Source organism: Tursiops truncatus, chromosome 4 (assembly GCF_011762595.2).
Source record: "Tursiops truncatus isolate mTurTru1 chromosome 4, mTurTru1.mat.Y, whole genome shotgun sequence".
Taxonomy (NCBI): domain Eukaryota; kingdom Metazoa; phylum Chordata; class Mammalia; order Artiodactyla; family Delphinidae; genus Tursiops; species Tursiops truncatus.
In genome coordinates, this window is record NC_047037.1 from 136,046,134 (window position 1) to 136,147,147 (window position 101,014).

Sequence of the window (101,014 nt, forward strand, 5' to 3'; positions counted from 1 at the left end):
TCCATGTGTCTGTTTTTGTGTCAATACCATGCTGTTTTCATTGGTATACCTTTGTAGTGTCGTCTGAAGTCTGGGAGGGTTATACCTCCAGCTTTGTTCTTTTTCCTCAGGATTGCTTTGGTAATTTGGGGTCTTTTGTGGTTCCATATAAATTTTAGGATTATTTGTTCTAGTTCTGTGAAAAATGTCCTGGGTATTTTGATAGGGATTGCATGAAATCTGTAGATTGCTTTGGGTAGTATGGCCATTTTAATAATATTAATTCTTCCAATCCAAGAGCCTGGGATATCTTTTCCATTTCTTTGAATCATCTTCAGTTTTCTTCATCAGTATTTTATAGTTTTCAGAGTATAGGTATTTCACCTCCTTGGTTAAGTTTATTCCTAGGTTTTTTTTTTAATGTGATTTTAAATGGGATTTTTGTTTTTAGTTTTTCTTTCTGATATTTCAGTATTAAAGAAATGAAATAGATCTCTGTATATTAATTAATCTTGTATCCTGCAAACTTGCTGAATTAATTTATTAGTACTAATAGTTTTGGGGTGGAGACTTTAGGGTTCTCTATGTAAAGTGTCATGTCATCTGCAAGTAGTGATAGTTTTACCTCTTCCCTTCCAATTTGGATACCTTTTATTTCTTTTTCTTGTCTGATTGCTGTGGCTAGGACTTCCAATACTATCTTAAATAGAAGTGGTGAGAGTGGGCATCCTTGTCTTATTCCTGAATTTAGCAGGAAGTCTTACAGCTTTTCACCATTGTGTATTACATTGGCTCAATGGGTTTGTCATAAATGTTCTTTATTATATTGAGACATGTTCCCTCTATACTCACTTTGATGTGAGTTTTTATAATGAATGGGTATTGAATTTAGTCAAATGTTTTTTCCACATCTATTGAGATGATCATGTGGCTTTTGTCTTTTGTTAATGTGGTGTGTCACACTGATTGACTTATGTTGAACCATCCTTGTGATCCTGGAATACATCCAACTTGATCATGGTGTATGATCCTTTTTATGTATTGTTGGATTCAGCTTGCTAATATTTTGTTGATTTTTGCATCTATATTCATTAAACATATTGACCTGTAATTTTTTTTTTTTGGTAGTGTCTTTGTCTGGTTTTGGTATCAAGGTAATGGTGGCTTGTAGAATGAATATGGGAGTATTCCCTCCTCTTCAATTTTTAAAAATAGTTTGAGAAGTATACCACCTTCTTTATATGTTTGGTAGAATTCCCCCATGAAGCCATCCAGTCCTGGATTTTTGTTTGCCGGGAATTTTTAAATTACATTTCACTTCTAGTTATCGATCTGTACAAATTGTCTGTTTCATCTTGACTCAATCTTGCCAGGCTGTATGTTTCTGGAAATGTGTCCATTTCTTCTAGGTTGTCAAATTAGTTGGCATATAACTGTCCATAGTATTCTCTTAGGATATTTTTGTATCTCTGTGGTATCGACTGTTATTTTCTCCCCTTTCATTTCTTTTTATTTTAATTTAATTTTTTAATCGAAGTATAATTGATTTAAAATGTTATGCCAACCTGCTGTACGGCAAAGTGACTCAGTTATACACATATATTCTTTTTTTAAATATTCTTTTCCATTATGGTTTATCACAGGATATTGAATATAGTTCCCTGTGCTATACAGTAGGACCTTGTTGTTTATCCATCCTATATATAATAGTTTACATCTGCTGATCCCAAACTCCCAGTCCTTCCTTCCTGACCCCCTCCCCCTTGGCAACCACAAGTCTGTTCTCTATGTCTGAGTCTGTTTCTGTTTTGTAGATAGGTTCATTTGTGCCATGTAAGTGATACCATATGGTATTTGTCTTTTTCTTTCTGACTTGCTTCACTTAGTATGATAATCTCTAGTTGCATCCGTGTTCCTGCAAATGGCATTATTTTGTTCTTTTTTTTACGGCTGAGTAGTATTCCATTGTATATATGTACCACATCTTCTTTATCCATTTATCTGTCAATGGACATTTAGGTTGTTTCCATGTTTTGGCTATTGTGAATATTGTTGCTATGAACATAGGGGTGCATGTACCTTTTTGAATTATAGTTTTGTCTGGGTATATATCCAGGAGTGGGATTGCTGGATCATACGGTAGCTCTATTTTTAGTTTTCTGAGGAACATCCACACTGTTTTCCATAGTGGCTGCACCAACTTACATCCCCACCAGCAGGGTAGGAGGGTTCCCTTTTCTCCACACCCTCTCTAGCACTTGTTTGTAAACTTTTTAATAATGGCCATTCTGACTGGTGTGAGTTGGTATCTCATTGTAGTTTGATTTTCATTTCTCTAATAATTAGTGATGTTGAGCATCTTTTCATGTACCTACTGGCCATCTGTATGTCTTCTTTGGAGAAATGTCTATTAAGGTCTTCTGTCCATTTTTCAATTAGGTTCTTTGGTTTTTTGTTGTTGAGTTGTATAAGCTGTTTGTATATTTTGGAGATTAAGCCCTTGTCTGCAGAATCATTTGCAAATGTTTTCTCCCATTCTGTAGGTTGTCATTTCATTTTTTTTAATGGTTTCCTTTGCTGTGCAAAAGCTTGTAAATTTATTTTTGTTTTTATTTCTATTGCTTTGGGAGATTGACCTAAGAAAACATCAGCAGGCTTCCCTGGTGACACAGTGGTTGAGAGTCTGCCTGCCGACGCAGGGGATGCAGGTTCGTGCCCCGGTCCAGGAAGATCCCACGTGCAGTGGAGCGGCTGGGCCTGTGAGCCGTGGCCACTGGGCCTGCGCGTCTGGAGCCTGTGCTCCACAGCGGGAGAGGCCACAACAGTGAGAGGCCTGCGTACCGCAAAAAAAAAAAAAAAAAAAAAAAAAAAAATTGGCATGATTTATGCCAGAGAATGTTTTGCCTATGCTCTCTTCTAGGAGTTTTATGGTGTCATGTCTTGTTTGTTTTTAAGCCATTTTGAGTTTATTTTTGTGCATGGTATGAAGGTGTGTTCTAATTTCATTGATTTACATGCAGCTGTCCAACTTTCCCAGCACCACTTGCTAAAGAGACTTTTTCCCATTTTATATTCTTGCCTCCTTTGTTGAAGATTAATTGACCATAGGCATGTGGGTTAATTTCTGGGCTCTCTATTCTGTTCCATTGACCCATATGTCTTTTTTAATTTTTTAAACCAATACCACACTGTTTTGATTACTGTAGCTTTGCAGTATTGTCTGAAGTCTGGGAGAGTTATGCCTCCTGCTTTTTTTTCCTCAGGATTGCTTTGGCAATTCTGGGTCTTTGATGGTTCCATATAAATTTTTGGATTATTTCTTCTAGTTCTGTGAAAAATATCATGAGTATTTTCACAGGGATAGTATTTAATCTGTAGATTGCTTTGGGTAGTATTGCCATTTTAACAAGAAAGAAAGCAAGAGAAAAGATGTGGTTTTATTTATAATTCAGGTAAAAATAAAAAGCACAGATAATGAACACTATTTTATTTAACTTTTTTTAATTTAAAATTTGAAAAAGACAGCATATCTCACTTTATCAAGCAATTTGTTTAAACCTAGAAGTTAAAGAATACGTTGGAAGGTGTTTAAAGATTGTTCAGATTAAGTTTGGCAGGAAGACAGTACTTATCTTTTGTCTAATTAATTTATAAATTAATTGACTGATGTGTAATAGTTATTAGCAAAGAGTAACACCACAGAGAATTTGCTTATCATGGAGCAGAACCATGTTTTAAGTTTTACTTAGTGTTCCAGCTTGTTTCAATCTGATTCATTGGCAATAGGTTCTTTGTTTACTTCCCTGAGTTATAAATACTTTGTATTCTTAGTTTCTACTGGGAGGAAAGAACAGAAATGTGTAACATAGAGCTTGAATGGGAAAAGGATTATAGGTCATGTGACTGGCATTAGTTATTCTTTTTTTAAAAATTATTCCCACATTTCTGAATCAAGGAAAGAACTTACATAATTTTATTCCCACAGAAATCATGCTTTTTACCCCTATCACTAGGTATTCCAGAACAGTGGCTGATAAGTAGTATTGCTTAAATGTTTGCATACATGAAGAAGTTAATGAGGCTGACCTTTTTTTCATGAGTTTATTGGACACATGATTTTTTCTTTCTTTTAATAAATTTATTCATTTATTTATCTCTGGCCGCATTGGATCTTCGTTGCTGCACGCTGGCTTTCTCTAGTTGCGGTGAGCGGCAGCTACTCTTGGTTGCGGTGCGTGGGCTTCTCATTGTGGTGGCTTCTCTTGTTGTGGAGCACGGCCTCTAGCTATGTGGGCTTCAGTAATTGTGGCACACGGGCTCAGTAGCTGTGGCTTGTGGGCTCTAGAGCGCAGGCTCAGTAGTTGTGGTGCACAGGCTTAGTTGCTTCGCGGCATGTGGGATTTTCCTGGACCAGGGATTGAACCCATGTCCTCTGCATTGGCAGGCCAGGGAAGTCCCTGATTTTTTCTGTCTTTTCTCAATTGTCTATTCATATTTTGACCTATTTTTCTTCTGAAATGTTATTTTTCTTACTGACCTGTGTGAGTGCTCTTATATGTACACTTCGTGTCATTATGTGAATTTTTCCTAACTGGTCTTTTTTCTCTTTTAACTTATAGAAAAATGTAATGTATTGAAGGCTTTTACTTTTTCCATCAATATTTTCTTCATGATTTTTGTCAGTGTCATGTTTTAAAAGTTTCACCATCCAACAGTTACATATTATCTATATCTTCTTGTGGTATTATGATGTCATTATTTACTTTCATATCTTTATACCTTTGGTATTTACTTCCTTTTGAGGTGCTTATTGGTAATATAATTTTTTTAAATTAATTATCTTTGGCTGTGTTGGGTCTTCGTTGTTGCACGCAGGATTCCTCTAGCTGTGGTGAGCAGGGGCTACTCTTCGTTGCGGTGCGTGGGCTTCTTATTGCAGTGGCTTCTCTTTTTGCAGAGCACGGGCTCTAGGCACATGGGCTTCAGTAGTTGTGGTGCACGGGCTTAGTTGCTCCGCAGCATGCAGGATCTTCCTGGACCAGGGCTCGAACCCGTGTCCCCTGAATTGGCAGGTGGATTCTTCCTTGCTGAATTCTTACATATACACATGGGTCCAATTATGGATTTTATATTTATTGAATTGACCTGTCTCTTTTGGCACTACTACCACACTTTTAATTTTCATATAATACTATCTCACATCTGGTTTGTATTACTTTGTTTTTCAAGATGTTATTGAATATCGTAACATATTTATTCTTCCATGTGAACCTTAGATCTAAAGAAAATATTACATTAAGCTGTCCATGGAACAAAGTTAAATGTTAAAATTTAAAAATTAATGAGAACTGATATCTTTACGCTTGAGTCTATATATAATAACATGGCATTTTCCTCAACTTTAAAAAGTATTTCTAAATGTTTTATAGATTTCCTTAAATGTCTTGCAGATGTTTTATTAACAAGTTTTATTAAAATTATTCATTGTATTTTATAGTTTTATTTCTATTGTGAATGGAAACATTGATAAAATTGAATCTATTGTTTAGAAAGCTATTTTTACAGATCTATATATATAACAGGCTATTTTATTGAAGTGCCTTTATAGTTATAATAGTTTTTTTATTCAGTTGATTTTCTTGGGTTTCAAGGTTTTCAATCATATTATCTGCTAATAATGATAATTTTATGTCTCCTTTTGCAGTGTTTATACCTAATATAGGGAACAGAAACTCAGATTAGTTTCAGTGGAAAACTTGTTAGGATGCATCTAGACAAGATGCAAGGGAAGTCTAGGGATTTTTATTTTCCTCACCTACTCTCACAGTCCCCATGATCTCTGCATGCTGTGCAAACGGATCTATATCCTTTTCCCTTAGCATGAACCCATGGAAGGGGTCCTGGATTGGATTATCACTATGTCAGATGGAACTACCCTCTTGGGTTATCATAGTTGAAGTACCTGATCTAATCAATCAGTTAAATCCAGATTAGAAGGGTTTCTTTTTTTTTTTTAATTTTTGAATTTTATTTTTTTATACAGCAGGTTTTTATTAGTTATCCACTTTATACATATTAGTGTATACATGTCAATCCCAATCTCCCAATTCATCACACTACCCCGCCCCCCGCCGCTGCTTCCCCCCTTGGTGTCCATACGTTTGTTCTCTACATCTGTGTCTCAGTTTCTGTCCTGCAAACTGGTTCATCTGTACCATTTTTCTAGGTTCCACATATATGTGTTAATATACGATATTTGTTTTTCTCTTTCTGACTTACTTCACTATGACAGTCTCTAGATTCATCCAGGTCTCTACAAATGACCCAATTTCGTTCCTTTTTATGGCTGAGTAATATTCCATTGTATATATGTACCACATGTTAATATCTGAAAATCAATGTAATATACCATATTAACAGAATAAAGGTCAAAACAACCACATGATTATCTCAGTAGATACAGAGAAAGCAACTGACAAAATACAACACCCTTTCCTGGTAAAGACACTCAGCAAACTGGGGATAGCAGGGAACTTCCTCCACCTGATAAGACCATTTATGAAAAACCAATGTCTTACAAACATCATACTTAACGGTGAAGGACTGAAAGGTTTCCTCCACGATCAGGAAAAGAAAAGGATGTCTGACCTTGGCACTTCTACTCAAAACCAGAGGATCTAATCTGGGCATTTGGGTAAAAAAAGAAATGGGACATTCAGATTGGAAAGGGAAACATAAAACTATATTTGCAGATAACATGATCTTGTATATAGAAAATCCTGAGGAATCTATCAAAACAAAAAACCCCCCAAACCACCAAAACCTTTTAGAGGTAATAAATGTCAGCAAGACTGCTAGATACAAAACAATACATAAAAATCAATTGTATTTCTATACACAAGCAATGAAGAACCTGAAATTAGGTTAAGAAAACAATTCCATTTACAACAACATCAAAAAGAATAAGATACTTATAAATTTAACAAAAGAAGTATTAGAATTGTACATTGAAAACAATAAACATTGTTGAAAGAAGTTAAACAGGGTGTAAATAAATCAAAAGACTTCTCATGTTCATGAACTGGAAGACATAATATTATAAAGACGATAATACCCCGCAAAATTGATTCTTTGTAATCCCTATCAAAATACAAGCTACCTTTGTTGGCAGAAGTTGACAAGCTGGTCCTAAAATTCATATGGAAATGCAAAGGACCTAGAATGGCCAAAAGAATTTTGAAAATGAAGATAAAAGTTATAGGACTCACACTTGACAATTTCAAAACTTACTATAAAGCTACAGTAATCAAAACAGTGAGGTACTGACATAAGAATAGACTTGAGAGTCCAGAAACCAACACATATCTATGGTCAATTTTTTTTTTTTTTTTAAAGGAAAGAGGTGGCTGCGTTGGGTCTTTGCTGCTGTGCATGGGCTTTCTCTAGCTGCGGCGAGCGGGGGCTACTCTGCATTGAGGCACGCAGGCTTCTCATTGCAGTGGCTTCTCATTGCGGAGCACGGGCTGTAGGTGCGCAGGCTTCAGTAGTTGTGGCATATGGGCTCAGTAGTTGTGGTGCACGGGCTTAGCTGCTTTGCAGCATGTGGGATCTTCCCGGACCAGGGATCGAACCCGAGTCCCCTGCACTGACAGGTGGATTCATAACCACTGCACCACCAGAGAAGTCCCTATGGTCAATTTTTGACAAGGATGCCAAGACAATTCAGTGGGGAAAAAAATAGATTTTTTGACAAATGGTGCTGGGACGGCTGGATATCTACATATAACAGAATGAAGTTAGATTCCCTACTTCACACCATATAAAAAATTAACTCAAAATTGATTATAGACATAAATCTAATAGCTAAAACTCTTTTTAAAAAAACCATAGGAGTAAAATATTCATGACCTTTGGATTAGGCAGTGGCTCCTTAGATAGGACACCAAAAGCTCAAGCAACAGGGACTTCCCTGGCTGTCCAGTGGTTAAGACTCCATGCTCCCAATGCAGGGGGCACGGGTTCGATCCCTGATTTGGGAACTAAGATCCCTCATGCTGCATGGTGTGGCCAAAAACAAACAAAACTCACGCGACAGAAGAAAAAAATAGATAAACTGGTCTACATCAAAACTTAAAACTTTTTCTACTGCAAATTACACCATCAAGATGGTGAAAAGACAACCCACACAGAATGGGGGAAAATACTTGCAAATCATATATCTGAAAAGAGACTTATATGCCAAATATACAAAGAACTCGCACAGCTCAATAGTAAAAAGACAAATAATCAAATTAAATAATTGGCAAAAGATCAGCATAGATATTTCTCCAAAGATGATATATCAATACAAATGGCCAATAAACATAAAAAGATGCTCAGTACCATCAGTTATTAGGAAGATTAGAATCAAAATCACAAGATACCACTTCACACCCACTAGGATGACTATAATAAAAAAGGTGGACAATTACAGGTGGTGACAAGGATGTGGAGAAGCTGGAACCTTGTGCATTACAGGTGGGAATGTAAAATGGTGCAGATGCTTTAGAAAACATTTTGCAGTCCCCCTAAAGGTTAAACACAGAGCCATCATATGATCCTGCAATTCTATTCCTAGATGTATATCTAAGAGAAATAAAAACATATGTCCATACAAAACCTTGTACATGAATGTTCATAGCAGAATTTTTTCTTAATAGCGAAAAAGTGAAAACAGTTCAAATGTCTGTTAACTGATGAATGAATAAACACAATGTGGTATGTCTATACAATGGAATATTATTTTGCAATAAACAGTAATGAGGTACTAGGGAGATCAGCCAAGATGGTACAGTAGAAAGACCCTGAGCTCACCTCCTCTCATGGGCACACAAAAATTACAACTATTTACAGAACAGTCATTGATGAAAAAGACCTGAACCTACCAGAAAAGATCTTCTGCAACTAAAGATATTAACAAGGAACCACAACAAGATGGGTGGGAGGGGCAGAGCTGCAATACAGTCAGGTCCCATACCCTGGGGTGGGTGACCCACAAACGTGAGAATAATTACAATTGCAGAGGTCCTCCTAAGGGAGGGAGGGGTCTGAGCCCCACAGTGGGCTCCGCAGTGCCTATGCTGGAAAAATGAGCCCCCAGAACGTTTGGCTTTGAAGGCCAGTGGGGCTTGCTTTCAGGAGTCCCAGAGGGCTGGGGGAAATGGAGACTCCTCTCTTAAAGGGCACACACAAAAGCTCACACTCCAGGATCCAGGGCAGAAGCAGTAATTTGAAAGGAGCCTGGGTCAGACCCACCTGCTGATCTCAGAGAGTCTCCCAGAGAGGCGGGAGGCAACTGGAGCTCACCCTGTGGACACCGACACAGGTAGCAGCCATTTGGGGAGCTCTTTCTGCCACATGGATACTGCTGCTGGCAAGCATCATTTTGGAATCCTCCCTCTAGTTCCAGGACCCAGCCCTGCCCCACCCAACAGCCTGAAGGCACCAGTACTGGGAGGCCTCAGGCCAAACAACTAACTGGGTGGGGACACAGCCCCACCCACCAGCAGACAGGCTGCCCTAAGTCCCCCTGACCCCACAGCCACCCCTGGACATATAGCCCTGCTTACCAGGGGGTGCAGAACCTGGCCCCATAAACCAGTGTGTAGGCACTAGACTTGGGATCCCCCAGGACACAGCTCCACCTACCAAGGCACCAGCCCCGGAATCTCTGGCCTCTCTGCCAGCGATCCTGCTCTAGCCTTGGGATGAGCCTTACCCACCAGCAGGCGGACAACAGCCCAGGACAAACACAGCCCCACAGACTGCAGACCCAGCCTGCCCACCAGCAGGCTGGCACCAGCCCTGGGGCTGGCTGGGCCCTGGACCCCCCACTGGCAGGCTAACACGAGCTTCAGGACACTCCAGATCCTGCAGCCAGCTGTATCAGGGACTGGCCCCACATACCAGCAGTCCGACATCAGCTCTGCTTGCCAGTGGGCAAGCACCAGCCCTGGGGTCTCCTGGACCCCAACGTTGCCCACCAGTGAGCCAGTACTAGCCCCAAGGCCCCCCGGGGTTCCACAGCCAGCTGATTTATTACACTGCCCTGCCAGCCAGTGGCCAGCAGCCTCTGCACAAGACAGGGCCTGCAGCCAACCAGACCGAGGGCCAAGCAAGCCTACCAGATGACCCACAGTCATCAATCTGCCACAGCAGGCCCCACACAGCCACAGAGGGGGCACCCCTAGAGCATACAGCTCGGGTGACCAGAGGGGAGTGCCCTGCTGGGACGCACAGGACGTCACCTAAAAAAGGCTACTTCTACAAGGCTGGGAAACATAACCAACTCACCAGATACATAAAAATAAAGACAGCAAGTTAGGCAAAATTAGGAGACAGAGGAACATATTCCAAGCAAAGAAGCAAGATAAAATCCCAGAAGAACTAAGTGAAGCGGAGACAGGTAATCTACCCAAGAAAGAGGTCAGGGTAATGGTCAGAAAGATGATTAAAGAACTTTGGAGAAGAATGGATACACAAGGTGAGAAGTTAGAAGTTTTTAACAGAGTTGGAAAATATAAAAAACAACAGAGATGAATACAATAACGGAAATCAATAATATAGTAGAAGGCATCAACAGTAGACTAAATTATAAAGGAACAGATCAGTGAACTGGAACACAAAGTAGTGCAAATCAATGCTGCTGAACAGAAAAACAATAAAAGAATGAAAAGAAATGAGGACAGTTTAAGAGACCGTTGGGACAACATCAGCATACTACTACTTGCATTATAGGGTTCCCAGAAGAAGAGACAGAGAAAGGGACTGAGTACCTATTTAACGACATAATAGCTGAAAACTTCCCTAATCTGGAAAAGGAAATAGTCATCCAATCAAGGAAGTGCAGAGCAGCCCCAAAAAGATTAATCCAAAGAGGAACACACTGTAACATACTGTAATTAAAATGGCAAAAATTAAAGATAAAGAGAGAATATTAAAAGCAGCAAGGGAAACGCAACAAGTTACATAGAAGGGAACTCCCATAAGGCTATCAATCAGCAGACTTTTCAAAGGACACTCTGCAGACCAGAGTGGAGTGGCATGATATATTTAAAATGATAAAAGGAAAAAACCTACAACCAAGAATACTCTACCCAGCAAGGCTTTCATTCAGATTTGATGGAGATATCAAAAGTTTTACAGACAAGCAAAAGCTGAAAGAGTTCACCGCCACCAAACCAGCTTTACAAAAATGTTAGAGCGACTTCTCTAAGCAAAAAAGAAAAGGTCACAACTAGAAATGTGAACATTACAACAGGAAAAATCTCATTGGTAAAGGCAGATATGCAGTAAAGGTAGTAAATCATCCATGCACAAAGCTAGTAGGGAAGGTTAAAGACAAATGTAACAAAATCATCTATATCCACAACAGGCAGTTAAGGGATACACAAAATAATTGTATGTAAAATATGATGTCAAAAACAGTAATTGTGAGGGGAGGAGAGTACAAATGCAGGGTTGTTAAAATGCATTGCAATTCAGAGATCGGCAACTTAAAACAATCACATACATATATAGATTGCTATATATAAACATCATGGTAACCACAAACCAAAAATAGTAGATAAGCACACAAAAAAGAGAAAAGAATCCAAACATAACACTAGAGTCATCAAATCACAAGAGAAGAAAACAAAAGAAGGAAAACGGCTTACAAAACAACTCCAAGACAATTTTAAAAAACTGCAATAAGAACGTACATATCAATAATTAAATGTAAATGGACTAAATTCTCCAATCAAAAGACATATAGTGGCTGAATGGATACAAAAATAACACCCATATATATGCTGCCTACAAGAGACTCATTTCAGATCTAAAGACACAGACTGAAAGTAAGGGGATAGAAAAAGGTATTCCATGCAAATGGAAATCAAAAGAAAGCTGGGGTAGCAATACTTCTTTTAAAAAAATACATTTATTTATTTATTTTATATTTGGCTTCTCTTGTTGTGGAGCATGGGCTGTAGGCACACGGGCTCAGTAGTTGTGGCTCGTGGGCTCTAGAACACAGGCTCAGTAGTTGTGGTGCATGGACTTAGTTGCTCCATGGCATGTGGGATCTTCCTGGACCAGGGATCAAACCCACATCCCCTGCATTGGCAGGCGGATTCTTAACCACTGTGCCACCAGGGAAGTCCCAATAATTATATCAGTCAAAACAGACGGATAGAGACAAAGAAGGACATTACATAATGACCAAGGGATCAATCCAAGAAGAAGATATAACAATTGTTTATTAACAATTGTTAATAAATACACACAAACACACACACACACCCAACACAGGCCACAGCAGTGGTCAGAAAAGAAAAAGAAATAAAAGGAATCCAAACTGGAAAGGAAGAAGTAAAACTGTCACTGTTTGCTGGTAACATGATATTATACCTAGAAAATCCTAAAGATGCCTCCAAAAAACTACTAGAGCTCACAATGAATTCAGTAAAGTTGCAGGATATAAAATTAACATAAAGAAATCTGTTGCATTTCTATACACTAACAACAAACTATCTGAAAGAGAAATTAAAGAAACAATCCCATTTGCAATCACATTAAAAAGAATAGAATACCTAGGAATGAGCCTACCTAAGGAAGTAAAAGACCTGTACTCAGAAAACTATAAGACATTGATGAAAGAAACTGAAGATGACACAGATAAAAAGATACACCATGCTCATGGATTCGAAGAATTAATATTGTTAAAATGATCATACTACCCAAGGCAATCTACAGATTCAATGTAATCTCTATCAAAATACCAATGGCATGTTTCACAGAACTAGAACAAATAAATTTAAAAATTTTATGGAAACACAAAAGATCCTGAATAGCCAAAACAATCTTGAGAAAGAAGAACAGAAGAATCATGCTTCCTGACTTAAGACTATACTACAAAGCTACAGTATTCAAAAACAGTATGGCACTGACACAAAAACAGACACATAGCTCAATGGAACGGAATAGAAAGCCCAGAAATAAACCTACCCACTTATGGTCAATTAATCTACAACAAAGGAGGCAAGAATATACAATGGAGAAAAGACAATCTCTTCAATAAGTGGTGCTGGGAAAACTGGACAGTTACATGTGAAAAAATAAAATGAGGACATTTTCTAATACTACATACAAAAATAAACTCAAAATGGATTAAAGACCTAAATGTAAGATCTGAAACCATAAAACTCCTAGAAAACATATGCAAACACTCTTTGACATAAGTCATAGCAATATTTTTTTGGATCTGTCCCCTAAGGCAAAGAAAAAACAGCAAAAATAAACAAATGGGGCCTAATTAAACTTAAAAGCTTTTGCACAGCCAAGGAAACCAATAAAATGAAAATACAATGTACTGAATGGGAGAATATATTTGCAAATGATATGACTAATAAGGGGATAATATCCAACATACATAAATGGCTCACACAACTCAACATGAAAAAAACAAAAAACCTGATTTAAAAAATGGACATAAGACCTGAATAGACATTTTTTCCAAATAAGACATACAGACAGCCAACAGGAACACGAAAAGATGCTCAATGTCATTAATCATCAGAGAAAATGCAAATCAAAACTACAATGAGATATTACCTCACACCTGTCAGAATGGTTGTTATCAAAAAGACAATAAATAACAAGTATTGGTGAGAGTGTGGAGAAAACAACAATGAGGTATCACCTCACACCTATCAGAATGGCTATCATCAAAAAGTCTACAAATAACAAAAGTTGTAGAGGATGTGGAGAAAAGGGAACCCTCGTACACTCTTGGTGGGAATGTAAATTGGTGCAGCCACTATGGAAAACAGTATGGAGGTTCCTCAAAAACTTAAAAATAGAACTGCCATACAATCCAGCAATTTCCCTCCTGGGTGTTTATCCGAAGTAAACAAAAACACGAATTCAAAAGGATATATACGCCCCTATATTCACTGCAGCATTTACAAAAGCCAAGATATGGAAGCAAATAAGTACCCATCTATACATGAATGGATAAAGATGTGGTGTGTGTATATACATACACACACACACATATATATGAACAATGGAATATTATTCAGCCATAAAAAAGAATGAATTGTTACCATCTGCAACAACATGGATGGACTTAGAGGGTATTATGCTTAGTGAAATAAGTTCAGAAACACAAATACTGTATGTTAATCACTTATATGTACAATCTAAAAAGCAAAACTAGTGAATATAACAAAAAAGAAAAAAGACTCACAGATATAGAGAACAAACTAGTAGTTACCATTGGGGAGAGGGAAATGGGGAGTGGCAAAAGAGGGGCAGGGGATTAAGAGGTACAAACTACTATGCATAAAATAAATAAGCTAGAATATAAAGCTTGATATATTATATGGCACAGGGAACATAACCAATATTTTATAATACCTATAAATGGAGTATAACTTTTAAAAATTGTGAATCAATATGTTGTCTGTATACCTTAAACCTATATAATATTGTAAATCAACTATACCTCAATAAAATCAGCCAACTTATAAAATAAAAATAAAATGACTATTGAAAAAATAATATCTACTTTACAAGCTTCTGATAATGAGAACATGAAATAAGCTATGTAAGGTTTATAGCATAAGACACCTGGCACATAATAAGTACTCAATAAAGTTATTTTACTTATTGTGGTAGAAGATTTTTCTAACTTCCATGTAGTCTATTCAAATATAAATAAAAGCTGCCACGGAATATATTTATATCCATATTCTAGAATGGATTTAGGTCTGCATGCCCAGGAATGCAGGCAGTTCATTTCCATTTGATAGTCCAAACAAAAACATCTGGCTCTGGTATCTGAAAGAAACTGCATGAAGTTTTTTTTAAGTTAAGAGTGTTCTATTTGTAGATCACAAACCCTTATCTCCAGCTTTTTACTCTATAAAGAAAATGCATGTGTGAACTAACCATTTGGAATCCTCTCGTAAAAGGTGGTCGTTACCCACTAATTAAAAATACATCTAAACTATTAGGTATAAAATAAGCTACAAGGATATATTGTACAACACAGGGAATATAGCCAATATTTTATAACAATTATAAATGGAATATAACCTTTAAAAGTTGTGAATCACTATATTATACACCTGTAACTTATATAATGTGGTACATCAACTATACTTCAATAAAATTTTTTTAACTAATAACCTATTGAGTGACAACTTAAGACTCTACAGTTTTTTTAATTCAAGTACTTTATGTATTCCTATGTATATATTCAAACACTATATAAATAAAATGCAGTAATATACATATATACATATATTACTGCATTTAATTCTCATGATGTTCTTATGAATAAGTATCATTGGTCCCATTTTACAAATGAGAAAACTGTGGCTTATGGAATTCAGTTATCTTGCTTAGGGTTACACAAGAAATAAGTATCCCAGTGCCCTAGTTCTTAGTACAATGCCCCACATATAAAACTATTTAATAAATAATTGTGGCATTAATGACTATTAGAATAAATTAATTTAAAAAATACATCTAAAAATGTAAAAAAAAAAACAAAACCAAAATACTTATGAGGGAGGGGGAGGGAAAGGCCAACAGAAGGAGCACGAGGCAGCTGATAGGAGGAGACTAAGAGGCGGCGCTGCACTTGACAACCAGCATGCCAAGATGTCAGAAGAGGCAGAAGTAGATGGGAGAGAGAGACTCAGAGAGACAGAGAGCCAAAGAGGGCAAGAGACTGGACTCTAAGAGACCCCTGGACTGACAGCTCTATGCAGTTCAGAACCAGAACGACTATGGCTGAACCCGGGTTCATGGTGACATGGCAAAGCACTGATACTAACCTCTTATTCAGAATGTCCCAACAGGTATCAATGTTAAGGTACCAGAAAGAACCAAAACCAAAGCCCTGCTCTAGACTTTGTGGAAAGACTTACTGTCCTGCTGTGGAAAAAACCTGTAAAACCCCACATTGTCACGTGGTAGTGCATTTGTAGGTGGTGCACAGACAGGCAGAAAGTGTGCACCTGTCCTTTGCTTGGTTGTGGGAACTAAGTAATTCATTTCTAGGTTTGTTGAGGATTTGTCAGTAGCTGCCTCAAATGCAATGAGTGATGGATGGCTCACCCTAAAAAGGAATTCCCCATTTCAGGAATGTCAGTTTAATGATTCCTTACTTTGTAGCCTTTTTGCTCCTTGAGGGTAGTTTTTTGGTGAAGCTCAGTGTCATTCACTGGGAAACAGCTTGATTGATTCTTACTTTGTGAATTGCCATTTTAATCCAGGGAAAAACTACAGTTATCTTCAAATGAGTTAGAACTAAGCTGGGATGGATATACTGAGATTAGACTGACTCACACTTCAAACGTCTCATCATTTCCCTTCCCAACTGCTTCTTTTTAGTTTTCTTGGACCGCTTTGGAAAGTAACTATGGGACTGAATAAATCTTAAAATATGCTACCCCTCCCCCCCCAAATAAAGCAGTTATGAGGTAGTGACAAACGTTACAATGCAAATGAACTTTAAATACATTATGCTAAGTGAGAGAAGCCAGTCACAAAAGACCACACAATATATGATTCCATTCACATGAAATACCCAGAATACACAAACCTATGGAGACAGAAAGTAAATTAGTGGTTGCTTGGGGCTGAAGAGGAAGGGACTGACTGCTAATGGCTTCAGGCTTTCTTTTTAGTGAAGAAAATAATCTAAACTTAGATTTTGGTGATGGTTCCACATCTCTGTGAGTATACTAAAACTATCAAATTGCGTACTTTACATGGGTAAATTTTATGGTCCGTGAATTATATTTCAATAAAGATGTTAACAAAGACATGCATAATCTATGACTCTGTGCTTTTCTATACGTTTGAAATTTCCAAAAGGTTAAAATAATATATACCTTATGGCATCCATCAACATGATCCTCAATAGAGTTGGTACTTGACCTTTGACCTTTTCCCACCTTCATCCTTTCTCCCATTCTGATGCCTGGAATGCGGATGTGATGGCTGGAGCTGGCTGCTACTATCTTAGAACATGAAGACAAGGGTCACACCCTAGAAAAGACATCACAGTGAGCTGGAAGTAGCCTGGATCTCTAAGAACATCTTGGCTCTGAGCTGCTACGCCAGCTCTGGACTACCTACCTGTGGACATTTATATGAGTCCTGTTTAAGCCACTCTTCACTTTGGGTCTCCCTTACTCACAGCTAAACCTAATCCTAACTGATAATGTCGTATTTTTATATTAGGGCTATGCTGGTTTCATAAAATAAATTAGAAGGCTTTTCATCCTTCTCTATATCCTGCAAAAGGTTAAATAACAGAGGAACTATCTAATCTTTAAAGCTTTGATAGAAACCTGCTGTAAAACCATCTGGGGCCTGGCACCTTTTCAGTGATACTTCTTTGGCAGTTTTTTCAATTTCTTCCATAGGCTATCATTTTATTCTGGTACCCCATCTTTTCTGGAGTCACTCTGCATTTTATCGACATTTGCAAATTTATTAGCAGGAAATGCACATACTGTAATATTATAATTCTTATCAGGTTCCTTTTAATATGAAATTGTTCCTAGTGTTACATATTTTTCTCCCTTCACTTCATTTTGTTCTATTAAAGATCAGCCAGTTGAATTAGGCTTTTCAAAGTATAAATTTGTGGACTTATTTATAAATTTCCAGTGTTTTAAATTTCATATCAATATTAATTGGTTCCTGCTTTTATCATGTTTATTTCCTATTTATTTTGCTTATCTAGAGTTTTAATTTGAATGCCTAACTCATTAGTCTTCATTCTCTCTGGTATAATAAAAACATTTAAGGCTATGAATTTTCCTCTGACTGCAGCACTGGCCATAGTGCAACGCTCTTGCTAAACAGTATACTCATTTTCATTAAATCTAAAAGGGTCCATAAATGAAGTTTTAGTTTCCTCTTTGAAGAATGTAATAAAATTTACAAGTGGTTATACTGAATTTGATTTTCCTTTTAGTATCAATTTCTAATTTTATTGCATTATGATAGAGTATGTGGCTTGGGCAATTTCTACATGTTAACATTTTACTGAGTTTTTTTCTTTCATTGATTTTTGCAATTTTTCCATGGATTGAAAAGTATGTATTTTCTGTAAAATATAAAGGAACATGGTGGTGAACATTTTAGGAAATAAATACTCAATTCTTAAACTTGTCTGCTCTTTTACTGTACTGGGTTTTGAATTTGAGTTTTCTTAATATATACTGATGTTGAAGCTATCTTAAAACAAAAATGAGTATTTAAGATTTTTATTTTTCTGCTCTTTTCTACCACTTTTCCACAGCTAAGTCTGAGCACACCCCTTTCTTGGTGTATCCAGCAGCAGTAGGTCTGGGTTGCTGGCCCAGCCTCCCCCAGGTGGCTGTTCATCTGAAGACAGAAAAAGCTCCTCCCACTTCTGTCACATAAGACCCACAGGTTGTGGTCTTAAAACTCTAATCCTTGATCAAGATGGGAGGCAGTGATCACATCCCCTGTCGTGGGGCCCTTGCTGAACAAACCCCATCTCTCAGAAATCCTTTTCTCTGGAGCTGCTTCTTCATGGACCTTCACAGAGCCTCCTGCCACTACTGGACTTTGTCAAGGGAATCAAACAGAGGCCTCTCCTGGAGAAAGGACAGCTGATCCAGATGACAAGCAACCAAACATTCTAGCGTTATCTCAACCCTTGGTCTTCAACAAGCAGATGCTCCCCCAAATCTGATGAGTCCTGAAGAAGCAGGCACAAATGATGTCTTTGTGTCTTTCCATCAGCCGCAATCCCCTCAACTTTAAATGGGGATAAGAGTTCCCTCCTCATAGTGTTGCTACACAATTAAGATAATACACGCATGGCACTCAGCACAGGGTCTGATCCAGAATAACAATGAATGCTCACAGAGCTCCTGCTCTCATTAGATGCACAGACATGGCTGGTATCTATCAACACTCCAGCAACTGAAACCATCTGCGTGGAGGCCCCTGAGTGGGAGCGGCCCAGCCCTCGGGGAGGGCAGCCTCCCTTGAGAAAGCAGTTCCTGCAGGTTTCAAGGATGTGTGGGAACCAGCACCAGACAAGAGTAGCACCATACGCACCAGCCCGCAGCAGCTCTCCTCCCAGAACACAGGATGAAAGGGCTGCGTCACAGCTGTCATCACAGAATTTATCTTGGTATTGACACTTCTCCCAGGAAAACCTAACCAAATCTTTTAGATCTCTAGAACAGTTAGTGACAGTGAAAACCAGCCTGTTTTCCTTCCACTCTGGTCAGGGAGGTTTTACTGGGTAGGGCTGGGTCAGCTGTGTCCTGGGGTGGCTGGATGAGGTCAGCAACAGCTCCGGGGAGTGCTGGTCTACACCCGCCCTGGTGTTTGACCAGCTGGGCTCGGGCAAGGTTCTGGACCCTTAAGAATCTTGATGCAGAGGGTGGGCATGAAGATAAAGGAGTATTTCTTCATACTACATGCATGTGGACCTCGGGCTGTATGAGAGGCATGGGTGGGATTGGACCCTACGTCACAAGCTCCAGGGCAGGACAGGGCAGGGCCGCTGCAGCCCAGACACCCGGCAATCCCGTGCTCTGAAGATGACCCATTCCTTTCCCTCTCCGGTGACCGCGACACAGGTGAGAGGCTAGCTGTTCGGCTCACACATTCCTTGTGCTCAGCACGGTCTAGGTGGGGAGTAGGCCTGTTCCCGTCCAGCCACGGGAAGGGGCCCACATCCTCCCTGTCACATGACCACACCCTGCTGCAAAGGAGTTGGAAGTCAGTCCCCAGTCAGGTGGGCATGGCTCCACAGAAATGCAACCCTATTTCTGAACTCGGAAGGGAATCACAGAGGGGCTGTGGAGAGCACTGGTGATCTGCCATAGCCCAAAGTGCTGCCAGTATGTGGGGGGTAATCTTACCCCAAAGGTCTTAAAGGTTATTCAGACTCAGGCTCCGGAATTATGAGCCTCAAGAAGGCAGAAATGACACCAGGGACCCACCTCCCCCCAGCTACCGGAGCAGGTAGGCTCCGGACATGAGCTCTGGGTGAAGACAGGCACAGTATTTTGGTTTCTTTTTTAAACGTTTTATTTCTGATTGACGTCTCCACCTTTCCTGCGGAACTCACGATGCAGCTGAGAACCAGAGCAAGGCCCCATTTCTGCTGGAGCTCCAAGAGCCAGAAGGTGCTCCTGCCTAACCGGGCATTTCCCAAAAAAATGTACTGTTTTAGGTTCATGGCCTCTTTCCTTCACCTCCCCTTCCTCCTGCTGTAATAGGAGAACCTGACAACGGACACCCCCAGCTCCAGCCAGGGCAGTAGTGGGACGGCTGCTGCCCAAGATACCCAAACGTCCGAGTTTTCCTTAATAACTTATGGTGGAGGTGCCCGTCCAAGAAGCGCAAGGAAATGGCCCTCACTCGGGCCCCTCGAGGTTGAATAAAATGATAAAGGCGGCCGGGCTGCTGGCAGCTCTTCAGGTGATGATTATTCCCTCAGGAGAGGAAGGCCAGGCAGTGTGCACAGCGCGCGGCTTACTTCTGAGGTTAACTGTGGACCCAGAGAAACAGCAGGATGTGAAGGAAGAAATGTGTTGTAACAGACCCACCGTACACTGCAAATCCCAACAGGAGGCGAGGGAGAAAATGGCTTCAGGCCAAACTACCTCCCCCGACCCCGCCAACGCAGGTCCCTCAGGTGGGATGGAGGTGGGCCAAGTTCATCAGGTCCAGGTCCCGCCCAGCACAGAGGGGTCTTCACTGCTGGCCTGGGCCCGGGTCCCCTGCCACTCAGAACCCAGCCAACAACGACGGGCGTGGACACGTGTTTTTATCCCCGACAGAACCTAGCACTTAAGCGGACTCTGGGAAGACGGCAGCAGGCAACTTCACACCAGGTCCTGAGACTGAGAAATACTCCAGCACCAGCTGTGGTCACCAGATCCCCTCACTCCCGGGAGAGCGAAGCATACTTTCCCCAGGTCCCCAGAAGTTCTGAAGTTATCACGACAAATGTTATAAAAGACAAGAGAGTGGGAAACACGCTGCGCATCTGCAGCGGCACCACAGCACCCTCCTTGGCGGGCGTCCGCCAACGTCATGAGCAACCAGCATGCCTGTCGCCACCCTGCGGGGTCGGGGAGCCGTCGGGAGCCCTGGCCACAACCGTCGGCCAGACGGGAGGTTTCCTTTGTCCCTGACTTCACTTTCCAGCAAAGCTCAGACTCCGTTACAACTGTGGTCTGAACCTAAGAAGGAGCAGGTTGGTCAGGAGTCACAGGCAATTTACTCTCTGGGAAACGATCTTGCCAGCGCCATGAAGAAATCCTGATGAATTTCAAAGGGAAGCTCTGACTAGAGGGGCCTCGAGGGAATGAGGAAGAAGGGTCAGACTCATTTCTGATACAGAACCATCAAGAGAGCGAGTTCGCTGCTGCCGGCTTCGGCTCCCGTAGGTCGGCACGGCTGCATCTCCCCCTGTTCCCGCCTACACCCTGCAGAGCTTCAGCGGGAAGTTCTCTGTGATGAGGTGCTCAGGGTGAAGCAGCACAACGATGTTCACCTCGAACTCTGGGAAGAGAAAGGACAGGCTTTATGCCCACCGGCCCGGAGCAGCGGGAACCAAACACCAACCCCGCCACGGGCGCAGCGAGCTCTCGACAGAGGGAGCACCGGGCGCTGCGTGGCTTTGCACATACGTCATCCCAAGCGTCCAGGGGAATCAGTGTAGATGCTACACTGGCGGGACTGCCTAAGTAAGCTGGTCTTCTCACCTTGGAACATGCTGTAAGGCCTCAGCTTCCCCAAACACTCTCCTTGTCCTTCGTCTTTACTGCAGAGAATCTTCTAGAATCCTGTCAATTCACGTGTACTCTTTGGCTTTATTTTTACATTTCCTACCATTCTTAATGCAAAAGTGGACTCCAAACCGGCCCACCGCTGTCTGGGGACACGTCTCCCAGCCCAGGCAAGAAACAATGTTCAGAAACAGCAAGCAGTCTAACTGTAGCTCCTTTGGATACTGGTTGGTTTCCCTACAACACCTGTTCAAACATTCCTCTTTTACCTTTCAGCAAACAGGAGTCTTCTCCCCAGCTCTCCAGCCGCTAAGGGTAAGCTTACTGACAGAAAGAGGGGCGTGCATGACGAGGGAGTCCCCGAAGAGAGTCCAGCCTGGGTCCCTCCCCAGTATGAAGAGCGAGGCGGGCAGCCCTGCAGCGCAGGGCTCAGCTGGGGAAGGGGCTGGGGGTCAGCCCGTCCAGGACCCCGCCTGCGGCCCAAGGACAACGTCCCCGTGTGTGGCTGTCACCTTCGCCAAGCATCAGCCGGGACAGGAGTTGTGCCCCAGCAGCGCGCACCCTGTTCCTTTCCTTTCTGTTCCTTGATGATGGCCAGGCACCGGAACAGCCCCTGGCCCTGCCCGGCACCATCCCTCCCCAGGTCCTCTAACCACCTCGCGGTCCTCCCTGGCTGGGGGCACCGTGAACTGGGCTGGAGGACGCCACGGGCCTGGCCGTGCACACGAAGCCCCCTGCGGTCAAGGTGAAGGGGTACACCCAGATGTGTGCCTAACGCAGGACGCGGGGCTCACCCCACCCGCACCCGAGACCCAGAGCCTGACCTCGCCAGCCACGCGACAGCAACCCAGGGGCTACGAGAGGCTGCGGCGCTCAATGACCGTGGGCCACCTCCTCCCTGGGGGACCCCCCCAGCTGATGGGGCGGCCACTGCGCAAGCCCCCAAACAGAACTAACAGGAGCCACGAGGACAAAAGCATCAGTGATGTCTTGGCTGAGGGACTGAGGGCGTTATTTCTATGGAAGAATCACAGGCACCTCATTAAATCTTATATGGACACTTAGTAAGTCTGACAAATATAACACACAGAAAACAGAGGTGCCTAATGCATAGTATAGCAGAAAAAATAATTTTTGGACCTTTTTTGAAGTTTACGTAGGAAAAACAAGTTGAGAAATCAACAGACAAGCTCCTCCTCAACTTCAAATCAAAGTGCAGCCGACCTTTGAACAACGCCGCCCCTGCACACGGCTGACAGTCTGCATAGAGTTTACAGGCTGCCCCTTATCCAGCAGTTCCTCCACAGCTGTTCTGCGTCTGCAGGTTCACCCAACCACGGCTCATGCAGCACTGCAGTGTATGCTCCCGAATAAACACCCGTTTCAGCACACGGTGTGCAGCGTGGCAGGGAGCACCCCGGGGGACGCGCGGGGCTGGCACGAGGCTGTGGCCGGGAGGCTCCTGGTGGCTGCAGGCACTGACTCTGCACTCGAGGCCCTGGGGCCTCTGGATTGTGTATAGTGGGCATATACCACCTACTCAATAACCATACACAGTTTTTGAGAAAAAACATGGTACCTTGTCAGCTCGGGTCAAGTCTGACCCTATGTCATCTTTCAGCTGACCGTGCTCTGTATTCGGTGAACAGCTGGGTCTGTCGCCCTCATTTCTATTGACGAGGGTGTCCTGACCCCATTATGTTCTTGCTACAATATAACGTTTCAGATAAAGCACTCGAGGGCTCCACTGTATTAGACTGTGCTTCTAGCCTGCCGGGCTGGCGGGGCTCCGGGGCTCACGCTCACACAAGGGCACAGCAAGGTCCGAGAAGCACCCCGTGATGCCAGGTGTGACCACCTTTCCCTCTCTTAAAACAAAGAGCATACACTCAGCTTCGGTGATGAAATTCTACTTACTTAATTTTTTTTTTTTTGGCTGTACCATGCAGTTCGCAGAATCTTAGTTCCCAGACCAGACACTGAACCTGGGCCACGGCAGTGAAAGCACCAAGTCCTAACCACTGGACCGGCAAGGAGTTCCCTCTACTTTCTTCAATTTTAAATTACATTATTTGTAATTATTTAAAGTAAAATCGCAGTCTAATTAAAAAAAGAAGATTGTCTCTGGACTAGTAATAATGTATGTTAGAAGATTTAGGGGGACTATGACATTAAGAAAACACACTGGCCTCAGGGACTGTGCTCCCATTTCTCAATGAAATGGGTATAAAAACAATCATTTACCAAAAGCTCCTTATTCTATCTATGCACCAGTGAGCCTGCGCATGACACGGAGCCCGGGGACACTTCTGTGGTCTTTTGGTCAGTCTGCAGAAGGTCGTGTCAGCCAGGGCAGAGGCCCGAGGGTCCGTCCTGCTGTGTCTCTGTGGTGGGGAGTAAGCTCTCCACTGAACTTTGTAAGCATGAACATTTTATTAGGATGAATGCACCATCAAAATACTTTATAAGAACACTTAAAACCATGGAAAGGTTCATAATACAAAGTGAAGGGAGGAAAAGCAGGATAGAAAACTGCATCTGTCACGTGATTCAGATCTTGTGGTCAAAATATCTACCCACGCATTCATGGACGCATTCATGGAAAATGGCCGACACACCCTCAGCTGCTGGAGCTAAAGCCCTCGGGAAGATTACCGTTCACACTGGGCTGTCTCAGGTCTCGCGTCTCCGTCAGATGCCAGCCCATCAGGGAGCCGACCTGACCTCCTCATGCGCCCGGCCGGCTGGTCCCTGGCTGAGTTAGTGTCCTTCACAGAGCTCGTGGTCACCTACCCAGCCCACGCTGTCTCCCTGGGTGGGTGGGGGGGAGGGTGACACAAGTTCCTCGGAGCCGGGACTGCTCACCGGGGACCCTCAGCGCCACACAGCTGCTCTGCCTGCGTTTTTGTTGAGTGACCGAAGGACTGGGTGCTCTGGGCTGCATCTGACCCCAGCAGACCAGCAGGCCTGTCCCCTCCGGTGGCTGCACCCCTCCCGGGGGCACCCCAAGGGCAGCACACGTACCCACTTTGAAGTTGGTGGTCTCCAGTGTCGGGCAGGTGAAGAGCCGGGGGAAGACCATGTATATGGGGACAGAGAGGCCCCGACACACGTCCCCGTCGGCGATCTGAATGTTCTGAATCTCTGTGGCATCGCGGGCGTACCCTTCTGCACAGCCTGGAGCAGGGAGAAAGCATCACGCGGTCAGAACACAGCAAACGTCCAAACAGGCTGAGCCACAGGCCCTGCCTGAGTCTAGGAGAGCCTGCATCAGCCCACTCACCTGCTCTCCCCCCCTCTCTGCAGGATTCTGGAGTCCTCCCTCCCTCCACATCCCACGCTCCTCAAACATACGTTTCTTGGAATCGAGAGGCGAGCTTGTGGCTAAGGGCTGGCGGCAGCGGGGGCAGGGAGGATGGAGGGAAAGAACGGGAGACGGGGACGGAGTGGGGACCTTACCGCAGGTCTCCACGCGCACCAGCTGCAGCTCGATGCTTTTGATGGCGGCCTCCGAGCTCTCCACCACCAGCTCTCCCGTTAGTGGCTGTGTGATAACACAGTTGGTCGAGTTGAGATGTCCTCTGATGAGAAATTTGGGGAGCAGGGCTCTCTAAAACAAGACAAATACAGACACATCAGGAGTGGGAGGCGCCAGGAGAAGGTACTCAAGTCACTTTGGTACAAATAAAAACTGAAAACAGGGTCAGATAATTTTTATAAAATCCACTGGGACCCTGGTTTACAAAATGGGAAGCAAGGTACAACAGTACTTACATTTTCTGTCAACTTAAGTAACAGACTGAATTATTCAACAGCTATCTACAGGCGTAAGGCACCTGATGTTGCTGGCACGGAATGCCCAGCTCTCTCACAGAAGCATCCTGATTGCCTAGATCAGGTCTGGAGCACTCCTTCTCACCAAGGACACGACATAAAAATGTCTAAAGAAGTTGCTGACAGTGTTTAAGGACAACCAAAAGGAAAAAAAGAGGTTTTAAAAAGATAATCAATTTTTAAATGTTCCCAATTATACAATTTTGAAAAACCAAGACATTAACTTTATTTCAAGGAAATTTGAAGAGAACAATTTTCTTCAGTGCTTGACTAAAAAACCTATGGACCTTTTCTCTTCAGACAGAGGAAAATGGTCATGGGTGAGTGACGATGCCACGGGAAAAACAGAACTAAAGAGTTAGAGACATCTGTCCTAGCAGTCTTTCCTATGGCTGTGTCCCAGTTACTGCAGGTAATTCAGAGTTTAGAACACCATTGTCCAACAAACATAATGGAAACCACAAATGTGAAGCAACTGTGTAATTTAAAATTTTCTAGTAGCCACATTAAAAAAGTAAAAGGAAACAGGTAAAATTAATCAATATATCCAAAATATTATCAGTTCCACACATCAGCACTTTACAGTTATGAATGATGTTTCACATTCTCTTTTTCATACCGAGTCTTTGAAACCCAGTCAGTATCTCACCCTGAATCTCACCTCGATCTGACCAGCCCCACCTCAAGGGTCAGTGGGTCATGCGTGGGTGGTGCCCTGTACTGGAGGTCAAGAGCAAGGGCGCTCTGTACCTGGTAGCCCCCAAAGCCAAAGAACTCTAAAAAAAGTCTTGATTCAAGACAGAATTCTAAAAAAAACTGAAAGAGGCTATTTGTTTAGAAAAAGGAAAAGCAGTAGCAGTTCCCATTAAAATTCTCTTAGGCAACTGCATGTTTCCAATCAAGGTTCAAATTCCTGAGAAGAAAATCTGACTGGCCTACTGGGGTCACTGCTCCAGAAACCAGAGAAGGGAGAGATGTTCAATGGATTTCTGAAAGGCTCCCCATGACACACCCCACCTCAGCTGTGCCTCTCGCAAGATGAAGCCAACAATCCTCCCAAATTGGCCTTTGACCCGACCCCAGTCAGGAGGGTCCAGGGAGCAGAATGCAGGGTTAGGGTAGGGGGGAAAGGCACGTCCACAAAAGACAAGTGACCAAGGGCCCAGCTGAAAAACCAGGGTATGCGGCCCCCCTGACAGGCAGTGGCAGCCCCGGGGCTCAGGGAAGGGGGTCTCTGGCCACAGTGCAATAAAACTGGGAGAAGACAGTAAAAAATTATAAACATATACCCTCTCTTTTAAAAACCATCCTTCTGCTAAGTAGTTACCGAATTTAAAAAGAAAGTAAAATTGAAAATACAGACTATTTCGGGTAGAGGCAAAAATTTCCTCTTGCTGATGACTTGATACCCAAGTAAAGAACAGGTGGGCAACAGTCTGTCAGTGGGATCCGGTTACTAAGAAAGCCTCCCTGGCACTGGTGTGTAAGGAACACGTTACCTCTTTGACATTCTGTAAGGTTTCAGGCGTGACAGTGAAGGCCACGGGACTCGGAGTCAGTTTCCGCTTCTGAGGCTACAGAGGAGGAGAAACCAAACTCAGCAGAGAGTCCACAGGTCAGACTTGCCTTTCCCCATTTAAGGAAACACAAGGTAGCATCGTGAACCAGGAAGACCTTGGCACTAAGAGGCAGGACGCTTGGATTCTAAACACAGTTCGGCCAAGAAACAAGGAAGGCTGTGTGCTGTCCAAGGTCCTCATCCCCGTGACTCAGTTTCCTCATCTGTAAGATGAGGGGACAGGCTTCTTAGTCTCTAAGGTCCCTTTCAGGTCCAGAATTTAAAAACAGAGCAGTATTGTTGGGAGACATTTATTCTGAACCTCTTTCTGAGAATAAAAGCCACTGAATCGGCACCATGACCCTGTGCAGAGCTGTTACCGGCCCTGGTCCCACTTCACAGGTGACAGTGAGGCACAGAGGGCTCAAATGGTGGCTCAAGCATGGGGCAGAGCTGAGGCCCAAACCCAGGCAGCCTGGCTCCAAGGCCGGTGCAGTTAGCCACTCGGCTGTACAACTGTCTACCAGGAAGAATCACACCTATAACGTAGTTATATGTGAACATAATTAATTATATGTTGCCGTAAGTAGTTAGCAAGGATCATCTCCACATTACATACGTGCGGGATCCATCAGTACAGCCAAGCTTCACGGGGCCTGCCCAGTGTCGTTTACTCATGGGCTGGGGCCCAAAGGCCACTGGCGCCCAGATGGCCGGGGAGCCGTGGAGGAGAAAGGGCACCGACTGATTTGCCAAGTTCACCCAGTCACCAAAAGCTTATTCTAGAAAACATTCTTCCTGAATATATTCTTTTTACTAATAGGTTCATGAACGTGTTCTTTAGGGAGTAATGTATTCCTCCTCACAGTATACAGAGGAGTATGTAACTTCATGGACTACGGGTCACAGCATGGTTTGGCTTCTAGTGAAATCAGTCCCGAAGACTCTTGAAGGCCGCGTGCGGGCGGGCCCCCAGGAGCAGGCAGGAAGCCCGAGCTCTGCGGCCACCCGTGGGCCGGGGGCCAGGGTCTGCGGGCCCAGCTCTGGGCGGGGGGCTGGGTTCGGGCTCATTCTTCTTCACAAAGTTGGAGGCGCTTTTGATTTAGCACCTAAAATGGCAGGTGACTTTTTTAGGGGATAATCTACATGCGAAAAAGTTTTTTTGCTTCACTTTGAAAACCCTTGATGGAAAAAGGGAAAATATCCATCTAAATCAAGTTAACTTCCAAAAAGGATAAATATTTTCATCATATTTTACATAAAATATTGTATCACTGAAAGAAATACTTAACACTATGATTATTAAAAATTTATAAACAGGGAAACTACAAATATTGGAAATCCTAAAAAGTCGCGAAATGATGCAAGGGCATCAGCGATTTTGCCAATCTTATGCACAAGGAATCTGTCTTACATTTTCACTTAATCATCACTAAAAGATACCCATGGACATTTCATAATAGCGTAAAAGGCCCTGCCCCAAAGGACCTGGAGAGGCTGAGACACAAAGGGATCCAGGGCCGTGGGCACGACTACTCACCACCATGTGTCACCTGCAGCCCTGGCACGTGAGAGGAATTTTTAAGGACACTCTGTCACTGCAAAGTACTAGCAGAAGGTGTCAGGAGAGGTTCCTCACCCCGGCCCGAGCAGCCCTGCATGTTCTTGCTGTACAGGCCGAGAATGCAAGGCCCTGGCCTTCTCTCCCTGGGCTGGGCCATTTCCCCCAGCTGTTCGCTGAAGCTGCCTTGAGGGACGAGGTGAGGTCTCCCTCCAGGACAACGAGCAGGCTTGCTCACTGCCTGCTGTAACAAAGGCGGATTCCCCAGCTTGGGGCTCCACAGCTGAGGCACAAACCCCTCAGGTGCAGTGCCCCTTTGGGCCCGTGGCGTCACCCCACAGGGCTCTGGCCCAGGGGAATGACACACATGCTGACACCAGCCATGCCGGGAGAAATCCAGTCCCCTGTCTCTAACCCAGGAGTCCCAAGTCTCTCCCCAGCATCCACGAAACACTACCAGGCTAACTTATTGCTTGTAAGTGGGGTCCAGTCCCAGACCCCACAGAGGATTCCTATTACTGAGCCCAGAGCCCCCGAGTGCAGCTTACAGCAGAGTGGACGATGAATTCACAGGTCTTGGTCAAGTCCTTGGCCAGCAGGGACCGCCTCATGTCACAGCGCAGGGTATACTGGAGGGAAAGGCAGAGGAGAATACATCCTTTCAGATGGTTTGCTTTCATCCAGGAATTTCTTACAAAGAGGCAAGTCAGTCAACATGTTTTAGGGAAACTTTGTCCAATTAATGTGTTATATGAAATTAATGTACATAATGGGGGGAGTTAATGCTCAGAACAAAAACAGTGCTATTAAAAAAACACTTTAAGGTTATTCCTCAGACCATTCCCAAGGCCATTCTGTAGCTGGACCCCCTGGAATACAGGTGCAGAGCCTCCCTTGTAACACAGGACAGACCAGAGAGGCAGAGCAGGAAGGGCAGGCCTGGAGCAGCAGCTCGCTCACACCCGGTCCTCTGCCTTACCGGACGAGCCCAGACAAGGAGCACAGCTTCCCTGAGCTTCAGCTTCCTGCTCGCTAACACCACCTTAGTGAGGACCCAGCGAGGTAACGTGTGGTAAGCCAAGGCCTGGCACACAGCAGCTCTGGGTAAAACGGCTGCTGTTTTGTAGTAAGGACGAGAAAACACAGCAGCAGGACTGCAAACCCCTGGACGGCATCTAGACTTCACAGGCCAACCTGGGAGATGTGGGTCAGCCCCTGACTCGCTCTCACTCGCTGCGTTCTCTGCATGGGCGGCACCGCGCTGGGTGCCAGCGCAAGGGCAGAGCTGCGCCCCACGTGGGGAAGGGAAGCGATGCTAGTGACAGTGCTGAGTCCTGGAGCCCAGGCCTCCAGGGCATCTCAAAATGAGCTCTTCATATCTTAACCTTAGGAGGAAAAAAGAGGGGAAAGCCTTTGCAAAATTGTCATTTTAGAAAATTCAAATGTATGCAAACGTAAAGAGAAGCGTATAAGGAAGCCCCAGATCCATCAGCCAGCTTCCCCAACGGGCAGTCCTGTTCTTCTCCTCGGCCCTCCCCCATTGGCCAGCAAAGACGTATCCTGCGAGCAAAAGAACGTGGACAGGAAAGGGATGGAGCATCACGCTTGCTTTGAACTTGGCCGTATTCAACTCCTCTGCTGTCCCTGTGCTGTCCTTCTGAACTAGCCACTGCCGGTGCACCTGCTGCAATGGGGCCCTGAGCCGAAAGCTTGGCTTCACCCGGGACTGTCCCTTCACATCCCTGTCCACGACAGACTGCGTGGTAACAAAACTCTACAGCACGATCACTGTCTTAATGTTAATCTTAAACAAAAAATCACAGAACGTATGTTGGATAAAGTGAGCTGTTGTTTTAATCATCCGAGAAAAACATTAAAATAATTTGTAGAACTGGAACTATATGCACAGTTGAGTCAAGAAGCTACAACTATTATGACCAATCTGTCCACGTTAAACAAGAAGCTGCTATGTATTTAAGGTACTCCTGGGAGATTAAAACATTAAAGAAAAAAAGAATCAACCTTGGTCTGCAAGGGCCTTCATATATATATACAGAGATATAGATATAGATATAGATATTCTCTATCGAGATTTCAATCTGGTCTCCCCAACCAGACAAGCTCAGCGAGGGCTGTACCATATATGTATATGCTATGTTTGTGTGTATAATATACAATATATACATGCACGTATGCATGTCCATTGTCTCTCTCCTGTACAGCCCACACGCTGCCTAGAAGAGGCAGCATTTCATTCGGGCTTTGCCTGGTCTCCTTGATGGTTTTCCCGATGGGAACGTCCCTTCCTCATTTTCAGTCTCAGGGCTTTGGGCGGGGCTGATTTCCCCCCATCCCACGGGGGTGTGGAAGTGACCAGAAAGGCAGGACTGTTGCTTGGCCACGGGAAACAGTCCCTTCTGCTGGGGCTGCCAGGCCAGGAGATTGTAAGCCTGTGGCCGCCGGCCAACAACCAGCTTCACCCCCAAGAACACCGAGCTGGGGGCTGACCGGTGCCCGCCCTGGCCTAGACGGTCCCCTGGAATTGAGAGTTCCATGATCCAATATCCCTTTTTTGGCTAAGCCAGTTTGAGCTGGATTTCTATAACTTGCAGATGAGAGAGTGTAACGGGCACCAACTTTTGGTCACTGAAGGTTTTTAAGTGTGAAAGCAATAATTACTAATATAAGGCAGCTGGTGGTAAGTGGGGGGAAGGGGAGAAAGATGGAGAAAAGAGGAAAAACACTGAGATTATGTTTTAGGAATTGTGTTAAGTTCTTAAATTTTTTTTCTTTTTTTTTTGGCCACACAGCACAGCTTGTGGGATCTTAGTTCCCGGACCAGGGATGGAACCCGTGGCCCCTGCAGTGGAGGCACAGAGTCCTGACCACTGGACCGCCAGGGAAGTCCCACGTTAAGTTCTTTCACATGTACTTTCTCAATTAATTCTGATAACACAAATGTAAGAACTGTTGACAAAATATAAGGATAGTCACCACTAATTCATTTATTTAATCATTCAGAAAATATTTACTTGGCATGTTCTATGAGCCAGGCACTACGCTAAGTACTTCACACCAAGGCCGCATCAACCCCCCAGGAAGAGGGGTCATGAAGGCTGCTTGGGGTCACAGAGGTGGGATCTGAATTTATACCTGCCTGCCTGCTGCTGAAACCCATGCTCTGAATCTTTACGCAATACTGTAACTCCAGCCCAGATCCGTCTGCTGCAAAGCCCTGGATCTTTTCGCTCTATCATGATCCTTCCCCGTTATTAAGGAGTGATCTACACGGTGTGAGCTACAGGAGGTCAGAGGGGGTCACGAGGGTCAGACTTGAGCAGGGCTCCAAGAGGAGGTGCAAGATACGATCTTTTTATTTTTATTTTTTATGGACGCGCAGCATGCAGGACCTTAGTCCCCTGACCGGGGATGGAACCCGTGCCCCCTGCAGTGGAAGCGCGGAGTCTTAACCACTGGACCGCGCGGGAACTCTCAAGATTTGATTTTTTTCGACTGTCAGTAAACACAGGACAGGAACGAGGAACGAAAACGCGTGTCAACAGATTTAAAGCAGACTCCTAGAAAGGAGTCTGTCAACAGGAGGACTACCATCTCTACCATTTGATTCTGAACACACAATTTCAGCAGACATGTTGGTACTGCTGTATTTTGTGTTTTACGGTATAAAACCTTGCTAGTATGGCCACAAGAGTAAAACAACCATAATAAAACTTCCCTGTGATTTAAACAACTTTTAAAGGAAAAAGTGGCTGCACAGGGGACGACTAGAAAGTCTGCCGGCTTCCTGTATGCTCTGTCTACTAACAAGGATGAGAAATGGATGCAGGATGGCTGAAAAGAAGAATCAGAGCAAACAGGATCAAGCCCTCTAAGAAGTTACCACGAGTCCAGCCCCTGCAAGCTGACAATTTAATACCGGCTACATTTTAAATCCTTTATTCTGCCTTATGATTTTTCCTGTTTTTACATTATGTTACTATAACACAGTTCAGAGGATAAATGCAAAATGTCTTTGCACCCGTATAATCTGAGAAAGATGTTATTAGGGCTCAACAACAACACTTTCTATCCCAAGTCACACACCCGGGACTCTTCACGGGAAGCTCGATAAGCGATGGCACTGAGAAGGTGACGCCCCGTGTGGCGCCTCTCCGCAGAGCACCTGCTCCACTGTCCAACAAGGAGGGTAGAAAAAGCCCCATCTAGAGACTGAGTGAACTGATGAATGAAAAAGAGATCAAGAAGCTATAATCCTAGTTTCTCTCAAGAAGTATATTTCTCAAAAGAAGCAATGACAAATTTGAATAAGAGCTGACAATTTGATGATATTGGGGAATTTTTATTCATTCTGATAGCTGTGAAAATAGTTAACTGGGATTATGTAGAAGAATGTCCCTATTTTTTGGTGATAGATATTGAAGTATTTTGAAACGAACTGTCAAGATTCTGTAACTAACTTTGAAATGATTCAGAAAAAAAAATAAATACAGATGAAACAAAGGTGGCAAAATTCTAATAAATGTTGAATCTAGTGCTAAGTGTAAGGTGACAAGCTCTTATAAATTTGAGGTTGAGAAGACATCTCCACATTTTCAGAAATTTATGAGATATCTGGGGAGGTGCAGGATTCCAAGTTGTAGCCTTCTGAGGTTAACCCTCAAAGTGGTAAAATCTGATGACCGAAATAAAGGGGGTCGGGGTGATTGTTTACCTTACTAAAGACTTAACCACATGTGAACTCTTCTTCTGCATTTTAGCTAGTTTCCAACTTACACACAGCTACACAGGAACCCAAGTTTTGTATGTATATCTGTCTGGTTTCTTGTCAATATTTGGAAAAGGGTGAGATTTCCAATTTTATTTTAAACAAATTAATCTTTTAACAAGAATGATCAACACAGGAAAAGAAAGTGACAAGTAAGAAGTATGACCACAGAGACTCTGACGTTATTCTATTCAGTTTCTAACGAATATATGCTTCTGTTGCTAAGTGAGCAGCATCAAAGAACGACTGTGCGGGGAAAGCAGGTTGATGCTGATTCCGGCAAGAGAATACAAATAATTTTGAAAATGCAACGTTTGAGATATTTTCAGTCTCGCTAAAAAGTAAAAAGGCAATACTTCCTTTCATGGTGAAAGTATTCCCAGCCTAGAAAGCTGGTCAGAGGATGCGGGTCTCTACAGCAGCGACCTGTATGTCTATGCAAGGGGTCTCCTTTGAAGCTAGACACTTTACTGTCACTTCTTATGAGCTGCCCAAAGCCTTCAGTATATTTATTGCCTGAAACAGGTGCACCGGTAACAAAGGACTAGAAAAGTTTTTCTTTACAGAAAGGTATTTATTGCGATAGAGTACATCATACTACATGAGTTTCTTCTTGACCGATCTCTTAGGCCCTACATAAAACTCACATACAGACAAACCTTTGGTTAAACTCTCACAAGTGTTTGCAGGATTTCTATTTTAAAAGTGCTACATTTTAAGCAGGGGAATGGTCTCTACCAAGACCAAATTATCAGCTAAAAATTAATAAATCAAAAAATTTCCTAACTGCCAGTCCTCTTGCACATACGTAAGACAAAATACTTTTGTCTCATCCAGCAGGGGAACCGCTGCAAGGCTGATAACACAAAAGTACCTTTCTTTCCGCTGAATCAAGGAAAGGCTCTCTTTCTCTCGCTCTGAGTCATGACTCCAAACTGCCCCTGAGACAACAATAGGGACTGTGAAAGAACCCTGAACCAGCGGAGGTAGACGGGAAGTCATAAATCCACTTCCCCCTCATTTACAAGGTTTGTTCAATAAAGAATACAAGCCTATGTCAGAGCGGGAGCCTTTGGGTATGAAACAAAGAGATATTTATACGTATAAAATAGAAAAGTTAGTGCGGGTGCCAGAGAGAAGTGAGGGCACGTCTACTACCAACAATAAAAGCACCCCTTACAGTGTCAGCGTGGCCTGAACAGAGCCCCAGAGAAACAACGGAATTTTGGAAAGAGGCTACAGCTCGGGTCCTCCTAGATCCCCGTCAAAGATAATGGTCATACATGAAATATGTTCTGCAGGGCAAAATGAGAAATCAACACAGAATATACATGGGAGGGCTCAGCAATAAACAGAGTATTAAATTCTTGGGTCCACCTATGAACTTTCAGTGAAAGAAAGACCAAGCTGTTTTGCAGAAGAAAAGTTGTGAAGTCAGCTTCACGGGATAAGGAAACGCTCACCTGGATGTTGACAAACACGCCGTGGTAAGTCTCATACAGGACTCTGTTACCCTTCACGTGCAGAGGAAATTCGAAAGGAATTTCTGTTCTGCCGCTGGGAAATTTACCTGGTTTCACCATTTCGATGGTGCTGTTGATAATCTGGATGGGCTGTAAAGAAAACCCAAGTCAGTCCATCAACAAGCACTTCTTGATGCACTTTCTTTCACGTTACTGCGTCTATTAAATAATCTCCTGAGACACCGCACCCCAGCCCTCGGCCGCTCCCATCCTGGTGCCCTGTCAGCGGTGAGTTGGCCCAAGGTCTCTGGTTCATTTGCAGGACTGGATGCTTAGGCGTTTGGTGCACAGTAGGAAGTGATCTGATATACTTCCCTCCCTTATCCCGAAGTATCTCAGTTGACTGTCCTAACGACCCTTCCGGCGGGTACCTCCACCTTCAGAGTGAAGCAGACGTGCACGACACTTGGCAAGGTGCGGGGCCCTCGCGCAGCCCAGGGCACCCGTGCAGGCCTCCTCAGCTGGGCCCTTGGAGGGAAACAGTACTCACACTTGGAACCTGCCTAAAAGGCAGGTGTTACACCTTACTTAGTTAAGGTACTCTAAGCCATTGATTTACAATCACTTTGAGAAAATCCACAGCTTCTGAAGTGAGTCTCTAAGTGTTGATGGAAGAAAATAAGAAAACTGTGGAAAAACCTGGGAAGGTCCTGAATCTGAATACTCTTAATGAACCTTTCTCTCCTCTCAACTCTTTCTCCTTCAAAACTTAAAGAGTTAATAATATGTCCTTCAGGAAAAGGAAACTATAAGTATAGAAAAAAGACTTCACTTTCTAGAACACAGAACTTTAAGTGACAGAAAAGAACGGCTCTACCTGCATCTTACCTGAATGGCATACCCAACAGCAGCTGGATTCAAATAACAGTTAAAAGAACAGTTTTGTTTCAGGAACGTAAGTGCCAGAAGGCCCAGGCACAACTTCTCAGAGAGCTCTCGTCTCCTTAATGGCTGAAATTAGTCCCCCCACCCCAATCCTATCTAATGGGAATAAAAACAAGCAGACTTTCAATAACAGAATATATTCAAAATCAAAACATCTGAATGTTTTTTTCAGTTTGATTAGTAAATAGTAAAAGCATGACTACCACCATTCCTTGCAAAATAGCGACAAAGAACAAGCCAGACAGCAAGTAAAAACCACCACAGACGTTTGAAAAACGAACTAAAAACGTGCAACGCTAGCATTCTTACCTTAACAGAATTATAGAATGCTTCGAACACACCCACACTCTTGGCACTGAGTTGGAGGTTCACGGTTCCTTCCACTGTCAAGGAGACTCCCTGGTGCTGGACCGAATCCTTCCCAGATACGACCACCACCCCGGAGAGCATTTCCTGGGGGAGGGGAGACAGCCACCCAACACGTTAGCACGGCTCTTTCATCCACCTGGTCTACTAGCAAAGTCAGCCTCCGTAACCATCAATTTGTTCAAAGATGCAGACACTCATTGAGTGCTTATCACAGACCAGATGCCTGGATACCGGGATGAGGAAGGGCCGGCCCTGGGGGGTCCCGGGGGAAGGGCGGGGGGGCGAGGAATCTCATCCCATCACCGCCTTCATCCCATCACCGCCTTCCGGACACACCTTCGTTCCTGCTGGAGAATCCAAACAAATGTCTGATTTCAAAAGGGCAAAGAGAAGGGCCTGGGGGAAAGGCAGATTCACAGACCGTTACACAGGAGCGTGTATGGCGAGCTCCTCAGAAGGAATATGACACAATAAGAGCCTTTTCTTTAGGTTCTTTCTCAATTATGCTGACTGAGATGATTACACACTGTCAAACGCATGAATAATTGAGCACGGCTGCTGGCCGGGTGTCCTCTGCCCAGAGAGCCTCGTGGGGGGCCTGGAGGTCGTGGATATACCACCCGACGGCCACACGGCCCTTCACTAAGCCCCCAGCCCCTCTGTGCCTGCTTCCTGCTGGTGGACAGTCGAGCCCAGATTTCCCTGGTTCATGAATCATTTAAGAAAGACTTCACAACAGAGCATCCATTCACATCCATTCACTTCTCTGGAGATAATCACTGAGTCACAGAATATGGACATTAACTACATTCCTTCCTGTCACCGTGGGCTTGACGGTCTCAAGTTGCGACTGGGGTTTGCGTGGAACAGGAAGTTGAGAAGATTAACTAGCACCAACCAAAGGAAATCCACAACAATCACAAAACAACGTGTTTCTGAAATGACCTCGAGAAACGGTTTGTGACTGTTCTCAAATGGTAATGTGATGGCAGAACTTGACAAAAAGACGAAAAAAAGAAAAACAACAAAAATTAAAAATGGCCCCACAAAGCAATTATACCCCAAAAAAGATGTTAAAAAAAATGGTCCCACAGATCAAAGCATTAAAAAAATCTGTCCTCCTGGCATTTAAATCTGTTTACCTTTTATTTTCTCTAGTCATCTGGTGAAAAAACTTTCACCAAGTTCTTAAATTATGTGAAATTTTGGGAGCAGGGACTATTCTATGTCCCTTAAATATGCTAAGTATTTTGGCTTTGTTTCCCATTCCCCATCCCAAAGCGCTAAAGTCTAAATTAAACAAACACTCTCAGCTCCCTTTTAAGCAGAATTCAAGGGGTAGAACTCATTTTGTTCTTAACATAAGAAGCTCGTAAGAGAATTTAAATGAAACCCCTTCTGAAATACTAATTTTACTTTTAAATTTAATTAAAATTAATTCTATTAATTTTTGTACAACCTAAATGAAATTTAAAAATCTGATTTTTAAGAATTTAAATCCACTAGTATATTTTAAGAAATATGCTTTACTAGTATGTCCCAGAATTAAAATCAGAGAAAACAATTCATGAACTTTATCAATTAAACAACACAATAGTACTTGGTTCTGCTTCTATTTAATTGTAATGTATTCAGTAAATCTCATGGGAACAGGATCTGGGTTGACCACTGAATACCATATTATAATCACGACATCAATAGAACTGTTTCCTTCCTTTAATCCCTATGGCATAAGAAGGAAAAAGCAGTGAAGTACCCTGGAAATTAGCAGAGTAAATATTTTATGATTCTTTTGTCATTCCTTGATTTCAATTAAGAAATATAATAGAGACAATAAAAAATTAATATAATATTTGCAGATAAATTAGGCATTCTAACAATACACAGGTCCATTCAATTCCTACCAACATAAGAAAGATAAAGAATTAGTCCAAGTACAGCCCACGGAGCCAAGAATTTTAAAACAGATATTTCAAGAAAGAGTTAAGACCCATGGTAAGAAGACGACTGACACTTCTTTTTGTTTTTTTAAATTGAGGTATAATCGACATACAACACTGTATTTGTTTTAGGTATACCAGACAATTCTTGGTTAATCCTGGTGAGAGAGGAGAGAATAACTTGTATAACTGAAATTAACGAGAACCCAAGACCTCACCAAGAACTTCCCGCTCAGACTTCCACCTAGAAGGGTCAACAGGGAGAAAAGATCAGGGCCGTGGACAGCGAGGGTACCTCGCTGGTACTGTGACGTGATAAGTGGGGTCCCTCACTGAGGGCCATGATTTCAAAGAGGAGCCCCTCCTGGACGTAAGGATGACAATGAACCCCGGAAACAATGTACAGCGTGTGCTGATTTTCGGGGGGAGAAGAGCCATGGCTTTTGTCACATCAGCAAGGAGGCCCTTGCCCTGAGAAAGGTTAAGAAACAGAGAAAGACGCAGGCTCCGCACTCGTGTGCGTGTAGCCGACACGAGGAGACAGATCCCAGCGCTCTGGCCCGCCCGTGTGGCCCTCAGAGGGGACCCGCAGCCGCCACACTCCCACCAGCATCGGCAGAAGCCGGGCCCTGGGGGGGTGCGTCCCGCGCGCGCCCCGCGGCCAGCCCGCAGCAGGGGGGCTCCAGGCTCTGCCCGGAGGAGCCGAGTCCAGGGGAAGGCCTGGAATCCCGGCACCAGAGCCAAACCAGAAGCGGGGGCGCCCAAAGTCTCCGGGTCTCCCCCGCTGACCGGCCGCCGGCTTTCTCCGCAGAAGCCACCGCCGAGGCTTCCCGAGGGGGCTGAGAGGCTGCGGCTTGTAACTTTGTATTCTCTAAACGGAAGAGGCCGCTAGCGAACTCCACAACTCTTTTCTTCTTTGTTCTCCGGAATCTAATGCCAAACCCGTAATTAGAGCTCTGGGCTGCAGGAGGGCAGCGTCGAGTCAGCAACGCCCCCGCCCGGCCTCCTGGAAATCACCCAGAAGAACAAGACACAAAACCACAAACGCCCTTCTCGGTGAAGCAAGGAGACGGCTAAGTGCCGTGAAATAGGTGAAGACGAGCAGGGGCCGCGCAGTCAAAAGGCGAAGTGAGGCCCGCGGCTGCAGGAAGCCGCTTCTGGAAGGTGAGGGGCACCTGGGAGGGAGCCTCCCGACGCCCCACGCGGGAAGCAGGAGCTGTGACCCGCCCCCCAGCTGCTTCTCACATACGGGGGCCGGGGGTAAAGGTTAGAGAGACTCACGTCAAACCTCAGCCCGCGCGGTCCAGGAATAAATCATCTCCTGCAAGAAGGAGACACTGACAGAACCAGCAGAGGTGCTTGGACACACAAAGCACAGACCACGTGGCTCTTCTACGTAAAGGAACTCCACAGGGTAAAAAGGCCAGTCATTTCCACGGCCCTACAGATGGGGGCTCCAGCCCCACCTGTGTGACCTCATCTCTAAACGCTCCCCCTCAGCCACTCCTCTCCACCGTCCTGGCCCCCGCATCCAGCCTCAGGACGTGTGCACACACTCCTCCCCCACCTGGATGCTCTTCTTCTAGAACCCACGTGGCTCGTGACGAAAACTCTCTCCTTGACCAAACTCTACTCAGCCTTTTTTTTTTTTTTTTTTTTTTTTTGCGGTACGCGGGCCTCTCACTGTTGTGGCCTCTCCCGTTGTGGAGCACAGGCTCCGGACGCGCAGGCTCGGCGGCCATGGCTCACGGGCCCAGCCACTCCGCGGCATGTGGGATCTTCCCGGACCGGGGCACGAACCCGCGTCCCTTGCATCGGCAGGCGGACTCCCAACCACTGCGCCACCAGGGAAGCCCTACTCAGCCTCTCTCGAGCTCTTTTTCAACTAGGCCTCGGCTTTTGATTTCCGTGTTCCTCTCTGCATCGTCTGATTGTAGCAAGAATTCTGCTAAGTCAGTTGAACCACCCTCCATATCCATCACCCTCAACACCTGACCAGGTTCCTCGTTCTCCACCTCTCCTGGCCCCGGGGGGTGTCTGATGAACCTGGCCTGCCTTCAGCAAGAACCCTGTGAGCTGGTTTATTCCTTTACCCTCCTGATGTTTCTTCTCAGTAATTTTCCATCCAGTGACACCCCCCCCACACTCTGCTCCCTGGCGATAATTACCACTTGCCCACACTGCACTCAGAGTGGAGCCTCTTTTCGCCACTGCAAGACCCACTGCAGTGGTCCCTACATCCATCGCAACAGCTCCCCCCTGAATAAAGTCTGCTTTACCATCTTCAACAAGGACCATGGATAATTTTTTCTCTCACACTCGCTCCCTCTTCTCCATCAAGTTGGTGCTCAAATGACAGCATCCTCATGAGGACTCCCCTGACCACTCCTATTAAAACTGCACTACCCGCTTTTCAACACTCACTTATCCCCCCTCCCTAACTTTGCTCTGCAGCACGTGTCGCCTTCTAAAATACTCCATAAGTGCTTATCTATTTTACTTATCACCTGTACTCCTGGAATGTAAACTCCACAAGGGTAGAGTGACAGCAAGAGCAGGCACTCGATGTTTACTGAACAAATAAATGACTACCCACCAGAAAAACACAGCACCATCAAGCAGATGGAAACCGTGAACATGCATTTCACCGTGAATTTTTCAACGTCATGATGCAATTGCTTCTATGAGGGATGAACACAAGACAGAGCTACGAGAGTTCAGGGATAAGATGGTGAGGCAAAAGAAAGAGATAAAAAATATAAGAGAAGCTCAGAAAAGAAGTGGAAGGAAAAAATAAAACAAAACCATCACAGAAAAGGAGGTGAAACTGAAAGGGGTTCAAAATACATACAGGACAGAAATGAGAAAATTCAAACAAATCGTGTGAAAATTTAAGAAAGAATTAAAAAGAATCACCAGAGAAAAAGATAAATACAAAAGACCATGAGGAACATCCAACATATGCATAATGAAGTTCCCAAATAAGAAAACTGAAATAATGGAACACAACATGTTTACTGATGTAATTTTTAAACACTGAAAAAGCAAATGGATTAGGAACAGTTAAGAAAATGATAGACTCTAGTAAAACTATTCTACTTAAAAAAAAGAAAGAATCCTTTAGGAGTCAGGCAAAAGAAAAGTCACTTACAAGAGGGGGAAAAGCAGACTTCTTCACAGCAAAATACAATCCAAAATGAAAGTACAGCAATACTCATTACAATGCTCAAGGAAACAAGTGTGATGATACTAGGGTTTTAGACTTACCTAAACAATTGCTCACATATAAAAGAAGTTTTACGTGTGCAGAAACAAACAAACAAAACCCCAAGGAGCACTGCATAAAAAGCCTTCTTGAGGAACTGATTAGATAGTGAACTATAACTCTTCAAGAGAAACCCTCCATCAAAACCAATTGTGAGGACTGGATCCATTCAACTGAAAGAATAAGACTAAGAGGCATGTGATGATTATGGTGAGAGAGCAGAGTGCAAAATACAAGGCCTGACAGTGCAGAAACTACTTAAATAACACCAGTTGGGCAACTAAGGGGCTAGAAAGTGGGAGGCAGTACAATGTACGTGGCTTCCTTGTCCTTGACAGCTGGGGTTTAAAAACGTATCATTGAAACCATGCTCTCCAATACGGTAGCCACTAGCCATATGTGGCTATTTAAACTTAAATTTATATTAATTAATATTAAGGAAAATTTAAAGTTCAGGTCCTCAGTTGCCCTAGCTACATTTCAACTGCTTGCAAGCCACATTATGGCTAGTGGCTATCACAACGGACAGGGCAGATAAATAGCACATTCACATCATCACAGAGAGTTCTACTGCACAGTGCTGATTTAAAGTTAATAAATCAAATAATGTTGTACAAATAAAGTTAATAAATTAAACACCAATAAAGGTAATATTTGTAAATAACTAAGATCAGTTGGTAGAAGAGAAGGGAGAAGGAAAGAAGAGGAGCTATACTAATTTCACCATTGTTCAGAGTAGAGAATTAGTAAGTAACATCTAAAACAGAGAAGATTTAGGGTACAATAAAAAGCTTTAAGGATAAGAATTATAATAAAACTGCAAATTATTAGAAGATCATACAAACAACATAAAGCAAATAAGACTGTAGAGAGGCAGATGTTCTAAAAGCTTCTTTAAAGACAATACCCCAAGGACCTCCCTGGTGGCACAGTGGTTAAGACTCCACGCTCCCAATGCAGAGGCCCGGGTTCGATCCCTGGTCAGGGAACTAGATCCCACATGCATGCTGCAACTAAGAGTTCGCATGCCACAACTAAGGAGCTGGCGAGCTGCAACTAAGGAGCCTGCCTGCCGCAATTAAGACCCAGTGCAGCCAAATAAATAAATAAAATAAATATTTAAAAAAATGTTAAAAAAAACCCAATCCCTCAAATGATAACATAGCACCAGTAGCAGAATTAATGCCAAACATATGTCATATTAATAAACAGGCTAAATTAATACCTATTAAAAAACAGACGTTCAGATTTGATCTCAAAGCAAAACCCAATTTTATGTTGTACGACAAAGAAGCACCTAAAAATGGCAGGGGTGAGGGTGGATTTGGAAAGGCTGAGGAAGAAAGGATAAGCAAAGGTATATGAAGCAAATGGAAGAAATAAATCGCGGGCTGTAATCTTAATATCAGACAAGGCTGAGTTCTGAGAAAGAAGGATTAAACCAGACAAAGAAGGGCACTGTATGCTTTTAAAGGGTACAGCCCTCAGGAGAGACATGCGGCATCACTATCTGTGGATCAAATAACACAGCATCAACACTCAGAGCAAAAACCACAGGGGATACAGGAGAAAACTGAGTAAAACACATTCATTGTGGGAAATGTTAATTTACCCCCCTTAGCCAGGATGGAAAAGAGGACAAAAAGAAGAAAAGATATAAGCATCTTAGTTACACATCAATAAAGTATAACTAACTGAACTCAATATACAACATGCTGACCTCCACACCCTGAATGGAGTAAGTCCAACAGGTCTTTCTTTAGGAAAAAAAATAGCAAAGCAAATTATTAATCTAATCGAGAAATAAAAAATATCAAAGATATAGCAGTAATTAAAATAAGAATAAAAGAACACATTGTTCAATTGCATATAAGTAAATTTGAAAAGTTGGTAAAGTGAATTACTTTTCTAGGAAAATATAATTTACCCAAACTAACTCCAAAAGACACAGGAAAGCTAAAGCAAATAAATCACCATAGAAAAATCAGAGAAAGTTATACACAAGCCCCCCCAAAGCACCAGGCCCAGAGACTTTCACAGATCATTTCCAAGTGTGTAAAGTACAGAAAGTTCCAATGTTAAACTACTCCAAAACACAGAAAAGTAAAGAATTTCTTTTAAAAAATAAAGCAAATATATCAATGACACCACAGTAAGAGAGTATCTATACACACAACACACCCATACAAAAAGAAAACTAGATTTTTCTCACTTATAAATACCAGTGCAAAAGCCCTATATAAGATACTAGCAATACAATCCAGTAGCAACTTAAAGGAATATTACACCGTAAGTATGTGGGATTTAGTCCAGGAATGTATGGATAGCTCAACTGCTGAGGAGAACTATTAATACAACTCACAGTTAATAGCTCTCTAGAGAAAGATCGTAGAGTCATTGCCATAGATGCTGAAAAGTCACTTGCTAAAATTAATATCCATTCTTGATAAAATTCTTATTAGTAAAATAAGAATAGAAGGATATTTCCTTACCCAGAAGCCAGCATCAAACTTAATGGGAAATGAAATACACTGCATTTAAGTCAGGAATAAAACAAGGATGACCACTATCATCACTATTAACGTACTATATGTACTAGTTAATGCGATGAAACTAGAGAAAGAAGTATGAACTGAAATGGAGGCAAAATTATCATTATTTGTAGATGACATGACTGCATGCCTGAAAGAACCCAAGAGAATTTACTGAAAACTATCAACATGAAGAGAATTTCAGGAAGGAAGATAGCTGGGTACAAAATTAATATACAGAAATCAATAAGGCAACATGTACACAACAACAATCAATGAGAAGATACACTGGAAGAAAATACTTTCTTTTTAAAACCAACAAAAAGTTAAAACATTATAAATCAATTTAACAGGAAATGTCTAAAACCCTTAGAAGATGAAAACTTAAAACACAGTTGAAGGGCACAAAAGAAACAAATGGAAAGCCACACCATGTTTTTACACCCTTTACATGTCTACTTTCAGTCTATAAAGGTAACATAATCCAAAGAAAACAACATCAGAATTGTTTTTTCTTTTTTAGAGGTGGGCTGGGGTGAGACAGACTAGACAAGCTGATTTTAAAACTCATCTGGAATAATAAATAATAATAATAAATAATAAATAAATTTTGAAATGAGGAGAAATGAGGGGGACTAGCCCTACGAGATATTATAACACCTCAATAACTTACAAAGTGAGGTGCAGGGCAAGTACAGGCTGAAAGATCAATGGAACAAGAGGGAAACTCCAGATATAAACCCAGATACATGGGAATTTAGTAGGTGATAAAGGAAGCATTTTAAATCCAGAGGGAGAAGTTGGAATATTCACTAAATAATACTGGAAAACCAGCCAGAGGTCTGGGGGGAAAAACTATCCAGAAAACTGGCAAAAAAAATTAAGCTGGATCCATACTGCAGACCTTTGCAGGTAAAAAGTTCTAAATGCATCGAAGACTTAAATGTAAAAATTGAATAACCAAAATTTTAGAACCACAGGGAATGATTTTTATCATATCAAAGTGGGGAAGGCCTTTCTAAGAATGACTCAAAACTCTGAATAATAAATGATTACAAATACAACCAAAAATAGTTTGTTACATAAAAGTGATTACAAGCAACATCACTTACATAAATGATAAACTAGAGAAATAGTGCAACTTAATATAACAGGTAAAAGGCTAATTTCTCTAATATTTTAAGAACTCCTAAAAACTAAACAAAACAAAAACCACCTAACAACCTAAGAGAAAAATTGAATGATATGAAAACAGGTCACAGAAAAGGAAAAGCAAATTACTCCTAAGCCCATGAAAACATGCTCAATATCAATGATAACATGAGAAATGATAATTAAAACTATACTAAGTACCATTTTCCACCTATCAGATTAGCAAAGACCAAAATATATGATCATATTATGGTAGGGGAGGGGGCAACAGGCACTCTCATACATTGCTGAGGGTAGCTGAGAATACCACAATCTTGTACGGGCCATTTGGCAAAACCGAACACACTTTACAAACACCTGGGCCCAGCAATACCACTTTTAGGAATTTTCCTCAAAGACATTTGCACGTTGAAATGATTATGAACAGTAGTTACTCACTGCAACATTGTTTGTAATAACAAAAGAATGTAAACAACCTAAATTCCAACAATAAGAAAATGGTGGGTTCTCCCTTTAATATCTTGGAGATATTCATATTAGTACATATATGTTCTTTTTTTTTAAAGGCTGCATGTTGCACCATTGTGAAAAATGGGGAGAAAAAGAACATTTATATATATCTACTTGTATATGCATAAAATAACTTTGGCAGAAATGACAAGAAATCGAGAGCTTTTAGTTGCCCCATAGGAGAGGACCTTGATGGACAAAGGAGGGCAGACGCATCCATTCTGGAACTCATGAATTTTAAACCATCTGCACTGATGTTAACTGGTAACATAATAAATCAATTTTAAAATAAGATCAATCCCAGACTGGGTGACCTCTAAGTGTAAAAATGTACAAAGTTCTAAGCCCCTTAAACGTTGATGACACAAGGGCACAGTCGTCTTCCTCAGGAAGAGATCTAAAGATTGTACGCTAGAAAGTCACATTCTCTGGATTACCTCTTACTTTGGACTTGAACACAACTGCTAGGGAAGTGAAAGTCTCTGAGTTAATGCCTCAGCCGCTCTCTCTCTAATATTTTCCTCTCTGATGGGCCCAAGCAGCATGAGGAGCCTCACAGCCATCGTTGTCCCCAGGAGTCCTCTGAGTCTTTGAACAAGTCCTTCCTTCCTAACGTTTCAGCGATACTCTTAGAACCGCCTGGGATTCTTATACCACATTGGTCTAGAGATCCTGTACCCCAAGAGTGAGTTGCCCTTTCATTTACAGACAGTGAACCAAATGTGTTAAGCAGTTCACTAACATAAAAAAAAAATCACAAGGTAAATCACTGAGCTAGGTGGGGAAACACAAGTGGACTTTGGCTTGTTGAAAGACTCTAGTCCTTAGTGGCACTGAGAGACCCATTTTGGTTGGAAAAGGGAAATCAGACCCATTGAAGAGATTTCAACTCCTTAGGTGTCCCCATCTCCATTTTTCTGTAAAACAACTGTTTTCCATCGTGTTTTAAAACAGAATAAACAATCACCAGATATTTCTCCACATATTAAGTATTAGGCCAATATTGTGTGGTGTTTACTAAGGTTCTAGAAAGGAGAATTTTGAAGAGATGCATCATCTCCAATTTATCATTAAAACCAAGACAATGCTGTTGAGCAATCCCATTCCTAGATTCTACTCAAATGAAATCGAAGATTATGTTCACACAAAAATCTGTACACAAATATTTCCTGTAACTTCACTCATCATCACCCAAGTGTCCTTCAACGGGTGAATGGAGGAACAGTGGTACATCCATGAAAGAGAAGACAACTCAGCAATAAAAAGGAACAAACTACTGACACACAGCAACTTGAATGAGTCTCAAAGGCATTATGCTAAGTGTTAAGGCCAGATTCAAAAGGCTGCGTGTCGTACAACTGCATTTATGTCACATATGTGACCTTCTGCAAAAGGCCAACTATAGGGATTAAAACCACATCAGTGCTTGCCTGAGGCTGGGGCGGGTGTGGGGGAAGAGGCTGAGTACAGAGGACATGAGGGAATTTGGGGGAGTGCCAGACCTGTTCCATATCTTGATTGTGATGGCAGCTAAGGTCTCGGAAAAACTTGCAGTGAAAAGAGCAATCTATTGTATGTAATATACGTCAGTTAAGAAGCTCACGAAGATAATCAAGAAAGAAACACAGTTATCCTACCTTGTTGACAACAGAGTCATATTCTTAAAGTGATTAATATTTAAGTAAAAATCAAGCAGTTCATTAGCAATGAAACTGTAACAAAATACTGAGATACTAATTTGTGTGGCTTATATACACGTACTGCCAAAACAGTAGAAATAATACAATCATTCAGTCAACATATATTTTTGGCATGCGTACCATGCATCAGATACCGTTCCAGGCACCAGGGACAGGGCAGTGAACAAAAGAGGTAAAGCCCTTGTTCTCAGCGGGCTTACATTTCAGTACTGCATTCTGATGGTGTACTAATATGGTAAAACAAAGCAGGTTTCTTCTAGGTCAGTAGAGTACAAGTATAGGTCTAAATACTCAGTAAAACGGGCTGACAAAAATCACAGCTACTGTCCGATGGAGCCATCTCTGAAATTTCTAGTTCTGAAATTTTCTTGAGAGTCTGGAAAAGAAAGCTGAGCCCCTGAGTAAAAGTTTAGATGAAAGGGGCAAAATGAGATTGCCAATACTAGTCAGAAAAGTAAAAATTAATAAGAGTAAGTAAATATGAGGTCTTTAGCGCAGGAATATTAAAATCGAACCTTGGTGTGCTGTGTGGTTTCAGGGGTTAGATACTACATATTAGCAAAATTATGAGTTAATACAGATGACTAGATTTCAGATTTCAATAACATTAAAACTCACAGAAACTTTATAGTGTTGATACTCGTTTGGCACTATTGGCCTAAGTGAATGTGAAGACTCCAGACTATAAACCCAAGAGTTTAGGAGAGCTCTGACCGCAGAGGCGTCTGGGAGATGGTCTGATTACAGGCCAAAGTAATGACCGTGGAATACAGGCAGATGGCCAAAGGAAATGCTCTGAGTAGCCAGCCCAACACTTACATAACGAACCACCACCACCAAATTGAACAGCCGTCAGAGGGAACTCAAGTATGAGACCGACAGTGCACCATCCAAATCCAAGGCACAGGCAAACTCCAGGAACAGAAGAGCGAGCGGTGAGCCCCGCAGCAAACTAGGCCACGCCAAGGGCTGCTGAAAGCAGGAGCTCATAGAAGAGCTCAGGGCAGACACGTGCTGCCCAGCACAGGTGCAGCCTCCCTGCTTCAGACTGGCCCGGCAGCTCCCAGGGCCACCGTTCCATCCCACAGCAGAGGCTGGGAATGTGGAGCATTAGTCCTGGGAAATGCATACAGAGCAGTGAAGGGGAGACAGAGAATATTACTTCTCATCTGATACTCCCTCCTATTACTTGAATGTTCTCAGCAAGTTAAAACTTTTTTAACATACAAAACAAATATAAACTCTTTTGAAATATCCAAAACAAATGGACACTATTATATCTTTTTTTAATTTTAAAAAAGTTTTTTTCCTGATTATTATTGAAGAGGGGAATTTCGGTCCATCTGCCCCTTACTTTTCCACTGATGGGACTTGTGCTCCTTTCCCAAAGATTATGATTTGCATTTTAGAGTAATGGTCCTAAACGATCTCTTCTGATGAAACAAAGGAAGGGCCGGTTTTTGGTTGACGTCATGCCTAGTGTGTGACAGTAAAACTGTAAGCCTAAGTAAGACTATCATCATGGTGGGACAGGGCAGTGAGGATTAATGGAACCCAGTCATCATTAGAAAGCATGAGTGCCAATGTCACACAACACAAGAACCTGCCAGCAGCTGGGAGGACAGCTGGTGTAACCCTTCCAGTTACTCAGGGGCAAGCTCTTTCGGGGCATCAGAAATCCAAGGTCAGAATAGATTAATTAGGTACAGGTTCCCATCAAGAGTTAAAGGCTACCTACAATCTCATACTACCCTTCCCAGGATGAGTTTAAACACCAGGGAGAACAGTGAAGGACAGACTCCATCAGCTTCTGCTGGGTCTACTGGCCCAAGAACCCCAGGTGAGCAGGTTCAAGGAGGAAACTGGCAGAAGCCTAACCAAGGATGCTCAGTCCATGGGTAACCTTGGTACTCATGGATGGTGGGTCTATGATCTGTATGGAGTTAGAAGGCTACCTTTTTTTGACTTAAATCCTCCAATAAATAAAAGCAAAATGCTTGAAGCCTGGCTGTACGCACTGTTATATCAGAAAGTTAACAGAGCCTGTAAGCTTTGGCATAAAACAAACTAAAATGGGATGATATGAAAAAGCTTCAACCTTGCTGGCTCTGGCTAGTCACTACATCCTACAACTAGTAGTTAGTTTCAGTTAGTTCCAGATGTGTGCAGATGCCTCAGCAGCCACTTTGGGATTTGAGGAAGAGTCAGGGAGGGCAGGGTGGGGGGCTCACTTCAAATGAAAAAGTTCTGCTTTTATCTGCTTATAAAATGAACTATTTTAATGGATATTATATTTATTAAAATTAATGTATCAGAATGCTAATTGATAAGACTTCATTTAATAAAAGAGTCTCACTGCTTAGAATTGCAGCAGGGAGGAGTGGAATCGTTATTCTAAACAATGTTGTTCACTTTCTTGAGCTGTTTATGAGGAAACATTCACTGTAGTTTGTGAGATGAAGGGTAAGATATAGTTTCCGTCACCTTTAGAAAGGCTCCATTTCTCTGAGCCTGAATCTTCTCCTGCCTGCAAGTGAGAGAGTAGACTGTCTCTTCAAAACAGACAATAAAAGACAAAGGAAGTCCTTGTAAAAAATTTTTACTGAAATATAGCTAATTTACAATATCGTGTTAGTTTCAGCATCACAGCAAAGTGATTCAGTTACACACATACATGTTCTTTTTTTACATTCTCTTCCATTATAGGTTATTACAAGATATTGAGTATGGTTCCCTGTGCTACACAATAGGTCCTTGTTGGTTATCTATTTTACATATAGTAGTGTGTATATTTTAATACCAAACTCCTAATTTATCCCTCCACTCCTCCCCTTTGGTAACCGTAAGTTTGTTTTCTATGTCTATGAGTCTATTTCTGTTTTGTAAATAAGTTCCTTTGTATCATGTTTAGATTCCACACATAAACAATATCATATGATATTTGTCTTTGTCTGGCTTACTTCACTTAGTATGATAATCTCTAGGTCCATCCATGTTGCTGCAAATGGCATTACTTCATTCTTTTTTATGGCTGAGTAATATTCCATTGTGTGTGTGTATCTCACATCTTCTTTATCCATTCACCTGTTGATGGACACTTAGGTTGCTTCCACAACCTGGCAATTGTAAATAACGCTACAATGAACATGGCGTGCATGTGTCTTTCTGAATTATGTTTTTCTCTGGATATATGTCCAGGATTGGGATTGCAGGATCATACGGTAGCTCTGTTTTCAGTTTTTTAAGGAACCTCTATACTGTTCTCCATAGTGGCTATACCAGTTTACATTCCCACCAACAGTGTAGGATGGTTCCTTTTTCTCCACACTCCCTCCAGCATTTGTAGACTTTTTGATGATGGCCATTCTGACTGGTGTGAGGTGGTACCTCACTGTAGTTTTGATGTGCATTTCTCTAATAACTAGTGATGTTGAGCATCTTTTCATGTGCCTTTTGGCCACCTGGTCTTCTTTGGAGAAACGTCTTTTTAGATCTCCTGCCCTTTTTTTTTTTTTTTTTTTTTTGCGGTACGCGGGCCTTTCACTGTTGTGGCCTCTCCCGTTGCGGGGCACAGGCTCCGGACGCGCAGGCTCAGCGGCCATGGCTCACGGGCCCAGCCGCTCCGCGGCATGTGGGGTCTTCCTGGACCGGGGCACGAACCTGCGTCCCCTGCATCGGCAGGCAGACTTTCAACCACTGCGCCACCAGGGAAGCCCTCCTGTCCATTTTTTGATTGGGTTGTTTGTTTTTCTGATATTGAGCTGTACGAGCTGCTTGTATACTTTGGAGATTAATCCCTTGTCAGTTGCATCATTTGCAAATATTTTCTCCCATTCTGCAGGTTGTCTTTTTGTTTTTGGTTTCTTTTGCTGTGCAAAAGCTTTTAAGTTTGATTAGGTCTCATTTATTTATTTTTGTTTTTATTTCCATTACTCTAGGAGACGGATCCAAAAAGATACTGTTCCGATTTATGTCAGAGAGTGTTCTGCCTATGTTTTCCTCTAGGAGTTTTATAGTAGCCGGTCTTACGTTTAGGTCTTTAATCCATTTTGAGTTTATTTTTGTATATGGTGTTAGAGAATGTTCTAATTTCATTCTCTTACGTGTAGCTTTCCAGTTTTCCCAACACCTCTTAATGAAGAGACTGTGTTTTCTCTATTGTATGTTCTTGCCTTCTTTGTCATAGATTAATTTTTTTAATAAATTTATTTATTTTATTTATTTTTGGCTGTGTTGGGTCGTCATTGCTGCACGCAGGCTTTCTCTAGTTGTGGCGAACAGGGGCTACTCTTTGTTATGGTGCACGGGCTTCTCATTGCGGTGGCTTCTCTTGTTGTGGAGCATGCGCTCTAGGCACGCGGGCTTCAGTAGTCGTGGCACGTGGGCTCAGTAGTTGTGGCTCATGGGCTCCAAAGCTCAGGCTCAGTAGTTGTGGCGCATGGGCTTGGCTGCTCTGTGGCATGTGGGATCTTCCTGGACAAGGGCTCAAACCCGTGTCCCCTGCATTGGCAGGTAGATTCTTAACCACTGCGCCACCAGGGAAGCCCTGTCGTAGATTAATTGACCATAGGTGCGTGGGTTTATTTCTGGGCTTCCTATCCTGTTCCATTGATCTATCTTTCTGTTTTTGTGCCAGTACCATACTGTTTTGATTACTGTAGCTTTGTAGCATAGTCAAAGGCAGGCAGCCTGATTCCTCTAGCTCTTGTTTTTCTTTCTCAAGATTGCTTTGGCTATTCAGGGTCTTTTGTGTTTCCATACAAACTTTAAAATTTTTTGTTCTATTTCTGTGAAAAACGCCATTGGTAGTTTGATAGGAATTGCACTGAATCTGTAGATTGCCTTAGGTAGTATGGTCATTTTGACAATATTGATTCTTCCAATCCAAGAACATGGTATATCTTCCCCCCGTTCCTTTTATCTTCAATTTCTTTCTTCAGCATCTTATAGTTTTTGGAGTACAGGTCTTTTGCTTCCTTAGGTAGTTTTTTTCCTAGGTATTTTATTGTTTTTGATGGAATGGTAAATGGGATTGTTTCTTTAATTTCTCTTTCCGAACTTTCACTGTTAATGTATAGAAATACAACAGATTTCTGTGTGTTAATTTTGCATCCTGCAACTTTACTGAATTCATTGATGAGCTCAAGTAGTTTTCTGGTAGTGTCTTTATGATTTTCTGTGTATAGTATCATGTCATCTGCAAACAGTGACAGTTTTACTTCTTCTTTTCCAATTTGGATTCCTTTTATTTCTTTTCCTTCTGATTGCTGTGGCTAGGAATTCCAAAACTATCTTGAATAAAAATGGAGAGAGTGGACATCCTTGTCTTGTTCCTGATCTTAGAGGAAATGTTTTCAGCTTTTCACCAGTATGATGTTAGCTGTGCTTTACCATATACGGCCTTTATTATGTTGAGGTAGGTTCCTTCTATGTCTGCTTTCTGTGGAGTTTTTGAATTTTATCAAAAGCTTTTTCTGCATCTATTGAGATGATCATATGGTTTTTATTCTTCAATTTGCTAATGTGGTGTATCACAGTGATTGATTTGTGGATACTGAAAAATCCCTGCATCCCTGGGATAAGTCCCAATTGATCATGGTGTCTGATCCTTTTAATGTATTGTTGGATTCGGTTTGCTAGTATTTTGTTGAGGATTTTGCGTCTATGTTCATCAGTGATACTGGCCTGTAATTTTCTTTTTTGTGTGGTATCTTTATCTGGTTTTGGTATCAGGGTGATGGTGGACTTACACAATGTTTGGAAGTGTTCCTTCCTCTGCAATTTTTTGGAATAGTTTCAGAAGGATAAGTGTTAACTCTTCTCTACATGTTTGCTAGAATTCTCCTGTGAAGCCATCTGGTCCTGGACTTTTGTTTTGGGGAGTTTTTAAATCACAGATTCAATTTCAGTACTTGTAATTGGTCTGTTCATATTTTCTATTTCTTCCTGGTTCAGTCTTGGGAAACTGTACCTTTCTAAGAAATGAATAAAGCAATCTTTTAAAGAGATTAATGTGCCCAGAAAGTCCTATGTGCAAGTAGAGGACAATACTTGAAATTGATAGGCATTCTTCACTTCACAAAAGTATTTTACAAAAATTATACCTTTACTTGCTTGTGCTTATATGGAAAAGTATCTGAAAAGAGGCAGGACCCCAAGGCCAGAGAGCAACAGTGTACAGCTAGCTGGGTCTACCGCCCCACGCAGGGATTCAGACAGGCCTGAAGCAAGTCACTGCATGAACTGACCTCTCCCTAAACCCTCCATCCAAACAGGCCAAAGTTTATTTCTGAGCTTCGGAACGTTGTGCTTTTCTTGTTGGCATAATACCATCCGTTGTTGATTTGCTAATAATGCTCTTCTGCAACAGTCCGGGCTTCAATGTGCTCACTGGGAAGGGAAGCAGGTCAGCCCACCTGGCCGATGGCTAACGAGTAAGTCTGTTCTCCCAACAGAAGTTGAAGCCTAGAACCCTAACTGGGGGAGGGGGTGGTGTCACAGATTTGTCTGGTAAATGAAGTGCATTTACAGATAACAACTGCCGATTAAAATCTCTGAATGAAATGAAAACATATTCAGAGGTGGGGGGTTAAAAATCCCCAAAGTGGAGCTGAGATGAAAAAGGAAAGCAAATAGATAACTGGCTTCAACTGACAACTTTTCTGGAACCTGCCTGTACTAGGAGGGCAGATGACAAGCCAAGAGGCCTGGAGAGCACACGGGGGCAGAGGTGCAGGGAGAGTGGTGGGAGTGAGAGGGGGCCAAGGATGGAAGTCAGGGAGGACATCAGAGAGTCTGGTTGGCTGAGCCCGGAGGATGGTGGGGAGGGAGAGGACGCAGGTTTTAGAGTCGCAGGACCAGGGAGGGGGAGGTAAGCAGGACAGTAGCAATTAAGCTCCTGGCAGGTTGAGAGCGGGGACCCTCTCTAAGGAAGGTCACCTAGACTGGACACCTATAGAAGAGAGCAGCTGGGCTCTGCCAACTCAGGCTGGGGCAGCAGTGGGGAGGGGGTCAGAGAGGGGGAATGACAGGAGAAGACAGGTGCTGCTGACTCCCCAGCCTGCGAGCAGCACAGCTAAGGAGTTCAGCACTGGGGGACAGTCATTGCAGGAGTGGCTGGTGTCAAAGACTGCAGGTTTCGGCCCACGGAGAGGGCACTGCTGGCTGCACAGGCTGAACCCAGGACCACACAAGGCCAGGAGGTCTGGACTGTGGTCTCGGCATCAAGAAGAAGGCGGGGGAAAACCCAACCACCCTGCAAGAGTCAGAGCAGCCGGCAGGGGGAGGGGAGTGTCAAGGGTGTCCCTAACATGCTGAGACTTGTCCCAAGTCTAGACATGGACACGCCCACAGGGGCCAGGCAGGCGTCACTAATGCTCAGGCCAGGACAGAATCTGCTGCAACAAACACCAAACGGAGAACTAACGAACACTCTGACTGCATCCCACGGTTCAAACGGCATTGGACAACTCTGAAAATACTTCTCATGCATTATATAAGGGTTGGACAAACCTTTTCAGGAGTATTAGATAATTAGTGAGAAAAAACACCCACTTAAGGTTCAGATGACTGCGTTCCTTAATGGGTTCATACCTCCCACAAAGTTATTTTGAGATCCCTCCTAGCTCAAAGTTCTACCCTAAGAATTTGCACCAGCATCCAACTATAACTGACCGTTCACAAATCAAAAATCCAGCAGAACAAAGTAGAACAGTTAGGCTTCTTTTTTTCATACCATTCTAGCTTTGCAATTTTTCTTCATAATAATGAACTGGCATATAAAGGATTTTTCCTCTTTAAACTTTTCCTTTTTTAAACAAGAAATTACATGAAAGCCAAACAAGACAAAACGCAAACCTAGAAGTTCTTGTGGTAACAGTGATCAGCCCACCGTGCATAAATCCTTTATCACTGTAACCTGGCTATGCTGGACAGTAAATCTCCCGTTTATATTTTTCACAACCATAATATATAACAGTGTCATTTTCATGAGTACATGTGCCAGGGTTTCAGAAGGTAAAACATTCTGAATTTATAAAAACAAATGAACTATATTTACATTGCAAAAAGATTTACTGCAGGTCTCTTTTAGCCAATAAGCTCTAGTACATTGAAAATATAATGCAATTTAGAATGCATTTGAGTCAAACTTTTGGTCCAAGAACACATCTACTGCACCAAGCAAAGAAGTACATAACAAAGCCCAAGCCACACCCAGCTTGCAGTGCCCCAAATGCTGTCATCTGTATGCTCTCCCGGGTCCCTGGCCTCCGTTCTCCACGGGGAGACATCCAGCAATCTGTACAGCATCTGATAAGCCCTTACTGTTTGTAAGGTGCACCATCTGTAAGGTGCATGAACGACATGATTAACAACAAGGCAGACAGAGCAATTCTAGGTGCAAACTGAGATTGTGGAAAAGCGTAAGTATACCACCACCTACCGTTTGACCCCTACTTCGGGTCAAACCTATAGCAAATGTCTTGAAACTTTCTCTCATTTAATTCTCACAACAAAGCCTCTGAGCAGGTATCAGCCCCATCCTCCGGATGAGAATTAAGACCTGGAGAAGGCACACAGAGTTCCAGGCTTGGGAATAAAAAGACGTGATTTCAAACATTCACTCTTACATCAATGCCCTTGACATGCCGCTGAATTCTCTGAGTCTCAGTCTTCCCACACATAAAATGGGAGAGAAATGCCATCTCTTCAGTATTTGTGAGCATTAAAGCAGTCTGTGTGTTGGAAAGGGCTGTACTGGTACCATGTTATCATAAAACAGTATCAGTTAAGTGTTCTCTTCCTCAAAATTTCCAGGAATTTTCCCTGGAAATACACAAGTAGGGAATTTTTTTCACATTCCTGATTGCTCTGTATCATATATGGGGCTTTGGAAACACAAAATAACCTTCTGGATTCAATGAGTCGTCTCAGGGAGAAGGTTGCATTGCTCAAGCTCTGAGGAAGGCCTCCTGTCTCTGAGCTGTGCAAATTGTGACAAAGACTCTGGGGAATCAAATTCTGGACAATTTTCTATTTCTGAGTTAGAAGATAACCATATATACAGGAAGTCTGAAGTCCCTGTTCCCACATTTATTTGAACCATTCTCTTATGAATGACCATCCTAGGGACTTCCCTGGTGGTGCAGTGGTTAAGAATCTGCCTGCCAATGCGGTGGACACGGGTTCGAGCCCTGGTCCAGGAAGATCGCACATGCCACGGAGCAACTAAGCCCATGCGCCACAACTGCTGAGCCTGTGCTCTAGAGCCTGTGAGCCACAACTGCTGAGCCTGTGTGCCACAACTACTGAGCCCGTGTGCCACAACTACTGAAGCCTGCACGCCTAAAGCCCATGCCCCGCAACAAGAGAAGCGACTGCAATGAGACGCCCGTGCACTGCCACGAAGAGTAGCCACCACTCACCGCAACTAGGGAAAGCCCACATGCAGCAATGAAGACCCAACACAGCCAAAAATAAATAAATAAATTTATTTTTTAAAAAAAGAATGACCGCCCTAAAGCAAATACAAATAATGGGGGGGGGGGTCATGTGTAGCTGTGGGGATACATCAAAATAAGAATCTTACCAGCATCTGTCTAGAATTTATGTCTAGAATATTATTTATAATTACAAAGCAAAATCTGACTATACTTATAAGACAACAGTTTTCCTTTTCTGATCAATGCATTCATAAAACTATCAGTCTCATGAATTTTGCTTAAAGTCTATGTTTTAAGGCTTCAACTATCATTTAATAAAGTTTCTGAGCACTTACCAAGTGGCAGGTACTGAAAGGCCTAGGAATACAAATATAAACAAATTATTTTAGTTAGGCCGACTCAGAGAACAAATTAATTACAGCAGAAGTTAATCAGTGTGATGACTACGGTATATATAAAGTATGCTAGTAACCCATTATAGGTCACTACTAAATTATAGAAAACAATCCCGTGTTAGTCTTTCTTTTCTCTGACCACTGGAATTTCCTGGCATTCTTTTTCATCACAACCTCACTTTCTGGTTAAAGTTACTCTTCTCATAAGGACTTCTCTAAAATTTAAATATTAAACTTGGGAATTACTATAAGCCTCTAGTGAGAGTTTTTATAACAGAAATTAGAACACACACTTCTAAGCAAGTCACATGTCAAAGAAAAAGATCATAATGGAAATTAGAAGAAATTTACGTTGACAATCATAAAAATACTATGAATCAAATCTTGAGGGACAGGGCAGTGGAGCTTCTTTTGGGGTCTTCCCACATCCCCATAGCACCATCTTTTGAAACAGCGCCTTCTGCCAGCATCTAGGCAGTGATTTGACTTCTTCCAATCTCTCCCTCTTTCCTGGTCCCCTACTCCTTTCCTGCAGGACCTGGGTGGGGTTTCAAGGGCGTCTGCTTTACAATAATTCGCCAACCTATTAAAAACAAAAACTTACGGGATGCAACTAAAGTTGTACTTAGAGAAAAGTGTCTGCATTTTAAAAAGATGGCTACAATTTAGTAAGCTAAACAGCCAATTTATGAAGTTAAAAAACGAAAACAGGGACTTCCCTGGTGGTCCAGTTGTTAGGACTCTGCGTTTCCACTGCAAGGGACATGCGTTCGATCCCTGGTCAGGGAACTAAGACTCTGCATGCTGCCAGGCTTGGCCAAAACAAACAAACAAACAAACAAAAAACACAGGAGAAGAGCAGAGTAAACCTAAGGCAAAGAAAATAAATATTCTGGGAAGAGAATATAGCAAAGTCACTTAAAAAAAAAAAACATTGTCAAGTGGGGGAGGGGCATGAAGAAATGGAAGGGAACGCAGCCAGTGCTTTCCCCATCCACTTAGGCCCTGGGGAGCCTCTTGGGCTCCCGGGCCTAAGCCTCTGCCCTGGGAGCCTCCCTCCTGTCGGGCAGAACCTGAGCCCCGCACCTGCACCCCTACCCGGGGCCCCACCCCTACACGCGGAGACCCCCTCTGAGACCACCTCCAACGTGCGGGGCCTAAACCCCACCCACACACACCCACCAGGGCCCCACCTCCAAACTCTGGAAGCCCACACTCCAGAGGCCTTGCTTCCCACAGGCTGCCTCTCCCCTTCCGCGCAGGCCCTAAGCAGAGGCCCTGTCCCACGCTCGAACGTCACCCCCCACCCCCACCTAGGCCCCGTCCCACCTTGAACCCTGCCCCTGCCTAAGCTCCACACCACCCCCACGCCCGGCTCCTAAACTTTGCCCCCATAGCCAAGGCTTTTTTTTTTTCTTTCTTTCTTTTCTTTTTTCCTCATTTAGATCAGGGTTCTGTTTTACCTTGTTGATTCACTGTTGTAGATTCTTTTATATTTTTATTCTTTCTAATAAATCTTTTATTTTTCTAATTTTATTTTATTCTTTATACTTTGTTATATATATATATCTCTTATATATATCTCTCCTTTGGGCTTGTTCCCCCCGCCCACCTTTTTTTCTTTTCTCTGCTATGGTTTTATTTTACCTTCTTGCAGTTGTTTCAATTATAGCTTAATTTTTCCTAATATACTTTTTATCTTTCTAATTTTATTTTGTTTTTTATTCTTTGATATCGTACTGCTCCTTTTTTTCTTTCTTTCTTCCTTTTTTTTTAACCACTCCAAAAAGCTTGCAGGATCTTGGCTCCCAGACCAGAGGTCAGGCCTGAGCTCCTGTGGTGGGAGCTCTGAGTCCAAACCACTGGACTAACAGAGAACCTCAGACCCCAAAGAATATCAATTGGAGTGAGGCCTCCTGGAAGTCCTCATCTCAGCACCAAGACCCAGCTCTATCTAACTGCCTGCAAACTCCAGTGCTGGACATCTCAGGCCAAACAACCAGTAAGACAAGAATACAGCACCAGCCATCAAAAAAAAAAGAAATGACAAATGTATGTTACAGACGAAGGAGCAAGGTAAAAACCTTCAAGACCAAATAAATGAAGACAAAATAGGCAACCTACCTGAAAAAGAAAGAGTAATGATAGTAAAGATGATCCAAAATCTTGGAAACAGAATGGAGAAAATACAAAAAACATTTAACAAGGATCTAGAAGAAAGAAAGCGCAAACAAACAGTGATGAACAATGCAACTACTGAAATTAAAAATACTCTAGAAGGAATCAATAACAGAATAACTGAGGCAGAAGAACGGATAAGTGAGCTGGAAGGTAAAATGGCGGAAATAACTGCCAGGAAGCAGAATAAAGAAAAAAGAATGAAAAGACTTGAGGAGAGTCTCAGAGACCTCTGGACAACATTAAATGCAAAAACATTCGAATTACAGGGGTCCCAGAAAAAGAAGAGAAAAAAAAGGGTCTGAGAAAATATTTGAAGAGATTATAGTTGAAAACTTCCCTAACATGGGAAAGGAAATAGTCAATCAAGTCCAGGAAGCACAGAGAGTACCATACAGGATAAACCCAAAGAGAAACACACCAAGACACAAATTAATCAAACTATCAAAAATTAAATACAAAGAAAAATATTAAAAGCAGCAAGGGAAAAGCAACAAATAACATACAAGGGAATCCCCATAAGGTTAACAGCTTATTTTTCAATATAAACTCTGCAACCAAGACAGGAGTGGCAGGACATATTTAAAGTGATGAAAGGGGAAAACCTACAACCAAGATTACTCTACCCAGCAAGGATCTCATTCAGATTCAATAGAGAAATTAAAACCTTTATAGATAAGCAAAACTTAAGAGAATTCAGCACCACCAAACCAGCTTTACAACAAATGCTAAAGGAACTTCTCTAGGCAGGAAACACAAGAGAAGGAAAAGACCTACAAAATCAAACCCAAAACAATTAAAAAAATGGTAATAGGAACATACATATCAAGAATTACCTTAAATGTAAATGGATTAAATGCTCCAACCAAAAGACATAGACTGGCTGAATGGATACAAAAACAAGACCTGTACATATGCTGTCTACAAGAGACCCACTTCAGACCTAGCGACACGTACAGATGGAAAGTGAGGGGATGGAAAAAGATATTCCATGCAAATGGAAATCAAAAGAAAGCTGGAGTAGCAATTCTCATATCAGACAAAATAGACTTTAAAATAAAGACTACTACAAAAGACAAAGAAGGACGCTACATTATGATCAAGGGATCAATCCAAGAAGAAGATATAACAATTGTAAAGACTTACACACCCAACATAGGAGCACCTCAATACATAAGGCAAATGCTAACAGCCATAAAAGGGGAAATCGACAGTAACACAATCATAGTAGGGGACTTTAACACCCCACTTTCAACAATGGACAGATCTTCCAAAATGAAAATAATTAAGGAAACACAAGCTTTAAATGATACATTAAACAAGATGGACTTAACTGATATTTATAGGACATTCCATCCAAAAACAACAGAATACACTATCTTTTCAAGTGCTCATGGAACATTCTCCAGGATAGATCATATCTTGGGTCACAAATCAAGCCTTGGTAAATTTAAGAAAATTGAAATCGTATCAAGTATCTTTTCCAACCAAAATGCTGAGACTAGATATCAATTACAGGAAAAAGTCTGTAAAAAATACGAACACATGGAGGCTAAACAATACGCTACTAAATAACCAAGAGATCACTGAAGAAATCAAAGAGGAAATCAAAAAATACCTCGAAACAAATGACAATGAAAACACGACAACCCAAAACCTGTGGGATGCAGCAAAAGCAGTTCTAAGAGGGAAGTCTATAGCAATATAATCCTACTTCAAGAAATGAGAAAAATCTCAAATAAACAACCTAACCTTACACCTAAAGCAATTAGAGAAAGAAGAATAAAAAAAACCCCAAAGTTAGCAGAAGGAAAGGAATCATAAAGATCAGATCAGAAATAAATGAAAAAGAAATGAAGGAAACAATAACAAAGATCAATAAAACTAAAAGCTGGTTCGTTGAGAAGATAAACAAAATTGATAAACCACTAGCCAGACCCACCAAGAAAAAGGAAGACTCAAATCAACAGACTTAGAAATGAAAAGGGAGAAGTTACAACTGACATTGCAGAAACACAAAGAATCATGAAAGATTACTACATGCAACTATATACCAATAAAATGGACAACCTGGAAGAAATGGACAAATTCTTAGAAAAGCAGAACCTTCCAAGACTGAACCAGGAAGAAACAGAAAATATAAACAGACCAATCACAAGCAATGAAATTGAAACTGTGATGAAAATTCTTCCAACAAACAAAAGCTCAGGACCAGATGGCTTCACAGGCGAATTCTATCAAACATTTAGAGAAGAGCTAACACCTATCCTTCTCAAACTCTTCCAAAATATAGCAGAGGGAGAAACACTCCCAAACTTATTCTATGAGGGACCATCACCCTGATACCAAAACTAGACAAAGATGTCACAAAAAAAGAAAACTACAGGCCAATATCACTGATGAACATAGATGCAAAAATCCTCAACAAAACACTAGCAAACAGAATCCAAGAGCACATTAAAAGGATCATACACCATAATCAAGTGGGGTTTATCCTAGGAATGCAAGGATTCTTCAATATATGCAAATCAATGTGATACACCATATTAACAAGTTGAAGCATAAAAACCATAGGATAATCTCAATAGATGCAGAAAGGCTTTTGACAAAATTCAACACCCATTTATGATAAAAGCTCTCCAGAAAGTAAGCATAGAGGGAACATAATAAAGGCCATATATGACAAACCCACAGCCAGCATCATTCTCAGTGGTGAAAAACTGAAACCACTCCCTCTAAGATCAGGAACAAGACAAGGTTGTCCACTCTCACCACTATTATTCAACATAGATTTGGAAGTTTTAGCCACAGCAATCAGAGAAGAATAAGAAATAAAAGGAATCCAAATCAGAAAAGAAGAAGTAAAACTGTCACTGTTTGCAGATGACATGATACTATACATACAGAATCCTAAAGATGCTACCAGAAAACTACTAGAGCTAATCAATGAAGCTGGTAGATTAGCATGATACAAAATCAATGCACAGAAATCTCCTGCATTCCTATATACTGATGAAAAATCTGAAAGAGAAATTAAGGAAACACTCCCATTTACCACTGCAACAAAAAAGAATAAAATACCTAGGAATAAACCTACCTAAGGAGACAGAAGACCTGTATGCAGAAAACTATTGATGAACTAAGACACTGATGAAAGAAATTAAAGATGATACAAACAGATGGAGAAATATACTATGTTCTTGGATTGGAAGAATCAATACTGTGAAAATGACTATACTACCTAAAGCAATCTACAGATTCAATGCTATCCCTATCAAACTATCAATGGCATCTTTCACAGAACTAGAAGAAAAAATTTCACAATTTGTATGAAAACACAAAAGACCCCGAAGAGCCAAAACAATCTTGAGAAAGAAAAACGGAGCTGGAGGAATCAGGCTCCTGTACTTCGGACTACACTACAAAGCTACAGTAATCAAGACAGTATGGTACTGGCACAAAACCAGAAATATAGATCAATGGAACAGGATACAAAGCCCAGAGATAAACCCACACACAGATGGTCACCTTATCTTTGATAAAGGAGGCAAGTGTATACAATGCAGAAAAGACAGCCTCTTCAATAAGTGGTGCTGGGAAAACTGGACAGCTACATGTAAAAGAATGAAATTAGAACACTTCCTAACACCATACACAAAATAAACTCAAAATGGATTAAAGACCTAAATGTAAAGCCAGACACTATCAAACTCTTAGAGGAAAACATATGCAGAACACTCTATGACATAAATCACTACAAGATCCTTTTTGACCCACCTACTAGAGAAATGGAAATTAAAACAAATATAAACAAATGGGACCTAATGAAACTTAAAAGCTTTTGCATAGCAAAGGAAACCATAAAAAAGATGAAAAGACAACCCTCAGAATGGGAGAAAATATTTGCAAATGAAGCAACTGACAAAGGATTAAGCTCCAAAATATACAAGCAGCTCATGCAGCTCAATATCTAAAAAACAAAAAACCTAATCCAAAAATGGGCAGAAGACCTAAACAGACATTTCTCCAAAGAAGAAATACAGATTGCCAACAAACACATGAAAGGATGCTCAACATCACTAATCATTAGAGAAATGCAAATCAAAACTACGATGAGGTATCACCTCACACCAGTTAGAATGGCGATCATCAAAAAATCTACAAACAATAAATGCTGGAGAGGGTGTGGAGAAAAGGGAACCCTCTCGCACTGTTGGTGGGAATGTAAATTGATACATCCACTATGGAGAACAGTATGGAGGTTTCTTAAAAAACTAAAAATAGGGGCTCCCCTGGTGGCGCAGTGGTTGAGAGTCCGCCTGCCAATGCAGGGGACACGGGATCGTGTCCCGGTCCGGGAAGATCCCACATGCTGTGGAGTGGCTGGGCCCGTGAGCCATGACCGCTGAGCCTGCACGTCCGGAGCCTGTGCTCCGCAACGGGAAAGGCCACAACAGTGAGAGGCCCGCATACCACAAAAAAAATAAAAAACTAAAAATAGAACTACCATACAACCCAGCAATCCCACTAATGGGCGTATACCCTGAGGAAAACCATAATTCAAAAAGAGTCATGTAGGACTTCCCTGGTGGCACAGTGGTTAAGAATCTGCCTGCTAATGTAGGGGACACGGGTTTGAGCCCTGGTCCAGGAAGATCCCACATGCTGCAGAGCAACTAGGCCCGTGCACCACAACTACTAAGCCTACTCTCTAGAGCCCGTGTGCCACAACAACTGAGCCCACGTGCCACAACTACTGAAGCCTGCGTGCCTAGAGCCCATGCTCCACAAAAAGAGAAGCCACCGCAATGAGAAGCCTGCGCACCACAACGAAGAGTAGCCTCCGCTCACTTTAACTAGAGAAAGCTCGCGTGCGGCAACGAAGACCCAATGCAGCCAAAAATAAATAAATACATAAATTTATATAATAAAAAAAGAGTCATGTACCACAATGTTCATTGTAGCTCTATTTACAATAGCCAGGACATGGAAGCAACCTAAGTGTCCATCGACAGATGAATGGACAAAGATGTGGCACATATATACAATGGAATATTACTCAGCCATAAAAAGAAATGAAATTGAGTTATTTGTAGCGAGTTGGATAGACCTAGAGAGTGTCATACAGAGTAAAGTAAGTTAGAAAGAGAGAAACAAACACCGTATGCTAACACATATATAGGGACTCTAAAAGAAAATGGTTCTGATGAACCTAGGGGCAGGACAGGAATAAAGACGCAGACGTTGACAGTGGACTTGAGGACACGGGGAGGGGGAAGGGTAAGCTGGTACGAACTGAGAAAGTAGCACTGACATACATACACTACCAAATGTAAAATGGATAGCTAGTGGGAAGCAGCCACATGGCACAGGGAGATCAGCTCGGTGCTTTGTGACCACCTAGAGGGGTGGGATAGGGAGGGTGGGAGGGAGACGCAAGAGAAGGGGATATGGGGATATATGTATATGTATGGCTGACTCACTTTGTTATACAGCAGAAACTAACACAACACTTTAAAGCAATTATACTCCAATAAAGATGTAAAAAAAAACAAACATTAAAACAAATCACTGTCAAACGAGATGAACATGAGCTGCAGTGAAAGGTGGGGAGATGGAGTAAAAGAAGCCGTTCACTGGACTCACTGCCCCACAAATGTCTGCTAGCTCCTGTCCACTGTGCTCGCACTGTCTGTTCCTTCTGATGGAAACACACAGTGCCAGGTGGGGAGGGAGACCCCGGCCCCGCACACAGCTTTCAGAAGTAGGCTGGAGCCTCACTGCCTCAGTGAAGCTCCAGAAGGGCCCTCCCCCACCCCCAAACGACTACACCTTCCTCTGAGCTCCCTCACACACCCGAAATGCACCCATTCCAGCACAAGTACGTTAGCACCTTTTGTTTTCTCTTTATCTACTTCTCTCCAGACCTGTAAGGAGAGTCACAGACACTGGTTGAATACAACTGTTTTGATTCAGTAACAGTCTGAAAAGAATGAGTTGATGAAGATGTGGTATAAGGAAAGGTATCCAAGGTAAGGATATACCGTTCAGCAAAAAGAACAAGTTTTGTGTATGTCTGCGTGCGTGTCTGCGCACACGTGCAACTATTACTCACAGGAAATGTCTGGAATAGTACATAAACTGTCAGTGGATACGTCCAGGGACAGAAAAAGGGGTCAGAAAGAGGAAGAACTTGACTTTTCACTTTCCAGCCTTCTGTAAAATGTTATGTTTATATTTTAAAAAATTATTCAACTGTGATTTTTTAAAAAAACACCACCACTTTGAATGAGCGTCTTTTTCTAGGAAAAACCCAAATGACAATTTTAAACCCAAGAATAACTTAGGCTCACTGGTGTCCACAGAATCAAAACCGTTTTCAAATGCTTCCACAACAACTAAGATACTGAAAAGCACAGGAACAGACTTGGCTGCACACGTTCCGAGGAGTCGTCACAGCAGCTTTTTAACTGAAATATTACAATGCTATTCACAGCACTCCTAGGAAACTAATAACTACTATTCCTACGTAAAAAGCTCCTCCATTTTGCACAGAAATGGGCGCTCTTCGGGAGGAGGTGTAATAAGAGTGTTGGCTGGACACACTTTGCTATCTGATGACCTGCACTGGAATCCAGGCTGTCATTAGCTGGGTGATCTGAGGCAAATTCCTTAACTTGTCTAGGCCTCAGTTTCCTCGTTAGTAAAATGGGAGTGATGCTGCCAGGCTCACAAAACCCTACACCAGTGTTTCCCGAGTCCCTCAGGTGGAACATAAGACCGTCGCTACATGGACAAGTATGTTTCACTTGAATGACAAGCACTTAAAACCAGAGAGCACAGGTGGCAGCCACCTCGAGCAAACCAGGACAATTACAGGTGCTGTGTTCTGGCAGGCGCATGGATGAGTCCGGTTTATAGCAACCGAATCTTTACCAACGCCGTTGAGCTGTACTGAGAAAACTGGAAATTTGTATTTATTAGTCCCACCTGCCGCCAGCCAAGAGTGGAGAGGGTGAGAAAGACAGGACCCCCCTTGTACAACCATGGTGCAAACTGGGCTTGAGACACGCGCTGTCTGCAGGCACTGAGACCTCGGAGGGTCCTTCGCCCTGGAGCTCTGGGAGCAGCCCTGACGGTGCTGGTTGCCTCCTCTACCCATCCTTAACCACAGATGACGGAGTCCATCCAACACATGAGTCACAGCATGTGCTTCCAGGTGTATATTTTTGTCCAGTGGTTAGATTTATTCATTTAATAACTTTTTTTGGCTTTAAAAAATATACAGTTGACCCTTGGACAACATGCGTTTAAACTGTGTGGGCTCACGGTGGAGTTTTTTTCAATAAATATACTGGAAAAAGTTTTTGAGATTTGTGACGATTTGAAAAAAACTCACAAGAAAAACCATATAGCCTAGAAACATGGAAAAAATTAAGAAAACGTTAGGTATGTCACGAACGTGACATCGGTGTATAGGCTAGGCTACCACAAAGCAATCATACTGTCGCTTTTTTATTATCAGGGCATGAATTGTTACGCCTGTAAATAAATGTGAATTTATTTTTCACATTATCTCTTGACTTTTGATGTCTAGTGTTAGTAATACATATAGCATCTACAGTGTTTTGTATAAGACAATATCGATGTAGGTACTGACAGACGAGTCACCTTGTAAAGAGACAAACTATGGTATTGATAAACACAGTACAATGCTCTGTAAATGTTATTTTTTCTTCCTTACAATTTTCTAAATAACATTTCCTTTCCTCTAGCTTACTTCATTGTAAGCATACAGTACATGATACACATAACACACAAAACATGTGTTAACAGTGTATGTTATTGGTAAGGCTTCTGGTCAGCAGTAGTCTATTGGTAGTCAAGTTTGGGGGGAGTCAAAAGTGAAACATAGATTTTCGACTGCACGTGGGGTTGGCACCTCTAACCCTTGCATTGTTTAAGAGTCAACTGTACACAGCAACCCTCTATTTAGGAGAAGTTACACAGGGTTTTCTTTCACAATGGCCATATGAGGTCTCCTTTTAAAATGCATTTAGTGTAAAATACATTAAGGGTAAAAGTGAAGACTGGGAAACACTGTCATAAGCCAACAGGTGCAGATTCTGTTCCTAATCCTGGCATGAAGGGATGTGCACCAGATGAGCAGAGCTAATACCCGCTTCCACCCTGCCACCCACAAGGAGTGGTCCTGGCTGCGTTAAGACTTCCAGCTGGGTCAAATGGATGATTCCATCTCTTCAACTTTTTCAAATGTACTTTTCATTACTGATACCATATTTTAAACCACAGAAAACGTTTCAGCATCTCAGCTGCTATAACATCCTTGAATGGAATCTGCAAACTTCTGAATGAAAATAATAAGTATTAAAGTTAAGTGTACATATCGCCTGTCACTGCCTCCCCCAATTCTTATTTTGATATTTTCCAAGCTACAAAAAAGTTATGAGAATACAAAGTAGAGGAAAAATTGGAACTCTCACACACCGCTAGTGGAGTGTGAAGTTGTGCTTTGGAAAACAGTTTGGTAGGTCTTCAAAAAACTAAACATAGAGTTACCATATCACCCAGCAAATCCACTCCTAGGTATATATCCAAGAGAAATGCAAACATATGTTCACACAAAAACTTGTACTAGAATGTTCATAGTAGCATTATTCATGATAGTCAAAAAGTGAAAACCACCCAAATGTCCATCAGCAGATGAATGGATACATAAAATGTGACATATCCATACAACAGATTACTATTCAGCCATTAAAACAAATGAGGAACTGATACATGCTCCAACATGCATGAACATTGAACACATTATGCTAAGTGAAAGAAGCCAATCACAAAAGGCCACACACTGTATGATCCCATATACATGAAATGTCCTAATTAGGCAAATCCACTGAGACAGAAAGTAGATCTGTGATTGCCAGGGGCCAAGAGGGAGAGGGAATGAGGAATGACTACTCATGGGTACAGGGTTTCTTTTGGGGGTGATAAAAATGTTCTAAAATTAGATGGTGGTGACGGTTGCACAACCCTGAATATATTACAACCACTGAATTGTACACCTGAAAAGGTGTATTTTTATGGTATTAGATCTCAATAAAGAATACAAAGTAGACCCATATAACTTCCAACTAGAGTCACCAGTTAATATTTTGGCACATTTGCTTTCTTTCTCCTCATATGTGCGCACACGATACGGCTGGACCATTTAAAATTTAGTTATTTTGACCCTTCACTCCTAAGCACTTCAGTATGTGGAGTATTCTCTCACATAACCAAAATATGAATATCATACTGGGGAAAATTAACACCAAAACAAAACTTGTATTTAACATATAGCCCATATTCAAATTTATCAAAAATTAGGTACTGTATTTGGTTTTCAAATCCCTTTCATCTCTTGAATCTAAAAAAATTCTTTTTAATGACACTAACATATTTGAAGAATCCAGGCCAATTACTGTACAGAATGTTTCTCAATATGAACATGCCTGTTTCCTTATGAACTGAGGGAAGTTAAGCACTTTTGGCAGGAAGGCTACATAGATGAGTTGTATCCTTCTCAGTTTTTCATGCCAGAACCCTCTATTGTTATGCCAGAACATGTCAATCTCATTAGTGGTGACAGTGATGGAAAGGTGGTATTCATTGTTGGTCTTGGTTAGGATGGTGACTAGCAGATTCCTCCACTATAAAGGTAACTTTTCCCCTCTGTAATTAATAATCTGGAGATGACCGATTGAATCTGTAAATATTAGGTTTCCGCAAATATCTTGCACCGAAAGGCTTTAGCGGCCCTTTTGAGACCTCCCTGCATTCACGTGACCAACCACTACTCTCAATTTTATTCCACCGAGTGTGAGAGCTGGTTGTGATTTCATCCCCGGCTGCACATCAGAATCACTGGTGTCTCTGGGTGTGAGACCCCAGTTAGCGTATTTTTAAATTCCCCTGAGTGATGGATTCTGAAGTACAGCAAGGGTTGAGATTCCCCGACTTAGAGGTAGAGGAACCTTGCATCCTCATTTGGCAAATAAGGAAACTGACGCCCTAAGAGATTAAGTAGCCAGTGGCCCAAAACTTGTTAATGGCATAGTTAAGATTTTTTCTGACTTGCATTTTAATATGCTATTCCTTTTGTATGTTATTAAAACAACAAAACCAGAGAAATGAATAACTTTTGTATGGTGTTAAAGCTGAGCACGGCCTAAAGTGTGTATTTCTGCTTCCAAGTTTATTTCTGCCTTTCTGTCCTTAGACCTTTGCACTCAACTTAGAAGTGAGGAACGGGGCGTTTGGTCATCAAGCTCCTCCCCCCTCAGTGCTCTAGGCGACAGCTCAAGCCCGGGGGCCCAAGGCCGAGCTGGATGTTCAAGGCGCCCGACGGTTAGCGCTGCAGCCCTCGGGCCAGCCTCTCGGCCTTGCATGCCTCCCCAACCCCGGCGGCGACTCCGGCGGGGGCCGCTCTTAGAGCAGCCAGCCGCGCAAGCGAGACGCACCTGGCAGGGATGCACCTGGCTGGTCCGCACCTGACCGGGACTTACCTGGAGGTGCGCCTTGCCCCGCCCAGGAAAACCCAGAAGTATGCGGGACCTGGGAGACAACAGAACCTGCAGGCACACCCACCCCTACTTACCCCGGCGTGATAAACCTTGTTCGCTCTTTTAACCTTAATGTCCAGGGCGGTCCCCATCTCGAATACTCCGTTTCGGGAACCACTTTCTAACGCGCGTGACCCAAGGGAAGGAAGGGCACCCCACCCCTCCGTCCGGGGTCCCGCCCTTTTCTTCTCTCCACCAGCAGTTGCGACACGTGACACCGCGCCTGACGCCTGTTCGACTCCCCCGCCTTCCTCCTTCCGGTGCAGGGGCGGGCCTTAGCGCTTGCCGAAGACTGTCAGTCTTCGCCCCGCCGGCCAGGAAGGGCGGGACAGGATTAACCCCACCTCTTCCGTAAAGATAGTCGTTAACACCGGAAATACCCTTCGTCTCGCCCGTTTACTAGAGGAAGGGGGAAACTCGGCTCTCCCGGCGTGCCCCGCGGCAGGGGGCGGTGCCAGGGACTCGTTGCGGGCGCAGCCAGTACCTAGAGGCTGAGGCTCCCGTCAGGCTGTGCGGGGTAAAGAGGCGTTGCGCTGTTGAGTTGGCTTTAAGGCGGTGATAAGTGGGGGCTGCCTTCGCTTCCAGTCCCTTCCTCTTGTCGTCTCTCGTCCTCTCTCGCTTTCTTTCGGGGGCTCTGAAGGCGGAGGCCTTGTGTCCGTCCTCGGCTAGGCAGTTCTCCCTGCCCGTTCCGAGGCCCCGCGCTCGCTGCCTGCAAAACGTGGATTGGCGGGCGGCTCGGCCGTCCCGCCCCCGCCGCCGAGCCGGGGGCCAAGGTCTCGGGGAGCGCGGGTGACCTCGCCCAGCCTCGCAGGGCCGCGGGGGCTTGTGGGTACTCCCTCGGCGCGGGCCCTGGAACGGGGTGCGCAGAATGTGGGGAGGCGCGGCTCGCAGGCCTTGGGTCCTGACAGTACAAGGAAATGAAAACCTAAAAGCAGAAACGGTCCTGCCTAATCTTTTTTTTCCCAGCAAGAGCTGACTACACACAAGGAGTACGTTGCTTTGTGGGAGGATTGCCTCCAGACAGGGCAGCGGTACGGTGCTAGGCAACATACTACGTTGGTTGAAATAAAATCCCTTGTCAATGTTTTAAACAAGAACTTTTCTAATAAGCAGAGAGGTAAATCTTCATTGTTTTGGTAGCTGACTTAATACAGTGCTTTTTGTTTATTTAAAATTCTTTGATTCTGCTATTTGTTTTTTTAAGTGAGTTACTTGTAGAATTACATGAGAATTTTTCCGTAAAACGGTATCCTGAATTAGTATCACGAGTGCCTCTCTCTTGGGAATGTAAGGTACTTTACAGGACAACAGTGATGGTGCTATAGCTACAATTGCTTTTGAAGGTTGATACATTGGTGTTTCCCAATATTCAGTTTTCAGCTCCTCCGTGCCCTCGGGGCTTCGTCTCGGTCTTAGATACCTTCCTGACAACTCAAACTCAGCAATTCTAAAACAATTCATTAGGGACTTAATAATCACTGTCTAGTCTATTTGCAGTTCAAGACGTGGATCCGTTTCCACCAGACTCACCCATCATTTCCAAATGGTAAAATGTCAGTCTCAGTAGACAAAGCTGGGAAAGAGGAAAAGAAACACCTTAAAAGGATCCACATTCCAGACTTGTTTGCTTCAGCAAACCTGCTTTAAACTTATTTTGTAACAGAACATTTCTTGTTCGTTGAGGACAAGTGTGCTATATTTCACTCATCTATGTAGGTTGTACACAATTTTTCTGGAATGCTGGTGCACTGCAGAGAGCTTTAGTTCCGGCAGTTATCAGTGTAAACAGTTTGTTGGACCTTCTCCGTGTGATGGCTTCCAAACATAAGAACAGTCCATTTTTTCTCCGATCGCTGTTCTTTTGAATCTTTTCTATCCCTTAACCACACCTTAGGTGATACTGTTCTGGTCAATTCAGTTACTAAAATCAGACCCTGTTAGTGTGTTGATCTCGTGGCTTGAGTGGGATCCTAGATTCTTAGGGTGCTAAGGTACAAGTCATGGTTCTGGTTCTCAGACACTTCCTCAACATCCTCTTGAAGGCCTGGTTTCTTCTGTGTTGAGGCAAGTTTCTCTTAACTGGCCACTGCTAGAGTTCTATCTTAGTTGATCCCTGCTTCTCTGGATAACAGGCTCTTGTTTGAAACTCCTTTCATGGGGTACATATGGGAAGACCTGATGGGCCTTGTCCTCTCCATATGTTTTCATGGAAGATGTACCTGCAGCTCGATCTTTTCCATCACCCCACTGACCGCACCGAGCAGTATACCAAGTCTTGTGGGTGAGGGTCCAGCAAGAAAGCTGGAGACGATTTATCTTCCACAGAGTCCACCCGACTCTTGAGAAACACGCGCCCTTGCCACACAAAAGGGCCAGACTGGAGGCTGCCTGTGGCCTCTGCTCTCCACTCTGCCATCTCTCTTCCATCCTCTTCCTCCCTCCTGAAACACAGAGAGAAGTAAATCAGCAAGAATGCTGACTAGACAGGTTTGCAGGTAGGAAATGGAACACCAGCCTCTCCTTCCAGTAAGCCCTACTGATAGCGGAGAGATTATCGTACAGCCTCCCCACTACATCACTTCCCACCAGAAACGCTCCCCAAGGCCAACTACCTCCTTTCATTCCTTCGCCTGCCTTCCGATATAGACTGAGAAGGAGAGGATTGAGAAAGTATTCCGTGGAAGCAGGGCTAGATCTGCAGCTTTTATTAATCCGTGCGGAAAGTGTCTGTCTCCGATTGTGGCCTCTTTTGTTAGAAGATGGGGTACTATGTTGTTTTCAGCCGTGAGCTTAGTGCTCGTTCTGGGACAAGAGGAGAGGCCCCACTAAACATCTTTTAGTGGATGCTGTGATTCTCTGTTCAGACCTTTCAGGACTGAAGGACATGTTCCCTGATCTACTCAGAGTATAGCTCTCAACAGTTCTCAGTTACGTCACTCTTCAAAACTTGCCCTCAGCTGAAGAAAACTGCTTTGCCCAAAGCCATGGTCCCTTGGGGAGGTGGGGGAGGGGAGAGGGGGTGGGGACAGCCCATATCTAACGACTAGTCAGTTTAGGATATGAAGACCTCTTTCCCTCACCACAGTTTGGGACAGTTCCAACTCCAAAGCTCCCTATATTAGTATCTACTGTGCATAACAAGTTACCCCAACAGTTAAGAAAGTGGGTAAGAACTTAGGAGCAGCTTCACTGAGTCGTTCTGGCTCAAGGTCTCAGGTAGTTGCAGTCAAGATGTTAGGGCCACAGTCATCCAAAGCCTTGACTAAGGCTGGGAGATCCAAGATGGCTCCCTCCCGTGACTGTTGGCTGGAGGGCTCAGTTCCTCATCATGTGGGACTGTCCAAAGGCTGCTTTTTTTTTAAATTAATTTTCATTGGAGTATAGTTGCTTTATAATGTTGTGTTAGTTTCTACTGTACAGCACAGTAAATCAGCTGTACATATACATATATCCCCTCTTTTTTGGATTTCCTTCCCATTTAGGTCACCACAGAGCACTGAGTAGAGTTCCCTGTGCTATACAGCAGGCTCTCATTAGTTCTCTATTTTATACATAGTATCAATAGTGTATATATGTCAATCCCAATCTCCCAATTCACCCCACCTCCCCGCTCTTCCCCCCTTGGTGTCCATAGATGTGTTCTCTATGTCTGTATCTCTACTTCTGTTTTGCAAATAAGATCATCTATACCATTTTCTAGATTCCACATATATGTGTTAATATACAATATTTGTTTTTCTCTTTCTGACTTACTTCGCTCTGTATGACAGTCCACAGGCTGCTTGTGAGTCCTCACAGCATGGCAGCTAGCTTCTCCCAGAACAGGCAATCCCACAGGGAGAGCAAACAGGGAGCTACAGTGCCTTGTATGGCCTGACTTCTCACATTCACTTTTCTTCTGTTCATTAGAAGAGTCACTAAATCCAACCCATATTTGAAGGAAGGGGAATTTGGCTCTACCTTTAGAAGGGGGCATCAAAAAATTTGTGACGTATTTTAAGCCACTTAGCTCCCATTGGATGGGGAGCCTTTGTTGTAACTGCGTGACCGTTCAACTTTTCCCTCTGCCCAACCCAGTCCTGTTTCTTCACCCTATCCCTCCATTCCTGTTGCTCACCCCCAATATGCTTCCTGAACATTAATCTCCATCCCGAGCCTGCTTCCTGCAACAATCCTGTCACACTAGCTTCCTGACTTAACTTCTCTGAGCCTCAGTTTTCTTCATCTGTAAAGTGATCTCACAATACCTTCGTTACAGGGAAGTTAATAGAATTCATAACAGTTCATATATCTATTAAGTACTTAGTGTGGGCCAGGCACTGTTCTAAGCACTTTAAATGTTTTGATTTATTCCATCTTCATAACAGTCTTACGATACAAGTACAATTACTGTTTACTCACTTTATAAAAGGGAAAAACTGAGGCACTGAAAGACCATGTAGCAACCAAATGGCAGCCACCCATTTTGATTCCAGAGCTCACATATGCAATCACCAATCACCGTGCCACAAATGTGTGTACAACAAAGGCCTGGGGTTATAGCAGAGAGGCACAGGACCTTAATTAAAAGACTGAGCAAAGGACTGCCAATCAAATGTGAAGATCAAGCAGGGGTACAACGTTACAGTAAAAGGTGATTTTAAAGAAAGGACTAGGGGTCATTTATCAATTGATAGTGAAGACTTAAAATTATGGCAGAATTTTATAGTGTATTAGTTTACTAGTGCAGCTGTAACAAAATACAGTACTACAAATTGGGTGGCTTAAAACTACGGAAATTGTGCTTTCACGTTAGCTTCTGGAGGCTGGAAGTCTTAAAACAAGGTGTTGGCAGGATCGGCTCCTTCCTAGGGCCATGAGGGAAGGATCAGTTCCAGGCCTCTCTCCTTGGCTCGCAGACCGCTGTCTTCTCCCTGCGTCCCTTCACATTGTCTTCTTTTTCTGTGTCTTCACTTTCACAGGGCATTCTCCCTTTATGTGTATATGTCTCCAAATTCTTCCTTTTTGTAGAGACACCAGTCATATTGTATTAGGGCCTACACTAATGACCTCATTGTAACTCCATTAACTCTGTAGAGACCCTGTATCCAAATTCTGTCACATTCTGAGGTGCTGGGGGTTAGATCTTCAACATATGAATTTGGTGGGGACACAATTCAACCTGTAACATATAGTAACAAAATATATACAACAAAAATATTCAGGCATATAAAGATAAATAGGTACAGTAAGTAAAAGATTTTAACACAACACAGTGTATCAGAGATCAAGCAGATAAAAAACAAAGACATAGAGGATTTTAACAAAATAAGTAAGAAGAGCAATTAGCAAATAAGATGGAATTACAGGGAATTCACTTTTTCGAGTGTCCATCATGCATTTATAAGCATTGATTGTACACTAGGCCACAAAGACACTCTCAAATTCAATTAACTAGGTATAGTACAGAAACTTTAACCACCAAAACTTTGACCACTTGGAGATTAAGACATACTTTCCCAAATACATTAGGTCAAGGAGTAAGTAAAAATACAATAACCAGCTAAAAAATAACAAGGTAAGAATGCTTCATATCAAAACCTATGGGATACAGCCAAAGGAAGAAAAATTATCAGAAAAAGTGTTTGAAAATTTATTAAAGAAACCGTTTGGGGCTTCCCTGGTGACGCAGTGGTTGAGAGTCCGCCTGCCAATGCAGGGGACGCGGGTTCATGCCCCGGTCCAGGAAGATTCCACAGGCTGCGGAGCGGCTGGGCCCGTGAGCCATGGCCGCTGAGCCTGCGCGTCCGGAGCCTGTGCTCCACAACGGGAGAGGCCACAACAGTGAGAGGCCCGCATACCGCAAAAAAAAAAAAACAAAAAAAAAACTGTTTGATGCAGCAACGAAGACCCAATGCAGCTCCCCCAAAAAAATTGTTTGAAAATTTGGCCAGAGTAAAATGATATGAAATCAGGTATTTGCTATAAAATAACTCCAGGCCGAGGGGGAGCAGCAGGAAGAAGGGAGGAGTTGTGACCGGCAGGATGATTGTTGAAACAGATGTTGATAATTACTGAAGCTGGGTGATGGGAACATGGGGCTTTATTGTACCATCTCTCTGCTTTGTATGTATCTTTGAATTCCATAGTAGAAGACAAGATAAATATATGCAGTAGGATAATATTTTTTAACTATTAGCTGAAGTATTTTTTATGCCCTGTAATTCCTAGTAGGTGACCCCCAAAATTCCTTACATCAAATTTACACCTTGAATCAAAAAATGTGTGATAAACAGCACTTTTCCAAAGATATGAAATGTGTCTGGTCTAGAGGAAGGGGTGTGAACAGAGAATGGAGCAAAAATATCCTGGGGTGAGGTCTGGCTATCTGTCCTCTGAAGTCAACAGCCCACTTGGAGTTGGGGATGGACAGGGCTGCAGAAAATGATGGAAAACTCAGAGACGCTGAATGAGCGTGAAGGAGCAGAGGATGAGCAGATCCAGCAAGAGTGCGTTGTGAGCTGGGTGGGGAGAGCTCAAGCTTACTCTAGAAGCCCTCTAGCGTGGTGTTGCCTTTGCTGAAATGGACTGCAAATTACTGCAGCTGGGTCACTGGCCAAGATACATGGCATTTTCTTTTTTTGTTTTTTATTGGAATATAATTGATTTACAATGTTGTGTTAGTTTCAGGTGTACAGCAAAGTGAATCAGATATACATATACATATATCCACTCTTCTTTAGATTCTTTTCCCATATAGGTCATTAACGAGTAATGAGTAGAGTTCCCTGTGCTATATAGTAGGTCCTTATTAGTTATCTATTTTATATACAGTAGTGTGTACATGTCAAGTCCAGTCTCCCAATTTATCCCTCCTCCCCTTCCCCCCTTAACCATAAGTTTGTTTTGTACATCTGTGACTCTATTCCTCTTTTGTAAATACGTTCATTTGTACCATTTTTTTAGATTCCACATGTAAGCGATATCATATGATATTTGTCTTTCTCTGACTTACTTCACTCAGTATGACTATCTCTAGGTCCATCCATGTTGCTGCAAATGGCATTATTTTATTCTTTTTGTGGCTGAGTAATATTCCATTGTATATATGTACCACATCTTCTGTATCCATTTCTCTGTTGATGGATATTTAGGTGGCTTCCATGTCCTGGCTATTGTAAATAGTGCTGCAATGAACATTGGGGTGCATCTATCTTTTTAAATTATGGTCTTCTCTGGATATATAACCAGGGTGGGATTGCTGGATCATATGGTAGTTCTATTTTTAGTTTTTTAAGGAACCTCTATACTGTTCTCCATAGTGGCTGTATCAATTTACATTCCCACCAACAGTGCAAGAGGGTTCCCTTTTCTCCACACCCTCTCCAGCATTTATTGTTTGTAGACTTTTTGATGATGGCCATTCTGACCAGTGTGTGGTGATATCTAATTGTAGTTTTGATTTGCATTTCTCTAATAATTAGTGATGTTGAGCATCTTTTCATGTGCTTTTTGACCATCTGTATATCTTCTTTGGAGAAATGTCTATTTAGATATTCCACCTGTTTCTTGATTGGATTGTTTGTGGGTTTTGATGTGGAGCTACATGAGCTCTTTATATATTTTGGAGATTAATCCCGTGTCAGTTGCTTCATTTGTAAACATTTTCTCCTGTTCTGAGGGTTGTCTTTTCATTTTGTTTATGGTTTCCTTTGCTGTGCAAAAACTTTTAAGTTTAATCGGGTCCCATTTGTTTATTTTTGTTTTTATTTTCATTACTCTAGGAGGTGGATCAAAAAAGATCTTGCTGTGATTTATGTCAGACAGTGTTCTCCCTGTTTTCCTCCAAGAGTTTTATAGTATCCAGCCTTATATTTAGGTCCATTTTGAGTTTATTTTTGTATATGGCATTAGGGAGTGTTCTAATTTCATTCTTTTACATGTAGCTGTCCAGTTTTCCCAGCACCACTTACTGAAGAGACTGTCTTTTCTCCATTGTATATTCTTGCCTCCTTTGTCATAGATTAGGTGACCATAGGTGCAGGGGTTTATCTCTGGACTTTCTATCCTGTTCCATTGATCTATATTTCTGTTTTTGTGGTACAGGACATTTTTGAACCACACGACTCTCCCATCCCAGCCAAGAAGGAGAATGGGGATGTGAAAGGGGAAGGTAAGACACTATCACTTGAGTTCCAACTGAACAGTAAGATTGAATTTTTTCCCCCACCCTCAGCAGAAATGATTGCTGGAGAGCTAAACTGGGTTAAGTTATAGAGAAATGAAGATTGTTACTTTTTTGGCCGTTTATATGCTGTGCCTGTAAATCTTAAAACAGCTACATACACAAAAATCAATAGACATTTCTATTTAACAGCAATAACCAGTTAGAAAATAAAATGAAAATGGGGATTGTATCCTAAATAGCAATAAAAATCTAAAATACTCGGGAGTAATTTGAATGTAACATATGCTTGAGTTACATGAATAAAGCTATGAGGCTGAATTAAGATATATGAGTTACGAAAAATGGAGAGATGGGTAGTATTTCTGAATAGAATATCTAAATACTTTTAAATGCCCATCCTTATAAAATTAATTTTTAGTCTTCATTAATTCCCCTCAATATAATTTTTAATGAGGAAATTTAATGAAATCACGTTAAAATTCTTCTGAAAACATAATGAATGCTAAAAAATGATGTATCTTTTAAAAAAGTTAATTGCAGGGAAAAGAGTCCTACTTAGCACAAAGTAGAGCTATAAGAGTTAAAACCACATCATTCTGGCATAAGATCAGTTGGACAGGATAGCTCAGAACAGACACCAATATATTAGTATTTAAGACTTTAATATATGATAAACGAGTTATCACAAATCTGTAGAAAACAGAGGATTATTTGGCAAATGATATTAGACTAAATGACTTGATAGAAGAAAAATTCATTTAGATTTTGCTCTCTCACCATAAGCTCTCCTATCCCCTCCTCCTGCCAAAAATTAGTTGGATTAAGAGTTCAGGAAATGACAAAACAGGGAATTCCCTGGCAGTCCAGTGGTTAGGACTCGGCCCTTTCACTGCTGGGCCCAGGTTCAATCCCTGGTCAGGGAACTAAGATCCTGCAAGCTGTGCAGTACAGCCAAAAAACAAATAATAATAATAAAAGGAAATGATAAAACAAGTTAGGCATAGACTTTTTTTTAATATAGTTTTTTTTAATGTTTATTTTATTTTTGGCTGCACAATCTCCCTATCTTAAGGTTAACCATGCCACATAACAACATAATCCTGGGAGAGATATTTCATCGTATTCACAGCTTCTACCCACACTCAAAAGGGATGAAATTATACAAGGGTGAAAGTCATTGGGGGATCATTCTTAAGATTTTTTTTTTTTTTTTTGCATTACGCGGGCCTCTCACTGTTGTGGCCTCTCCCGTTGCGGAGCACAGGCTCCGGACGCGCAGGCTCAGCGGCCATGGCTCACGGGCCCAGCCGCTCCGCGGCATGTGGGATCCTCCCAGACTGGGGCACGAACCCGTGTCCCCCGCATCGGCAGGCGGACTCCCAACCACTGTGCCACCAGGGAAGCCCCATTCTTAAGATTTTGACTGTCAAATCTATAAGAAGAACTTTAAAACGCAGGATATGAATAACACTTGCAAAAGAGGAAATTAAGTAGTAAGCAGACATATGCAAAAATGTTTAACTTAAAAGAAAAAAAAAACCAAAGAAATGCTAGTAAGAATCTTCCATTTCAGAGATTCATTTAGCAAAAAATACTCAATATTGGCAGATAAGAGGTGGAACAAACATCTTCATTCATTTATAATAGTAATGTGAATGGTATGACAAAGGTAGAAAAAGATTTGGCAATATATACCAAAGTTTCTTAAATGTTAATATTCTTTGACTTGGTAATTTGACTGTTGTAAATCTATCTAAACAATATAATCCTAAATTTGAAAAAAAAAACCTTAAACATCACAGTATTCACAGCAAATTATTAGTAATGAAAAATTGGAAAAAACCTACTTGACAAAACAGTCTTGGTTTGGTAAACTATACCTTCAAATCAGTGAGAAATTATCAGCCACTAAAAACATGGTTATGCTTAAAGAAATAAAAGAAGACCTAAATTGATGGAGAAATATTCCATGTTTATTGAGTACAAGACTCAATATTATTAAGATGACCATTCTTCCACTCAGTGCAATCCCATTTAGCAACCTCAGTAACCTTTTTGGTAAAAATGGACAAACTGATTTAAAAATTTACACGATAATGCAAAGAACTCAAAATAGCCGACGTAGTTTTGAAAAAGAAGAACAAAGTTGGAGGATTTATATTGTCTAACGAACAACCTTATTAATAAACGGTCAAGAGACTTCAGTAGGCACTTCACAAGAGAAAAAAATATGAATAGCCAATAAACACACTTAAAGATGATCAGCATCATTAACGATTATGGAAATGCAAATTAAAAGTATGCCGAGATATACTACACAGCACTAGCATGGCTAAAATGAAAGAGTTTGACTATACCAAGTATCGGTGAGGCTGTGGAGGAACTGGGACCCTCACTTGCTGATGGGAATGAAAAGTGAAACAACCATTTTGTAAAACAGCTTGGCAGCTCCTTATAAAGTTAAACATACCCTTATGATACGGCTGAGCACAATCACTCCTAGGTGTTTACCCAGAAAATGAAAACATATGTCTACACAAAGACTTGTACTTGCATGTTCGTAGTAGCATAATTGATAATAGACAAAAACTGGAAACAACCCGAATATTCATCAAGTGGTGAACGGACAAACAAATAGCAGTATATCCATACAATGGATCCCTACTTATCAATACAAAAAACAAGCTATTGGGACTTCCCTGGTGGTGCAGTCGTTAGGAGTCCACCTGCCAATGCAAGGGACATTGGTTCGATCCCTGGCCTGGGAGGGTCCCACAGGCTGCGGAGCAACTAAGCCCGTGCACCACAACTACTGAGCCTGTGCTCTAGAGCCCGAGAGCCACAATTACTGAGCCCACGTGCCACAACTACTGAAGCCCGTGTGCTCTAGGGCCCATGATCCACAACAAGAAAAGCCACCACAATAAGCAGCCTGCCCACTGCAACGAAGAGTAGCCCCCGCTAGCTGCAACTAGAGAAAGCCCGTGGAGCAACAAACACCCAACGCAGCCAAAAATTAAAAAAAAAAAAACAGAACAAGACTACACAGTATTACAAGAAAAAGACAAAACAACCACAACAACTAAAAAACAAGCTACTGATACATACAACAGCATGGATGAATCTCAAGACATGCTGAGCAAGACTACATAATTAATATAAGTTCCAAGCAGGCAAAACTAACCAATAGTGACATAAAATGGATCAGTGGATACCCGTGAGGAGGCTGGGGGACAGACTACAGACAGTCAGGAGGGTACTTCTTAAGATGAAGGAAATAACCTATATCTTGAGTGCGAGTTAGTTACACAGGTTATCCATTTGTTAAAATTCATCAAACTGTGTATATATACGGTAGGTGTGGCTTATTTTATATAAATTATATTTGCATAAGTTGACCTCAAAAGTCATACAGTTATGCAGATCATATTCTAACATAGAAAATGGTTGTGCTAAAATAAAAATTTAAAAAGAATTCAGAGTTTTAGCTATAATATGATTACAGCTGTGAAAAACAGGCAAACAAAAAAGTACATGCAACATAAGTCTCTAAGTTAAACAAACAAACAAAAAAAGCACAGAGGGCTTCCCTGGTGGCGCAGTGGTTGAGAGTCCGCCTGCCGATGCAGGGGACACGGGTTTGTGCCCCGGTCCGGGAAGATCCCACATGCCGCGGAGCGGCTGTGCCCGTGAGCCATGGCCGCTGAGCCTGCGCGTCCGGAGCCTATTGCTCCGCAACGGGAGAGGCCACAACAGTGAGAGACCCGTGTACCGCAAAAAAAAAAAAAAAAAAAAGCACAGAAATCCTAGCAGAAAAAGAAATGCCCCCCAAATATTAACAGTGTCTGTACTGGGGTGATTAGGACTATGAGTACCTTTTGTTCTTTTTTAGTTCTTTTCACAAACATGCATTATTTAAAAAAATATTTACCATCAAATTTAAAGTATTTTCTATTAAATTTAAAAAAATAGTTACCATTAAATTTGAGAAGGGGAAAAAAGAATTCATAAGGGCAGAGTCAGCATTCTTTCAACTGCAAGAGCCAGAAACCTACTTAAATGATCCTAAGCCACACACAGGTATGTTGGCTTTTGTAATTGAAATGCAAGATGGAGTCAAGTTATACACAAGATTAATTTACTCATTTCTGGATATTCTTCCTTAGAGAGGAGCCTTATCATTTATGGGGGAGACATCTAAAATATCTCTCAAATAGGCAAATTGATGAATACTACACCATAAACACTTTCGGTATTAAAAAAGCTGTAAGGAAAGGAAAACTTGTTAAGACCATATATTTTATCTCCTACGTTAATTTCATTCCCACAGCCTTCCAATAATTCAAATTGTGTAAAGTTCACATTTGGTGCCAAGCTTCTCCTTTCCTGGTTTGTTATTTCCTTTCCATTTACCTACCTGAAGTAGAATGTCTGTTTACCATGTCGATTACCAAGGAGATATTGCTGATGCGCCAACTGTAAACGTCATACAGTGTATCAACAATGGACCATCATGCCCTGAGAGTTAGTGTACTGGAGTTATCCAAAATTCTACAGTGTGAACCCACTAAGAAGAAAATAGAACAAGATGATGTTTTGTAAAAGATTTTCGTGAGGAAAATCACTGAAGTTAACTTGATTTCCTGCCATTGCTCGTGAATGCCTAAGGACGTGTCAGGGGTGGAGCTTATCAAGGTTTAAATATGGCAGTGGCCAGGTCCCCACTGCAGCTCCTGTATCCACTATAGGAGTGTGGTGCGCTGGACTCCTCCACAGACTACTGGGTCTTCCTGGACTTCCAGGCGGGCCAGGTGGCAAGGAGATATCAGGTGCTACCACAGCCCTGTAGGTAAGTTCCACCTTTTGGTTCACCCTCCCCGACCCTAACTGAGCAGGCCAATGGCTGCCCACCAAGGGGCTCATCCTCCAGATGAGGTATCCTCTGCTCTGTCTCGGTTATGGTGCCAACTGTTTATGATTTTTTACAGTTTTTTTTTTACCTGTAATTGATTTCTAATCTCATAGCATTGTGATCGGCAAGATGCTTGATATGATTTCAATTTTCTTAAGTTTACCTAGGCTTGATTTGTGACCCAAGATGTGATCTATCCTGGAGAATGTTCCGGGTGGACTTGAGAAGAAAGTGTATTCGGCTGCTTTCGGATAGAATGTCCTATAAATATCAATTAATTCTATCTGGTCTAATGTGTCATTTAAGGCTTGTGTTTCCTTATTAATTTTCTGTCTGGATGATCTGTCCACTGGTGTAAGTGGGGTGTTAAAGTCCCCCACTATTATTGTCTTACTGTCGATTTCCCCTTTTATGGCTGTTAGCATTTGCCTTGTATACTGAGGTGCTCCTATGTTGCGTGTATATATATTTACAGTTGTTATATCTTGCCCCATTGGTTTATGTTCTCCATCATCATGGAGCTCTTCTTGGTTTTCCTGGGTAGTTTCCACACTAATCCTAAACTGAGAACAAAATGTTTTGTTAGATACTCTCTGCTAAATACACACCAAAACTGAAAATAGGTAAGGATCTGGAATAAAAGAAATGCTAGGTAACTCTGCAGAGCTCCACTTTTAAAATTCCAATTTTAAAATTATAAACCCACATGATCCTAGCACTAGTGCAAAGGGCCAAGGATATGACTTTCAGGAAGACTGGCAGTCTGCTGTCCTAGAGCTATCTACTAAACTGAACAAGCATGTTTGCCAGGCACCCTGCAGGCCCTTATGATTCACAATTCATAATCATATGAGAGAGATTGATGGGTAGATAGATATGTGATAAAGCAGATCTAGCCAAGTGCTAATTCTAGAATCTAGGTGGTAAATGCCTGGTCACTGTACAATTTTTTCAGTTCCTCTCTATGTTTGAAAGTTTTAAAATAAAAGTTGGGGTGAAAATGGAAGTAGAGATACTTATACAATTTACGGGGAACATATATTACTCTTCCTTTGGTGAGTTGTCTCACATCTACTTACTGGATGCCGGTTATGAATTATGCTAAATCCTGAAGACAGATATAGTCTTCCCTTCATGTAGTTTACAGCCTAGAAAGGAAGAGAGATGGTTGAACAAATAATTCCAGTAGAATGTGAAGAATTATTGTAGGGCTCACTCCAGTGACCTCGTTTTACCTAATTATCTCTGTAAAGACCCTATTTCCAAATAAAGGCAGTTTCTGAGTACTAAGGGTTAGGACTCTAACATGTCTTTTTTGGAGGGACACAGTGCAACCTATAACATGAGTTGATCAGCTTTGCATGTTAGAAAGATCCTTCTGACTGCAATCTCTGCAGAGTACATTAGGGGAGGAACATCACACAAAGCATCTCAGGAGACATATGTAGTAATCTTAGCAAGAGACGTTAGTAACTGGACAACGGTCATAGTAATAAGGTAGGATGGAAAGAAGTGGGCCAATAGAGACACTTTAGGAGCTGGTCCCGATGTGAGCTCACACATGAGCTGGGAGAGTGAGAAGGGGTCTCCCTATGCATGAGGGGTTCAGGGTCCCACGTCTCACCCAAACCCGCATTCGCAGCAGGTATGACCATATGGCCTTTGTGAAACTTGTAGTCATCACAGGGAAGAGTGTTCACTTCCTGGTTCTCCAGGCCCTGGAGCTTCCCTTCCACTCTGAGATGCCACGCCCCCATTCAGCAAGAGCTCAAATTATCCATTCACTGATAATCATTAGATCATTCAGGAAGTCGCTGAAGGGAAAACTCCTGTTTATTTCTGGAACCATCAAACTTCCATTTCACGTTCTTCCCTAGAAGGTATTTACGTGACTGTCTCTGATTTTTTTTTAAGGGAACGTTGATGTCTGGGTGCTACACAAAGGGTTCCTGTTACATTACTCCAAATATGGGCATGAGACTAGAAGTAACAAGGCAAAAACTGTCTGTCTTCTGGAACTGAGCACACCTGCATGTGAATTAAATTCACTCTCTGAAAATGTCCATGTAATCTTAGAGGTTTAGTCAGGAACTCTGGAGGGAATGCTAGATGCCCTCAGTACATGTCCTCCCCTTCCTCTGGAGTAGTAAAAACTCCATTTTTTGTTCTCAGCTGTGTATGTGGTTGCCCAGAAGAATTTGTACAAGGGTGTCTCCATCACCCTTGTAACTAGGTGTGGCCACGTGACTACGTTCTGGCCAAAGGGATGTTAGTAGAAGCCACGTGTGCTACTCCTGGGAAGTATCTTTAAAGAGAAGGTGTAAATCCTTCTTTTCCCCCTTCCTCCCACTGCTGGCTAGACTTTGGGATGTGTTGGTTACAGTTTGAGGAGTCCTCTTGGACGTTGAGGTGGAGACTTCTTGCTGAGAATGGAAGAGGAACAGTTTAGAAAGAGTCTGAGCTCTTCCTGACCATGGACCCTCCATCCTGGCCCTGACTGCCTACACTTATGTGTGAGAGAAGGAAACTTCTTTCTTGCTGTAGTAGACAGAATAATACCCCCTCTCCCCTCAAAAAAAGATGTCTACATCCAAATCCCTGGAAACTGTGAACGTGTTACCTTACAAAGAGACTTTGCAGCTGTGATTAAGTCAAGGATCTTGAAAGAGGGAGATTATCCTGGATTATCCAGGTGGGCTCAAGTTAATTAAACGGGTCCTTAGAAGAGGAACGTCAGAGACAGGAAAAGGGGATGCAGTGATGGAAGCAGCAAAGGTTAGAGCGATGCACCTTGAAAATGGAAAGAGCCGTAAGCCAAAGGATGCAGGTTCTAGAATGCCTCTAGAAACTGGAAAAGGCAAGGGAACAGTCTTCCCTGGAGCCTCCAGAAGGAACTTAGCTCTGATGAACCTTGATTTTAGTTGCAAAAGACTCATCTCAGACTTCTGAGCTCTAAAACTGTAACAGAATAAATGTGTGTTATTTGAAGCCACTAAGTATGCGGTAATTTGTTATAGCAGCCACAGGAAACTAATGCACTTGCTTAAGTGCCTGTTATTTTGTGCTTTCTAACACTGGCAGCCGACTCCGGTCATAACTAATACAGAGTTGGGTATCCAGAAGTGGGAAGATGCATGCGGCAGAACCTAAGTTGCAGCACTGAGGTAGCAATTGGATGGTGAGGGCTCAGATACTGCAGGGAGGAAAAATGACAACCGTTAGTAGGAAAAATGACATTTGGTGGCATGTTCCCAGTATTACTTTAGAAAGCGTACTACCTGCTGACCAAGGCTGCACACTGGGAAAAATGATTGAAAAAAATCAGAATTTGGAGCACATTGGGCTGCTTCCTTCCACTTTCTGCAAAGTGCAAGAGAGAGGTGAACTCGGGGGGGAAAGTCAGCCAGTCTGTAAACAAGGAATATTATTGTGCCAAGGAAGCCCTCTCTGCCTGGAGTCTACGATTTCATTTGACTGATAAACTGATAATCTGGGGTCTGCTTCCATACCCCAAGCAAAGGCAGCCCGGAAAGATGGTTTTACTGAGGTTTCCAAGTTTTACAAATGGCTTCATACTTCAATTTTTCTGCCCGAGGGTTAGAGCCAGTCCAGAGGTAAACCTTAGAGTAAGGGTGTTTTACTTTCCCAACCGAGCCCATCATTTCATGTGTCCTCAAGGTATTAAGGTGAAGAGAAGCATAGTGCACAGTAGCTAAAAGACCAACGTCTTCAGACAAAACCTGTCCAGGTAAGTATTTGGGCGCCAGTTAGTTGAACACGGAATAGAGTTGCCAAATAAAACACAGGATGCCCAGGTACATTTGAATTTCAGATAAACCATGAATAATTTTTTAAGGAAAATATGTCTCAAATATTTTAATTCTAGAGTATTTTTCATTGTTTATCTGAAATTTAGGTTTAACTGGGAATCCTGTGTTTTCTGTTTTTTAAATTTGCTCAGTCTGGCAACCCTAAAATGGAACAGACCAGAAACAAACATATCAGAAGCCTACTAAATGTGTGAGGGTATTCATTATATTGTTAAGGAAACCAGAAACTGTCTTGCAAACGCAGGTGACTCAGCAATCCGTAAAGCAACTCCTAGGACCCCGTATCTGTTCAGCTCCTGAGAAGTGTATTCCCTCTAATGCTTACTTCCAATGTGGTTTTTGAAGATAAGGGACAGGGAAGTCCTCCTGCCGGGCAGGGCCAGAAGGATAACAAGAAGAGACTTTGGTCCAGAGCAGAGGGTATTCAGATGTGCTGACCAAGGAATCTACTCTGCTGGCAGAGAAGGGGTTCTCACCACTCCTGCTCCCACAGGATTTGATCACTGCTATGGGCCAAGGATTTCCAGGTGCTTCCCATGAACCCCTTTTCCAAATGGGAGGTTTTATTGTAACTAGCTTTTCCTACTGCACGACCGTATGTTGCTCATTTTGAAGCAGATGACTTTTCTTTTAGTTTGTGGGTTTCCAGACCACAAAGAGTCCCTTTGGACCCATGGAGAGCTCCGTATACCACCCACAGTGCAGGTCTCTGAGCTGGAGGGACTTTGGAATCGCTGCTCTTGGGAAAGGTATACATCTGTATACGTGTGGGAAGAAAGAAGTGTATAGATACATGGACAAAAGGGCAAGTTTGCTTTTTTGGCAGCTTTCCTTCCTCTTCCAACATCCTCCCCTTCTTCTGGAGCAGAATATCTTTTTGTGCAGCATGCTGGGATGTCACAACTAAGTTTCAAGTTTATTCAGATACTGGTACCCTCACTTTCAGGGCAGTTGAGTGAGTCTTGGAGCGCATGCAGCCTTTGGCCACAAACAGCCTGTCCTTTTGCTCCACTGGGCCGTCATCAGGAAACGGTTGGGATGCTATGAAATTAGAGACGGCATAGTCCACATAAAACCACTCTCACTTCTGAGACCAATTACAAGTTTGGGGGAGTCTCAAAAGCACCCTCAGATTCAATAATTCATTGGAAAGTCTCACAGAACTCGCTGAAAACTGTTCTGCCCATGGCTATCGTTTTTTACAGCGAAAGGATACAGTTTAAAACCAGCCAAGGGAAGCAGCGCACAGGGCTGGGTCCAGGAAAGCACCCGACATGGAGCTTCCACTGTCCTCTCCCTGTGTAGTCATGGATAGTGTTACTCTCCGGGCATCAATGTATGACAACACATATGGAACATTGCCGCCCAGGAAAGCCCACCCAAATTTTGAGTCCAGGGTTTTTCTTGGGGCTTCTTCATGTAGTAATGCTGACTTATCAGATAGCTGATCTCAGTCCCAAGCCCCTCTTGAAGTTGAACTAATACCCAAAGCTCCCTCCCTAAATCACCCTAAGTTACATAGACTTTCTGCCATGGCCAGCCCCCAACCTAAACAAAGACACATCTACTGAGCATGGCGACCTATTAGAAGCGGAAGGCAAAGGTCAGACCTCTCTGTGGGCAAGGTTAAATTCTTTACTACACAGATACACTCTTCTACAATAATAGAACCCCAATTCTTTTTCTTTCTTTTCTTTTTCAGCCGCACCACGCGGCATGTGAGATCTTAGTACCTGCGGTGGAAGTGCGAAGCCTTAATCACTGGACTGCCAGGGAAGTCCCAGAACCCCAATTCTTAACTGAGCACAAGGCACCCAGAATCCAGAATCCCAACCTCGACCAGAATCCCAACCTCGACCAGAATCCCAACTTACTGTGTGTCTAGTTGTGACGATGTGACTAAATTCTAGGCAATGGGATATGAGTGGAGGTGGTATTTGTCACTTCTGAAAAGTGTCCTTAAATGGAGACCATTTCTCCGCCCCTCTCTTTCTTCTTGCTGCCTAGATGGGGCTTCAGGAGCTGTCTTGGCCCATAAGGTAAAGCCTCATGTTGAGGATGGTGAGCAACAAGGTGGAAGGAACCTGGGTTCCTGTTGACTGAGGCACCCTTCATACGGCTGTTAAGAGAAAACATTAAATCATGTTTAAGCCAGTGTTACTTTAGATTTTCTGTCATTTGCAGCAGGATCTAATTTCAAAATTTACTTGAAACTTACTTTCATATCGCTTACATCCAATTTTGCAAAACTCTTTGCTCATCACTCACTGGATTCCATCTTTAACCCAACTCACCCACAGGCTGTCAGATGCTCCCCAGTCATTTCCTCTCTGTGGTAACTCTTGCCTGTCTAGGACACTGGCCTTTATCCCAAGCCTTTATCACATCCAGGCATTTCACTTTCCATTTTCAGCTGAGGCATGAGGAAAGGAAAGGGATGTTTTCTGATTATATGATCATATTTTCCACGGCTAATTGATTGGTGACTGACTGACTTAACACCTAAACTTTATAGTTAAACTTACAGGTCAATTTTCTTGATACACCTCTTAAAAATTGAAGAACAGATATTTGCTTAATCAGAATGAAGATTTATAAACCTTTCTAAAACCGAATATTTGAATTTTATCCACATTTTATCAAAATGTAGCAGTGTTCCCTATGCCCAGTTCTTTTGCATCATGTACACAGAAGGATACAGGAATATACGAGGATACAGCAGGATAAACACTAAGTTTTTAATTTTTATGATTTGGCGTTTTGTCATCCATTGTTCTTCATAAAGACTTCGTCCCAGCTTTTACAGGCATCTAAGATGTTAATCATTGAAACATAAAGGATGGGAGTTCCCTAGTGGCCTAGTGGTTAGGATTCCAGGCTTTCACTGCTGTGGCCCGGGTTCAATCTCTCGTCGGGGAACTGAGATCCCACAAGCTGTGTGGCGCAGCCAAAAGACAAACAGACCAACAGAACCAACCAAATAAAAGAAAATAAAGGATGAACTAATACTACTTCTTATGTTATGAAGACAGGGATTTTATCCTTCCCTCATTTAAGAACAGCAGGACACTGGGACATCGTGCAATCTCTGTCACCTTCTTCATGGTCTACCAGTCTTGAAACTAGAGGCGGGCAGAGGGTGGAAGAAATGACACAAACCCAAAAGTCTCACTTCTCATTTGCCTACATTAATGACCTGACTTTCTCATTTTCATGGTAGAAAGAGATATGTGTATATCTGAAATATAAAAGTTAATTTTCTCATTACTGCCCAGTCAAAATCAATATTTAAAATTTCAGTATGTATCAATGATGTGATTCTTACTTTGCTCCATTACAAACTCAAGGAAAGAAAAGATGTATAACACCTGAAGAATGGAAAAGTCATAAAGCCTCAGGAAGGTTACCAAGTAACTTTAGGAAGGTTGTCTAATCATAATTATTAGACAAGGACTTGACAGGGATTTGTTCCCTCAGTGAAAAAGGCCTCCTGGAATCTTCTTGCTGAAAGGAACCTAAGGACTTAATGACATGAGTTTCCTCCAGATGAAATAACCAAGGCCCCAGCGAGATCAAAGTAGATGCCAAAAGTCACCTTGCTAATTAGCAGCAAAGCTGGAAGCAGCATCCGAGTTGTTCTCGACATCCCATGTGTCCTCTGTGATGGTTACAGAAGTTTCACATCATCAAGGTTAAGATGAAAGAGCTTCTCCTAAGCTGCAGACGTGTTGAGATGCAACCTCAGCAAACAATTGGATCCACTTCACCTGTGCTCTTCTGATTGGAAAGAAACTTGTATTCTGGTGAAGTAAAAGATTTCCATCTCCAGAATAATACAAAAACTATTTTCCTGCCGAACCAAATCAAACCAAACCAAAGAGAGAACGTGTTGCTGTCCAAAGGTCCTCAGCAACACAGATCAGCTAAGGAATAACACTAACGTCATAGCTCCTCTTGTAACTTGTTCATTCCTTGAGGATGAGAATCACTCAGCTTTGTATCTCCTACCCCACTTAGCACATCGTTGGTGCTGAAATTTCTTTTTAATGAATGAAGTATATAATCATTGCTTTGTTGCCCTAGCATTGTACCCCTTTCAAAAGAAGCACTCAGTAAATATGTGTCTAATTTCCTGTGCTGTCAGAAATATTGTTTAATCATACTGTTAAAAATAAAGACCTCCAGGGCCGACTGAACTAAATTCTCCAAACCACTAGATGCTCTTTCCTCTTTGGGCCACTCAGCTGTGCAGCCGGAAATGGATCATGGTGAGAGAGCTGCAGCTCTTCCTCAAATACCCCGGAATGTTGGCTATGTCAGAAAGTGTTTGGAGAATGCCTCGGAAGCTGAGAGAATATTTCCAAAGCAATATACACACAAAGATATTTGAACCAGAGAATATGCACTCAAAAATAGATGCATGGAGTGCATCCACAGAATACCAACTTTTTATGAGGTTTAGGAGCTGCAGCCCATTACCGTGAACCCAATAATTAAGGTAACTATAAAACATGCGTTTGCACTCAGGCATGTAGTTTTACATTGATCTTCTTACAGTAAAATACGTATAAAGTTGTGATCAAACTCCTAGGCATATTTTAAGTGATAAGACCTGATAAAGGACACTAGCATGTTTCAGGGAAAAAAACCTGTAGAAACAATTATATCTTTTTAAAAAGACATACAATGATTTTTCACTGAAAACTAGGTATCTTTAGTTGAAATCTGGGAATACAGCTAAGTGTTGGGCCCACACTAGGATAAACAACCTCTCATATTCTCTGCCAATTCACACAGTCAAAAGGATGTGCACGTTTCCTCAACTGACAACACAGACACAGGTAGGAATTGTCTAGGTTTGCAGTTTCTAGTCCTGAGAAGATTCCCACCATATCAATGTGAAAACGTGCTGTTTCAGAGAGTTGAGAGCAAATCAAGACATTGAAAGGATCGACCCAGTGGAATACTACTCAGCAATAGAAAGGAACAAACTACTGACCCACAAAACAGCCTGGATGGATCTCAGAAACTTTCCACTAAGTGAAAGTTGTCAGACCCAAAGACTGCATACTTAAAGATTCCACTTATGTGAAATTTCTAGCAAACACAAAATTATAGAGACAGTGTAGAACGGCAGTTGCCTGAGGCTACGGGTGGGAGCAGGGAGCAGACAGGCAAAGGTAGCTTTCCAGATGGATGGAAGTGCTAGAAAAACTGGATTGCAGTGATGGTTCGTAAATGTATAAATTCACTAAAACTCACCAACCATACCCTTATAAGAGTGATGTTTAAATTATACTTCAATAAAGCTGTTCTTGTAAAAAGGAGAAATTAAGAGATGATTCTTTCAGGGCCAGCCTGTTGCACAAACAGGTTGCCTCACCTGTAATATTCATGGTAGCCATTGTACTTTCCAAATGTGAGAGGAGCTCTCCACAAGGGGTGCTTTGACATACACATCTAGATACTGTTATATCAAATCAGGTTTCCAAAATTAGAAGGTACAATTTCTAAGCATAATTTTTATTCTATTAGTGTACTCACAGTACCAATGCCATGTTCAAGAATGTCAGTACGTTGAATTGAGGGAAACAAACAAAAAGCTTCCCTGATTTGGGGGAATGGTGGTGTGACTGGGAGCCCAGCTTCACGGGCTTTTCTTGAACCAGGCAGCTGTTTAGGGCAGCTCCCAGGGCAGGAGGAAAGGTATTTAGGGTGTAGACTTAAATGCCTTCACTAACAACTGTGGTATGCTGGCTACACTCATCCCTACCACCACAGAAATGTGGGGCAATTATATCAGGAAAATTCATCCTGTTCAAAGGGCAAAGAATGAATGGAACATTCTGGGGTCAACTTGACTGGTGTTTCTGTCCACAGCAAGTGGTTCTCATACTTGGGTGTGCATAAAAATCTCCGGACTTGGGCTTCCCTGGTGGTGCAGTGGTTGGGAGTCTGCCTGCTAATGCAGGGGACACGGGTTCGAGCCCCGGTCTGGGAGGATCCCACATGCCGCGGAGCAACTAGGCCCGTGAGCCACAACTACTGAAACTGCGCGTCTGGAGCCTGTGCTCCGCAACAAGAGAGGCCGCGACAGTGAGAGGCCCGTGCACCGTGATGAAGAGTGGCCCCCGCTCGCTGCAACTAGAGAAAGCCCTCGTGCAGAAACGAAGGCCCAACACAGCCAAAAATAAATTTAAAAAAAAAAAAAGATCTCCTGCCTTGTTAAAAAGTCAGGTTCCCGGGCTGGGGCCTAAGGCTGCCAAACTGGGTGTCTGGGAAGCAAGGCCAGAGTCTGAATCTTTAATGAGCCCCCAGGTGATTTTTATGCTGATGGTCTCCAAAACACAGGTTAAGGAACACTGAAGAAAGAGAAGAAAAGCAAAGAGAAAGAAGACAAGAGAAGAGAAAAGGAAAGAAAAGAAAGGAGAAGAGAAGGGAAGAGAAGAGAAAAGGGAGGGAGGAAGGAAGGAAGGAAGGGAAAGGAAGAAAGAAGGAAAGAAAGAAAGGAAGGAAGGAAGGAGGGAGGGAGGGAGGGAGGGAAGGAGGAAAGAAAGAAGGGAGGGAGGGAGGGAGGGAAAAAGAAAGGAAAGAAGGAAGGCAGGAAGGAGGGAGGGAGGGGAATAAGGAGTGCCCCATGAAGGAGGTGAAGATGAAGATGAAGAAGGTAAAGGCCTTGCTGCCTGGGTACCTTCGCTGAGTTTAGCTTTAATTCCTTCTAAGCCACCAGCTGTGTTTCATCTCCACCTCTTACACTGTGTCCTCTTTACCTGTCTCTTAGCCCTGCTTTCAGGCTGAGGAGTCTCACCTGTGTTGGACTGGAGACAAATAGTAGTTAAAGCATTTTCTCTTTCATGCCCCCCACCGACCCCCATGGGCCAAGACTGAGCTAGAGACAGATTAAGCCTTTGCTCACTGACCGGTAGGGTGGTCTTCACCTTGGGATCCCTGGAGAGGAACCTGCAGGGGATTCTTTGCTCTGAAACGTTGCTGAGGGGGAGGGAAGCAAGAGTCGACTGGATCTGACGGCCCAGTCCGGAACAGAACGCTTCCCCTGCTGGGGACACCTGTTGTCACGTGGGGAGAGAGGAACGCCCTCCTGCCTGCACACAGTGGTCCACGTGGACTCCTTAGCTCTAGAGATGCTTCTGCTTTCCTTCCTCCTTGGCAACAACCCAGCCGGTGAATAGTGGCCCTTGGCTATCTCTGGGAGATTCTGCGCACCCACCAGACCACATGGGTACGCCATGTTTACAAACATGATAGCCATGTTTGTAACACACATGTGACCCACTGCCTCAGTCACTGGTGATTGGACCAAGAATGGACACTTTACCCAAACTGGCCCAATCGGAGCCCCTTTTCCTGGAAACTTGTGATTATAACTAAGATATTCCCATCTCATTGTGGGCTGGTTTCTCATACAGAGAAGGAGGAAAACTCAAGAACTTTAGCATTGCTTTTTTCTACTCATGAGGAAGGAGCAGCCTAGAAATCTAGGAAGGAGAAAGGAGAGTTGTGTGATGAAGAGGACGCCCCTGGGGTGACTGCATTTATTTGCCAGTTCAGTCCCTTCTGGGGCCCAGCTGACCTCCCGAGCTGCATTCAGTCCCCTGAGACGCTCCAGTACTATTGGAATAAAGGGTCCTTCTATGGTTCTTTAATCCAGCTCTGCCCTGCATTCAGAGTCCTCACGAGTCCAGGTGCGATCATATTTCCCTTTGGCCATCCCTGTCTTTGTTTTAACTCACATCCCTTCCTTCTGCAGACAGGAAGGCAGACCACATTGTCTTCCTGATGGTGCGAAATGAGAGCTTTCCTCAAAAACTGATTTGGTTTTAATTACTGACTATAATATAATATGCTGACTGTATTTGAAATTATGAAATAATAATTTTTAGGTGCAAAAATGGAACAATGAATATGTTTCACTTAAAAAAGCATCCTTGTCTTTAGAGTTACATATTGAAATATTGATGCTTGAAACGATATGATGTCAGGATTTGCTTCTAAACAATCCCACAGGGCAGGAAGTGGGTGAGGCATAGATGAAACAAAGTTGACCTTGAGCTGATAATTGTTGAATCTGGGTGACTGGGGTTTATTGTACGAGTCTGTCTACTTTTCTATATGTTTAAAATTTTCCATTAAAAGAAATTCTACAAACACCAATGGGAAGTTTTTCAGGGGATTACCTCTGAAATGACACGAAACTATCAACGTTCAAAAGTAGGAAGAAGCTTTTTAAGTTAGAGATCTAAACGTGTCACTCCAAAGGCAGTCACCCCTAATGGGAGTGGGTCTCAAGCACCGTTCAGCTAGTGTGTGAATAAAAACACACGAGGTGTGTGTGTCCCCCCTTCCCTTGAATGGAAATAGCAACTTTGAGTTTGTGTTCAATTCATCTCTGATGATGCAATCCAAGATAAAATATCCAAAGATCTATAGCTTTTTTATATTAAAAAAACTACACACTTGACTATATACTTAGTGGTTTTTATTTTATTAAAAATTATTTGGTAGATTTAAAAGAAACATTATCTCAAAGTAGAATATTTTCCAAATAGGTTGAAAGCATGTGTGCAAGAAAAGAAAGTATCTTGGATGCTCTCCAATAGCTCCAAAAGGCTTCATGTATCTATGCACACCTTCTTATTTAGAGCAGTGAGTAGGAGGTGGAGGTGGAGAATGCTTGTTGAGTATTCCAGAGCATCTGATTTCATTCTTTACATATTCACTATGGTTAAGAGTGGTCTTTTCCGGGGGTGTGGGTTTGCGGAGAAGTATTTAAAGTTTAAGTTGTGATTGTCCATTTCACCTCCATCCCTACCCATTTTCAAGGTGGCCAAAGTCAGTTCTCTGTAGGAAAACCCAAGGGGACCATCTGTTCCTTGTATGACCCATTGCTGTCCTGATTATATGGATGCTCTCACACTGTAGACACATTTTGGGGTGTCTTCCTGAGGCCAGGAGCCCCAACTACCCTTTTAGTATCTGAATGTCCATTTCTTTTCATTGGTCCTTTCCTCCATCAGCTTTATCTGCTCCTTCTATCCATTCAGGTTTACTTTGATTGGACTTTGCAACACTCCACTCCTGACTGGTTTTTCTACTGTAGGCTTTTGCTCTTGTAACACACGTGTACTCAAAGCAATTCATCCTACTGCCTTAGTTATGGCTCCAAGCCATAACTGAAGACCCACTCTACTTCATGGAAATAGGAGTTCATTGCAAGGACAGTTTTGATCAAAACATACTGGGATCAAAAAAAGGAAAGAAAACCAACAAAAACCCCAACCAAACCCATTTCTACACTCAAGAGCGTGATGACTGCCTTCATTGCATCTCCAGGTGTTCATGAATTGAATGAGACTGAAGGTTTAGAATCACAAAGATAACACCTAAAGATCTCCTTGTTAATATGAAATATTTATACCACAAAAATAAAGCTAATAATAGAGCTGAGTCAATGAACCAATTAATAGTTGACATCAGTTTTCCAAGGAGCCGTATTCTTTCACGGTGAGGGTGCTATTAACAAGAAATAAAAACATAGATGAGGCCTCACAGCAATACATCCCCAACCCAGGCTAAATTTTCATTACGTTCCAAACTTCAGACCTTAAAATAATATTTAATTTAAAATATTTTAAAGAAAAATGCAAAGGTCTCTTAAACTACAATTTCTTCTATAGATTGTACTTCTATAGATGTGACTGACTATGAAATAAAGTATCCTATCATATCACATGATTGTTTAAGACTAACACGGTAAAATTGCTTACGGTCAGACATAAGAAGAATTTTGTTCAACCTATTTAGTATGTTTGGACTATAACTTCGTATATTATATAAAGGACTTTTGAATATTTTTGTCCAGTACCCTTTTTCACCTTTTAGCTATTATGCATAATGCTGCTATCAATATCTGTGTAGAAGTCTTTATGTAGACATATTGTTTTCATTTCTCTTGGCTGCCTGCCTAGCGATACAGTAAACCCTGAATTCAAAGTTATCCAAAACAATATTTAACTTTTTCCCTAAATATTCTGATATTTTCTATTATGTTCTCTCTCTCTCTCTGTTTTATTTCGTTTTGGCTGTACCGCATGGCACGCGGAACTTCCCCAACCGGCCTAGACCACCAGGGAAGTCCTCTCTCTTTTTTTGAAAAGGTGTTGTTATGAGCCACAAAGCTGATTTCACGAACTACTTACGCAAAGTGACCTGAAGTTTGGAAAACATCGCTTTATTAACAAATAATGACAAAGAGTATTTAGTGATAACAAACATCCAGGTAGTCATTGCATGGATTTGAAAAATCCTAACATTTTCCTGTATCCACTTTAAAAATAAATTTATTTATTAATTTTGGCTGTGTTGGGTCTTCGTTTCTGTGCGAGGGCTTTCTCTAGTTGCGGCGAGCAGGGGCCACTCTTCATCGCGGTGCGCGGGCCTCTCACTGTCACGGCCTTCTCTTGTTGCGGAGCACAGGCTCCAGATGCGCAGGCTCAGCAGTTGTGGCTCACGGGCCTAGTTGCTCCGTGGCATGTGGGATCTCCCCAGACCAGGGCTCGAACCCATGTTCCCTGCATTGGCAGGCAGATTCTCAACCACTGCGCCACCAGGGAAGCCCCCTGTATCCACTTTAGATTATTTTTTAAATTAAAATATTGTAGCTGGAATCAAAGACCTCTTTGTACCCCTCTCGGGTCCAGTGCATCTTCTGCCTTCCCAGGAGCAAGAACTATTCTGAATTTGGTGACTATTGTCCCCAGGACAGGTTTTCACGTAACTACTACAAATGTACGGATCCTTAGCAATACATAATATCGATTCCCATGTTCATGAATTTAAAACAAATGCTATATTATGCTGCAACTTATTTTCTTTCCTATTATTGTTTTTAGGTTTTATCCATACTGATGGATTCCTTTCATTCATTCATTCATTCATTTCATTCATTCTAGTTCATTTAACTGCTATTATATTCTACTGTATGAATATCCTTCTGCCCTTTTGTCCCTCCCGCCCTCCCAAAACTTTTTGAGACATTGATGAAGAGAATGTAATTATCAAAGTAGAATCTGATTTACATAAACAGGTCAGAGAAACCACCTGCTTTTCCAAACCCCTGTCTCATATGTGTGAGGATCACCATCAGGGACACAGAATGACCAGGACTATATTTTCTTTTTTAAAAAATGTATTGACTGGGCTTCCCTGGTGGCGCAGTGGTTGGGAGTCCGCCTGCTGATGCGGGGGACAGGGGTTCGTGCCCCGGTCTGGGAAGATCCCACATGCCGCGGAGCGGCTGGGCCCAGGAGCCATGGCCGCTGAGCCTGCGCGTCTGGAGCCTGTGCTCCGCAACGGGAGAGGTCACAACAGTGAGAGGCCCGCGTACCGCAAAAAAAAAAAAAAAAAGTATTGACATAACTCACATGCCATAAAATTCACCCTTTTAAAGTAAAAATAAAACAAAACAAAATTTACTGTATGTTCATAAAGTTGTGTAAATGTTGCAACTATCAAATTCCAGAACATTTTTGTCATCCCCAAAGGGAAACTCTGCATCCAATAGCTGTCAGCCCCAATCCGTTCTCCTTCCAGCCCCTGGCAACCACAAGTTGCTTTCTGTTTCTGTGGATTTGCCTATTCTGAACATTTCATATAAAAGGAATCATACAAATATGGCCTTTTTGACTGACCAGCTTTTCTCACTTAACCATAAGGTTTTCAAGGTTCATCCATTGGTACTCATTCCTTTTTATGGCCAATTAATATTCCACTGTATGGATATACCACATTTTGTTTATCCACTCATCAGTTGATGACATTTGGATTGTTTTCACCTTTTAGCTATTATGCATAATGCTGCTATCAATATTTGTGTAGAAGTCTTTATGTGGACATATTGTTTTCATTTCTCTTGGCTGCCTGCCTAGGAATGGAATTGCTAGGTCATACGGCAACTCTATGTTTGACTTTTTGAAGAAATGCCAGACTGTTTTACAAAGCAACTGCTGCATTTTACACTCCCAAGAGCAAAGTATGAGGGTTACAATTTCTCCAGACCCTTGCCAACCCTTGTCATTACCTGCCTTTTTTTTATAACCATCCCAATGATGTGAAGTGGTATTTCATTGTGGTTGTGGTTTTGATTTGTATTGACCTAGTGACTAATGATATCATGCATCTTTTCATATGTTTACTGGCCATTTGTATATCTTCTTTGGAGAATGTCTATTCAAGTCCTTTTCTCATTTAAAAAAATGGATTATTTAATTTTTTATTATTGAGTTGTAAGATTTCTTTACATGTTCTATATACAAGTCACCTACTGGATATATGATTTGCAGGTATTTTTTTCCCATCCTGTGGGCTGTCTTTTGACTTTCTTGATAATGTTCTTGGAAGCACAAAAGTTTTTAATTTTGATGAAGTCCAATTTCTGTATTTTTTCTTTTGTTGCTGGTGCTTTTGGTATGGTATCTAAGAATCCATTGTCAAATCTAAGATCATAAATATTTACTCCTATGGTTTCTTCTAAATGTTTTATAATTTAGCTCTTACATTCAGGTCTTTGACCCATTTTGAGTTAATTTTTCTCTGTGGTGTGAGGTAGGGTTCTAACTTCATTCTTTTGCACGTGGCTACCTAGAGTCCCAGCACTATTTGTTGAAAAGACTATTCTTTTCTCATGAAATTGTCTTGGCACTTTTCTCAAAAATCAATTGACTTTAAATGTATGTTCTATTTCCAAACCCACTATAGCCTACAGTTGTACCTTGGTATCTGCAGGAGATTGGTTCCGGGACTCCCCTGCAGATACCAAAGTCCAAGGATGTTCACAGCCCTTAGTGGGCCCTCCATATCCTCAGTTTCCAAAGTCGAGGATTCAACCAATCAGAGATCCTGCACTAAGCTTATGATCCTCAGGTTGCTTGAATTGGTGAATGGGGAACCCACGTATATGAAGGGTGGTCTGTATTTCAATGAGACTTGGGCCTCCTCTGGCTAATAAACCAGCTTATTAGGGGGAAGAGAAGACAATCAAAACCAGAGGCAACACACACTGCCCTGTGAACCACTAGGAGAAAAGTGCTATCAGTAAGACCATTTCACAGCTAAGAGGCTCAGGGCGAATAAACAGTAGCTGTCGAGGGAGCGGCGCTTTGCACCCAGTGCTGCCTTCTTGCAAAGCTGGGGTTTGTGACTCCTTTCCCAGGCTGCCTTCCCTCTCGAGGTCTATTAAGGAGGACAGTAATAGAGAAAGCAGCTCACCTGGGTCGAACACTTTGTGCGCGCCATTCCTCACTTTGGGAGGCCCGTTGATTGGTAGGAAATGTTTCCGTACCCACTGTGCGAAGGAGGAAAACAGGCTCACAGCGCTGAGATTTCTCCATCCCCAGCCCCTCGCCAGCCTCCACGCTCCATCTCTTTCCCCTCGCGCGTCCACACTCACCTTCTTGAGCGTTTGCTGCTGCACGATGTGGGCCTTCTTGGGTGCGATAAGGCGACCACCCTTCCTTAAGCTCAGTTCCCCCACCGCCAAGGTCCTGCTGTTTGTCTGCCTCTGTGCCTGGAATTTGCGCCGCCCCTGCACCGAGTCCAGGCAGGCACCAGAAGAGGCGGGGCCGTTGATTTTTATTTGTCTTTTAAAGTCATACTTGGCAAAGCCAAAACAAATTTTATTTTTTTATTGAACTATAGTTGATTTACAGTGTTGTGTAAATTTCTGCTGTACAGCAAAGTGATTCAGTTATACATATATACATTCCTTTTTTAATATTCTTTTCCATTATGGTTTATCATAGGATACTGAATATAGCTCTCTGTGCTATACGGTAGGACCTTGTTGTTTATCCATTCCACATACAATAGCTTCCATCTGCTAATCCCAGCCTCCCACTCCATCCCTCCCTCAACACCCTCCCCCTTGGCAATCGCAAGTCTGTTCTCTATGTCCATGAGTCTGTTTCTGCTTCCTAGATAGGTTCATTTGTGTCATAGTTTAGATTCCATATATAAGTGATAG

General features: G+C 42.4%; 1 protein-coding gene and 2 long non-coding RNA genes across 8 annotated transcripts; 1 reads left to right on the forward strand and 2 right to left on the reverse strand.

Annotated features, from left to right (window-relative positions):
* Positions 1–316: 316 nt before the first annotated feature.
* Positions 317–70,768, reverse strand: VPS26C (VPS26 endosomal protein sorting factor C). 6 transcript variants are annotated; one of them, XR_012331612.1, is made up of 9 exons: positions 70,103–70,476; positions 36,269–36,412; positions 35,015–35,164; positions 29,314–29,394; positions 27,146–27,220; positions 25,272–25,422; positions 24,837–24,989; positions 16,908–21,585; positions 317–14,851 (listed from the first exon to the last, which is right to left on the reverse strand). XR_012331612.1 is itself a non-coding variant. In XM_033856072.2 (8 exons), the coding sequence occupies exons 2-8, from the start codon at positions 36,407–36,409 to the stop codon at positions 21,503–21,505; spliced, it is 834 nt and encodes a 277-aa protein (XP_033711963.1). In that variant the 5' UTR covers positions 36,410–36,412; positions 70,552–70,768; the 3' UTR covers positions 317–21,502. The 6 variants fall into 6 exon arrangements, 5 of the variants coding, with proteins under 5 accessions (XP_033711963.1, XP_033711961.1, XP_033711964.1 ...); XM_033856072.2 differs by lacking the exon at positions 70,103–70,476 and adding an exon at positions 70,552–70,768 and having other exon boundaries at positions 317–21,585; XM_033856070.2 differs by having other exon boundaries at positions 317–21,585.
* LOC117312187 (uncharacterized) lies at positions 70,454–83,429 on the forward strand. The gene is made up of 4 exons (XR_004526450.2): positions 70,454–70,584; positions 78,153–78,219; positions 82,983–83,083; positions 83,305–83,429. It is a non-coding gene; the product is annotated as an uncharacterized lncRNA (long non-coding RNA).
* A 103-nt stretch (positions 83,430–83,532) lies between these two features.
* Positions 83,533–100,570, reverse strand: LOC109547862 (uncharacterized). The gene is made up of 3 exons (XR_012331613.1): positions 100,442–100,570; positions 100,261–100,336; positions 83,533–89,095 (listed from the first exon to the last, which is right to left on the reverse strand). It is a non-coding gene; the product is annotated as an uncharacterized lncRNA (long non-coding RNA).
* Positions 100,571–101,014: the final 444 nt, after the last annotated feature.

Coding starts and splice junctions, on each gene's coding strand:
- VPS26C (XM_033856070.2), bottom strand. CDS start 70,159: ATGGGGACCGCCCTGGACATTAAGGTTAAAAGAGCGAACAAGGTTTAT. Junction 29,395..35,014: donor GCGTGTTTGTCAACATCCAG/GTGAGCGTTTCC, acceptor CTTTCCCTCCAG/TATACCCTGCGCTGTGACAT. Junction 21,586..24,836: donor GACCACCAACTTCAAAGTGG/GTACGTGTGCTG, acceptor TTCTCTTCCCAG/AGTTCGAGGTGAACATCGTT.